A 144,179-nucleotide genomic window follows, 5' to 3' on the forward strand; every position below is an offset into this window, starting at 1 on the left:
ACAACCTCTAGCCCACACAACACAACCTCTAGTCCACACAACACAACCTCTAGTCCACACAACACAACCTCTAGTCCACACAACCTCTAGTCCACACAACACAACCTCTAGTCCACACAACACAACCTCTAGTCCACACAACCTCTAGTCCACACAACACAACCTCTAGTCCACACAACACAACCTCTAGTCCACACAACACAACCTCTAGTCCACACAACACAACTTCTAGTCCACACAACACAACCTCTAGTCCACACAACACAACCTCTAGTCCACACAACCTCTAGTCCACACAACACAAGCTCTAGTCCACACAACACAACCTCTAGTCCACATAACACAACCTCTAGTCCACACAACACAACCTCTAATCCACATACCACAGCCTCTAGTCCACACAACACAACCTCTAGTCCACATAACACAACCTCTAGTCCACACAACACAACCTCTAGTCCACATAACACAACCTCTAGTCCACACAACACAACCTCTAGTCCACATAACACAAGCTCTAGTCCACACAACACAAGCTCTAGTCCACACAACACAACCTCTAGTCCACACAACACAACCTCTAGTCCACACAACACAACCTCTAGCCCACACAACACAACCTCTAGTCCACACAACCTCTAGTCCACATAACACAACCTCTAGTCCACACAACACAACCTCTAGTCCACACAACACAACCTCTAGTCCACACAACACAACCTCTAGTCCACACAGCCTCTAGTCCACACAACACAAGCTCTAGTCCACACAACACAAGCTCAAGTGCACACAACACAACCTCTAGTCCACACAACACAACCTCTAGTCCACACAACACAACCTCTAGTCCACACAACACAACCTCTAGTCCACACAACACAACCTCTAGTCCACACAACACAACCTCTAGTCCACACAACACAACCTCTAATCCACATACCACAGCCTCTAGTCCACACAACACAACTTCTAGTCCACATCAATGTCACCTTATAGGCTGTCAAGACACCACTTCCTGTCCCACATTATTGACCAACACCAGTAACTGCCACCTGTTCAGAGAAGAATGAAGATTTGAGGTTGTACAGTATCCATCCATCCCAAGGGCTATTGATCTATTCAAAGCTGCCAGAGCATGGTGACCGATACAGGTTCAAGTGTGTGTTTACAAGTGTGTGGTGATGCATACAGTGGTCTGTTTTATCTGACCTGCAGCTCAATAAGATCCAGCAGTCTGATACAATGTGTGTGTGTGTGTGTGTGTGTGTGTGTGTGTGTGTGTGTGTCTTCAGCTAACAGAACCGCAGAGGAACAATATGTCTCCACTTAGTTTTTGGAATTTTATTAGGATCACCATTAGCTGTTGTGAAAGCAGGAGCTACTCTTCCTGGGGTCAACACAAAACATGAAACATAACACAGAACAATAACGAACAAGAACAAAAAACAAAAAAATATATTTAAAAAAAGGCACACGTAGCCTTCATACCAACTGGGGTGACCCTGTGTTTAATATTAATAACGGGTGGTTATTTTTTTACAAATGTCTTTTTACTGTTGTTTTATTTCTTTACTTACTTACACACACACACACACACACACACACACACACACACACACACACACACACACACACACACACACACAGTGAGATCAATATCTAATTTCACACCGCCACCACCTTCATCAGGTCTGCCAAGTGACAAAGTGTGTGACCTCCAACTCCAATCAGTATGTGTGTGTGTGTGTCTCAGTTCCCTCTGTGCTGGATTTGCATCTCAATAACAAAGTGTCTCTACCAGAGAGTCTGCTGTACTCTGCAACAACAACCATCCTCATCCACTCCCAGATACCCCCTCTATACTCCTCCTCTAAAGCTTCCTTTAAACTAACACCACACACACTCCTCATTTGATGAGGTCGCATACCGGTAGAAATCACATCCCCCCCCACCACACACACACACACACACACACAACACCTCAGTTAAAGTGCCACATCTTCTCTCTGTGTTGCAGGTCTCTTTCTGCGTGTGCGTGTGTGTGCGTGTGTGTATGTGTTTGTGTGCGTGTGTGTGTGTGTGTGTGCGTGTGAGACACACATCTCTATGTGTCGTGGCTTTCACCTTGAAAAGTCTGATCTATCCTTCATGCTTCACTGCTCACACAACCTGCCTGATACACATTGAAGATAATGTGGTTTGATTCCAAAATTAAATGTAACTGTTTTTAAATCCGCCCTGGAATCTCCCAGTAATTGGGCTGTTCAGTCCAATAGAAAGCTGCCATCTGCCAATACGTGAAAATAATGTTTTGCTAAGAGATGGCAACACAGGATGTCTCTGGACGAATGCACGCATGCGCACACGTACACAGACACGCACACACACACAAAGCCCTGTAGATACTTAATACCATGTGCTGTCAATCACTCAGTCCAGCCAACCAGGAGAGAATATGACAGATAGTGTAGAGAACTCCCATTGGACAACTAGACTGATCCGGCCCATTGACCCTGTCACTCACGTCTCTCAATATAGGCTGTGTATAACACACACACACACACACACACAGGTGCTGTAAAGTAATGCTTAAGTCAAATAGAAATAGAAATACACTGTCAGACACACTGTTCTCTCTCTCTGTTTCCCTCTCACTGTTCTCTCTCTCTCTCACTGTTCTCTCTCTATCACTCTCTGTTCTCTCTCTCTGTTCTCTCTCTCTCTCTCTGTGTGTTCTCTCTCTCACTGTTCTCTCTCTCTCTCTGTGTGTTCTCTCTCTCACTGTTCTGTCTCTCTCTCACTGTTCTCTCTCACACACACTGTTCTCTCTCTCACTGTTCTCTCTCACTCTCACTGTTCTCCCTCTCTCTCACTGTTCTCTCTCTCTCTCACTGTTCTCGCTCTCTCTCTCTCTCTCTCACACACTGTTCTCTCTCTCTGTTCTCTCTCGCTCACTGTTCTCTCTCTCACATACTGTTCTCTCTCTCTCACATACTGTGCTCTCTCTCACATACTGTGCTCTCTCTCTCACTGTTCTCTCTCTCTCACACACTGTTCTCTCTCTCTCACTGTTCTCTCTCTCTCTTACTGTTCTCTCTCACACACACTGTTCTCTCTCTCTCTCGCTGTTCTCTCTCTCACTGTTCTCTCTCTCTCACTGCTTTATCTCTCTCACACACTGTTCTCTCTCTCTGTTCTCTCTCTCTCTCACACTGTTCTCTCTCTGTTCTCTCTCTCTCTCTCACTGTTCTCTCTCACACATACTGTTCTCTCTCTCTCTCACATATTGTGCTCTCTCTCACATACTGTACTCTCTCTCTCTCACTGTTCTCTCTCACACACACTGTTTTCTCTTTCTCTCTCTCTCGCTGTTCTCTCTCTCGCTGTTCTCTCTCTCTCTCACTGTTCTCTCTCTCACACACACTGCTCTCTCTCTCTCTCTCTCTCTCGCTGTTCTCTCTCTCGCTGTTCTCTCTCTCTCTCACTGTTCTCTCTCTCACACACACTGTTCTCTCTCACACACACTGTTCTCTCTCTCACACTGTTCTCTCTCTCACACACTGTTCTCTCTCTCTGTTCTCGCTCTCTCTCTCACTGTTCTCTCTCTCTCTTACTGTTCTCTCACACACACTGTTCTCTCTCTCTCTCTCGCTGTTCTCTCTCTCACTGTTCTCTCTCACACACTGTTCTCTCTCACACACTGTTCTCTCTCTCTCACTGTTCTCTCTCTCACACACTGTTCTCTCTCTCTCACTGTTCTCTCTCTCTCTCTGTTCTCTCTCTCTCTCATTGTTCTCTCTCTCTCCCTCACTGTTCTCTCTCTCACATACTGTTCTCTCTCTCTCACATACTGTGCTCTCTCTCACATACTGTGCTCTCTCTCTCTCACTGTTCTCTCTCTCTCACTGTTCTCTTTCTCTCTCTCTCACTGTTCTCTCTCACACACACTGTTTTCTCTCTCTCTCTCTCTCTCGCTGTTCTCTCTCTCGCTGTTCTCTCTCTCTCTCTCACTGTTCTCTCTCTCACACACACTGTTCTCTCTCACACACACACTGTCCTCTCTCTCTCTCACTGTTCTCTCTCTCTCACTGTTCTCTCTCTCACACACTGTTCTCTCTCTCACACACTGTGCTCTCCCTCAGACACTGTTCTCTCTCTCTCACACACTGTTCTCTCACACACTGTTCTCTCTCTTACTGTTCTCCCTCTCTCTTACTGTTCTCTCTTATTGTTCTTTCTCTCTCACACTGTTCTCTCTCTCACTGTTTTCTCTCTCTCTCAATTTTTTTAATTCAATTCAATTTGCTTTATTGGCATGACGTAACAATGTACATATTCCCAAAGCTTCTTTTGGATATTTACAATATAAAAATAAATAAAAATGAGAATCAAATTGTCAACGGGACAACAGTAACAACAATAACCAAGGGTCAAAATGACCATACATTCAACAATAAGAATACAGTAGAGGACATGTGCAGGATGACTGGTCTGTCAGACACTGTCCCTCATCTTATGGCAGGCAGCAATGTACGTACTCTCTCTCTCTCACAGGCAGCAAAGTACGTACACTCTCTCTCTCTCTCTCACTGTATTCTCTCACACTGTATTCTCTCCCTCACACTATTCTCTCCCACTGTTCTCTCCCTCACACTGTATTCTCTCTCTCACACTGTATTCTCTCCCACTGTTCTCTCCCTCACACTGTATTCTCTCACACTGTATTCTCTCCCTCACACTGTATTCTCTCCCTCACACTGTATTCTCTCTCTCACACTGTGTTCCCTCCCTCACACTGTATTCTCTCCCTCACACTGTATTCTCTCCCTCACACTGTATTCTCTCCCTCACACTGTATTCTCTCCCTCACACTGTATTCTCTCCCTCACACTGTATTCTCCCTCACACTGTATTCTCTCTCACACACTGTATTATCTCTCTCACACTGTATTCTCTCACACACTATTCTCTCTCTCTCACACTGTATTCTCTCTCACAATGTATTCTCTCACACTGTGTTCTCTCCCTCACACTGTATTCTCTCCCTCACACTGTATTCTCTCTCTCACACTGTATTCTCTCCCTCACACTGTATTCTCTCACACTAACACTATTCTCTCACACTGTTCTCTCGCTCACACACTGTATTCTCTCACACACCGTATTCTCTCACACACACACTATTTTCTCACACTATTCTCTCTCCCTCCCACTGTATTCTCTCCCTCAAACTGTATTCTCTCCCACTGTTTTCTCCCTCACACTGTATTCTCTCACACTGTATTCTCTCCCTCACACTGTATTCTCTCTCACACTGTATTCTCTCCCTCACACTGTATTCTCTCCCACTGTTCTCTCCCTCACACTGTATTCTCTCCCTCACACTGTATTCTCTCCCACTGTTCTCCCCCTCACACTGTATTCTCTCCCTCACACTGTATTCTCTCCCACTGTTCTCTCCCTCACACTGTATTCTCTCTCTCCGACTGTTCTCTCTCACACTGTATTTTCTCACACTGTTCTCTCTCTCACACACTGTATTCTCTCACACACCGTATTCTCTCACACACACACTATTTTCTCACACTGTTCTCTCTCTCACACTGTATTCCCTCTCTCACACTGTACTCTTTCTCTCCCACTGTTCTCTCTCACACTGTATTCTCTCACACTAACATTATTCTCTCACACCGTTCTCTCTCACACTGTATTCTCTCTCTCACACTGTATTCTCTCTCTTACACTGTATTCTCTCTCTCACACTGTATTCTTTCTCTCACACTGTTCAGAGAGGGCCAGAGGAGGCCAGTGAGGGCACAGGGCACCAGGGGGGGTCGTGTCAGTATTCTAATCAATTTTGTTTGGATGTATGAATAACCAGGCAACCACTTTCAGCATTTCATTTGCAGCTACAGTTGCAGTCGGAAGTTTACATACACTTATGTTGGAGTCGTTAAAACTTGTTTTTCAACCACTCCACAATTCTCTTGTTAACAAACTATAGTTTTGGCAAGTCAGTTAGGACATCTACTTTGTGCATGACACAAGGAATTTTTCAAACAATTGTTTACAGACAGATTATTTCACTCATAACTCACTGTATCACATGTGACAACCCTCCCACTCTGTCTGCCGTATTCTCTCTTTGTTGTTTCCTTATTAGGATGTCGGTGGGCGGAGTTGGGAGGGTCGTCAGCTACATGGGAAACACCTGGGCCCGGTGTCTCCCAGGATAAATACACCACTTCCCCATTCATGGAGGAGACTCTCTCCATGCAGACACCTTTATGGATTTTGTTGTGTTTCTTGGTGGTTTTTGAGTTGTTTGCTTTAGCATCTTTTCAACACCCTGCATTATCACATTCATGCAAGCAAAACACTCACTTACACTACTGATTACTGATTACACACACCATTGTATATTTTCCTTAGTTGCTTTAGTTAATTAATATATCTTTTGTTACGCCTTATCTCCACGTTGTCTCCCTTTTGTTACGGGCTTTGAGCCGGTTCGTGACACACAATTCCAGTCAGTCAGAAGTTTACATATACTAAGTTGACTGTGCATTTAAACAGCTTAGAAAATTCCAGAAAATGATGTCATGGCTTTAGAAGCTTCTGATAGGTTAATTGACATAATTTGAGTCAATTGGAGGGAGACGCATTCTGTCTCCTAGAGATGAACGTACTTTGGTGCGAGAAGTGCAAATCAATCCCAGAACAACAGCAAAGGACCTTGTGAAGATGCTGGAGGAAACAGGTACAAAAGTATCTATATCCACAGTAAAACAAGTCCTATATCGACATAACCTGAAAGGCCGCTCTGCAAGGAGCCACTGCTCCAAAACCGCCATAAAAAGCCATATTACAGTTTGCAACTGCACATGGGGACAAAGATCGTCCTCTGGTCTGATGAAACAAAAATATAACTGTTTGGCCATAATGACCATGGTAATGCTTCGAGAAAAAAGGGGGAGGCTTGTAAGAACACGAAGAACACCATCCCAACCATGAAGCACAGGGGTGGCAGCATCATGTTGTGGGGGTGCTTTGCTGCAGGAGGGTCTGGTGCACTTCACAAAATAGATGGCATCATGAGGTAGGAAAATGATGTGGATATATTGAAGCAACATCTCAAGACATCAGTCAGGAAGTTAAAGCTTGGTCGCAAATGGTTCTTCCAAATGGACAAAGGACCCCAAGCATACTTCCAAAGTTGTGGCAAAATGGCTTAAGGAAAACAAAGTCAATGTATTGGAGTGGCCATCACAAAGCTCTAACCTCAATCCTATAGAAAATTGGTGCGCAGAACTGAAAAAGTGTGTGCAAGCAAGGAGGCCTACAACCAGCTCTGTCAGGAAGAATGGGCCAAAATTCACCCAACTTATTGTGGGAAGCTTGTGGAAGGCTACCTGAAACATTTGACCCAAGTGAAACGATTTAAAGGCAATGCTACCTAATACTAATTGAGTAAATGCTAAAAGTAGTAGCCTAGTTATTCATGCAAACAAAAATACTGAATAGCAGTTTGGTAGGAAATGTGGACAACTGCGAATGCGAACAAAGTAGAAGACCTAAAACAAAATACCAGATTGATAAAGGCATTACAAAATCTATATTTAGGCTGTTTTCATTAACAGTAAACAAATGCAGTAAACAAGAAGTGATTGGAAATCCAGACAACCAAAATATAGCCTACAGCCTACTACAGTTAGATGCAGCCTACAACCTACTACAGTGAGATGCAGCCTACAACAGTGAGATGTAGCCTACTACAGTTAGATACAGCCTTCTACATTGAGATACAGCCTCTACAGTGAGATACAGCCTACTACAGTGAGATACAGCCTACTACAGTGAGATACAGCCTACTACAGTGAGATACAGCCTATTATAGTGAGATAAAGCCTACTACAGTGAGATACAGCCTATAGTCTACTACAGTGAGATAAAGCCTACTACAGTGAGATACAGCCTACTACAGTGAGATACAGCCTACTATAGTGAGATAAAGCCTACTACAGTGAGATACAGTCTAATACAGTGAGTTACTGCCTATGACAGTGAGATACAGTCTACTACAGTGAGATAAAGCATACTACAGTGAGATAGTCTAATACAGTGAGTTACAACCTACTATAGTGAGATAAAGCCTACTACAGTGAGATACAGTCTAATACAGTGAATTACTGCCTATGACAGTGAGATACAGTCTACTACAGTGAGATACAGCCTACTACAGTGAGATACAGCCTACTATAGTGAGATAAAGCCTACTACAGTGAGATACAGTCTAATACAGTGAGTTACTGCCTATGACAGTGAGATACTGTCTACTACAGTGAGATATGGCCTACTACAGTGAGATACAGCCTACTACATTGAGATACAGTCTACTACAGTGAGATGCAGCCTACAGTCTACTACAGGGAGATACAGCCTACTATAGTGAGATAAAGCATACTACAGTGAGATACAGCCTACTACAGTGAGATACAGTCTACTACAGTGAGATGCAGCCTACAGTCTACTACAGGGAGATACAGCCCACTATAAAGAAGATTAGCACTTGGATGTTGTAAAGAAATACTGGAGTGATGTAGGATTGTTAATACAGCCTGCAGCCTACTACAGTGAGATACAGCCTACTATAGTGAGATACAGCCTACTATAGTGAGATAAAGCCTACTACAGTGAGATACAGCCTACTACAGTGAGATACAGCCTACTATAGTGAGATAAAGCCTACTACAGTGAGATACAGCCTACTACAGTGAGATACAGCCTACTACAGTGAGATACAGCCTACTATAGTGAGATAAAGCCTACTACAGTGAGATAACGCCTACTACAGTGAGATACAGCCTACTATAGTGAGATAAAGCCTACTACAGTGAAATACAGCCTAAAGCCTACTACAGTGAGATACAGCCTACTATAGTGAGATAAAGCCTACTGCAGTGAGATACAGTCTACTACAGTGAGATAAAGCCTACTACAGTGAGATACAGTCTACTACAGTGAGATAAAGCCTACTACAGTGAGATACAGCCTACTATAGTGAGATAAAGCCTACTACAGTGAGATACAGCCTACTATAGTGAGATAAAGCCTACTACAGTGAGATAAAGCCTACTACAGTGAAATACAGCCTAAAGCCTACTACAGTGAGATACAGCCTACTACAGTGAGATACAGCCTAAAGCCTACTACAGTGAGATACAGCCTACTACAGTGAAATACAGCCTACTACAGTGAAATACAGCCTAAAGCCTACTACAGTGAGATACAGCCTATTACAGTGAGATACAGCCTACTATAGTGAGATAAAGCCTACTACAGTGAGATACAGCCTACTATAGTGAGATAAAGCCTACTACAGTGAGATACAGTCTACTACAGTGAGATAAAGCCTACTACAGTGAGATACAGCCTACTACAGTGAGATACAGCCTACTATAGTGAGATAAAGCCTACTACAGTGAGATACAGCCTACTATAGTGAGATAAAGCCTACTACAGTGAGATAGTCTACTACAGTGAGATAAAGCCTACTACAGTGAGATACAGCCTACTATAGTGAGATAAAGCCTACTACAGTGAGATACAGTCTACTACAGTGAGATAAAGCCTACTACAGTGAGATACAGTCTACTACAGTGAGATAAAGCCTACTACAGTGAGATACAGCCTACTATAGTGAGATAAAGCCTACTATAGTGAGATAAAGCCTACTACAGTGAGATACAGCCTACTATAGTGAGATAAAGCCTACTACAGTGAAATACAGTCTACTACAGTGAGATACAGTCTACTACAGTGAGATACAGCCTACTACAGTGAGATACAGCCTACTATAGTGAGATACAGCCTACTATAGTGAGATACAGCCTACTACAGTGAGATACAGTCTACTACAGTGAGATACAGCCTACAGCCTACTACAGTGAGTTACAGCCTACTACAGTGAGATACAGCCTACTATAGTGAGATAAAGCCTACTACAGTGAGATACAGCCTACTATAGTGAGATAAAGCCTACTACAGTGAGATACAGCCTACTACAGTGAGATACAGCCTAGAACAGTGAGATACAGCCTAATACAGTGAGATACAGTCTACTACAGTGAGATACAGCCTACAGCCTACTACAGTGAGTTACAGCCTACTACAGTGAGATACAGCCTAATACAGTGAGATACAGTCTACTACAGTGAGATACAGCCTACAGCCTACTACAGTGAGTTACAGCCTAATACAGTGAGATACAGCCTACAGCCTACTACAGTGAGATACGGCCATGCACAGCTGTCTTGACAAACAAATAGGCCTATCAGCACCATGAACAGCACCCTACACACTAAAGCAAGGTTTTGAAAAAACAACAACAACAACATTCAGCTAAATTGTTTTAATCTTGCCTTTTAAAAAGACTTGAAGCTTCCTTTTACTTCCTGAGTAAATCGATCATTCCATTCGCCCCAAAGATCCCCCTCAAATGCCAGTTGGATTAGTTGAGCTTAGTTGTGATTTATTAGTTGTTGTTTTCTAACATCCATAACCTCCAGACTCCTCATTACAGTTTAGAACCGGGGTGTTAAAATAATTTTGCCCAGGGGGGCCACATTCCGTCTTCAACTAGGTATGGAGGGCCGCAAAGGAAATTGGTTCTATTTCATTGCAGTCCATTTGCAAAAAATAGTCCTCAATCCATTGTTTTTGGAATTTTCAATGCACCCTGACTGTCTATTATTAGCGAGATGGACAGTCAAGAAACTGTACACCTTCTCGTCGAACATGGGCATTAATATGGTGTTGGTCACCCCTTTGAAGCTATAACAGCCTCCACTCTTCTAGGAAGGCTTTCCACTAGATGTTGGAACATTGCTCTAGGGACTTGCTTCCATTCAGCCACAAGAGCATTAGTGAGGTTGGGCACTGATGTTGGGCGATCAGATCTGGCTCACAGTCAGCGTTCCAATTCTTCCCGAAGGTGATGGGGTTGAGGTCAGGGCTCTGTGCAGACAAGTCAAGTTCTTCCACACCGATCTCGACAAACTATTTCTGTATGGACCTCGCTTTGTGCATAGGGACATTGTCATGCTGAAACAGGAAAGAGCCTTCCCCAAACTGTTGCCACAAAGTTGGAAGCATACAATCGTCTAGAACGTCATTGTATGCCGTTGCGTTAAGATTTACATTAACTGGAACTAAGAGGCCTAGCCTGAACCATGAAAAACATCCCCAGACCATTATTCCTACTCCACCAAACTTTACAGTTGGCAGGTAGCGTTCTTTTGGCATCTGCCAAGCCCAGATTAGTCTGACGGACTGCCAGATGGTGAAGCGTGATTCATCACTCCAGAAAACAAGTTTCCACTGCTCCAGAGTCCAATGGTAGCAAGCTTTACACCACTCCAGCGGATGCTTGGCATTGAGCATGCTGATCTTAGGCTTGTGTGCGGCTGCTCAGCCATGGAAACCGATTTCATGAAGCTCCTGACAAACTGTTCTTGTGTTGTCGTTGCCTCCAGAGGTAGTTTGGAACTCGGTAGTGAGTGTTACAACCAAGGACAGAAGATTGTTTTGGGCTACACACTTCAGCACTCGGTGGTCCCGTTCTGTGAGCTTGTGTGGCCTACCACTTTGCGGCTGAGCCGTTGTAGCTCCTAGACATTTCTACTTCACACTAACAGCACTTACAGTTGACTGGGGCAACTCTAGCAGGGCAGAAATTTGACAACTGACTTGTTGGAAAAGTGGCCTCCTATGACGGTGCCACGTTGAAAGTCACTGAGCTCTTCAGTAAGGCCATTCTACTACCAAGGTTTGTCTATGGAGATTGCATGGCTGTGTGTTTGATTTTAAACACCCGTCAGCAACAGGTGTGGCTGAAATAGCCAAATCCACTCATTTGAAGGGATGTCCACATACTTTTGTATATAGTGTAGGTCCATTGACTGTGCACAGTGCATATTAGCGAGTTGGACAATCAAGAAACTGGAGTTTGTCGTCCCCCCCCCCCCCCCCCCCCACAAAAAACAACAACATTTAAACAAAACAAAAAAATATATATACTGCATTTTTTTATTTTATTACTCAAACAGATTGGACCCCTTTGTTTTGGTTGTACGTTTGACACCCCTGGTTTAGAACATCATTCATAGTTCTCTCCTCCCTAAACAGAGAAGAGCAGGAATCCACCAAAGGTGCTTTAGTTATAGTCATTATCATAGATTGCCATGCATGAGGGAAGGCTCACGTGCACCTGATCCCCTGTCTCCAGCTACAGTGCCTTGCGAAAGTATTCGGCCCCCTTGAACTTTGCGACCTTTTGCCACATTTCAGGCTTCAAACACAAAGATATAAAACTGTATTTTTTTGTGAAGAATCAACAACTACTGGGACACAATCATGAAGTGGAACGACATTTATTGGATATTTCAAACTTTTTTAACAAATCAAAAACTGACAAATTGGGCGTGCAAAATGATTCAGCCCCCTTAAGTTAATACTTTGTAGCGCCACCTTTTGCTGCGATTACAGCTGTAAGTCGCTTAGGGTATGTCTATCAGTTTTGCACATCGAGAGACTGAAATTTTTTCCCATTCCTCCTTGCAAAACAGCTCGAGCTCAGTGAAGTTGGATGGAGAGCATTTGTGAACAGCAGTTTTCAGTTCTTTCCACAGATTCTCGATTGGATTCAGGTCTGGACTTTGACTTGGCCATTCTAACACCTGGATATGTTTATTTTTGAACCATTCCATTGTAGATTTTGCTTTATGTTTTGGATCATTGTCTTGTTGGAAGACAAATCTCCGTCCCAGTCTCAGGTCTTTTGCAGACTCCATCAGGTTTTCTTCCAGAATGGTCCTGTATTTGGCTCCATCCATCTTCCCATCAATTTTAACCATCTTCCCTGTCCCTGCTAAAGAAAAGCAGGCCCAAACCATGATGCTGCCACCACCATGTTTGACAGTGGGGATGGTGTGTTCAGGGTGATGCGCTGTGTTGCTTTTACGCCAAACATAACGTTTTGCATTGTTGCCAAAAAGTTCAATTTTGGTTTCATCTGACCAGAGCACCTTCTTCCACATGTTTGGTGTGTCTCCCAGGTGGCTTGTGGCAAACTTTAAACAACACTTTTTATGGATATCTTTAAGAAATGGCTTTCTTCTTGCCACTCTTCCATAAAGGCCAGATTTGTGCAATATACGACTGATTGTTGTCCTATGGACAGAGTCTCCCACCTCAGCTGTAGATCTCTGCAGTTCATCCAGAGTGATCATGGGCCTCTTGGCTGCATCTCTGATCAGTCTTCTCCTTGTATGAGCTGAAAGTTTAGAGGGACGGCCAGGTCTTGGTAGATTTGCTTGCACAGTGCTCCTTGGGATGTTTAAAGCTTGGGAAATCTTTTTGTATCCAAATCCGGCTTTAAACTTCTTCACAACAGTATCTCGGACCTGCCTGGTGTGTTCCTTGTTCTTCATGATGCTCTCTGCGCTTTTAACGGACCTCTGAGACTATCACAGTGCAGGTGTATTTATACGGAGACTTGATTACACACAGGTGGATTGTATTTATCATCATTAGTCATTTAGGTCAACATTGGATCATTCAGAGATCCTCACTGAACTTCTGGAGAGAGTTTGCTGCACTGAAAGTAAAAGGGCTGAATAATTTTGCACGCCCAATTTTTCAGTTTTTGTTTTGTTAAAAAAGTTTGAAATATCCAATAAATGTCGTTCCACTTCATGATTGTGTCCCAGTTGTTGTTGATTCTCCACAAAAAAATACAGTTTTATATCTTTATGTTTGAAGCCTAAAATGTGGCAAAAGGTCGCAAAGTTCAAGGGGGCCGAATACTTTCGCAAGGCACTGTATAGAGCAACTGCATTAGATGGATACTCAAAACCAGCGTTTTCCTTCCGTTCTACATTAAACATTATTTTCTCATTATTCTTGGACATGTTAGCATCACCATGGAGACTGCACAAGGTAAATCTGATGTGGTAGTCTCCTCTCACTGGTGCTGTCAAGAAACCTGCAACGTAGAGAAAAGTAAAGAAATCTCCACCGTCAGTCTCTTACAGACACTGAAGTAACCTAGTAATATACTGCAGCAACAACCAGCCATAGGCGGGGTTCAAACCCTATGGCACCACAGCACCACCGTTTGGACAAAATGGACTTGTTTCCCTTGGATGAGCTACTTCTGTACTCCTTAACATGCCTGCCAAACAGGGGCCTCCCGAGTGGTCTAAGGCACTGCATCACAGTTGCTAGCTCTGCCACTAGATCCTGGTTCGAGTCCAGGCTCTGTCGCAGTCGGCCGCGACCGGGAGACCCATGGGGCGGTGCACAGCTCTCTGGGTTAGGGGAGGGTTTGGCAGGGATGTCCTTGTCCCATTGCGTTCTAGCGACTCCTGTGGTGGGCTGGGCGCATGCACCTTGACACGGTCTCCAGGTGTATGGTGTTTCCTCCGACACATTGGTGTGGCTGGCTTCCGGGTTAAGCGGGCATTGTGTCAAGAAGCAGCGGCTTGGTTGGGTTGTGTTTTGGAGGACGCATGCCTCTCCGTACGGGAGTTGCAGTGATGAGACTATAACTATACTATAACTGTTACAATTGGATACAGAGAAAAAGGGGTAGAAGTTTAAACAAAATGTTTTTATTAAAAAACATGCCTGCCAAATATCACAACTCAAAATAAAACAGATCATGAAATACACTTTTGATGGATATTCTTCTTATGTTGACTACTTTAAACGGGATCTTCTCCAGAACCACTGGATCGATTGGCACCACATTCGGTTTATAGCATCTATGGACCCACGTCTTTAAAGCACATTATTTTCCCAGACTATTGTTCAAACAACATGGCAGCTGTAAGCCATTGAGCTTGCATGCATGTTTTTTTCTGTCCAACAGCGCCACCATGGGGTCAAACACAATCATACTCTACAGGTTCGCTAGACATCCCGGAGCACGTGTGCCAAAGTCTATGACTGAGTCAAACAGATTAAGATATCTAAATATGTGGTGGACCTGATTGTTCTTGAATATGTTAAGTCTTGACAGTGTTTGGAATCAATTTTGTTCTAATATGAATAATCATGTCTGATTTATATTAATTTATGTGCCAGGTCACACCCACTTTAATATTTTTTGGTCCATAGCTGCTATGTTATTTGAGGTACTAGCTTGGAAAATATTGCGTTTAGAGACCTTGGTCCATAGATGTTATACAGTGCATTCGGACCCTTCGACTTTTCCCACATTTTGTTACATTACAGCCTTATTCTAAAATTGATTAAATTGTTGTTTTTTCCTTCATCAATCTACACACAAAACACCATGATGACAAAACAAACAGAAATGCCTTATTTACATAAGTATTCAGACCCTTTGCTATGAGACTCGAAACTGTTTCCATTGATCATCTTTGAGATGTGTCTACAACTTGATTGGAGTCCACCTGTGGTAAATTCAATTGATTGGACATGATTTGGAAAGGCAAACAGTTGTCTGTTTAAGGTCCCACAGTTGACAGTGCATGTCAGAGCAAAAACCAAGCCATGAGTTCGAAGGAATAGTCTGTAGAGCTCTGAGACATGATTGTGTCGAGGCACAGATCTGGGGAAGGGTACCAAAAAATGTCCAAGTTCCCAAGAACACATTAAAGAATCTCAAATCTAAAATATATTTTGATTTGTTTAACACTTTTTTGGTTATTACATGACTCCATATTTCTATTTCATAGTTTTGTAGAAAATAATAAAAAATAAATCATTCTTAAATGACAAGCCAAAAAACTAGGCAAAATAATAGCTAACTGCAACAAATACAATTGGGTTTCTCTCAGCGTTGATGCTTGAACCCCTAAATATTCTCCCCGTGCCAGCATGTGGCCAGTTTAGTGTAGTAATGTTGCCGATGTTGGTGAAGAAGTTACTGTACTTCAGAGTAGTGTCAGTGTCGAAGGGCCCATATCAGTCAAATCAGTATAGAATGCCACCTTTGGTCTCTCTGTGAACACAAAATAGTAAACTTATTTTGATTTGTACTGGCAACTATGTTAGCATGAAGCACACAACCTGCACCATATACTAAAGGAAATAGTTCAATCTACATAGTAAGCACATGAGGAAGGACTCAAGGCCTATTCTGAGAGAAAACAGCAATACGGTGAAGGATGGTGTTGTGTTGAGTGCATGTATATATTACCTGCATTCACACTCTTCAGCTCATCCCCCTGGCTCTCATTAGCATTCAGTCGGTTGTCCAGGACTGACAGTTCTGTTGCTCGGGTGGAATAATGGGAATAATTTTTGTAAATTCATTTTAGGGCTTTTAGAATGAATCAAATTCACTTTTTGTAATTTTAGTGCAGTTGTTTTTTAATCGTGTTGTCTGAATGCATTGGAAATACACTGAAAACATCCAAAATACATAATCAATACAACTTAAGTCCACAATGTGAAGTAAAAAAAAATTGACATTGAGGATAAAGGGGAACTGGACCCAGTGATTTAGCCTAGTTTTTTGGCTTGTTCCTCAAGAAATGCTGTTAGCCATGACAGAAGCCAAAGGTGAGTTGACTTGTGGGTATTCCATCTGTCAGAACATTGCCTGCAGCTGTTTTCCCACAATCAATCACAACAACAACAAAAACTCCTGCAGGTTGAGTTCAATAACTACAGGAAGATGTAGCGCGAGATGCCGGAGGAAGCTTTGAATTGGTTAGTAGCCGATAGAGTAACTTTGGAAAACATGTCAGAGTGGTCATACCTTCCTGTGTGGTGGTAATGGGGTTACCATGGTAACATGTCAGAGTGGTCATACCTTCCTGTGTGGTGGTTATGGGGTAACCATGGTAATATGTCAGAGTGTTCATATATTCCTGTGTGGTGTACCATGTACAACAGGAGTTCCCTGATCCTGATGCAGAATACTGTTATGGGATTTTCATGAATAATGACTAAATGATGTATACATTTAACTTAGAAATATAACTAAACAGAATACTACTCTGTTACTGTATGAATGTATGAATCTTATTATAATCATAATACTGAATATAAGGTGTGTAGTTTTAGTCAAGAATTAGAACAAGGACTTTCTGTTCCTTGTTGGAAACGAATGGAGGTATCGTCAGACCGGCTGGAATACTGTGTTCCTTAAAAGACATTCTGTCCCTATCCAGGGAGGGGAGAGACCTTGGGCTTGTAGTAGTTTGTTTAACAAGTGGCAGACAATGTGAGAAGGCTTGTGAACTATATTGCCATTGTATCTGAGAGGAGGAGGGGCATTTATGACGAAATGTGAGATATATAAACCAATGTACATGGTATTATGACCAGAACGTTACCGTGAACAAACATTTAACTATTGTACTATTGTAGACTGGGCCTCTGTCTGTCTTCATTTCTATCAGTATCCTACAAATCCTGATTTAGCAGACTGAGTAGGTTAATTGAATTGGTTAATGAACACTAGAACTAAATTCTCATGACAAATACACAGCCTCCCCATATTGACTGATATCATTCAATTCAATCATGAAAAAAATACAATACAAGTAAAAGTTGTGTCTATTAAAAATGATATGCAGAGTACCAGGTTAGAGACATCAGTATCAAGCTTGTCTGTCAGTCTGGACCTCATCACATCGTCTTGCAAGTGCTGGCACGATCGAAGCATCTGTAGACACATACACAGTCACTGTTCTATTACCAATGGCAGTGAGGGTAGGTGATATCTGACAAACAAACATATACCATGTTTAAAGTTTGAACAGGTCAGACGAAACCTACCTAATTCTGGGTCTCCCCATCGACAACCGTTGGTAAACAGGAAAGAGGTGAGACTGGAGGTAAGGTCTTTGCCAGCACCCCATTGATGGGCATAGCAGCATACATCAGCTCCTGGCCCCTCATTAAAGATACTGGTCTCACACACACACACACACACACACACACACCTACCCTGGTGAACCCAGCTTGATCGCTGCGTTTACCATTCTAGTGAAATAGAAATGCTAAACACAGCGATCAAGCTGGGTCCACCAGGCTAGGTCATGAAAGTGAATTGGGACCAAACTGAAAACTGTTTCAACCTTTGACCAGGTCAAATGTCACCAACCTGATTCAAGTGTCATTCCTGTTCCATTTCTAGGAATGCCCACAGCGAGGGCATGTCTGCGTAATGCTGAGGGTCCCCTTGCTGGTCAATTCGACCATGAAGGCCTGATTCATGCAGTCTCCTCTGAACAGTTGATGTTGAGATGTGTCTGTTACTTAAACTCTGTGAGGCATTTATTTGGGCTGCAATTTCTGAGGCTGGTAACTCTAATGAACTTATCCCCTGCAGCTGAGGTAACTCTGGGACTTCCTTTCCTGTGGGGGTCCTCAAAATAATCAGTTTCATCATAGAGCTTGATGGTTTTTGCAACTGCACTTGAAGAAACTTTCAAAGTTCTTGACATCTTCCGTATTGACTGACCTTCATGTCTTAAAGTAATGATCGACTGTCGTTTCTCTGCTTATTTGAGCTGTTCTTGCCATAATATGGACTTGGTCATTTACCAAATAGAGCTATCTTCTGTATACCACCCCTACCTTGTCAAAACACAACTGATTGGCTCAAATGCATTAAGAAGGAAAGAAATTCCACAAATTAACTTTTAACAAGGCACACCTGGTAATTGGAATGCATTCCAGGTGACTACCTCATGAAGCTGGTTGGGAGAATGCTAAGAGAGTGCAAAGCTGTCATCAAGGCAAAGGGTAGCTACTTTGAAGAATCTTAAATTGAAAATATATTGACTTGTTTAACACTTTTTTGGTTACTACATGATTCCATATTTCTACTTCATAGATTTGTAGAAAATAGTAAAAATAAAGAAAAACCCTGGAATGAGTAGATGTGTCCAAACTTTTGACTGGTACTGTAAATATATTTTGTAATACCTTAAGATCAAAAATATGCTGCTCAACAGCTTTCATGTGTATGGCTGCCAGCCACCGTTGTACTACAACCATGTAATTATAGTGCAGGGGAAACTGGGGAGAGAGGGCTGGGGGCTAAAGGGGACAGGGAAGGGGAAACAATTTATAGAGAGGGTCTTCTGGGTGGGGAGTGACAAAAGGGTGGTCTTCCCTGTGTGTCCTTTTTATTTAACATCCATAGGCTTATCAACACTAAAGATAACAATTACATTTTTGAAAAACAACGGCAACACTAGCTATTCTCTCATTGAATTGGAAAGGCCTTAATATTTCTATCACGCCTTTTCCAGACGTCTTGATATTCTAGCAAGAAACCATATGGATGTAGAAATGCTCCAAGGACAAACTCCTGTTCCAAAAAGACACACATAGAATAGAGAACAAGTTGTACAAACGGGCTGCTTTTTCATCAGCCTTTAAAAAAAACAAAGTGTATAACGATACGTAAGAAACTCAAAATCACCATCCTTGGTAAAGACGAAGACCAAGAAGGCAGAATCCCTTTTTTTAAATGTATCCATAATGGAAATAAAATGGCCTTTATTTATGTGTATACTCCAAATGAATCTGATCCTATGTTTATTCTGTGGACAACATATTGTTATAATTAACTGAATTTCAACTGGTTATAGGACAGACATGAATGCCATTCTGGACATGCGGGACAGATCTAATAAGACCAAATACAATCTAAGGCTCTCCAACATATACAGTACTATACTCTCTGATTAAAACCTCATTGATGCCTGGCGAGCTCATAACCCCAAAGCAAAAGGGGACACGTTCTATTCAAACAGGCACCAAACAATATCCCCAATCATTTTCGTACCATCTACTCCTCATATGAGCCCCTGATCATCATACTTATTACTGCCAGATATCAAACCCTGGTCCTCCAGTACCCCCAACAGTACACAGTTTCCCAACCCTGGTCCTCCAGTAACCCCAACACTACACCGTTTGCCAACCCTGGTCCTCCAAGTACCCCCAACACTACACAGTTTCCCAACCTTGGTCCTCCAGTACCCCCAACACTACACAGTTTCCCAACCTTGGTCCTCCAGTACCCCCAACACTACACAGTTTCCCAACCTTGGTCCTCCAGTACCCCCAACACTACACAGTTTCCCAACCTTGGTCCTCCAGTAACCCCAACACTACACAGTTTCACAACCTTGGTCCTCCAGTACCCCCAACACTACACAGTTTCCCAACCTTGGTCCTCCAAGTACCCCCAACACTACACAGTTTTTCCCAACCTTGGTCCTCCAGTACCCCCAACACTACACAGTTTCCCAACCTTGGTCCTCCAGTACCCCCAGCAGCACACAGTTTCCCAACCTTGGTCCTCCAGTACCCCCAACACTACACAGTTTCCCAACCTTGGTCCTCCCAGTACCCCCAGCAGCACACAGTTTCCCAACCCAGTTTACATCTCCTATTACCCCGGAAGAGGTGGTCTTCACTGATATATCTCTTAAACTATGTAATATGGTGTCTCCTATTGCCCTGGAAGAGGTGGTCTTCACTGATATATCTCTTAAACTATGTAATATGGTGTCTCCTATTGCCCTGGAAGAGGTGGTCTTCACTGATATATCTCTTAGACTATGTAATATGGTGTCTCCTATTGCCCTGGAAGAGGTGGTCTTCACTGATATATCTCTTAGACTATGTAATATGGTGTCTCCTATTGCCCTGGAAGATGTGGTCTTCACTGATATATCTCTTAAACTATGTAATATGGTGTCTCCTATTGCCCCGGAAGAGGTGGTCTTCACTGATATATCTCTTAGACTATGTAATATGGTGTCTCCTATTGCCCTGGAAGAGGTGGTCTTCACTGATATATCTCTTAGACTATGTAATATGGTGTCTCCTATTGCCCTGGAAGAGGTGGTCTTCACTGATATATCTCTTAAACTATGTAATATGGTGTCTCCTATTGCCCTGGAAGAGGTGGTCTTCACTGATATACAGTGCCTTGCGAAAGTATTCGGCCCCCTTGAACTTTGCGACCTTTTGCCACAGTTCAGGCTTCAAACACAAAGATATAAAACTGTATTTTTTTGTGAAGAATAAACAACAAGTGGGACACAATCATGAAGTGGAACGACATTTATTGGATATTTCAAACTTTTTTAACAAATCAAAAACTGAAAAATTGGGCGTGCAAAATTATTCAGCCCCTTTACTTTCAGTGCAGCAAACTCTTTCCAGAAGTTCAGTGAGGATCTCTGAATTATCCAATGTTGACCTAAATGACTAATGATGATAAATACAATCCACCTGTGTGTAATCAAGTCTCCGTATAAATGAACCTGCACTGTGATAGTCTCAGAGGTCCGGCAAAAGCGCAGAGAGCATCATGAAGAACAAGGAACACACCAGGCAGGTCCGAGATACTGTTGTGAAGAAGTTTAAAGCCAGATTTGGATACAAAAAGATTTCCCAAGCTTAAAACATCCCAAGGAGCACTGTGCAAGTGATAATATTGAAATGGAAGGAGTATCAGACCACTGCAAATCCACCAAGACCTGGCCGTCCCTCTAAACTTTCAGCTCATACAAGGAGAAGACTGATCAGAGATGCAGCCAAGAGGCCCATGATCACTCTGGATGAACTGCAGAGATCTACAGCTGAGGTGGGAGACTCTGTCCATAGGACAACAATCAGTCGTGTATTGCACAAATCTGGCCTTTATGGAAGAGTGGCAAGAAGAAAGACATTTCTTAAAGATATCCATAAAAAGTGTTGTTTAAAGTTTGCCACAAGCCACCTGGGAGACACACCAAACATGTGGAAGAAGGTGCTCTGGTCAGATGAAACCAAAATTGAACTTTTTGGCAACAATGCAAAACGTTATGTTTGGCGTAAAAGCAACACAGCTCATCACCCTGAACACACCATCCCCACTGTCAAACATGGTGGTGGCAGCATCATGGTTTGGGCCTGCTTTTCTTCAGCAGGGACAGGGAAGATGGTTAAAATTGATGGGAAGATGGATGGAGCCAAATACAGGACCATTCTGGAAGAAAACCTGATGGAGTCTGCAAAAGACCTGAGACTGGGACGGAGATTTGTCTTCCAACAAGACAATGATCCAAAACATAAAGCAAAATCTACAATGGAATGGTTCAAAAATAAACATATCCAGGTGTTAGAATGGCCAAGTCAAAGTCCAGACCTGAATCCAATCGAGAATCTGTGGAAAGAACTGAAAACTGCTGTTCACAAATGCTCTCCATCCAACCTCACTGAGCTCGAGCTGTTTTGCAAGGAGGAATGGGAAAAAATGTCAGTCTCTCGAAGTGCAAAACTGATCGAGACATACCCCATGCGACTTACAGCTGTAATCGCAGCAATAGGTGGCGCTACAAAGTATTAACTTAAGGGGGCTGAATAATTTTGCACGCCCAATTTTTCAGTTTTTGATTTGTTAAAAAAGTTTGAAATATCCAATAAATGTCTTTCCACTTCATGATTGTGTCCCACTTGTTGTTGATTCTTCACAAAAAAATACAGTTTTATATCTTTATGTTTGAAGCCTGAAATGTGGCAAAAGGTTGCAAAGTTCAAGGGGGCCGAATACTTTCGCAAGGCACTGTATCTCTTAAACTATGTAATATGGTGTCTCCTATTGCCCTGGAAGAGGTGGTCTTCACTGCTATATCTCTTAATGTGAACTACGCTTTCATCACATTATTGCTCACACAAGTTATATTTGACGCAAAATTGAAAAACAATGTAGCTGGGAATCAAAATGGCATGCACATACTCCAACTTTTCACAATAATGCTTTCTAATCTGGAGGGCAGCCTTTTGCATCCCCCCAATGGTCCAAATTTGGAATCCGTAACCTTGCCGATATCATGGACACTAATGGTTTGAGAACATTCCAAGATTTGAAAGACACATACACATTACCAGGCAACTCCTTTTGTCTCTGTATTTACAACTTGGGTCAACTATGTTGCAACACTCATTACTGAGTTCCAAACTGCCTCTGGAAGCAACGTCAGCACAAGATCTGTTCGTCGGGAGATTCATGGAATGGGTTTCCATGGCCGAGCAGCCGCACACAAGCCTAAGATCACCATGTGCAATGTGAAGCGTTGGCTGGAATGGTGTAAAGCTCACCACCATTGGAGTCTGGAGCAGTGGAAACGCCTTCTCTGGAGTGATGCATCACCATCTGGCAGTCCGACATATGAATCTGGAATTGGCGGATGCCAGGAGAACAATACCCACCCTAATGCATAGTGCCAACTGTAAAGTTTGGTGGAGGAGGAATAATGGTTTGGGGCTGTTTTTCATGGTTCGGGCTAGGTCCCTTAGTTCCAGTGACAGGCTCTTTCCTGTTTCAGAAATGGTTTGTTGAGATTGTTGAGGAAGAACTTGACTGGCCTGCACAGAACCCTAACCTCAACCTCATCAAACACCTTTGGGATGAATTGGAATGCCAACAGGGAGCCAGGCCTAATCGCCAAACAGCAGTGCCCGACCTCACGAATGCTCGTGGCTGAATGGAAGCAAGTACCTGCAGCAATGTTCCAACATCTAGTGGAAAGCCTTCCCAGAAGAGGAGAGGCTGCTATAGCAGCAAAGGGTGGGGACCAACTCCACATTACTTCCCATGATTTTCGAATGAGACATTTGACAAGCAGGTACATTCAAACAAACATGTACATTCATATCCATACTATACCTGCATTCTCCCTCTACTCCCTGTTTCTATTGGTAAGAATCATGTCTTTTTTCTCATCCAGCAAGAATAGCTGGATCTCTTCTCCCCTCTAGTGACACATCAGAGTGGTACAGTGCAGACAGTCAGACCATCCCAAATCGCTCTCTACCGCTTGGCCCTAACCCTTTGATATAAGCAGTGTAGTGGTGGTGGTGGTGATTTGCATTTCGCATTTCTTTTTTCACCTTACAGATCTGCAAACATTGAAGTGTTTCACACTCAATTTGAGTGTGAAATACCAAATATCAGCAACACACATGTATCATGAATATAACTTGTTAGATTAAGAGTTGTACAGTTTAAGCACAAAAATGTTTAAAGTACTTCACAAATATTTGATTGATGGATGCGGTCCTCTCCTGCTTCATTTGGACTCGCACTTCCTTTCCCTTTTATCATTGGTGACAACACTTCATCCCCAACAATCAATCTGTCTTTGGTGTGGCTGCCAAGGGTGCAGCAGGTAGCCTTGCAGTTAGAGGTGGAGGGTTGCTAGTTTGAATCCCGGGTCTGCCGGGGAAATAATTTGGCGGAAAGTGAGCTGCCTGCCGTTCTGCCATTGAGCCAAGGCACTTACCCACCCCCCACAGTAACAGCTCCGCACACCCTCTCCTAAAACCTGTAGGTATGGGTCTTTCAGAGGGGTTGATAAAGACAGAAGTAAAATGCCAGTTGGATCTAAAAATCGGTCTTCTCAAATGTATTCCAAACATCAACACAAGAGTTGTACAACTTCAAGACTGTAACCATCAAGAACTATGACAAAACAAGCAATGCTAATGTATATTTGTTTTAATAAGCAACAGCCAAGCCCTTTGACAGCATTGATTCTCTTATGACAAAAAAAAAAAAACACAGCACTCAAAACACTTCATCTCGGAAATCAGACATTGTGACTCGCTTTTGTTTGGCATGTCCTGGCTGTGTCTTAATAGTGTTAACTAGCTTCCTTCCCTTGTGTCCTTTCCTCTATGGCCACTGATCTGGCAGGGCATGATAGGTGACAGCAACACGGAGGAAACCTCTACACGGAGGAAACCTCTACACGGAGGAAACCTCTACACGGAGGAAACCTCTACACGGAGGAAACCTCTACACGGAGGAAACCTCTACACCTCTATAAATTGACTAGCGGCAATGAAGGAACGGAATCAAGGTTGTGAAGAAGAAAAACATAGTCCAGTGTAGTGTTTTACAAGGTCAGCCATAGTAGTACGGCGCCCCTGGAGCTCAAGGGCACATCGACAAATGTATCACCTTGTCGGCTCAGGTACTCGAAACAGCGACCTCTTCGGCCGTTTACTGGCCTAACTAACCGCAAGGTTACTTGCCGCACTCTAAAAAGGAAAGGAGGCAACGACAGAGTGTTGCGAGACAGCCATATAGTGTCTGTGTCCCAAATGGCACTCTATTCCCCCTTGTATAGAGCACTACTTTTGACCCGAGCCTGATGCTGGCCCGGGTCAAACGTAGTGCACTATATAGGGAGTAGGGTGCCACTTGGGACAGATATGGGTGATTACAGTAAACCTATAGATATGAAACAGTTCTGAGGTCATCTACTAAAACAAACAGTTAGAAACAAACTGACGTGACACGTAAAGCCCTTTAAAGCCGATGAACACATGAAAAAGGAGGAGTGCGAGAGAGGGAAAGGAGGATAGGGGGGGGGGGAGGATGGAAAAAGCAGGAATGGTTAAGTCAACAACAGTAAGATAAACAACAAAAGGAGTTAACATTATAAAACCCAACAACACTATTCTACACACATACATAGGTATAACCATCAGAAATGAAAAACACATGTACACAACAGTTATGCTGAGTGCGTGTGTGATATCCTGCCATCTAAAAACAACTCCATTTCGATTCAAACCTGACATCGGTTAGAGGAAACTTCTGACAACAGATCTGACAATAATTTATTTATGTTACAATAAAAATGACTAATAAAATGTAGGGTTTAAATGTGATATTGACACATGGTTTGAATACATGGCTGTGTGTCTCTGTACGTGCAGGTGTCTGCACCCACAAAAATGCCAAACCAACCCCCGACCTTGAAAATGTTGCATAATCTGCCAAGCAGTGTTCTGTTAGTTAGGATATCTGACCATTTAAGACATGGTTCCCATTCAAAAAACACAGCAAAGGTTGGGTCCAGACCATTTCAACTCAGCATATAGGCATTATAATATTATTATAGTCTGTTATTTTCAGATCATTTCTGTGAAATGGAATTGACCCCAACCCTTAACCATGAGTTATTACATCTAAAATCTACTTCCTTAACAAGCACAAACCACCTTCTCTCTCCCTCTTCTCCTCCTCCATATACAGAATGTCTTCCCTACTTTTCTAGATGGAACCTTCCTCTGAGCTAAGCACTAACAAGATGTCGTAGAAATCAGAAGAGAAGTGGGCTTGTCTGCCTGCTAAACCCACCCCAGAGGTGTTTGACAATCCAGGCAGGTTATTGTCCCAAATGTCACCATAAATGAATTAAATAGGGCACTGGTCGAAGGCAGTGCACTAAATAGGGAGTAGGGTGCCTTTTGGGATGCTCCATAACAGGAACTAGTGAACGAGGGATTGCATATTTAATGTTCGTAACGTGAAGAAAATGTTTTAAAGGCACGTCAACAGTCTAAAATACTAAAAACATAAAACCGTTGAAATGACAGTTTGAATTGACAATGGTTAGGAGGCATAATGTGATGCAGGACACATGTTGCTCTGGAGACGATCAGTTCGACCATGCTACAACAAAACGACTGAGTAAAGTAAGACATTGCTCAGCGAAGGCAAGGTATCACACCTGAAGCCTGGTAGCTAGACAGACATGATCCTGGTCGCTGCGAGAGTATATTCTCCTAAAGGCACACTGTAGTGTAGAGTCAGTCATATAGGATAAACTACCTCAGTCAAATCTCTATCACACTCTACCAGGCATCCCTTTAAAAACCAAACGTTGAAGTAAAATACCTCCACAGAACATGCACACAGCACCGTCTGTGATAATATACGCCCACAGGCAGTGTGGCTAGGGCAGCATCAAATAAAACAGAACGGAGAACTTGTAGTGTTGTGGTGTGTGTCATCTGAGGAATACAAATCTTTCCAAAGCACAGTCCTTTCTGGAGTGTCACTGGGAGTGTGTGTGTGTGTGTCAGTGTGCTCCTTTTGTCAGGCACAAAACATAGATAGATGAAGTAGGCATATCTTGGTATTAAGGAACAAGAGTCACAACCAATGTCCCGCCTCCCTGCGTGTCTTCCAATGGCATTTAGCCTACCCCCTGTTTCATCCAATGGCAGTTGGATCACACTTCCTCAAAAAAAGCCATCTGAGCCATGTAGGCAGAGTTTCTCTGAAAGAACAAAGAACAAAAATATTTTGAGAAAGGGAAAAATATGGGGTGGTTCTTACATTACTATGGGGCATGTAGGGTGGTTCTTACATTACTATGGGGCATGTAGGGTAGTTCTAATATTACTATGGGGCATGTAGGGTGGTTCTTACATTACTATGGGGCATGTAGGGTTGTTCTTACATTACTATGGGGCGTGTAGGGTTGTTCTTACATTACTATGGGGCATGTAGGGTGGTTCTTACATTACTATGGGGCATGTAGGGTGGTTCTAATATTACTATGGGGCATGTAGGGTGGTTCTTACATTACTATGGGGCATGTTTTTTTATTTTTTTACCTTTATTTAACCAGGCAAGTCAGTTAAGAACAAATTCTTATTTTCAATGACGGCCTGGGAACAGTGGGTTAACTGCCTGTTCAGGGGCAGAACGACAGATTTGTACCTTGTCAGCTCGGGGGTTTGAACTCACAACCTTCCGGTTACTAGTCCAACGCTCTAACCACTAGGCTACCCTGCCGCCCCAGGGTTGTTCTTACATTACTATGGGGCATGTAGGGTGGTTCTTACATTACTATGGGGCATGTAGGGTGGTTCTTACATTACTATGGGGCATGTAGGGTGGTTCTTACATTACTATGGGGCATGTAGGGTTGTTCTTACATTACTATGGGGCATGTAGGGTGGTTCTAATATTACTATGGGACATGTAGGGTGGTTCTTACATTACTATGGGGCATGTAGGGTGGTTCTTATATTACTATGGGGCATGTAGGGTGGTTCTTACATTACTATGGGGCATGTAGGGTGGTTCTAATATTACTATGGGACATGTAGGGTGGTTCTTACATTACTATGGGGCATGTAGGGTTGTTCTTACATTACTATGGGGCATGTAGGGTGGTTCTAATATTACTATGGGACATGTAGGGTGGTTCTTACATTACTATGGGGCATGTAGGGTAGTTCAGGGGGGTAGTTCTAATATTACTATGGGGCATGTAGGGTGGTTCTTACATTACTATGGGGCATGTAGGGTGGTTCAGGGGGGTAGTTCTAATATTACTATGGGGCATGTAGGGTGGTTCTTACATTACTATGGGGCATGTAGGGTGGTTCTTACATTACTATGGGGCATGTAGGGTGGTTCGGGGGGGTAGTTCTAATATTACTGTGGGGCATGTAGGGTGGTTCTTACATTACTATGGGGCATGTAGGGTGGTTCTTACTTTACTATGGGGCATGTAGGTGGTTCTTACATTACTATGGGGCATGTAGGGTGGTTCAGGGGGGTAGCCGCGGGCCTCGTTGCGGAGGCTGTAGACCCCAGCCTGCTGCTGCTGCTCCTCCAACTTCAGAGACTCAATCTCAGACTTCAGCTCCTTCAGCTGGTCCTGCAGGTGTTTACTCTTCTCCACGTACTCTAGCCTGGGGGGGTGGTGAGATAGCCTTCACCTATCAGTTTTGTTTACACAGCTTCGCAAGGTCATGAGAAAAGGGAACAACTTTTTGGAATGAAATGTCCCAAATGGCACCCTATTGCCTATGTAGTGCACTACTTCAGACGACAGACCCTGGTCAAAATGAGTGCACTATTTAGGGAATATGATTCTATCTGGAGGGAACCCAGCTCACCTCTCCCTCTCTATCTCCATTGACAGTCTCTTCATATCAGAGTCTTTAAAGTCGATGCGCATTGATCCGGATCCCAGAGCTAGGTCTCCTCCCTCTGGGGGAGGAGGGGGGGTGGAGTAGGCCGCTATGAGCTGGAACACACACAGAGAAAGAAAAAGAGGAGCCAGTTATAGGGGCCAGGAAACAGGGAGGATGTGGTTTTGATAACCTCTGTGGTGTGGTGTGTACTGGGTATGTTGTATTAGCTGTGACTGTAGTAGTGGTGAGCTCTAAAATGATGGTTCTGGACCGGGTAAGATGTCTTGGTTAAGGTTATAATTTTCACACGACTTGTCTTGGTTAAGGTTATAGTTTTCTGTACCGGATAAGATGTCTTGGTGATCTCCAGGAGTTTCTGCTTGGCTCTCCTCTCAGCATCCTTGGCCTCTGTTAGGTCCTGCTTCAGATGGTCCGCCTCCTTCGACCTGCAGAGAGGAACCGCTACTTACTGTGCATTGACTAGTCAGCGATGCACACAATTTACAGCAGAGCTGGGCTGACCTTTATAAGCAAGAGCGGAAAGTGGGTGTTTAAACTTCTCCGCTGTTTCGGTCCTGCAGCTATCACATCGGTGCATAATGAAGCACACCCTGAGCAGACACTGAGTGCATTGTCTTAGGTTCATCTGCAATCTCTACCATTCCTCCTGCTTAAGATCATCTGCAATCTCTACCATTCCTCCCCCGGCTATTTTAAGTTCATCTGCAATCTCTACCATTCCTCCTGCGGCTATTTTAAGCGCATCCGCAATCTCTACCATTCCTCCCGCGGCTATTTTAAGCGCATCCGCAATCTCTACCATTCCTCCCGCGGCTATTTTAAGCTCATCTGCAATCCCTGCCATTCCTCCTGCTGCTCGTGGTTACATTTGACCTTTACAACTACTTATCGTCTAAACTAAAACACTAATAATAATAACATGAACACTGACAGTAATATCTGTACCTCCTCTCTGATTGCTCCACCAGTTTGACGGCCAGCTGCTCTGCCTCTCTCATCTTCTGCTCCATCAGTCTCTTCTCCTCCTTGGTCTTGAGGGCGGTAGCCTCTATCCTCTGTCTCTCCTGCTCCGCCTCGGCAGCCTTGTGGGCCAACAGCTTGGCTTCCTCCTCGGCGATCTGGGCCTTCTCCGCCAGCAGATCTGCGGTCTCCTCTGAACGCAGCTACAAACAGACACAACACCTCCATAAGCAGACATAACCCTTATAAACGGTTCATATACATTCCTAAGGAGAACCCGCTCTCATGGAGCAGACGCCACCCTTACCAGCGCCTCATTGGCCAGCCGTGCCTCGTCCTGCAGCTGGAACAGCCGTCTCTCCATCTCCTCCTTCGCTCGCTCTGCCTCCTCCCTCATTTGCTTCTCCCGTGCAAGGATCTGACGCTCCACCTGCAGATGAACAGGCAGTTCAGCCAATCAGAGAACAGAAAATATCACTCGCAACCAATCAGAACGCTCTGCCTGCCCTTGATAGGCAGAACAGCCAATCGGAGAACAGACTGGGTAGCAACTGATATGGACTGTGTGCTATGTTCACAACATAGTATCTTCTCATTGAAAAATACTGGCAGCTAAGTCTATATAGAAACACTGTATATCTTTAAAAACGACACAAATACAGGGGTGTGGTAGAGTGTCTGTGGATGTGTTGAGAGCAGACCTTCTTGCGAGCCTTCTCCTCCTTGGCCTGAGACTTCATCTGCTGAACCTCGATGGAGTCCACCTTCCTCCTCCTCATGAACAGGTCATGGTTCCCAATGCACAGCTGCAGGATCTGAACACACACACATGGGTTAAAATGGACTTTACCAGATAAGCGTTTAAAACTGGCACCAACTCTGACTTCCTACAAACAACAACCTACCAGTTTGTTGACTCTCAGTTGGGAGGAGTAGAATTTGAAAACATCCTTCTTCTTGTCCAGAGGTTTTATTGTGAACTGTTCCAGGGGAGAGGACAAAGTTAATAACACGTTATCATCTGTGTAGTAGATGGTAGCCATTAGCGTCGGGAAACCAAACCGCTGAGATCAGGTTTACTTCACGTAAAACATAAAAGTGAGCTTGTGAGAGCAGGCCGGTTTAATGTGGCTAGGTAGCCAGAACACAAGAGATACATTTTTAATTGGATGAAAATGAAATAAATAAATAAATAAATAAATAATAGCAGATTCACCGTGGTTACCTCCTTCTCGCTGTAGGAGATGTTGCGGATGCCGCTCCAGGGGAAAGACTTGTTGGGGTTCAGTTTGCTGTTGGGGCTGTAAATATGAAGGCCCTGGGCATCGACACCCAGTAGCAGGTCTGTGTCTCGTTTATTTTGCTGTGGAGAAATCACAATATAAAAAATGTACACATGTACTATTCATATATAAACTCATGCATGTCTGTGCCATAATTCATTTGCTGTGGAGATATTATAGCATATATATATATATATATATATATATATAGCATGTACTATACATGTACTATTAAGACACTGAAAAAAATATAAACGCTACATGTACCTGCTGGTCCCATAATAATAAAGCTAACATATGGAATTTTTTAAAGATTTTTTATTTATTTTTTATTTCACCTTTATTTAACCAGGTTAAAGTTGAGTTGAGAGTAAGTACTCATTTACAATTGCGACCTGGCCAAGATAAAGCAAAGCAGTTCGACACATACAACACAGAGTTACACATGGAGAAAAACAAACATACAGTCAATAGTAGAAAAATAAGTCTATATACAATGTGAACAAATGAGGTGAGATAAGGGAGGTAAAGGCAAAAAAAAGGCTATGGTAAATACAAAATAGCAAGTAAAACCCTGGAATGGTAGATTTGCAGTGGAAGAATGTGCAAAGTAGAAATAAAAATAATGGGGTGCAAAGGAGCAAAATAAATAAATACAGTAGGGGAAGAGGTAGTTGTTTGGGCTAAATTATAGACGAACTATGTACAGGTGCAGCAATCTGTGACCTGCTCTGACAGCTGGTGCTTAAAGCTAGTGAGGGAGATAAGTGTTTCCAGTTTCAGAGATTTTTGTAGTTCGTTCCAGTCATTGGCAGCAGAGAACTGGAAGGAGAGGCGGCCAAAGGTAGAATTGGTTTTGGGGGTGACCAGAGAGATATACCTGCTGGAGCGTGTGCTACAGTTGGGTGCTGCTATGGTGACCAGCGAGCTGAGATAAGGGGGGGCTTTACCTAGCAGGGTCTTGTAGATGACCTGGAGCCAGTGGGTTTGGCAATGGACATGAAGCGAGGGCCAGCCAACGAGAGCGTACAGGTCGTAGTGGTGGGTAGTATATGGGGCTTTGGTAATAAAACGGATGGCACTGTGATAGACTGCATCCAATTTGCTGAGTAGAGTGTTGGAGGCTATTTTGTAAATGACATCGCCGAAGTCGAGGATCGGTAGGATGGTCAGTTTTACAAGTGTATGTTTGGCAGCATGAGAGAAGGATGCTTTGTTGCGAAATAGGAAGACAATTCTAGATTTAACTTTGGATTGGAGATGTTTGATGTGAGTCTGGAAGGAGAGTTTACAGTCTAACCAGACACCTAAGTATTTGTAGTTGTCCACATATTCTCAGAACCGTCCAGAGTAGTGATGCTGGACGGGCGGGCAGGTAGCGATCGGTTGAAGAGCATGCATTTAGTTTTACTTGTATTGAAGAGCAGTTGGAGGCCACGGAAGGAGAGTTGTATGGCATTGAAGCTCATCTGGAGGGTTGTTAAGACAGTGTACAAAGAAGAGCCAGAAGTATAAAGAATGGTGTCACCCCCATAGACACTGCCAGGCCCTCCGATTTTACACACTGAACTCTATCAGAGAAGTAGTTGGTGAACCAGGCGAGGCAATCATTTGAGAAACCAAGGCTATCGAGTCTGCCGATGAGGGTGTGGTGATTGACAGTCGAAAGCCTTGGCCAGATCAATGAATACGGCTGCACAGTATTGTTTCTTATTGATGGTGGTTAAGATATCGTTTAGGACCTTGAGCATGGCTGAGGTACACCCATGACCAGCTCTGAAACCAGATTGCATAGCGGAGAAGGTGTGGTGGGATTCGAAATGGTCGGTAATCGGTTTGTTGACTTGGCTTTCGAAGACCTTAGAAAGGCAGGGTAGGATAGATAGGTCTGTAGCAGAGTGTCCCCCCCTTTGAAGAGGGGGCTGAGCGCAGCTACTTTCCAATCTTTGGGAATCTCAGACGACATGAAAGAGAGGTTGAACAGGCTAGTAATAGCGGTTGCAACAATTTCGGCAGATCATTTTAGAAAGAAATGGTCCAGATTGTCTAGTCCGGCTGATTTGTAGGGGTACAGATTTTGCAGCTCTTTCAGAACATCAGCTGACTGGATTTGGGAGAAGGAAAAATGGGGAAGGCTTGGGCGAGTTGCTGTGGGGGGTACAGTGCAGTTGATCGGGGTAGGGGTAGCCAGGTGGAAAGCATGGCCAGCCGTAGAAAAATGCTTATTGAATTTCTCAATTATAGTGGATTTATCGGTGGTGACAGAGTTTCCTATCCTCAGTGCAGTGGGCAGCTGGGAGCTGTTCTTATTCTCCATGGACTTTACAGCCGACACTTGGCATTGTGTATGGTGATCTTAGGCTTCTGTGCGGCTGCTCGGACATGGAAAACCATTTCATGAAGCTCCCAAAGAACAACTCTTGTGCTGACGTTGCCTCCAGAGGTAGTTTGGAACTCTGTAGTGATGGTTGCAACCGAGGACAGATGACATTTACGCGGTACTCGCTTCAGCACTCTTGCTCTGTGAGTTGTGTGGTCTACCACTTCGCGGCTGAGCCGTTGTTGCTCCTAGACGTTTCCACTTCACAGTAACAGCCCTCACAGTTGACCGGGACAGCTCTAGTAGGGTAGAAATGTGACGAAATGACCTGTTGGAAAGGTGGCATACTATGACAGTGCTATGTTGAAAGTCACTGAGCTCTTCAGTAAGGCCATTATATTGCCAATGTTTGTCCATGGAGATTGCATGGCGGTGTGCTCGGTTTTATACACCTGTCAGCAAAGGAAGCGGCTGAAATAGCTAAATCCACTAAGTTGAAGGCGTGTCCACATACCTTTGTATATACAGTTGACTTCCATTCATTTGGAAGTACGTGTTCATGTGAGACTCAGCTTTCCACAGAGGGGTCATATTAGTGTGTAGCTCAAACTGTTCAGACGCTACAGACAGAACAGGCTGTACCGACTTCAGACGAGTCCTGTGATGCTTGTAGGCGTCGTAGAGCAACACTGAGAACACCATTGTGTTCTTAAGACTCAACTTTCAACAGAGGGGTCAAAATAGTTCAGGGTCATTATTACCATACGGAAACTTTAGACTTTGTCTCGTGGTCTGACAAAACAGAGCTCTAGCTAGCTCTGCCACCTTCCACCGCAGATGTGGAAGGGCGATATCGGCAGATGACGTGGATTGAGACGCAGCCCATGCAAAAAAAAAAAAAACATCTCTAGCTTAAACAGACAGATGTGTATTATGTTAATTAGATTTCAGAAGGGTGCAATACTTCATTTCTGAGTATTTACAAAAAATGGGTCCCGAATCAACTAATTCTATTGGAAGTATTTTAAAATATTGTGTCTGTCTCAATTTTATATTAATAGGGTAATACTTAAAAGTATTTTCAAAATACCTGGGTTAAATACACAGGAGTCTATTACAGTCAGTGTATGAATATTTCCAAATACATTACAATATTCAACTACAGTAGTCAACTACAATTACAATAGTCAACTACAACTACAATAGTCAACTACAATTACAATAGTCAACTACAATTACAATAGTCAACTACAATTACAATAGTCAACTACAATTACAATAGTCAACTACTTGTTGACTAAAAACATATCTTAATAGTTATTTCCAAAGTAATTGTAATACCATAGATAGTATTCGAACCCAGGTCTGACGGAGTGCGTACATCAATACAAACCTTTGTTCGAGGGGATGGGTGAGCGAGGATAATGTAGAAGAGATAACTGGTATAATGCTCCCAAAGTGTAGTTTAATCAGACAAGGCTTCGACCCTAAACGGCGTCTTTATCCAATATTTGGGGGTCAAACAGCAAAAAAAACATATGACTGTAAAATACCTTCAACTGTATTGGGCTGCTGACGGTTGTAATCGGGCTGCTGACGGTTGTAATCGGGCTGCTGACGGTTGTAATCGGGCTGCTGACGGTTGTAATCGGGCTGCTGAAGGTTGTAATCGGGCTGCTGAAGGTTGTAATCGGGCTGCTGAAGGCTGCGTTCTTATGTCTTTAAATGTAATACAGGCTATGTGTTTGGCTTTATTGACAAAGTTCCTACGAAGATAAATAAAGGTCTAAATTAGTTTGTGTTTGCATAGTACACTGACGATGTGCCCTTGAGCAATGCACTTGACACTATTTTTGCACCAGCGGGGCCGCATGGCTGACCCTGTAAAAACAACATTTCACTGCACCTATCCGGTCTATGTGACAAAATATATTTTTTAAATTCAACAAGGATGGGCAACTCCAGTCCTACTCCTGGTCTGATTGGTGTCACACATGTTCCCCCAGTCCTAGGTAAAACAGCTGGTTAAACTAACTATTCTAAACTGTCTGGGCCAATCAGGCCAGTGAGTTGCCTGCAGCCCATTCCTGTTATACAAATCACCAGAGGGTAACAAACTACTGTTTGATTGGAAGGTATAAGAAACGTGGTGGAAACTCCCTCCGTCCCATGCCTTCACCAATCCAATTATATTAAATTTGTGGGAAGTAGTGAACGAGGCAGTACACTTCAGGAGAAAGGAGATATTATTGGGACGCAACCAAAGTAAGAGAGAAGTGTTTGACTAAAGGAGTGACTTACAGTGATGGCAAAGTAGCTGACTCCATACATGTCCAGGTCCTGAGCTATCTTCAGGTAGTCCATCTCAGCCTCATCCCTGTGGACAGCACACATACCAAACACATCAATCCTTAGACAACACTGTCTCTGGCCCAGCAACACAAGTCAATGGGTCATGTTTCTCCCATAGATACAGAACTACATCTGACTCGTCTGGTACTGGTAGATATTGCTCTATAGCTGTGTTTCTCAACTCCGGTGCTCCAGTAACCCCATCAGTACACATTTTGGCCATAGAACCACACAAGCACACCAGATTCTATCAATCAACTAATCATAAAGCCCTTGACAAGTTGAATCAGGGCCACGTTCAGCAGCCAAACATTATCGAACTTTGCAGATAGAAATGCCATGAATGGAGCAGACATGAGTCCTTATTCTACACGTATTCTACACGTTCTACATAACATTTCTATCTGAACGTTCCAAAATGTGGTGTGCTGCTGAATGCTCCCCAGGTGCATTTGTCCGGGGCTACAACAAGAATGTGAACCGCTGGTAGAACATCAGGACCAGAGTTGAGAAACTCTCTGCTTCTCTATAAGTAGTAGATGCGTCAGCTGGTCTTACCTGGCGATGCCTCTGTGCTCTGCGTACCAGGCTGTGATCTTCTCCTCCCACATGTCTGCAGTCATCTGGTACTGCATCAGAACCTGTGGAAACAAACAAATAACAACATGATCTCACTCACATCAAAAGACGACCACACATACACAAATAACATGATCACGCACACACACCCACTTATTTTTCCATAGTGGTACTACTTACTCTTTTAGGTAGGAGCTCATCCTGGGCTAAGAACCCCGGCTTGTGAAAGTTTGGTTCATAGTCCCCATACTGTATGAGAGAGAAAAAGACATTCATGTAAATGACAGCTTCCGAAATCTACATCTGGAGAAGCCTTGAAAACACAGCCCCATATATTAATATCAACACAAGATATTCACACTGAAAAGGCATTTTCTTACCTTGGCTTGAACAGCGTACGACGCCAACAGGACAGAGGCTTCAGGAGAACAGAAAATTTCCTCGTCTAATATTTGCTTTTTCACCTGGAGGGTGAATTAGACATTAACCCAACCCGTTCTCAGCAAAGACACTGGGTGATCTGAGAACAGTTGGCACGACAAGACTCCTCAGGACAATTAAGCTACAGTAGTCAAGCCAGAACATAAAAGAGCTGAATCCCAACTTGATATATATACACTAGAGGTTGACCGATTAATCGGCATCACCGATTAATTAGGGCCGATTAAGTTTTCATAAATCGGTAATGTGCCTTTTTGGACGCCGATTACATTACAATCCACGAGGAAACTGCGTGGTAGGCTGACCATCTGTTACGCGTGTGAACCTGCCAAGCGAGTGCAGTGTCAAAAGGACCTTGTGGCTGCAAGGAGCCAAGGTAAGTTGCTAGCTAGCATTAAACCTATCTTATAAAAAAACAATCAATCTTCACATAATCACTAGTTAAATACACATGGTTGATGATATTATTGGGTTAACTAGCTTGTCCTGCGTTGCATATAATCAATGTGGTGCCTGTTAATTTATCATCGAATCACAGCCTACTTCAAGTGTAGCAAATGCGCATTGCAGAGAAAAGCACAATTATTGCACAAAATGTACCCAACCATAAACATCAATCCCTTTCTTAAAATCAACACACAGAAGTATATCTTTTTTTAAACCTGCAAATTTAGTTAAAAGAAATTCATGTTAGCAGGCAATATTAATTAGGGAAATTGTGTCACTTCTCTTGCGTTCAGTGCAAACAGAGTCAGGGTATATGTAACAGCTTGGGCCGCCTGGCTATTTGTGAACTAATTTGCCAGAATTTTACATAATTATGACATAACATTGAAGGTTGTGCAATGTAACAGCAATATTTAGACTTAGGGTTGCCAGCCGTTCGATGAAACACGGAACGGTTCCGTATTTCAATGAAAGAATAAACGTTTTGTTTTCTAAATGATAGTTTCCGGATTGACCATATTAATGGCCAAAGGCTCGTATCTCTGCGTGTTATTATATTATAATTAAGTCTATGATTTGATAATTGATAGAGCAGTCTGACTGAGCAGTGGTAGGCAGCAGCAGGCTCATAAGCATTCATTCAAACAGCACTTTCCTGTGTTTGCCAGCAGCTCTTAGCAATGCTTGATGCACTGTGCTGTTTATGACTTCATGCCTATCAACTCCCGAGATTAGGCAGGCAATACTAAAGTGCCTATAAGAACATCCAATAGTCAAAGGTATATGAAATACAAATGGTATAGAGAGAACCAGTCGATGCGTCATAATTCCTATAATAACTACAACCTAAAAGGAACCGACTAATCCATGTTCAACTGCTGTTCACATGGAACCCTTCTCCACTTCGACCTTCAAAGTTCTCGTTTGAATATTTGCTCACTTTCTAAAATGATCCGCCGCAATTGTTGCAACCCCCTAGCCTGTTCAGCCTCTCTTTCGTATCATCGGAGATCCTCAAAGATTGGAAAGCTGCTTCAGTTATCACCCTCTTCAAAGGGGGAGACACTTGTCGTGACGTTGTATTAGTTAATGTGACGACAGTTGCTCATCGCATGATTAACCTGTTAAGTCTACCCCCTCCTTTTTCGAACATTCTGTTAAAAATCGCGCAACATTTCAGCGTCCTGCTACTCATGCCAGGAATATAGTATATGCATATGATTAGTATGTGTGGATAGAAAACACTCTGAAGTTTCTAAAACTGGTTAAATCACGGCTGTGACTATAACAGAGCGTGTGAAAAGCGCAAGAAAAACTGGTCAATGTAAACTGAAAAAAATATCCATGCGCCACTTGCATGTATTGTTTAAGGGGCACCAAATTAAATAGGGCGGAGATTGCAATTCCTACAGCTTCCACACGATGTAGCCAAAAACGTCATTTTCATTGACAAAAATCTTTTGTGTCATGACAAATAGATCCTTCATTCCATCCAGCCTACAGCAATCGATTTTGGAAGAGAGAAAAGGGGACATTGTTTTCTTGAGTAGCTGCTATTGAATACAGATCGCCCAGTGATCAATTTGATCGCTTATTAACGTTTACAAATACCTAAATTTGAGTTAAAAAATTAGGTTGAAGTGTTTTGTCAAAGAATATAGGCAACTTATATAATTTTTAAAAAATGACGTTGCGTGTTGGAAGAGAGCTTTTTTCCTGAACCAGACAGGCTATACAAATTGATATTTTGGGCATACATGGACGGATTTAATCGGGGAAAATACCCAATTGTGATGTTTATGGAACATATAGGAGTGCCAACAAAGAATATCAAAGGTAATGAATGTTTTATATTTTATTTCTGCGTTTTGTGTAGCGCCGGCTACGCTAATTCTTTTGTTTACGTCCCCTTCAGGTATATTGGGGTGTTGCATGCTATCAGATAATAGCTTCTCATGCTTTCGCCGAAAAGCATTTAAAAAATATGACTTGTTGGCTAGATTCACAACGAGTGTAGCTTTAATTCAATACCCTGCATGTGTGTTTTAATGAACGTTTGAGTTTTAACGAGTACATTTAGCATTTAGCGTAGCGCATTTGCATTTCCAGGTGCCTAGTTGACACGTCTGCGTCTCAAGTAGGATCAACAGGTTAAAAGTTCCTAATTGCGCGATTAACTGAATCAAGCAATTATTAACTCATTAACCTGGGGCACCATGGGAAAACTAGTTTTTATTGAGTTTCTATTTCCCAAATTAACTCAAAGAATATCAGAATATCGATTTTACAACAGCCGCTAATTAATCATTTACTTCTACAATCTCATTCTGAACGTCGTATAATCTGGGAATCTGCACGGACCCGGGTCTCACCAATGAGTTCGTACCACACCAATCTTAGTTGAGTATTTATTTACTAGAAAGCTAAAATGATGATAAAAGATACACAAAAACACATTCTAGGCTATTGATTAGAACTTAGTATAACGGGCCACACTATGGCGCGTGTTACCCAGAATGGGGATTTAAAAGAGAGAAAAAGAGAAAGTACGAGAGAAATATACATTTGGGTGAATTTGTCAGCTATGCTTATTCAAACCCTAGCCTTGCCCCAAACTGCCGCTCTTATGGGTCGGAATATAATGATGTAATTACGTGGGGAAGGTCTCCGTGGATTCTCCGCGTGGACCGCTCAGGCTGCTCAATGACGCACTTCTCCGGTGCACCTCTCTGGTCGTCCTCACGATGTCAGTGTCCTTTTGGCTTAGGAGTCTGTTCCCTCGCCCTTGTTCTGGAAGGGCTCTTCTGAGGACAGACAGCTCTGTAGCTCAGAGCTCGCAGCATAGGAATGAAACAGTGTAGATACCACGATTCACTGGGAAGTGGAAGCTAGGTGGTTCGACTTGAATTCACCCGCTTAGACACAGCTACTCATCCGTAGCTTGGCTAGAAAAATATTTGTCTTCAAACTTGTGTTGCGTTTTGGGTTCGTTGACTTTTTAGACCTCGGCTGCAGCTTGGGTCACGTTGTCTTGTCTGTGAATTCTTTACTCACAGGTTTTATACCTTCGTGTCAGAAGTGGGCATAACAGCCTTTAGGGCAATTCTCTGGACGTACCTAGTTAAGAGCAAGGTCTAGATTTTACTCAAATCCAATTTTAGACAACTAACTTCACCAAAACATTCTCTTTGATTTGGACATTTTCCATACAACGTATAAACATCAAACATATACTAGGTAAACTGTTGACGTTACAATGTTTTTGTAATAACGTCATCTATTAATAATTTTAAAAAAATTACATTTTCATATTCCAACTATCGTCATGACCACCATTGTGGCTGACGGAAACCATTGTTCCAAAGTGCCTTTATTTCATGTTTAATGTTCTGAGGCTGGTTCTCCATAGTAACAGGACAAAAGAAAGTTGTCTGTGGCCTAAGATTTACCATGGGCGTGAGGGGTCATAAAACCCCCACATCTTCAGACCCCTAGATCTCTCCTCTTCTGTTGGGGTTGAGAGATAATCTGTAGGGTTGTGGTCTCCTGTAACCTGACCTGATCAGGACAGTCATGACACACTTTAGACCCAAACTGTTACAGACCTATATCTTTCCTACCCTGCCTTCGACAAGTATTCGAAAGGCAAGTTAACAAACAGATCACCGACCATTTCGAATCCAACCGTACCTTCTCTGCTATGCAATCTGGTTTCCGAGCTGGTCGTGGGTGCACCTCAGCCACGCTCAAGGTCCTAAATGATATCATAAGCCGTCATCGATAAAAGACAATACTGTGCAGCCATCTTTATCGACCTGGTCAAGGCTTTCGACTCTGTCAATCACCACATCCTCATCGGCAGACTCAATAGCCTTGGTTTCTCAAATGATTGCCTCGCCGGGTTCACAAACTACTTCTCTGATAGAGTTCAGTGTGTCAAATCGGAGGGCCTGTTGTCCGGGCCTCTGGCAGTCTCTATGGGGGTGCCACAGGGATCAATTATTGGGCCAACTCTCTTCTCTGTATACATCAATGATGTCGCTCTTGCTGCTGGTGAGTCTTTGATCCACCTCTACGCAGACGACACCATTCTGTATACTTCTGGCCCTTCTTTGGACACTGTGTTAACAACCCTCCAGACGAGCTTCAATGCCATACAACTCTCCTTCTGTGGCCTCCAACTTCTCTTAAATACAAGTAAAACTAAATGCATTGTCTTCAACCGATCGCTGCCTGCACCTGCCCGTCCAGCATCACTACTCTGGACGGTTCTGAGAATATGTGGACAACTACAAATACTTAGGTGTCTGGATAGACTGTAAACTCTCCTTTCAGACTCACATTAAGCATCTCCAATCCAAAATGAAATCTAGAATTGGCTTCCTATTTCGCAACAAAGCATCCTTCACTCATGCCACTAAACATACCCTCGTAAAACTGACTATCCTACTGATCCTTGACTTCGGCAATGTAATTTACAAAATAGCCTCCAACACTCTACTCAGCAAATTGGATGTCGTCTATCACAGTGCCATCCGTTTTGTCACCAAAGCCCCATATACTACACACCACTGCGACCTGTATGCTCTCGTTGGCTGGCCCTCACTTCCTATTCGTCGCCAAACCCACTGGCTCCAGGTCATCTATAAGTATTTGCTAGGTAAAGCCCCGCCTTATCTCAGCTCACTGGTCACCATAGCAGCCCCCACCCATAGCACGCGCTCCAGCAGGCATATTTCACTGGTCATCCCCAAAGCCAACTCCCCTTTTGGCCACCTTTCCTTCCAGTTCTCTGCTGCAAATGACTGGAACTAATTGCAAAATCACTGAAGCTGGTCTTATATCTCCCTCACTAACTTTAAGCATCAGCTGTCAGAGCAGCTTACCGAACATTGCACCTGTACACAGCCCATCTGTAAATAGCCCACCCAACTACCTCATCCCCATATTGTTATTTATTTTTACTCCTTTGCACCCCAGTATCTCTACTTGCACATTCATCTTCGGCACATCTGTCACTCCTGTGTTAATGCTAAATTGTCATTATTTTGCCACTATGGCCTATTTATTGCCTTACCTCCCTAATCTTAATACACACTTTATACACACTGTATATAGGTTTTTCTATTGTGTTATTGACTGTACGTTTGCTTATCCCATGTGTAATTCTGTGTTTGTGTCACACTGCTTTGCTTCATCTTGGCCAGGTCGCAGTTGGAATTGAGAACTTACTCTCAACTGGCCTACCTGGTTAAATAAAGGTGAAATAAAAAATAAAACTTCTTAACTGGGGTATGAAAACACCAGCTTTCATATGTTGTCATGTTCTGAGCTAGGAACTTAAACGTTAGCTTTTTTTTTACATGGCATACGGTGGGGCAAAAAAGTATTTAGTCAGCCACCAATTGTTATTTTCCACCATAATTTGCAAATAAATTCATTCAAAATCCTACAATGTGATTTTCTGGATTTTTTTTCTTCTCATTTTGTCTGTCATAGTTGAAGTGTACCTATGATGAAAATTATAGGCCTCTCTCATCTTTTTAAATGGAAGAACTTGCACAATTGGTGGCTGACTAAATACTTTTTTGCCCCACTGTATTTTGCACTTTTACTTCATTCTCCAACACTGTTTTTGCATTACTTAAACCAAATTGAACATGTTTCATTATTTATTTGAGACTAAATAGATTTTATTGATGCATTATATTAAGTTAAAATAAAAGTGTTTATTGTTCATTCAGTATTGTTGTAATTGTCATTATTACATACACACACACACACACACACACAGACAGACATACATATATATATATATATATATATATAAAAATCATCAGATTAATCGGGACCAGGATCAGCTTTTTTTTGGTCCTCCAATAATCGGTCTCGGCGTTGAAAAATCATAAATCGGTCGACCTCTAATATATACACAAATAATCGACATCAAAGCATTGTTAGATTCCTGGATTCCCCAACAAGAGTTTAAATAGAGTTGTTTTACCTGCAGAAAGAAGAGGTGTTGTGTGATTTCCTGCACCAGCTCTTCTTCTACCTTCTCTGGGAAGAACTTGGCCAGGAAGTGAAACGTTATCGGTGAGTCTTTAGGGACCTCTTGATCCAAGACCTGCATACACACAAACAAAAAAAATCAATACTGTTAGGTATAGGTACACATCTTATTTTTTTCCATTATCTTGCTTTCTCTCCATCTTTCCTTCCCTATCTCCCTTGCCCCCCCCCCCCTATCAGGACCCATCCCCTCCTCCTCTTGCCCTACTCCCCTCTTCTCTCACTCACCCGTTTCTCTGTCTTCAGCCATGCATAGGTGTCCTTCACTGTGTACCGGAGCCCAAAGAACCAGGTTTCCCTCAGACCAACTGTCCGACACACCAGATCAAACAGATCCTTCCCTTTCCATTTCACCTGAGAGATAAGGGGGGAGGGGGGGGGGGGCAGAGGAGACAGAGAATATTTGCATTAATAATTATTTGTACAGTTTTCTAACATGACCATGATGAGGGAGGAAGGGGGAGCGAGAGCATTCAAGACTACTATTTCAGCTACTGTTTCTGTTTGTTGTACACACATGTCATTACAATAAGGCAAAAGTACATTACCTCACAACTAAACTCCATTTCGGCATCCATAGTGATGACTTTGACCTTAAAAGTCTTTGGTTGTTTCTTTTTTAATCCTAAAATCGACATTTTGGAGGCCTTGGAGATTGGTGAGATACCTGTAGAAGGGGAAAACACTACCAATTACATGTTGATGGAATAATGATCGACAACTTCATGGTTTTGCTAGCCCAGATTTAGGCCCACGTCCCCAGAATTTGGTTCTGGTTTCCAAGATTATCCTGTCTTGATCGCTACAATAACTAATTTATTGTGTTGTGAATATTTTATATAAATATATAATGAGCAAAATATACCCGCTCTCAAACAAAGTATAGAAAATGGTCTAGCGTAGCTAGTTAAATGAGATGTTAGATTCAACGTACCCTCTTGTTGTGACCATCCTCCATCAGCATCTAACGTAGCTACTGTTAGCTAGCTAACGTTAGTTAGCAAACATTATTTCTCACTCACAGTTCGTCCCAGCTTTATAGAGTTCATTAACTACAGGGTGTCAACATTGCTATTCCTTCAAATATAGTTATTCACAAAATGTATGTGTTTTAGCTATTTGTTTACACATGCGCAAAGTAAGGTAGCCTGTGTTTGGTCTAGCTAAACTAGCTAGTAAATTAGCAAAATGGCTTTGTAACTGTAGTCAGAAGAAACGATTAAAAACGTCTAAACCATTTTTTGGTGTCATATCTGCTAGCTTTAGAAAAAAGTGCATTAAAATGTAGCTAAGCCTTTATCTTTGGGAGGGGGGGGGGGGGGGGGGGGGGAAGTCACTCACGTTACTAGACTAGGCCGAGTCCCAGGAATAAACTGCTCCACTCCTGCCGTCCAAGAGTCAAAAGGAAAGGCTGAGATTTGTCTGGGAAAGCCACCGAACCTTTCGGAGCTGGCTACAATAACACGAACAAGTTTTACGCCACGAAAGCGGACCAAAACAGGTTGTGGGACGGGCGAAACGTTCTCCAAACATCCATAATGACAAAATATATATTTTTTTTTCTTCACAGAAGGAGCTTTTAAAAGCGAACGGTAAATACCAATTACTAGCTAGCTAAACGCTCATAATATAGGGACGTGAATTACAACGCAGCTACCGATGAATTCCCGAATACGCGTCCACTGGCAGAGATCCGTTAGAGGAGATGGGAATCCTATCAACGCCACACTGTGCGCGCGTTTCCCCTGCATCCTCAATGGGCTACGCGGTGCACTCTGGGGGGCAAGCTTGAGTTTTCCTTCAAGGAGACAATGGGAGTCAATTGCGTGCTAGCGCGATAACCCAACATTAGCATGAATTTCGTGAACAAAGAAGTACAACATTACAAATATTTTTTTCGAGATGTGAGATAACTAACTTGTTTTCTGTAATATCGTATCGTGTTAGAATCGCGAAAATACATACTTTCGAGGAAAATAGGCAGGTTTATCGACTTATACCCTGACTGAGAAGGGATAACCCGGTTAGCAACTGCGTGACGCACCATGACAACGTGAACGCGATTTGCCCAACAGTCTGTTGGGTGTGTGGTATACGTTTGTCGATTCAATGCCCAATTCAATTCATATCTCCTTTCACTAATGTCTCTAGTACTTGGAATGCGATTCCTATCTCCTCCCTTTCTGTAATGTCTCTAGTATTTGAACTCGGTGGTCACTAGTTACCACAGCCACAAACCTCGCCCATTTATACAATTTTCTTCTTAAAATTTGGATTTTAGACCTAACCTTATCCAGACGGTTAACCGTATGCCTAACAATAACTCTTAATTAACACCCCAAATCACATTTTAGTTTTTATATATTTTACTATATAGTTGAAACACTTGTTGGACTCCCGTTTGCATTGCGTGTGTGCGTCACAGCTGTGCCACCCCAAAGTCATTCCAGTTTTCTAGTGTAGCTAGCTAGCTAAGTAATCTGGTAAGTAAAAAACATGAGTGATAACAGTAAATACAATTAGATGCATGGTTAGTCTTGCGCCATTTAATGACCTCAGATAGCCTACACCATTACTGTTTCCTCATATTTCCTCATGCCTTTGACATGCTTAGTTGTAGCCATTGATGTTGTATGTGCTGATCATGCATTGTGGGAATCAATCAACGACTTCACTAATTTATAGAACAGACCGTTTTTAAGCCTCAAATTGAAACAGTTGTTTTGAAATTAACAATAAAACGTTTCAGAGCGTTCGGTTTGGCTGCTCGGGGGCAAGGAGACCCCAGTTCCGCTAAAACCTTTGGCAAATACGTGCTGTTTTGGTTTTAATACCGTCAACTCTTGACGAGCATAGTCAGAAATACACATTTCCGATTATTCCACATTTAGCTCTATCATCAGAGTTATACAGCAAATAGCTAAGTGCATGCTTTTCATGACGAGTAAGAGCAATTTAGCAGATACGTGTGATATCATCAATTTGGCATGTACTGTAACGTTAGCTAGCTATCTATGCAAACGTATAATTGTAGCTGTAGCTTGCTTTTGGAAAGTCCTCAACCTCCTGGTAAAGTTGTCAGTCTGACTACTGCCATCACCACTATTTGATGGCAAGCAAATCAAACAATATTTGACCATCTAGTTTTACCACTGAAAATGAACCTGTTTAACTAGCGACATTGACGTAGTTGTCTATTACCTATCTAGCCAATTTGACTGACGTGGTCCATCAATCAATGTTGTCTATCCTGTCTGTCAGCAGCAATCGTGATTAAACACTATTAAAAACCATGTTATAAAGGTGGTTACATTAGCTAACTTCTCTAGGTAGGCAGGCCTACGTTGGTTAGAGAAAAAAGTACATTAGGTCTACTTACCACCACTATATGTTAAGCCTACTGTACAAAGTTTATACCGGTAGCTTGCAAAGTAAACGTGTCAGCTAAGGGACAGTTAGACATTTTCTGGGTGGGGGTCAAAGTCTTTTCTTTTTTGCAGTGGGGAGTTAAAAAATAAACATAATGGACACAGGAGGGGAGTGCATCTCCCCCCATTTTGCAGGTTTTACTATATAATGTCTTCCATATAGCCACATTTTCTCATCTGCTTGCGCCTCCCATATAAAAGTGTTTGGTATTTCCACATTCTTACTATACAACAGATCAGTATTGTCTACCAGTCAACTGTCTATCCTGCCCGCTGTCCATAGTGACTGCAGTAGTAGGTGGATCATATATCAATTTTTATTAGTAACATGGCCAAATACAACAGGTGTAGTAGACCTTACAGTGAAATTCTTACTTACGAGCCACTAACCAACAATGCAGTTAAAAAAAAAAATACGGATAAGAATAATCAATAAAAGTGACTTAATTAAAGAGCAGCAGTAAAATAACAATAGTGAGATTATATACGGGGGAGTACTGGTACAGAGTCAATGTGCGGGGGCACTGGTTAGTTGAGGTAATATGTACATGTAGGTAGAGTTATTAAAGTGACTGCATAGATGATAACAGAGTAGCAACTGTGTAAAAGAGGGGGAGGGGGCAATGCAAATAGTCTAGGTAACAATTTGATTAGATGTTCAAGAGTCTTATGGCTTGGGTGTAGGAGCTGTTTAGAAGGTCCTCTTGGACCTAGACTTGGCGTTCTGGTACCGCTTGCCATGCGGTAGCAGAGAGAACAGTCTATGACTAGGGTGGCTGGAGTCTTTGACAGTTTTTAGGGCCTTCCTCTGACACCGCCTGGTATAGAGGTCCTGGATGACAGGAAGCTTGGCCCCAGTCATGTACTGGGCCGTTCGCACTGCCCTCTGTAGTGCCTTGCGGTCGGAGGCTGAGCTGTTGCCATACCAGGCAGTGATGCGACCATGCTCTCGATGGTGCAGCTGTAGAACCTTTTGAGGATCCATGCCAAATCTTTTCAGTCTCCTGAGGGTGAATAGGTTTTGTCGTGCCCTCTTCATGACTGTCTTGGTGTGTTTGGACCATGTTAGTTTGTTGGTGATGTGGACACCAAGGAACTTGAAGCTCTCAACCTACTCCGCTGCAGCCCTGTCGATGAGAATGGGATTGTGCTCTGTCCTCTGGGGGCGGCCCATCAGGAAGTCCAGGATCCAGTTGCAGAGGGAGGTGTTTAGTCCCAGGGTCCTTAGCTTAGCTATGTGGGCACTATGGTGTTGAATGCTGAGCTGTAGTCAATGAACAGCATTCTCACATAGGTGTTCATTTTGTCCAGGTGGGAAAGGGCAGTGTGGAGTGCAATAGAGAGATCATCATCTGTTGGGGAGGTATGTAAATTGTAGTGGGTCTAGGGTAGAGGTCGACCGATTATGATTTTTCAACGCCGAGACAGATTATTGGAGGACAAAAAAAGCTGATACCGATTATTGCTGTAAAAAAAAGCCAATACCGATTAATCGGCCAATTTTTTTAAATGTATTTGTAATAATGACAATTACAACAATACTGAATGAACACTTATTTCTAACTTAATATAATACATCAATAAATAAATTTAGCCTCAAATAATACAAAAACAAATAGTTGGACAAGATAGTAAAAGTGCAATATGTGCTATGTAAGAAAGCTAACGTTTCAGTTCCTTGCTCAGAACATGAGAACATATGAAAGCTGGTGGTTCCTTTTAACATGAGTCTTCAATATTCCCAGGTAAGACGTTTTAGGTTGTAGTTATTATAGGAATTATATAACTATTTCTCTCTATACCATTTGTATTTCATATACCTTTGACTATTGGATGTTCTTATAGGCACTTTAGTATTGCCAGTGTAACAGTATAGCTTCCGTACCTCTCCTCGCTCCTACCTGGGCTCGAACCAGGAACACAACAACAACAGCAACCCTCGACGCAGCGTTACCCAAGCAGAGCAAGGGGAACAACTACTCCAAGTCTCAAAGCAAGTGACGTTTGAAACGCTATTAGCGCGCACCCCGCTAACTAGCTAGCCATTTCACATCACATTGTTAGACCAGCCTAATCTCAGGAGTTGATAGGCTTGAAGTCATAAACCACAGAGCTGCTGGTAAAACGCACGAAAGTGCTGTTTGAATGAATGCTTATGATCCTGCTGGTGCCTACTAAGTTGTAGAAACATCTCAAGGATGATCAATAGGAACAGGATGAGTCTGAGCTCAATTTCGCATCTCTTAGCAAAAGGTCTGAATACTTTTGTAAATACATTTATTTTATTTTTTATCTACAAACTGTTTTCGCTTCGTCATTATGGGATATTGTGTGTAAATTGCTGAGAGAAAATATATATTTAGTACATTTTAGAATAAGGCTGTAACGTAACAAAATGTGGATAAAGTCAAGGGGTCTAAATACTTTCCGAAGGCACTGCAAATTTAATTTAATTATAGATATAGCATCAAAATGTAGACAATGTGATTTCCCCCTAGCTGATCATTGTCTGCAGCCTTCTCTGATCGTAGTGTAATGAGACAGGCAGAGATAGTGAGCTTGTCCATGGTGGTTGGCGAACCCTAAATATTCTGGTCTTTTTAGCCTTGCGTGTCATCGACTGTGCCACAAAACCATGCTAAAGTGGTAAGGTCTATATCCCCATTTATAAACACAGGGTTACTACAGTTATTGTTATTTATGCTGGTAATAATTATTTTTGAGTTATTTTTAATAGGGGGAGGGTCAAATGAAAATATATGTAATTTTGGGGATGGGGTTGAATTTTATTTTTTTCAACACCTCGAGTCGGACCAGCCGAACGCTCTGCACGTTATTGTGAGGTTTTATTGATAACGACATATTTCGATAGCCCTGACATAATAAGGTCAATCCAATCGTTACCTTTGGTGTCTTGGGCCAAGGTTAGTATTCTGAATGCATGACATTGATTCCAGAATTTTCTCCCACAAAAAGGATTGACAAGAATCTAGAATGTCACATAGAACATTTGAGGACGTGAAGGACGTCATTCTATCAGCCCACAAAAACACAGAGGCCGGGGACAAAGTCGGCTTCTACAACACCTGGGCAGAGAACTATGACCAGGTAGGATCATTACTGTAGTCTACATCTCAAAATGCACCCTATTTCCCATATATGGTAGTGAATGACTTGTTATGACCTGAGGTCTAAGTGACATTGGTCAAAATATGTATGGTGCACTCAAGAGGGGGACACGGGTGTCATTTGAGATTTGCCTAAAGTCCAACTACTTGTCAATGTAATGCGTTAGGCCTACTGGTCCACTACTACTCCGCGTTCAGTGAGCTTGTGTGACCTACCCCTTTGAAGGTGAGCCGTTGTTGCTCCTAGACATATCCACTTTACAATAACAGCACTTACAGTTGACTGGGGCAGCTCTAGCAGGGCAGAAATTATACACGCTGACTTGTTGGAAAGGTGGCCTCCTATGACGGTGCCACATTGAAAGTCACTGAGCTCTGCAGTAAGGCCATTCTACTACCAATGTTTGTCTATGGAGATTGCATGGCCGTGTGCTCGATTTTATACACGTCAGCAACAGGTGTGGCTGAATCCACTAATTTGAAGGGGTCTCCACAACCTTTTGTGTATGTCTTTCTATACATTTTTTTAAAGAAATCATTTTGACAGTATGCCTCTTTTTGTACTAGCCACATGTTGCAAGCCAAGTGTTTTGTTGTCCAATCTACATTGTAGTAGGTGAGGAAAACAGACTATACAGTGCCTTGTGAAAGTATTCGGCCCCCTTGAACTTTGCGACCTTTTGCCACATTTCAGGCTTCAAACATAAAGATATAAAACTGTATTTTTTTGTGAAGAATCAACAAGTGGGACACAATCATGAAGTGGAACGACATTTATTGGATATTTCAAACTTTTTTAACAAATCAAAAACTGAAAAATTGGGCGTGCAAAATTATTCAGCCCCCATAAGTTAATACTTTGTAGCGCCACCTTTTGCTGCGATTACAGCTGTAAGTCGCTTGGGGTATGTCTCTATCAGTTTTGCACATCGAGAGACTGAAATTTTTTCCCATTCCTCCTTGCAAAACAGCTCGAGCTCAGTGAGGTTGGATGGAGAGCATTTGTGAACAGCAGTTTTCAGTTCTTTCCACAGATTCTCGATTGGATTCAGGTCTGAACTTTGACTTGGCTATTCTAACACCTGGATATATTTATTTTTGAACCATTCCATTGTAGATTTTGCTTTATGTTTTGGATCATTGTCTTGTTGGAAGACAAATCTCCGTCCCAGTCTCAGGTCTTTTGCAGACTCCATCAGGTTTTCTTCCAGAATGGTCCTGTATTTGGCTCCATCCATCTTCCCATCAATTTTAACCATCTTCCCTGTCCCTGCTGAAGAAAAGCAGGCCCAAACCATGATGCTGCCACCACCATGTTTGACCGTGGGGATGGTGTGTTCAGCTGTGTTGCTTTTACGCCAAACATAACGTTTTGCATTGTTGCCAAAAAGTTAAATTTTGGTTTCATCTGACCAGAGCACCTTCTTCCACATGTTTGGTGTGTCTCCCAGGTGGCTTGTGGCAAACTTTAAACAACACTTTTTATGGATATCTTTAAGAAATGGCTTTCTTCTTGCCACTCTTCCATAAAGGCCAGATTTGTGCAATATACAACTGATTGTTGTCCTATGGACAGAGTCTCCCACCTCAGCTGTAGATCTCTGCAGTTCATCCAGAGTGATCATGGGCCTCTTGGCTGCATCTCTGATCAGTCTTCTCCTTGTATGAGCTGAAAGTTTAGAGGGACGGCCAGGTCTTGGTAGATTTGCAGTGGTCTGATACTCCTTCCATTTCAATATTATCGCTTACACAGTGCTCCTTGGGATGTTTAAAGCTTGGGAAATCTTTTTGTATCCAAATCCGGCTTTAAACTTCTTCTCAACAGTATCTCGGACCTGCCTGGTGTGTTCCTTGTTCTTCATGATGCTCTCTGCACTTTTAACGGACCTCTGAGACTATCACAGTGCAGGTGCATTTATACGGAGACTTGATTACACACAGGTGGATTGTATTTATCATCATTAGTCATTTAGGTCAACATTGGATCATTCAGAGATCCTCACTGAACTTCTGGAGAGAGTTTGCTGCACTGAAAGTAAAGGGGCTGAATAATTTTGCACGCCCAATTTTTCAGTTTTTGATTTGTTAAAAAAGTTTGAAATATCCAATAAATGTCGTTCCACTTCATGATTGTGTCCCACTTGTTGTTGATTCATCACAAAAAAATACAGTTTTATATCTTTATGTTTGAAGCCTGAAATGTGGCAAAAGGTCGCAAAGTTCAAGGGGGCCGAATACTTTCGCAAGGCACTGTATATTTGTCATGCATCTAATTAGCCATTTCTCAGTGGCACCGGCGGCAGCCCACCTTGGCATCCTCACCTATTTGGCTATCAATTTCAAAAAAGTTAGGGGAATCAGGTCGGACTCCGATGCAGAACAAGTTTACCACATCACCGAAGCTACCAACTCGTTCTCCACTGACGAAACACCATCACAGGTGGAAGGAAGCTAGTAGACCTACTGATGCATCCTCCCAGTCCAGACTGACCTCACTGCTCTGGCCCGGCAATGACAGTGGCCTCCTCTAATTCCTCCCATCAAGAATAGTTTGGTATTTGGTATTTTATTAGGATCCCCATTTAGCTGTTACAAAAGCAGCAGCTGCTCTTCCTGGGGTCCACACAAAACATGAAACATAATACAGAATGACATAATACAGAATGACATAATACAGAACATCATTAGACAAGAACAGCTCAAGGACAGAATTACATATATATTTTTAAAAGGCACACGTAGCCTACATATCAATGCATGTACACAAACTATCTAGGTCAAATAGTGCCTCAGTTTCAGTGCCTCTAGTGAGAGTGCCGGCCATCCTCCTCTCCCAGAAAACCAGGATAATGACTGCAAGGTACCCAGTGGAGCTCATGAGTGCCCCCCCCACAAGTGATGAGACGGATGGCCCCGACCACGTCGTGTAATTTAATAGGCTACCAGCTAAATACTATATATAGCTATAGATAGGCTAATCGGCGTTGTCTGCATAATGGAACATCCCCTAGTTAGCTATTGTTTTGACAGTGGACTGATTGTATTACTTGGCATTAATGGACTGGTTTTATGCAGCACAAACTTTCTATCCAAGTTGCGAGAGAGCGCGAGGATGGCTAAGTTAGTCTGTAGGACAGTTGTGTATTCTTCAAAATCTAATGGTTACTGATTTAGTATGTTCTGGCATCGAAAATTCATTTTACAACCTGCAATGTTTGAATTTCCCACTTTTAATGACTAAACAAATAGTGTACATTATTGCCGCCAGACAGCATTCAACATAGCAGCATCGCGACACCGTAGGCCTATAGCTTCATGAAACATCAACGAAAATGACAACCTAATAAAAATAAGCATGTATAAATTAAAGCAACGCTATAGGTTAACATGTATCCGTTAAAGCAAGGCTATAGGCTAAGATGTATCCATTAAAGCAAGGCTATAGGCTAAGATGTATCCATTAAAGCAAGGCTATAGGCTAAGATGTATCCATTAAAGCAAGGCTATAGGCTAAGATGTATCCATTAAAGCAAGGCTATAGGCTAACATGTATCCATTAAAGCAAGGCTATAGGTTAACACGTAAGACCACGTAGTCTGATAGATAGCCGTGTAGACTTCGCAATTTCAGAACTCTGGACAGCAATCGGTAGTCAATACTTTGAGTGGCTGGCGCATTAGATGTATGCATTTTTTTTTTAGGGAGAGGAGGGGTCCAGAGAGACTGGGCTACTCCAGTCTCTACTGTGTATAACTGCGTGAATGTTAACTCCACCGCAGGACGTGGGTCTTCTGGACTATCGTGCGCCGAGTCTGGCGGCAAACTGCCTGTCCCCCTGTTTCCATGGCGACCGGGTGACAGCAGTGATTCTGGACGTGGCCTGTGGCACTGGATTGGTTGCAGCACAGGTGAGCCTCACTAAATCACACCCCTGACACCTATGGTAAAATATCAGGTACCTTTAACACAGTTTGCACAGTACACAGGATGGAGTGTAGCTTTGGGGTGAGTGATGACGTCTGTGATTTTGTCTGTCTTATGTGCAGCTGAAGAGGATGGGCTTCAGGCATTTTGTGGGCGTTGATGGGAGCAAAGGCATGTTGGAACTGGCCAATAAGACGGGCCTCTACCAGGACCTCAAGCAATGCATGCTGGGAGACGAACCACTTCCTGTCCAAGCGGGTACCACTAAACTTTGAACTTTGCATAACTGATCATGTTCTAAATAGTCAGCAAATATCAGTCTGTCTGAAGCAATCAGACATTACTAGACCATTAGATTTATTCTGACTTGAATACTGGCAGATTTTCATGCTTTATCCTAGGATATTACATTACAAACATGCAGGGAGATTAGATTAGACATGCTTTACCCTGGGAGATTACAATACAAACATGCAGGGAGATTAGATTATACATGCTTTACCTTGGGAGATTACATTACAAACATGCAGGGAGATTAGATTAGACATGCTTTACCCTGGGAGATTACATTACAAACATGCAGGGAGATTAGACATGCTTGACCCTGGGAGATTACATTACAAACAAATTCACGGAAAGAAAAGCAATTTGGTGAAAAAGAGTTTACTACAGTTTCTCACTGTCTCCTCTTCACCCTCTGTCTCTTTCCCCCTTCTCATCCTCCTCATCACCCTCCCTCTCTATTCCCCCTCTCTCCATTCCCCCCTCTATATTCCTTCTCCCCCCTCTCTATATCTTCTCCCCCCTCTAATCCCTTTCCCCCTCTCTATTCTCCCTCTGCTTCCTCATCCCCTGTAACTCGTCGTCCTCCTCCTCTACCCTCCTGCAGGGCAGTTTGATGTGGTAGTGATTGTTGGGGCGCTAAGTGACGGTCAGGTGCCAGTGAAAGTCATCAGAGAGCTGTGCCAGGCCACCAAACCAGGTCACATGACTGTTTTTAATTGGACAAAACATACTGTACATAATAACTTTATAAAGCGGGTAGTTTGGGTTCTGAAAGCCGTGGTATGTCAGACAATACACCACTGGTATGATGCAAAATTACTTGTTTACTCTTCTAGTTGCGTCGGTAACCAGGTTTGTGGTATATGGCCAATATAACACGACTACGGGCTGTATAAGAATGGCCATATTCCACACTTCCTCAAGCATTATTGCTTAAGTATACTATTCAGTAATAATACTGAAGTACATACACTTGTTCTATATACACTACAGTTCAAAAGTTTGGGGTCACTTAGAAATTTCCTTGTTTTTGAAAGAAAAGCAAACATTTTTGAGACGGGTGTTTTGTGGGTACTGTTTAATGAAGCTGCCAGTTGAGGACTTGTGAGGCGTCTGTTTCTCAAACTAGACACTCTAATGTACTTGTCCTCTTGCTCAGTTGTCCTCTTGCTCAAAGTGCCGTACGAGACCTTCAGTTTCTTGGCAATTTCTCGCATGGAATAGCCTTAATTTCTCAGTTTCTGGCCATTTTGAGCCTGTAATCGAACCCACAAATACTGATGCTCCAGATATTCAACTAGTCTAAAGAAGGACAGTTGTATTGCTTCTTTAATCAGAACAACCATTTTCAGCTGTGCAAACATAATTGCAAAAGGGTTTTCTAATGAGCAAGTAGCCTTTTAAAATTATAAACTTGGATTAGCTAACACAACGTGTCATTGGAACATAGGAGTGATGGTTGCTGATAATGGGCCTCTGTACGCCTATGTAGATATTCTATTAAAAACCAGACGTATCCAGCTACAATAGTCATTTACAACATTAACAATGTCGACACTGTATTTCTGATCAATTAGATGTTATTTTAATGGACAAAAAATGTGCTGTTCTTTCAAAACAAAGACATTTCTAAGTGACCAGCCAGATAGTGTATTTATAAACAGAAAGAGACAGAAACAAACTCCCCACCATGCCTCATTTTTACCCCTTCCAGGTGGTTACGTCTGCATGACAACCAGAGGTAACCATGACAACCTGGAGTACAAGGCTGCGCTGGAGCATGAGCTGGCGCTGATGGAGGGGGCGGGGCTCTGGGGTCACGTGGCGATCACAGAGGTGGAGGACTGGGAGAAAGCCGTAGCGGAGCCGGAGAAGGGGTACATACCTGGAGTGGTGTATGTTTACAGGAAGTCATCACAGTGACATTATCACAAACACTTTTGTTTTGCCAAAATAATTTCCATGTAAATTATTTGTCCATGTAAATGGACAATAAAGTATATTGTATCGTATCACATTGACCTCATCACAGTAACAGACCTGTAACAACCCTGTACAGTAACACCTGTACAGTAACACCCCAGTACAGTAACACACCTGTACAGGCCATAACAGTGACATCACAGTAACACCCCTGTATAGTAACACACCTGTACAGTCTGTGACAGTGGCGCCCTACATTGGCATTGAGCGGCCATCTTTGAAGGCAGCTTCTATTCCAAAGATAAAGATGCCTAGAAAATGCTTATCCAATAGAAATCCCCTCAAACACGCTTGTAGACAATGTTATGGCGACGTTAGCTAGTGAAGATCATCCACAGAAAAATGAAATCAGGGCTAACGTTCGTGTTGTTCCGAACTGCGCCATTTTAGCTAGTGGCCATTACAGAATGTCTATATACCAAATATTGAAAGAATCTGAGTTACGGTTCATGAGAAGAAGAATTTTAAAGTAATTTAGCATTAGCTTTATGCTAGCCCTTTTTTGTCAAACTTCAACGACCTGTGTTGTCTTTGGAGATATCAACAACAAACGTATTTAATTATGATCAATCATGTACAAGTTGTATTTGATAGTTTGACTGATATAACAAAATAGCCTGGATTTATAGGCATCAAAGTTTGTGAGAAGTTGTCGTCAGCCAAGCCAGTTGTAGCTTCAGAAGTTGTAGTAGAGTCTTCGTCAGACAAGCCAGTTGTAGCTTCAGAAGTTGTAGTAGAGTCTTCGTCAGACAAGCCAGTTGTAGCTTCAGAAGTTGTAGTAGAGTCTTCGTCAGACAAGCCAGCTGTAGCTTCAGAAGTTGTAGTAGAGTCTTCGTCAGACAAGCCAGCTGTAGCTTCAGAAGTTGTAGTAGAGTCTTCGTCAGACAAGCCAGCTGTAGCTTCAGAAGTTGTAGTAGAGTCTTCGTCAGACAAGCCAGCTGTAGCTTCAGAAGTTGTAGTAGAGTCTTCGTCAGACAAGCCAGTTGTAGCTTCAGAAGTTGTAGTAGAGTCTTCGTCAGACAAGCCAGCTGTAGCTTCAGAAGTTGTAGTAGAGTCTTCGTCAGACAAGCCAGCTGTAGCTTCAGAAGTTGTAGTAGAGTCTTCGTCAGACAAGCCAGCTGTAGCTTCAGAAGTTGTAGTAGAGTCTTCGTCAGACAAGCCAGCTGTAGCTTCAGAAGTTGTAGTAGAGTCTTCGTCAGACAAGCCACCTGTTGCTTCAGAAGTTGTAGTAGAGTCTTCGTCAGACAAGCCACCTGTTGCTTCAGAAGTTGTAGTAGAGTCTTCGTCAGACAAGCCACCTGTTGCTTCAGAAGTTGCTCAAGTAAAGTTGCATGAGTAATGCAGAGTAATTCTGGAGGTGGACACGGTGAGATGCAAGTCAGACAATTTTGTATCCCCAAAATGCAACATACATTGAAAATTGGTGATCAATGGAATCGGGGTAAGAGCATTTCTTTTGTATCGTTGTTGATAATGTTTCTTTAACTATTTGTAATCGTATACTGTCTGGTTTTTTTTTTCGGTTTTTTTTTCATAAGGTAGTCATTTATGAGCCTTGAGCTGTTGTAATCATCATGTATGTCAATTGTCTTTATTGGTGTTTAAACTCAACCAAATAAAATCAAATGTTTTTATAAAGCCCTTTTTACATCAGCTGATGTCACAAAGTGCTTGTACAGAAACCCAGCCTAAAACCCCAAACAGCAAGAAATGTAGAAGCATGGAGGCTAGGAAAAACTCCCTAGAAAGGCAGGAACCTAGGAAGAAACTTAGAGAGGAACCAGGCTCTGAGGTGTGGCCAGTCCTCTTTTGGCTGTGCCGGGTGGAGATTATAACAGTACATGGCCAAGATGTTCAAACGTTCATAGATGACCAGCAGGGTCAAATAATAATAATCACAGTGGTTGTAGAGGGTTCAACAGGTGTAAATGTCAGTTGGCTTTTCATAGCCGATCATTCAGAGTTAGAGATAGCAGGTGCGGTAGAGAGAGTTGAAAACAACAGGTCCGGGACAAGGTAGCACGTCCGGTGAACAGGTCAGGGTTCCATAGCTGCAGGTAGAACAGTTGGAACTGGAGCAGCAGCACTACCAGGTGGACCGGGGGCAGCCAGGAGTAATCAGGCCAGGTATTCTTGAGGCATGGTCCTAGGGTTCAGGTCCTCCGAGAGGGAGAGAGAGAATTAGAGGGAGCACTCAATTTGTGTTGCACCTCACTGTTGGTAACGCAATTGGAGATGTCAAAGTGGAAATAGTCCACCCACACACTGGAATAAGTTCCCGTTGGCAGAGAGAAATTGGCGAAGCAAGAGGTTTTACTCCGGCCAAAATCTGTCCACGACAATAAGCCCACTAAATGAGGTCAATGAGTTTCAAATTTGGTCTACAAAAAAATGGAATTGCTATTTTGCTACGTGAGGCTTATTTGATCAAATATACGTTTTGTAGTGGTTAGGTTGTTACGCAACTTTCCACTTTATATCGGAGTTGTTCCTGTTGTCATAGAGATAAATAGAGGATTGATCATGGATATAACCCATTTTAGCATGGACATTGCCATTGAGGGCTTCCACCATTTTTTAAATTAGTCAACTGGGTGGGATTCTGGGCAGCAGGTAGCCTAGCGGTGAAGAGTGTTGGGCCAGTAACCGAAATGTCGCTGGTTAGAATCCCAGAGCCAACTTGGTGATAAACCAAGTCGATGTGCCCTTGAGCAATGCACTTAACCCTAATTGCTCCTGTTAGTCGCTCTGGATAAGAGCGTCTGCTAAACAACTCAAATGTAAATGTATACAAAAAATATATAAAAAAACGCAACATGCAACAATTTCAAAGATCTCACTGAGCTACATTTGAAATAAGGAAATCAGTCAATTGAAATTACATTCATTAGGTCCTAATCTATGGATTTCACATGACTGGGAATACAGATATGCATCTGTTGATCACAGATACCTTTTTTAAAAAAAAGTAGGGGTGTGGATCAGGAAACCAGTCAGTATCTGGTGTGACAACCATTTGCCTCGTGCAGCGTGACACATCTCCTTCACATAGAGTTGATCAGGCTGTTGATTATGGTCTGTGGAATGTTGTCCCACTCCTCTTCAATGGCTGTGCGAAGTTGCTGGACATTGGCGGGAACTGGAATAAGCTGACGTACACGTCAATCCAGAGTATCCCAAACATGCTCAATGGGTGACGTGTCTGATGAGTATGCAGGCCATGGAAGATCTGGGTTCCAGGAATTGTGTGCAGATCCTTCCGTAATGGGGCCGTGCATTATCATGCTGAAACATGAGGTGATGGCGGCAGATAAATTGACCTCAGGATGTCACGGATGTGCAAGGCACATAAAATTAAGTGAAGAGTTAGAATGGAGTTACAGAGTAACAGAGAACCTCACATAAACCTCTGTGCTGCACCTCAACAACTGCATGTGGTTCTGTCATAGGCGTAGTAAGTCACCTGTATTTTTCAGGGGAAAAGGAAGTTAGTTTGAAAATACTATATCCCTGAAAACAGGTAACATCTGCTTTCTGCCAACGCCACTAAGGATGTTGGTTGACAGGAGGAAATGGAGCCAATGGGGCTAATGCAGCTATTTGAAGCTAATGGTCCACAGCACATACATAGATAGAAAGACGACTCATCTCTATTTCAAAGAAGTTAATTTTCTTCTTATTTTGTGTTTGAAGAAAAGCATAAAGCTAATATTGATGATTTACCACCACCTGCAGTGCTGGAGTCCTGAACCAAATCTTGTCATTCATTTATTGTGGCCACTAGATCGCAGTGATATAACTTAAAACCATAACAAACCAAGACAATGCTCTGATCCTTAGCTGATCACTCCCAACCCATAGGAATCCCCACCCAATTGACTACTTTCATATCATGAATGTTAATTGTGGTGTCTTCATTGGTGTTTAAATTCAACTTGCCAGTTACCAGCTCAATCCTCTGAACTCAATGTGTATTGCAACTCTAGTGGAGGTGCCACCGCAAAAATAGTCCACCTACACATTAGCAGAAGTTCCCTGAACAAACATGTTCAAACCTGTGGCATGCTCAAACCCTGTGGGCTATTGTGGGTGAAGTATTCAAAGGGGCCACACCCCTTGAAGGTTTCTTGAAGCAGTGTGAACAGCCTCCCATAAACGCTTTGTACAGCTGCTGCACCTCAACATCTAGACTTCCGGAACGATCCCTCTCCTTCTGGGCCAAGCACAACCTCTGAATAGCTTTCTACCGTGTCCGTATCCTTCCTGACCAATCAGACAGTCAGAGGACTGAGAAGGATGCAGAATGGCAGCTCCAACTACAACATTTGAAGGACTCCCTTCTGTCAGCTAGCAATATTGCTAAGGTCGGAGATACAGTCAACTTCTACAACACCTGGGCAGACAACTATGATCAGGTAGTGAAATGATTCTAATTCATGTACTCTTATTGTACAGACTTCTTATAGATGACTGCTTACTGTGATCACTATGGCTTTTAAAATGAACCTCTTGGGCTGACGAGGTCAATTGTAAACAAGCAATTGTGTGTATAACCGAAACATACTACATGTGGGCTGTTGACTGTATATTCAATAACAGGATCATGCACTTCTGGACTTTTACCGGCCGAGTAGTGTCTGCAAAATGCCTGTCCTGTTTCCATGGTGACGGGGAGACAGCTATGGTTCTGGACTTGGCCTGTGGTCCCGGAATGGTCGCATCACTGATAAAACGCAAAACCACACTCACTGTGTAAGGACAGGAGGAGGGTGATTGACAACACCTCAATTCAAACATATCTTCTTCCCACTAGCTGAGTAACTTGTATTGCAGCTTTGAAGTGAGTGATGACGTCTGTGATTTTGTGTCTGTCTGATATGCAGCTGAAGAAAATGGCGGTAGAAATCAAAAGAAAACTCACGTCTCTGTCTTCCAAAAATACTCTCTATAACATGGAGATATGGCCGTGTGGGAACACTAAACCCTAACCCTATAAAGGTGTGTATCAATTGAACCTTTTGATTTTTTCAAATGTTTTTCTCGCTGATATGAAAGATAAGGTCCTTATGCTTCCACAACCGTACCGCAAGCGATGCGTGTTAATGTTCAGGCCGAGTGTCGGTAATCTAAACAGAACTCTCCCCCCCGTACAGAAGACGCCTTCGTCCAATGACCTCAGAGTCACGATCAAGGGCTAGGACAGATAATGAATTGAGTTCAGTGATTTAGCGGAGAATTCAGGTTTTCGATGTATTATCAAATACAAATGTTTCTTAGAATGCACTCATGTACAGTATTGTCTAATGGTATCAGGTATTTTTATTTTTTATTTTTTTTAAATAAAGAAAATGTTGCTTAATTTGCATAAATACACTAGGTGTAAGTTAAAATAAAGGGAGGAACAAGGCTGTAACCACTGAAAAACATGCTATTTTGTCGGCCTGCCTGTTCTGTCTAGACTGCCTCTTTAATTACTGTTACTTTCTGTTGCACAATTCAACAAGTGTGTCAATAGCAGGATACTCTCAGTCACCATGGAGACCAAAGTCACTTTTAAGATACAATATGAAACAAATAAAATACAGCACAGCACATATTGAACATGTTTTTTTTTTCTTCTAAAAGTTTGGTTATTTATTAAAAACAAAAACCAGAAATACCTTATTTACATACAGTACCAGTCAAAAGTTTGGACACACCTACTCATTCCAAGGTTTTTCTTTATTTTTACTATTTTCTACATTGTAGACAAATAGTGAAGACATCACAACTATGAAATAACACATGTGGAATCATGTAGTAACCAAAACAGTGTTAAACAAATCTAAATATATTTGAGATTCTTCAAAGTAGCCACACTTTGGCTTAATGACAGCTTTGCACACTCTTGGCAGTGCAAGTATGGCTCGTTCACCTGATCACCAATTGTTATTACAGCATTACCAAGAGTCTAGATGAGATGTACAACAGAAATATACCGTGCAGACATCAAGATCTTCTGAATGTCCAGATGAAAACCATCAGAAGATCTGACATTCTTGTCTCATGGCCTGATTACTACCTAAGCTGGGCTGCGTCAGAATGGGCGTACTATCTTATTTAGTATGTCAATTAATTTGTAATTTAGTGTCTTTCCAATTTTACGTTGTTAATGTCTAAAAATGCATCTCATCTCTCAAAAGACCACAACAACAACATTCTTTAAAGTCTACATCAGATAAGTGAATACAGTTGATACTGTATAGAGGACATATCATATCATACCTTCTTCTTACAGGTTCAATTTGAAAGGGGTAGGGGTGGTTTAAAACATATAGTGTTTTTTTTACCCCTTCTGACTAGGGTTGCAAAAATCCGGTAACTTTCCTAAAACGCCCAGGTTTTACAAAAATCCTGGTTGGAGGGTTTCCGGTTTCCTGCTTATTCCCTCTTGATTCCAGGAATCCACTAGCCAGGTCGCAATTGTAAATGAGAACTTGAGAAAGTGAATTTTGCAACACTACCTTTTTGACACTGAAATCCAAACTCTATGTGAAAAACAACCTTCTGTTTTGCCTTATCTCAAATTCATGTTTGTCAATGAAGGGGTAGCTCACCCAAATTACTAAATTACTTGTTTCCTTACCATGAAAGCCATATATGGACAAGGTGACACCACAAGTGGTTCCAAACATTTATTCATATTGTACATTCAGTCCTTGGGGCCTGAGGGTTTTCTCCTGCTCATTAATATATACCCTTTAGTCAATGAGAGTTACTGTGTTTACTGTGTTCATGTACAAACCCATCCAGACACCAGAGGGAGCTCAAACCTGCATTGTCATCCTAATTTGGCAAAACAGAGCTTGTGTTTGTTACATTGGGTTTAGTAGGCTAGAAGCATGTAGGCTGACAGTACATTTGATCCTCACCTCATGGTAGAGATATACTTGTTCTGGGTAAACAGGAAAACATCTGCATTTTAATAAACAAAACCCAGACGTCACATGTCCGTGATCTGGTGAAACTCACATTTGAATCCTTCACGAACATCACGGTGTGTATCCCAAATTGCAACCTATTCCCTATGAGCCCTGGTCAAAAGTAGTGCACTGTATAGGCAATAGGGTGCCATTCGGAACACCCCATTTTATCGCTCCCTAACACAATGCAAACCATTGGTGTGAGCTCAGCCTCAACTCACTCTCTGTCAAACTGGTTTGTCCCGGCTGGGGCTTTCCATAGTGTAGCTGGTCACATACTAATTCATATTGAACTAATTCTGAGTTTTGTCACGTAAAAGAGCTACATGAAAAGGAAATGGTATTTTTAAATGTGTCAAAATGATGCTACGAAAACAAACTGCAGAACCAAGAAGCTTCATATAAACACTAATCAATAGTCTTACTGTATATGTCTGGTCATTGTTAAAGGGACTGAAAACATATTCACATCAAGGGAAGTAGACTTTTCTTTACATACATTATTACAGCAACAAAACATGGAACAGCTTTTACATGTCATAAACAAACCCAACTAATAAAAAGAAAACCTAACTTTCAGTGCCAGTTATATCCTTCAGCAAATATTCAAATGTCTAATATCACTTTTCACACACAAAACAAATAAACAAGTAAACAAGGCATATTTAATATCCATATTTTCCATAAACCATGCTCTCTCTCTGTGTGTGTGTGTGTGTGTGTGTGTGTGTGTGTGTGTGTGTGTGTGTGTGTGTGTGTGTGTGTGTGTGTGTGTGTGGTGTGTGTGTGTGTGTGTGTGTGTGTGTGTGTGTGTGTGTGTGTGTGTGTGTGTGTGTGTGTGTGTGTGGTCTCAGAGATAGGTCTTAGTTGGGTTTAAGGATTCATCCTCACTGGGTGAAGACTTGTCTGCTAAACTCTCCTGAGACTCCAGTCTTTTCAACTGAGACTTTGTAGACGGTGCCTTACTCCCCCCAGACCCCGGCATGTAGTCCTGCTCTACCATACCTAGCCCGTACTCCTCCCAGGGAGGCCTGGTTTTCACCACTCCCCAGGGCTGAGACTTGGCAGATGCTGCCTGGCTGCTGTGAGACCTGGTAAAGGCCATTTTGCCGTTGGCCTGGGACTTTGTGGACGGTCCCCTGCTGTGCTGGGAGGCTGCTGCCTGGCTGGAGGTGGCTCCGTTGGAAGAGCGAACCACCAGGTAGCGAACAGAGGGGCTCTTATCCTCATCGTGGGCCGTGAGGGGGCAGGAGGAGCTGATGAACAGCCCCCCTCCCAGGATGAGAAGGATGGATGCCCCCCAGCCGATGTATAGACACGCCCCGATCTCCCTCCGCTGGGCATCGGTGGTGGAGCTGTAGAACCCCTGCACCACCGCCCCAGCAGCCCACGAAGTGGGGATCAGGCACAGCACCCCCGTGGCGATCAACACCGCGCCCGCTGTCACGGCAACCCGTTCTTTGACCCCGCCCCTTTGCTCATCCAGAAACCGAGTGCACTTCCCCCCGACGAAGGCCAGTAGGAGCCCGGCGGTGCCCGTGGCGATGGCGAGGACGGTGAGCGCTCTGGCGGCTTGGAGGTCGGAGGACAGGGCCAGGAGGGAGTCGTATGGTTTACACTGCATCTGGCCCGTACTCTCGACCACGCAGCTCATCCAGATACCCTCCCAGATGGTCTGAGACGTGATGATGGTGGCTCCAATGAAGGCCGTGACCCTCCACATGGGCAGGATGCAGGTCAGGATGACCCCCACCCAGCCCAGCAGGCTCAGGGCGCTGCCCAGCATCTGGATCCCCAGAGAGACCATGTTAGAGGGGGCAGAGGAGAGAACACACGGTCTCTCTAGCTGCTTGCTGGTTGTTGTCAGTCAGAGTCCTTAGAAAGTCTGACGTTCGCACGCCTCTGTCTCTCACAGTCCCTATCTACTCTATTGGCAATCCCTTTGGATTGTTCAGGGTCTGTGAGTCCTGAACTGAAACACTCTTTAGTCACTTCCCGTTTCCTCCAGTCTTTCAGTCCTTTATGGTTGGCAGTGTCTTTTTTTCAGCTGACCCTTCTTCAGTTTCAGCCTCTTCTCTCCCTCCGCTAAGCTTCTTTTATGTATAGTGGGTCACCAGAGATGACAGAGATCCCAGATTGCTGCCTTGCCCACCTGTTACAGGCCTATGTTCCTGCGTACAGTTCCTACCTGCCTACCTCTGGGTGTATCTGTGTCTCTATACCTGTTCTGCTACACCTGACTCTCTTTACCTCTCTCTCTCTCTACCTCTCTATTTTTTCTCTTTTTCTCCCTCCTCCTCTATCAGTCTTTCTGTCCTCTCTTCCTCCCTCCCTCCTCTCAAACACTCTCTCTGTGAATGGTGGCGTCAGTATTGTCTTTGCTCTCTCCTGAGTATCCACCTGGGTGACAGTGAGCAGGTGTATATACCACACCTCCCTCGGGGGGGGGGGGGGGGGTTTGAGATATATGCATGTGACATCATCTTCTAGCCCAGCAGGGCCACGTTCAGTTGAAACACCTTCTCGAATGTTGCAGATAGAAATTCCATGAATAGAGCTGACGTTATTCAACATGTCAGAGAGGCATGTTTGTTCTACATAGCCAATTTCTATCTGAACGTTCCAAAAAGTTGCATCCTGCTGAACTCGCCCCAGGTTCTTCTCTGGGCAATTAGGGTGGGGCATGATGCAAAGCATTATGGGTCGTGGACATTGATGGACGTTTAACAAATGCTTTAGACTAAGATAGTACTTTATTCAGGCAATGTTCCTTAGTTGATGCCCTCATGAATATCTTACGCATCGTAACATTTCTGATTTTGCCAGACTTTTGATCTCTTCATTTGGGTTCAATTTGATACAACAATTATTACAATATGTGAGGGACAGACAGAATGTGTGTCAGTTGCGTGTGTGTATGTGTGGTGTATGTGTGTTTGAAGGGACACATTGAGCAGAGTGTGACAGGCAGAGGAGGGATGTGACGAGGAGGAGGGATGTGACGGGGAGGAGGGATGTGACGGGGAGGAGGGATGTGACGAGGAGGAGGGATGTGACGGGGAGGAGGGATGTGACGAGGAGGAGGGATGTGACGGGGAGGAGGGATGTGACGGGGAGGAGGGATGTGACGAGGAGGAGGGATGTGACGAGGAGGAGGGATGTGACGGGGAGGAGGGATGTGACGGGGAGGAGGGATGTGACGAGGAGGAGGGATGTGACGGGGAGGAGGGATGTGACGGGGAGGAGGGATGTGACGAGGAGGAGGGATGTGACGAGGAGGAGGGATGTGACGGGGAGGAGGGATGTGACGAGGAGGAGGGATGTGACGGGGAGGAGGGATGTGACGGGGAGGAGGGATGAGACGGGGAGGAGGGATGTGACGAGGAGGAGGGATGTGACGGGGAGGAGGGATGTGACGGGGAGGAGGGATGTGACGGGGAGGAGGGATGTGACGGGGAGGAGGGATGTGACGGGGAGGAGGGATGTGACGGGGAGGAGGGATGTGACGGGGAGGAGGGATGTGACGGGGAGGAGGGATGTGACGAGGAGGAGGGATGTGACGGGGAGGAGGGATGTGACGGGGAGGAGGGATGTGACGGGGAGGAGGGATGTGACGGGGAGGAGGGATGTGACGGGGAGGAGGGATGTGACGGGGAGGAGGGATGTGACGAGGAGGAGGGATGTGACGGGGAGGAGGGATGTGACGAGGAGGAGGGATGTGACGGGGAGGAGGGATGTGACGAGGAGGAGGGATGTGACGGGGAGGAGGGATGTGACGAGGAGGAGGGATGTGACGGGGAGGAGGGATGTGACGGGGAGGAGGGATGTGACGGGGAGGAGGGATGTGACGGGGAGGAGGGATGTGACGAGGAGGAGGGATGTGACGAGGAGGAGGGATGTGACGGGGAGGAGGGATGTGACGAGGAGGAGGGATGTGACGAGGAGGAGGGATGTGACGAGGAGGAGGGATTAGTGTAACAGGATCGTCTGAAAGAAAAAGCTTTTTGTTCAAACAAAAAAACGTCCTCTAGAAAAACCAGTTTGTAACCATACTCCCCTACTCCCAGACTTCAGAAACCCTTCCCTCTTCTTGTGGAGTTGTGAAGGAGGCTTTGTGTGGCCAAGGGGTGTCTCAGATTCCATGCTGTCAGTTATGAGATCAGAAAGGACCACGGGGACTGGTGCTGTGAATTACTATAATTTAAAGTGTTATGGTGCAAATCATCTGACTGCTGCTGATGGTGATTCAGACAGTATGTCTTGTTTTAAAAGTTGCACTGTGGAACGTTTTGGGCGACCTGACCAAATTCACATAGAAATGTGAGTTAAAGATATGTCATTCTCATTGAAAGCAAGTCTAAGAAGCGCTATATAAATCTGTTTCTATGTGCGCTATTTCTATGCTTCCCTTAAGTTTATTTTTTGCATGTTTTACTTTCAGTTTTGCACACCAGCTTCAAACAGCTGAAAATACAATGTGTACAAACACACTATGTACTGATTGTTTTGTCACATAACTGGAAATTGCACCTTTTAAGTGTGTGTGTGTGTGTGTGCGTGCGTGCGTGTGCGTGCGTGCGTGTGTGCATGCGTGCTCTTATCTGGTAAATCTATGTTGTTGACACTGAAAACAGTATCCTGCTTGTTGCCAGTGCAAGGGACAGATGGAAATGCAGGCTGTGTAGAGTGTAATGTAAGGGGGGAGGGGCTGGTCCAACTCAAGGTGTCATAATAAAAAAAATGCACCCCCCCTCCCCAAAGTAAAACATTATCACATGACCCTCCCCGTTTACTGTAAAATACATTAAACACAAAATAAAGTTAATGAGCACAAATGACAACGGTAGTGACCCTGTGTTTATAAACGTTGATATTGGCTTTGCCACTAAAGCATGCTTTTCAAATCAAACCAAATGTTATTTGTCACATACACATGTTCAGTAGATGTTATTGCCGGTGTGGCGAAATGCTTGTAGGACAAAGTTGCTTTGGAGCAAGAAGCAGAGCTGCCTATCTGTCGCCACCATCTTGACAGTTTCTTGCTTTTGTGGCATAGTCGATGCCACGCAGGGCTACGAGCCAGAAGGTTGACGGTTCGCAGGGCTACGGACCAGAAGGTTGACGGTTCGCAGGGCTACGAGCCAGAAGGTTGACGGTTCGCAGGGCTACGGGCCAGAAGGTTGACGGTTCGCAGGGCTACGGGCCAGAAGGTTGACGGTTCGCAGGGCTACGGGCCAGAAGGTTGACGGTTCGCAGGGCTACGGGCCAGAAGGTTGACGGTTCGCAGGGCTACGGGCCAGAAGGTTGACGGTTCGCAGGGCTACGGGCCAGAAGGTTGACGGTTCGCAGGGCTACGGGCCAGAAGGTTGACGGTTCGCAGGGCTACGGGCCAGAAGGTTGACGGTTCGCAGGGCCACGGGCCAGAAGGTTGACGGTTCGCAGGGCTACGGGCCAGAAGGTTGACGGTTCGCAGGGCTACGGGCCAGAAGGTTGACGGTTCGCAGGGCTACGGGCCAGAAGGTTGACGGTTCACAGGGCTACGGGCCAGAAGGTTGACGGTTCGCAGGGCTACCGGCCAGAAGGTTGACGGTTCGCAGGGCTACGGGCCAGAAGGTTGACGGTTCGCAGGGCTACGGGCCAGAAGGTTGACGGTTCGCAGGGCTACGGGCCAGAAGGTTGACGGTTCGCAGGGCTACGGGCCAGAAGGTTGACGGTTCGCAGGGCTACGGGCCAGAAGGTTGACGGTTCGTTTGACCACCACAGACAAGCTCACTTTCCCTGCCTGTTTTCAGTTAGGGGGAAATCAGATTTTCAACATTTTGATGCCATATTTATAATTATTTATGCAACAGATTTTCCACCAACAGGTTTCTGTGCCAATGCACCACACAACCAATAAACAAATTATACTGACTTTGAGCACTTCAATATCATGGTTTGTGTTTTCAACACCACAATAATAAACTGTCAATGTCGACAAACAGAAAATCCATCCCTCCCTTCTACAGGGATGGCCCCATTCTGGTCAACTGAGATTTATTTAGTCAAGCAGTCACAAATATATATATTTTTTCATGGTACACAAGACACCAGTCTGATTAGCGCCTGTCTCAGTGGACTAATCCATTGCAGATCCTGTGGGGGTGGCACAGCCAGTTTAGATTTGACTTCACACAATCACATCACATCAAGCTAAACATCATTGACAGGGATAAAAATTGGTCCTTTCCTAAATTGGCCATGAATGGTTTTACTTAATTCTCTGTACTGGCCAATGATTATAACCAACCATACATTGTGCCCCTGGCCTGAGAGGATGGAAGTTCAATATGTAGCTAGATGTAGTAGGCTAATGTTAACTAGCTGGCTAATTGTTGCCCATGAAATGAAGTTGAAAGGAAGTTGCCAGTGTTATGCAATGGAACGATCTAAATGTAAAAGGGGGCAACGATTAAATTGAACACCCTCCCCCGCATAGAATTAACACAAAATAATGTTTATGAGCACAAATATCAAATGCGACACTGTGTTTATAAAAGTTGATATTGACTTTGCCACTTCAGCCTACTTTTGTGGCACAATCGATGCCACGCAGGGCTACGGGCCAGAAGGATGAGGGTTTGCCGACCACCACAGACGAGCTGACACTTCCTGCCTCTTTCATTACACTACGATCAATTAGCCAGGTAGCCTAGGACAACTAAAACTCAAAGTATGTACTGTATGACAGAGTCATAGACCGTTTCAGCAACATGAGAGGAGGATGGTATTGGCGTTTCTCTACAAGTAGGGGGAGACACGTTTTTTTCTACTTACGCACACACACACACACACACACACATACAAACGCATACAGATACATACATGATATTTAGCTGACGTTGATTGTACTAATTGTTTTTGGAATCTTTTAGTCGTCACCTTATTAGACAGAGGTGATTTGATGATGTTGAAATGTTAACGCAGCTCCTGTTTTCTTTGCGACTTGCGGACTGCACCCAAAACCGATATTTTGGTATTTGTTTCATTAGTCCATTGTTGACAGTACCAAAATGTTGTGCTTGTCAGCAATCAAGTTTTCATGATATGTAACTTTCAAAATACAGAAATCATGTGTATTTAATCATTAGGATCATCTGAGGCAAAGTGCATCATAGTGGATGATTTCTGTATTTTGGGTAGAGTTTTACTTTAACTTGATTGCCCGTGCTGTAGGTCATGTAACTGTTTGTTACATGCAATATGTTTTGTGGACTTCACCAGGCAGATGTTGCTCTCCAGTTTTGTGATGAAACAAAGGTGTGGTTGAATTTATTCTGCCACTGTATCTTCTTATTGTCTCGGCCTCAGACCTATATATCACGGTGTCAAGGCATATGAACTAACAGGTTATAGAGCAAATCATGCAATTATTACAACACACAGGTTGTAATATGGATTTTTTAAAATCCTGTCATGACCTACACCTGTCTTGGCTTCCCCAGTGATTTCACCTACGCACCATTACTGTGGCACAGTAAATCACTCTAAGATGTGCTGCTGAAATTGTATATGGTTATATTATGTAAGAACAATGGTGCAACTATGGTTGTAAAATTACTGGAACTTTCAATAAATTGCCTGGTTTTCCCGAAATCCCGGTAAACATGTTCCAAACGGTCAGAAATATAATAACATTGTAATGTGAAGGACCGACCTCTGAAGAGAATAGCTACCCCTGAGGGCTTGTTTTAGTTGTCACCTGACCAAAGAGATCAGAGGATGTCGGAGGAAGGTCTGACATCAGAGTTTCCAGAAGCTCCTGGGCAGAGGTCGCAGGTGGTCTTGTCTCAGTACCATCTGACTGCTGTTAGCTGGTTGATTATCTCTGGTCGATCTGGGCTGGATGGTTGGGCGCAGAAGTCATGCAGGTCTCCTTTTTATCAACTGTGATGAGGGTTGGGTGAGCTCTCCAATCTGCTTGACCTTCGCTGGTTGTTGCAAGGCTGGCGGGGCTGGGCTGTATGTCGTCAGCAGAAGTTCCGGGCGCACTCTGTTGGTCTGGTTCATCCTGGTGAGGGACTTGGTGGTTGTGGGGGAGGAGGTTGGTTGCTCTCAGGTGGAGCGTCTGGCTTGTAGGGGTCATGCTGTCTTGTTCTGTTGGCATATTTTAGATTTATTTTATTTAACTAGACAAGTCAGTTAAGAACAAATTCTTACTTACAATGACAGTCTACCTGGCATGGACGGGGGCTGGGATAAAATATATATAGATAGATAGATAGATATAATATATATAGATAGATAGAGATATATATATACATAATATATATATATATAGATATAGGACAAAACATACGTCAAGAGAAGAGAGACACCACAATACTACATAAAGAGAGACCTAAGACAGCACAGCATGGCAGCAACACATGAAAACACAGCATGGTAGCAACACATAACACAGCATGGCAGCAACACATGAAAACACAGCATGGTAGCAACACATAACACAGCATGGCAGCAACACATGAAAACACAGCATGGTAGCAACACATAACACAGCATGGCAGCAACACATGAAAACACAGCATGGTAGCAACACATAACACAGCATGGCAGCAACACATGAAAACACAGCATGGTAGCAACACATAACACAGCATGGCAGCAACACATGAAAACACAGCATGGCAGCAACACATGAAAACACAGCATGGCAGCAACACAACATGGTACAAACATTATTGGGCACAGACAATAGCACAAAGGGCAAGAATGTAGAGACAACAATACATAATGCGAAGCAGCCACAACTGTCAGTAAGAGTGTCCATGATTGAGTCTTTGAATGAAGAGATGGAGATAAAACGGTCTAGTTTGAGTGTTTGTTTCTAGCTCGTTCCAGTCGCTTGCTGCAGCGAACTGAAAAGAGGAGTGACCCAGGGATGTGTGTGCTTTGGGGACCTTCAACAGAATGTGAGTGGCGGAACGGGTGTTGAAGTGAAAGATGAGGGCTGCAGTAACTATCTCAGATAGGGGGGGAGTGAGGCCTAAGAGGGTTCCCAGTGCGTCCTGTGTGTGGGCAGGTTCTAAAGGAGTGGTTGGGCAGGTTCTGAAGGAGTAGTTGGGCAGGTTCTGAAGGAGTAGTTGGGCAGGTTCTAAAGGAGTGGTTGGGCAGGTTCTGAAGGAGTAGTTGGGCAGGTTCTGAAGGAGTAGTTGGGCAGGTTCTGAAGGAGTGGTTGGGCAGGTTCTAAAGGAGTAGTTGGGCAGGTTCTGAAGGAGTAGTTGGGCAGGTTCTAAAGGAGTAGTTGGGCAGGTTCTAAAGGAGTGGTTGGGCAGGTTCTGAAGGAGTGGTTGGGCAGGATCTAAAGGAGTGGTTGGGCAGGTTCTAAAGGAGTAGTTGGGCAGGTTCTAAAGGAGTGGTTTGGCATGTTCTAAAGGAGTAGTTGGGCAGGTTCTAAAGGAGTGGTTGGGCAGGTTCTGAAGGAGTGGTTGGGCAGGTTCTAAAGGAGTGGTTGGGCAGGTTCTAAAGGAGTGGCTGGGCAGGATATAAAGGAGTGGTTGGGCAGGTTCTAAAGGAGTGGTTGGGCAGGATCTAAAGGAGTGGTTGGGCAGGATCTAAAGGAGTGGTTGGGCAGGTTCTAAAGGAGTGGTTGGGCAGGTTCTAAAGGAGTGGTTGGGAAAGGTTCTGAAACAGTAGTTGGGCAGGTTCTAAAGGAATAGTTGGGCAGTTTCTAAAGGAATGGTTGGGCAGGTTCTGAAGGAGTGATTGGGCAGGTTCTAAAGGAGTGGTTGGTGGCTCTATCCATGTTGCACTTAATTCCTTGGTCTCTCTTGGGTATGTTCAGAGCTCCTGCAGAAGGTGAGTGTGTTTTCAGCTGCAGCACAGCCTAGGGAACCACACTTGCTGCAGTCTTTGGGCTGGTTTGCGTTGAAGATATGGCCCCTACAATGTCCTAATTGGATAATTGATGGCATGTGCTGCAATCTTCCGAAGTCTTTTCTAAGGCAGACAACAAAGTGCCTAGCACCTGTTCTGATAACATCCTAATCTCTTAATTAACTCTATGCCCAGTATTACAGTGCAATTGAAGGAAAGCCAAGTCTGGATGTCTCTGGTGCTGATCTTTTCTGAGTACATTATTACCGTGATTGTTCTCGAGTCTCTTTCAAAAAGTAGTGTAGTGGAAATTCACCACTAAGGACTTCAACTCAATATAAATGAATCAATCTTCATTATTATGGCATGAGAGAGGTTCACAAACTCAATACATGCTTGATGAAAACCCTGAAGAGGGTGTTCTCTTTCAGTCCGTATATAAGGCTACACAAACAAGTCATATAAGCATGATTTATATTATTCATTATTAATGTTGGTTCCTGCATGTGACTGAAGAGGCTTTTTCTCTCAAAGCTGAGACCTTGAAACTGAGATACTCCTATTGGTTCCCAGAGCAATGATCTGGGTGTACTGCCAATTGGTCTGAGGAGGTCGTCACAGTCACCTGCATGAACCAAGATAGAGTGAGAGGAGATGCTGTGTACAATTCAAGGCTATCTCTTCAGACAACAACATTTTCCCTCATATTCTCTCCTTTTATCACTCAGTTATAATTATTGTAAAATGTTAAGGTAAGCATTATATTATGGTTTAAACTAGCAAAGGATGTCCTATACTTCTACTAAAGTAAACTAAATCAACACATAAAACCAGACACTATCCTTTCAAACCCTTCACTCTGCATTGTACAATCTAAAATACACACACATACACAAGGGATCTGTAGACTCGGAGGTAAATACATCTCTCAATGTTTATCCATTGTTTCCATAGTTCTTACCACAATCAGGTTGCATTGACCTGTTCTGTACTTACTGTCCCTGGGACATCAAGTAGTCACAATACAAAACCTGTTGTTTAACAAATACAATAGGGCCTTCAAGAAAGATTGATCTACTTTTTATCTGTGGGTATTGCTGTATTAAAATGTTGTCTCCCCTGAGGGGCGTCCCTATTGTGGCTGGTTAATTTAATTTCATTATTGACGAAGCCTCTGATTTAACATGGCGATGATATTTTGCATTATAAGCTGTTTTAAAAGCATAGAAAATGCACCAGTCTTTGTCTGAGGCTTTATTTCCCAGACCCTTTAGACAGTCATACTCATCAGAAAATTTGGTAGTGACCATTTCATCAGTCCTCTTGGTTATGAGGGCCCAGCAGGGCGCCCCTTCTCCGATTACCATCTACAGTTGAAGTTGGAAGTTTACATACACCTTAGCCAAATACATTTAAACTCAGTATTTCAGAATTACTGACATTTAATCCTAGTAAGAATTCCCTGTCTTAAGTCAGTTAGGATCACCACTTTATTTTAAGAATGTGAAATGTCAGAATAATAGTTGAGAGTGATTTATTTCAGGTTTTTTCTTTCATCACATTCCCAGTGGGTCAGAAGTTTACATACACTCAATTAGTATTTGGTAGCATTGCCTTTAAATTGTTTAACTTGGGTCAAATGTTTTGGGTAGCCTTTCACAAGCTTCCCACAATAAGTTGGGTGAATTTTGGCCCATTCCTCCTGACAGAGCTGGTGTAACTGAGTCGGGTTTGTAGGCCTCCTTGCTTGCACACACTTTTTCAGTTCTGCCCACCAATTTTCTATGGGATTGAGATCAGGGCTTTGTGATGGCCACTCCAATACCTAGACTTTGTTTTCCTTAAGCTATTTTGCCACAACTTTGGAAGTATGCTTGGGGTCATTGTCCATTTGGAAGACCCATTTGCAACCAAGCTTTAACTTCCTGACTGATGTCTTGAGATGTTGCTTCAATATATCCACATAATTCACCTCTTCATGATGCCATCTATTTTGTGAAGTGCATCAGTCCCTCCTGCAGCAAAGCACCCCCACAACATGATGCTGCCACCCCCGTGCTTCACGGTTGGGATGGTATTCTTCGGATTGCAAGCCTCCCCCTTTTTCCTCCAAACATAACGATGGTCCTTATGGTCAAACAGTTCTATTTTTGTATCATCAGACCAGAGGACATTTCTCCAAAAAGTACGATCTTTGTCCCCATGAGCAGTTGCAAACCGTAGTCTGGCTTTTTTATGCTGGTTTTGGAGCAGTGGCTTCTTCTTGCTGAGCGGCCTTTCAGGTTATGTCGACATAGGACTCGTTTTACTGTGGATATAGATACTTTTCTATCTGTTCCCTCCAGCATCTTCACAAGGTCCTTTGCTGTTGTTCTTGGATTGATTTGCACTTTTCGCACCAAAGTACGTCCATCGTTAGGAGACAGAACGCGGCTCCTTCCTGAGCGGCATGACGGCTGTGTGATCCCATGGTGTTTATACTTGCGTACTATTGTTTGTACAGATGAATGTTGTACCTTCAGGCGTTTGGAAATTGCTCCCAAGGATGATCCAGACTTGTGGAGGTCTTCAATTGTTTTTCTGAGGTCTTGGTTCATTTCTTTTGATTTTCCCATGAGGCCTTCAAATACATCCACAGGTACACCTCCAATTGACTCAAATTATGTCAATTAACAGCTTCTAAAGCCATGACATCATTTTCTGGAATGTTCCAAGCTGTTTAAAGGCACAGTCAACCTTGTGTATGTAAACTTCTGACCCACAGGAATTGTGATACAGTGAAATAATCTGTCTGTAAACAATTGTTGGAAAAATTACTTGTGTCATGCACAAAGTAGATGTCCTAACTGACTTGCCGAAACTATAGTTTGTTAACAAGACATTTGTGGAGTGGTTGAAAAAACAAGTTTTAATGACTCCACCCTAAGTGTATGTAAACTTCCGACTTCAACTGTTTTTTGTTTTTATAAACTTGCTAAAATGTCTAAAAACCTATTTTTGCATTGTCATCATGGGGTATTTTGTGTAGATTGCTGAGAAAAATAAATGATTTAATACATTTTAAATTAGGGTTGTAACCTAACAAAATGTGGAAAATGGAAGGGGTCTGAATACATTTCGAATGCACTGTATCTCCTTTAATCCAAGCAAACCGACAAAAATCGTCAACATACTGAACCAAATACTCAATCCAGGATTAACAAAATCAGAGAGGAGAAAAGAAGAAAGCATTATCTAAATCAATTACTGAAAAACAACTACCTGGAGGCATCTGGGATAAAATGGTAACAGTGTTAGGCACCAGGGGTAATCTAGCATGTACAGCATATTTTACTATTCTTAGGTCTTGCACAAAATGGTAATCACCAGATTGTTTCCTAAGAGGTAAAGTTGGTGTGTTTTTAGGGCAAATTCGGGCAGGGAACCAGTGCACTTCTTTCAACTAACGCACTATGAATGGGAATGATACCCTTTTCAGCTTCTTTGCCTAGAAGGTACTGAGCTTTGTAAGGTCTGTTGGTGCTTTTTGGAATAACCACAATTGGCGCAGCTCCTTTCATGCATACAATGTCAGTCTTTGATTTAGCCCACGGTTCTTCAGGTACAGTACCAGTCAAAAGTTTGGACACACCTACTCATTCCATGGTTTTTCTTTATTTGAGCTGTTTTCTACATTGTAGAATAATAGTGAAGACATCCAAACTATGAAATAATGCATATGGATTCATGTAGCAGTCAAAAAAGTGTTAAACACATCAAAATATATTTAATAGAATATAAATAGAGAATGCCAAAAGTGTACCAAGCTGTCATCAATGCAAAGGGTGGATACTTTGAAGAATCTCACATATAAAACATATTTAGATTTGTTTAACACTTTTTGACTGGTACTCTATATATATTTTTGAAAACCATATTTCCACTTTTACATTATTGGGTATTGTGTCTAGGCCAGCGGCAAAATCAATCTCAATTTAATACATTTTAAATTGAGGCTATAAGACAACAAAATGTGGAAAAAGTCAAGGGGTGTGAATACTTTTCTGAAGGCACTGTTTAGATTTTATCTGGTCTGGATCGACCAAATGTGTACCTGTTTGGGGTCGGAGTTCATTACAATAATACCCAGCATGCATTACAAGTGTTTGTTTTAACGTTTACATTTTGGTCATTCAGCAGATGCTCATATCCAGAGCGACTTGAGGTGCATTCAACTAAGGTAGATGAACAACAACATATCACAGTCATAGCAAGAAATAAAGAACTGTGTCACCGTTACTGAGAATGTTATTATAGTTAAAGTGGTTTGTTGGTTTATTCAATTGGTTGGGCTACTTTAAACATCATTTCTTCCAGTAGTGATGGGCATTCCGCTTGTTCAGCAAAGCTCACCAAAAAGAGCCGGCTCTTTAAAAAATATGTTTTGCATCAAACAGTTTGCGATAGTTTGACTATGTTCTAATTAAATTCAATTTCTAATTAAATTATTAAATGAAATCATGCTCTACCTTAAAACTTCTTAAGGCTAGGGGACAATATTCTGACGTCCGGATGAAAAGCGTGCCCAAAGTAAACTGCCTGTTACTCAGGCCCAGAGGCTTGGATATGCATATAATTTTTAGTTTCGGATAGAACACACTCAAATGTTTCTACCACTGTTAAAATAATGTCTGTGAGTATAACAGAACTGATTTGGCAGGCGAAACCCATAGGACAAACCATCCAGGGGAATTTTTTTTTGAGGTCATAGGATTTTTCAATGGGAAACCCTATTTATTAGGAACCTGGTTGCAGTTCCTATGGATTCCACTAGATGTCAACAGTCTTTAAAAATTGGTTGAACGTTTTCTTTTGAGAAATTAAGAAGTAGTGCTGTTCTTTGTGCATGTCACTCTGAAGGCCCCTGGTCTTTTGTTGTGCGTGAACAGGAGCGCACTCCGTGATATTTTTATTCGGTATTGGAAACAGATTATCCCATTTTAAACTTTATTGATTATTTACAATTTAGGATACCTGAGGTTGGATTAGGAGCGTTGTTTGAAATGTTCGGACCAAGTTTACAGGTCAACTATTAGATACTTTGTAGTCATGTTGGGCGAGTTGGAATCGGTGTATTTCTGAATCAAACGCAACAAATAAATTGACATTTTGGGGATATAAAGAAGGAATTTATCGAACAAACCGACCATTCATTGTGTCCCTGAGGCATTTGGGATTGCAAAAAGAAGAAGATCTTCAAAGGTAAGGCATTTATTATATTGTTATTTCTGACTTTTGTGTCGCACCTGCCTGGTTGAAAAATGATTTTCATGTGTTTGCATGCTGGGCGCTGTCCTCAGAAAATCGCATGGTGTTCTTTCGCCATAAAGCTTTTTTTAAATCTGTCACTGCGGCTAGATTAACAAGGAGTTAAGCTTTATTTTGATGTATTACACTTACAGTGCCTTGCGAAAGTATTCGGCCCCCTTGAACTTTGCGACCTTTTGCCACATTTCAGGCTTCAAACATAAAGATATAAAACTGTATTTTTTTGTGAAGAATCAACAACAAGTGGGACACAATCATGAAGTGGAACGACATTTATTGGATATTTCAAACTTTTTTAACAAATCAAAAACTGAAAAATTGGGCGTGCAAAATTATTCAGCCCCTTTACTTTCAGTGCAGCAAACTCTCTCCAGAAGTTCAGTGAGGATCTCTGAATGATCCAATGTTGACCTAAATGACTAATGATGATAAATACAATCCACCTGTGTGTAATCAAGTCTCCGTATAAATGCACCTGCACTGTGATAGTCTCAGAGGTCCGTTAAAAGCGCAGAGAGCATCATGAAGAACAAGGAACACACCAGGCTGGTCCGAGATACTGTTGTGAAGAAGTTTAAAGCCGGATTTGGATACAAAAAGATTTCCCAAGCTTTAAACATCCCAAGGAGCACTGTGCAAGCGATAATATTGAAATGGAAGGAGTATCAAGTTTAAAGTTTGCCACAAGCCACCTGGGAGACACCAAACATGTGGAAGAAGGTGCTCTGGTCAGATGAAACCAAAATTGAACTTTTTGGCAACAATGCAAAATGTTATGTTTGGCGTAAAAGCAACACAGCTGAACACACCATCCCCACTGTCAAACATGGTGGTGGCAGCATCATGGTTTGGGCCTGCTTTTCTTCAGCAGGGACAGGGAAGATGGTTAAAATTGATGGGAAGATGGATGGAGCCAAATACAGGACCATTCTGGAAGAAAACCTGATGGAGTCTGCAAAAGACCTGAGACTGGGACGGAGATTTGTCTTCCAACAAGACAATGATCCAAAACATAAAGCAAAATCTACAATGGAATGGTTCAAAAATAAACATATCCAGGTGTTAGAATGGCCAAGTCAAAGTCCAGACCTGAATCCAATCGAGAATCTGTGGAAAGAACTGAAAACTGCTGTTCACAAATGCTCTCCATCCAACCTCACTGAGCTCGAGCTGTTTTGCAAGGAGGAATGGGAAAACATTTCAGTCTCTCGATGTGCAAAACTGATAGAGACATACCCCAAGCGACTTACAGCTGTAATCGCAGCAAAAGGTGGCGCTACAAAGTATTAACTTAAGGGGGCTGAATAATTTTGCACGCCCAATTTTGCAGTTTTTGATTTGTTAAAAAAGTTTGAAATATCCAATAAATGTCGTTCCACTTCATGATTGTGTCCCACTTGTTGTTGATTCTTCACAAAAAAATACAGTTTTATATCTTTATGTTTGAAGCCTGAAATGTGGCAAAAGGTCGCAAAGTTCAAGGGGGCCGAATACTTTCGCAAGGCACTGTATTACCTGTACGGTAGTGACACTTCTTAGATGAAGATTTACCAACTTCCTCTTTAATTTTATAGACCTTGGCACTACATGCATACATGTCATCCTGCTAACTCCTCTGAAAGGGACACCCCTGTTCTGGAAAAGACCCAAGAGGTTTAACCAAAGCAACAGTACATAGTTGGCCATAACAGTTACAGGAATATCCAGCCATGCATGTCTAATGGTGTCAAATGACCCAAAGCACATAACTAGTTTTGCCGACTCCTTCTGGAATAAATATTTGCAACATATGTACTGAAAAATTCACAATATAATCTCGTCACCTGGTGATATGTGTAGGGGTGTGGCTTAAGGCACATTCATTCTACAGTATTTGAATGTGTTGGTGTGCAAATTCAATCTGGAGTGCCAGAGTACGCCCAGATTGCCCTCGGGGCATTCATAAATCGAGAGCGTTGTCAGATTGAGCGCTACTACGAACGGACAGAGGGCACACTGAACGTCTGGCTGAAGAGTAGGGTTGATCCGAGCATTCTGGCCTCACAGTGGTAGTCAAGCACCCAAGCTAACTGGCTAACTACTTCCAGACACAAATGAGAGAACACATCACTCTGACCATTTTACTCGCCCTAGCAGAGCTGATCAGACTGTTTGTATGTTATCCAGAGCGTTGGTGACTGTAACTGCTGCTGGCAACAATTTAATTACGCTTTTTTGCCAACATTTACTGGAACCGGCCATATTCAACAGGTGTTGAGCGTTTGTAAATTCCTCAGTGTCTGAGTGTGCCCGTGTGTTTCGGTAGTGATATCACAAGGTGGGACTGCATTCTTTTGAGGGAAGATGCTTCAAAATAAACAAAACTACTAATTAGATCAGTGTCTTTCAATGTAAAACAACTCAATATGTTTTATTGAAATAATAGTGTTAAATACAAAAATCAGAAATTGTTTAATTTTCAAACATGAAGTTTCGGAATCAGGGATTGGGACAGAAATAGATGTATAAACAATAGGAGAGTTTCGGGTCAGGTGACATACCTTAGGAAACCAGTTTCACTTGGTAGCTGAGAGAGAAAGAGAGATGAAAAAACTCCACCCTATTCCGTCACTTTTTCATGGTAAACCCTATAAGTCAGAGCCATAGAGTAGGTGAGTTCTTCATTGTCAACATCTACCCTGTTCAGACTATACTCTCCTGTCTCTCTCTCTCTCTCTCTCCCTCCGTCAACTCAATCCATCCATTCTACCAGGGCTCCATCAGGATGGTGTCAGCTGGGTTACAGATGCTGGGCACGGCCCTGGCGATCATCGGCTGGCTGGGAAGCATCATCATCTGTGCTCTGCCCATGTGGAAGGTGACAGCTTTCATCGGAGCCAACATCGTCACCGCTCAGGTCATCTGGGAAGGGTTATGGATGAACTGTGTGACCCAGAGCACGGGACAGATGCAGTGTAAGGTCTACGACTCCCTCCTGGCCTTACCTCAGGACCTGCAGGCCGCCAGAGCTCTGATCATAATCGCCATAATTGCCGGCGTGTTCGCCATCCTGCTGGGCATCGCCGGCGGGAAGTGCACCAACTTCGTGGATAACGAGAGGTCCAAGGCCAAGGTAGCCATCGCTAGCGGGGTCGTCTTCCTCATTGCTGCCCTTCTGGTTCTGGTCCCTGTCTGCTGGTCGGCCAACACCATCATCCGAGACTTCTACAACCCCCTTTTGGTCGAGGCCCAGAGAAGGGAGCTGGGAGCCTCACTCTACATCGGCTGGGGCTCCGCAGGGCTGATGATCCTGGGCGGGGCGCTCCTCTGCTGCTCCTGCCCCCCCAAAGATGAGAACCACAATGTCAAGTACTCCAAGGCTGCTAGTTCCGTGGCTGGCAGCAGCAAGGCCTACGTCTAGAGGGTTAGACACACCACACACCACAGACCAGACCACCACAGACCAGCACCAAGGGATGAGGGGATGGATAGCCTGCCTGGGTGAGAGGACTGGGAGGTGGTGGTGGTGTTGAAAACGGGACTCTCCAGGTTGTTCACTGTGCTGTTTTTACTGATGCTTTTCCCACAATCTTTGCATGAATGAAGTTTCTCTCTCGTGTGAATTTGCTGATGGAGTTTTTTGCTTTTACTGTCATGTTCGACTGTGGTACCAAAGTGAAATATAAGATGTATGAGTGGGTTGACAGTGTGTTGGCTAAAGTATGTACTCTTCTACTTAGTGTAAAATGTGATATCAGTTACTGTGCAACCCATTTAGTCAAGTGTAGAGGAATCCTTTTCTAAGGCCTCAAGTCTACAATCAAACATCGTAAAAACAGAATTCCACTCACTTTTGAAGACACTGTTATTATTAATTTGAAAGCACGTTTTTGGACTCTTTCTCGAATTTTAGTTGTAAAACAACTGGCACGTTCATGAATTAGGGAAGGTTGGATTTAACTGTTTGATTAACATTGTTTTCTGTTTTTGTATGTCGCCTTCCGAAGGTCACATGGACTTGTTTTGTTTTTATCACTCAATACTAGCATATATTATTATTATTAATATTATTCTATATTATCCACATCCTAAGATATTTAAAAAACGATATATTAAGTATTCTATTATTCCAAGTAAACGTTTTAATAAACAATTATATTTCAAAGTATTGTTGGATCCTTTTTTAAACTTGACCTCATAATGACTGTTTGTTTTCCTGAGGGCAATAGCACAATGTGTATGTATGTGTGTCACACACCGAAAGTATGTGGTGTGACACACCGAAAACAACTGGTTGGGCAGTGCTGCACTCAAATATTTGTGCATGAAGGAATCTGTGCAAACAGGTATGTTACTAAGAGATGTAACAATGTGGCCTACTTCAGAGGGAATGCTACAAATCAACACACAGAGAGAGGGGGAGATGAAGAAGAGGAAGAGGTAGAAACAGAGAGGGAGATGAAGAAGTAGAAACAGAGGGGGAGATGAAGAAATAGAAACAGACAGGGGGAGACTACTCAGTCAAGTAGGCCTGCTAGTGATAGTGGTGGAGCCAGCACCCCCACACGTGGAGATGTATCCACTCAGTCAAGTAGGCCTGCTAGTGGTAGTGGTGGAGATGTATCCACTCAGTCAAGTAGGCCTACTAGTGGTAGTGGTGGAACCAGCACCTCCACACGTGGAGATGTATCCACTCAGTCAAGTAGACCTACTCCGCGACTCACAGCAACGCAGTCTTCTATGGACCAGTTTATGCAAAAGTCTATGTCTGTAGCAAAACAAGGCCAAATTGATATTGCATTGGCTAAAATGATTGCTACCGATTTCCAGACATTTTTGATTGTGGAGGACAGACGGTTTAGAAATTATAGCAATAGTCTAAATCCAATGTACACAATTCCAAGCAGGAAAACCCTTTCAAAATCACTTATTCCACAACTGTACGAGAGCACACAGGCTTCAGTGTGGGAAAGAGTCCAAAAAGCTACTGCAGTTTGCCTTACCACTGACTGCTGGACATCAAGGGTAATCACTTCTTACATGTCGGTTACATGTGACTTCATTGAAGATTTTCTCAATGTCTAGCTGTCTTCTGGACTGCTTTGAGTTCAGCGACAGACACACCTCAGAGAACTTGGCAGAGCAACTGTTGAGAGTGGCAAGAGAATAGCAAGTAGATGGAAAAGTGGTCTGTTGTGTTAGCGACAATGCAGCTAACATAACCAAAGCCATGAAAATGTTAAAATTGACCCATCATCCATGTCTTTCCTACACAATCAACCTGATTGTAAGAGATGCTCTGAAGGTGATGAAGCCGACCTTGGACAAAGTGAAAGCAGCTGTGGAATACTTCCACAGGAGCACAGTAGGTGCTGAAAAACTAAAGTCTACACAAAACTAGATGGGGATGCCATCATCTCTACCCTGGCCGTTGTCAATGCACCTGTTGATGCTCTGACCCAAGAGGAATGGGAGGTGGTGGAGGAGGTGTGCAGAGTCCTGGAACCCTTTGAGCAGGTCACTGTGGAGATCAGTGGAGAGAGGTACAGTAAGCAGTTATTACTACATCATTATTTAATCCAGTATTATATATGTATATGAGCAGTGATGAGAATGTAGTATCAATAGATAAAACATGAACCTGAACTAATAAGTTACTGTTATCTCTTTTCAGCTACTGTGGGGCAAAAAAAGTATTTAGTCAGCCACCAATTGTGCAAGTTCTCCCACTTAAAAAGATGAGAGAGGCCTGTAATTTTCATCATAGGAACACTTCAACTATGACAGACAAAATTAGAAAAAAAATCCAGAAAATCACATTGTAGGATTTTTAGTGAATTTATTTGCAAATTATGGTGGAAAATAAGTATTTGGTCACCTACAAACAAGCAAGATTTCTGGCTCTCACAGACCTGTAACTTCTTATTTAAGAGGCTCCTCTGTCCTCCACTCGTTAACTGTATTAATGGCAGCTGTTTGAACTTGTTATCAGTATAAAATACACCTGTCCACAACCTCAAACAGTCACACTCCAAACTCCACTATGGCCAAGACCAAAGAGCTGTCAAAGGACACCAGAAACAAAATTGTAGACCTGCACCAGGCTGGGAAGACTGAATCTGCAATAGGTAAGCAGCTTGGTTTGAAGAAATCAACTGTGGGAGCAATTATTAGGAAATGGAAGACATACAAGACCACTGATAATCTCCCTCGATCTGGGGCTCCACGCAAGATCTCACCCCGTGGGGTCAAAATGATCACAAGAACGGTGAGCAAAAATCCCAGAACCACACGGGCGGACCTAGTGAATGACCTACAGAGAGCTGGGACCAAAGTAACAAAGGCTACCATCAGTAACACACTACGCCGCCAGGGACTCAAATCCTGCAGTGCCAGACATGTCCCCCTGATTAAGCCAGTACATGTCCAGGCCCATCTGAAGTTTGCTAGAGAGCATTTGGATGATCCAGAAGAAGATTGGGAGAATGTCATATGGTCAGATGAAACCAAAATATAACTTTTTGGGAAAAACTCAACTCGTCGTGTTTGTAGGACAAAGAATGCTGAGTTGCATCCAAAGAACACCATACCTACTGTGAAGCATGGGGGTGGAAACATCATGCTTTGGGGCTGTTTTTCTGCAAAGGGACCAGGACGACTGATCCGTGTAAAGGAAAGAATGAATGGGGCCATGTATTGTGAGATTTTGAGTGAAAACCTCCTTCCATCAGCAAGGGCATTGAAGATGAAACGTGGCTGGGTCTTTCAGCATGACAATGATCCCAAACACACCGCCCGGGCAACGAAGGAGTGGCTTCGTAAGAAGCATTTCAAGGTCCTGGAGTGGCCTAGCCAGTCTCCAGATCTCAACCCCATAGAAAATCTTTGGAGGGAGTTGAAAGTCCGTGTTGCCCAGCAACAGCCCCAAAACATCACTGCTCTAGAGGAGATCTGCATGGAGGAATGGGCCAAAATACCAGCAACAGTGTGTGAAAACCTTGTGAAGACTTACAGAAAACGTCTGACCTTTGTCAATGCCAACAAAGGGTATATAACAAACTATTGAGATAAACTTTTGTTATTGACCAAATACTTATTTTCCACCATAATTTGCAAATAAATTCATCAAAATTCCTACAATGTGATTTTCTGGATTTTTTTTCTCATTTTGTCCTTCATAGTTGAAGTGTACCTATGATGAAAATGACAGGCCTCTCTCATCTTTTTAAGTGGGAAAACTTGCACAATTGGTGACTGACTAAATAAGTTTTTGCCCCACTGTATGTGACAGCCTCAAAAATGATACTCCTGTGTAAGGGTCTGCAGTGAATCACAGCCAGCCGCCAGAGAGAAGCAAATGTAACCACAGGACATGTGACTGAGTTGCTGGACACCCTATGTTCATCAATGGACAGAAAGTTCCACAGAATGGAATATAATCACGTGCTATCAGAAACTGCTGCACTTGACCCCAGGTTTAAGAAGTTAGCCTTCAGTACTGCCAGATTGATTGATGAGGCTCTTCAAAGAATAACCTCAGCAGCAAGGAGGGGCAGCCCCAGCAGTCAGCTGGCTCAGGCACCAGGGCAAAAGGAAGAAGAGGGAGCAGATGGAGCAGAAGCACCAGCAGTAGTGCCACAAACATCTGCTGTTTGGATGCTGGGGATGCAGCACGAAGGAAACCTTCAGCAGACACCATAATGGAGGTCCGATCCTATTTGGAGGAGCCCCTGCAGATCCTCTGAGCTAAAGTCATGACAGGGAGAGTGGACACATCCCTACCTTCTGAGAGAGTCTTCTCGAAAACGGGACAAATAATTACTGAGAGAAGAAACCGCATCAGCCCCTCGAAAGTGAGGCAGCTTGCATTTCTGAATGCAAATCTCTCATAAAAGCAAAGTATGGTCAGCATTTATGTGTGCTGCTGGTTATAACATGGCAATAAAGAAGAGAGAAAATAGGGACCAGTTTAATGTTTTAAGTGGGATGCTGCAGTTTTGCACATTGTTATTTATTTTTCTTTGATATGTGCAATATTCTATTATGCTGTTCAGATTGTATTCGTTTTAAATTGTTACGTTTATATGCACTTTGTTAATAGACATTAAAATATGATACTTTAAATACAAATGTATTTAAAAAAAATAGCATTATTTTTCATAACAAAACAATGCATTTTTAAATACATTGTGGTTAATAGTGATCCCTTAACGCGCCAATCTCGTAAACGGGATAGATTTGACAACATCCGGTGAAATTGCAGAGCGCCAAATTCAAACTACAGAAATATCAATATTCAACATTCACGAAAATATACAGTGCCTTGCGAAAGTATTCGGCCCCCTTGAACTTTGCGACCTTTTGCCACATTTCAGGCTTCAAACATAAAGATATAAAACTGTATTTTTTTGTGAAGAATCAACAACAAGTGGGACACAATCATGAAGTGGAACGACATTTATTGGATATTTCAAACTTTTTTAACAAATCAAAAACTGAAAAATTGGGCGTGCAAAATTATTCTATTATATTATATTATATTATATTCTATTATTATATGGACGAGCAATGTCAGAGCGGAACGGACTAAGATACAGTAGAATAGTATAGAAAACAGTATATACATATGAGATGAGTAATGCCAGATATGTAAACATTATTAAAGTGACTAGTGTTCCTTTCCTTAAAGTGGCCAGTGATTTCTAGTCTATGCCTATAGTCAGCAGCCTCTAATGTGCTAGTGATGGCTGTTTAACAGTCTGATGGCCTTGAGATAGATGTTTTACAGTCTCTCGGTCCTAGGTTTGATGCACCTGTACTGACCTTGCCTTCTGGATGATAACGGGGTGAGCAGGCAGTGGCTCGGGTGGTTGATGTCCTTGATGATCTTTTTGGCCATCCTGTGACATTGGGTGCTGTACTTGACATACTGTATGTTGGAAGATATGTGTGCTGAAAGTTTGGGAAAAATAGGATACAAATTAGATATTTTTTCCAAACCTCAATTTGCACAGCTTCTGTGGAATTGTAAACTGTGTGTACAAAACACTAAGAACACCTTCCTACTATTGGGTTGAACCGGGCTATGTCAGGGAGTGACAAAATCAGAATATTGTTGATGATCCTTGTTGTAGATGAATGGGAGGAAACTGGTTAAAAATGATTTCCTCCCATTCATCTACAACAAGGATCATCAACAATATTCTGATTTTGTCACTCCCTGACCTTTGAGAGACGTTTTATTTCTCTATTTGGTTAGGTCAGGGTGTGATGTGGGGTGGGCATTCTATGTTTTGTATTTCTGTGTGTTTGGCCAAGTGTGGTTCCCAATCAGAGGCAGCTGTCTATCGATGTCTCTGATTGGGAATCATACCTGTATAGCCCTAGTAAGCTTGACGGTCGTTTTTTGTGGTTTCTTGTTTTGTTGGCCACATTTAAAATAAAGTAAAATGTACGCTCCCCACGCTGCACCTTGGTCCGGTCATTTCCCTGACAACGTTCGTGACAGAACTACCCACCACAACCGGCGTGGCCGGGAGGAGCAGCGTTTTCTGGAGGAATGGACATGGGAGGAGATCTTGGAAGGCAAGGGACCCTGGGCAAAGGCTGGAGAGTATCGGTGTCCAAGGGAGGAGATAGAGGCGGCGAAAGCAGAGCTGCGACAGTATGAGGAGTTGGCACAGCGGAGCACTAGAGGCAGCCCCCCCAAAAAATATTTGGGGTTGTGCACACAAGGAGACTGGCTGAGTCAGGTTGGAGACCTGAGCCAACTCCCCGTGCTTACCTTGGGGAGAGTGTGACTGGTCAGGCATCGTGTTATGCAGTGATGCGGACGGTGTCTCCAGTGCGCACTCATAGCCCGGTGCTCTATATTCCAGCTCCCCGCATCGGCCGGGCTAGAGTGGGTATCCAGCCAGGAAGGATGGTGCTGGCTCAGCGCATCTGGCCTCCACTGCATCTCTATGGCCAAGAATATCCTGTGCCGGCTCTGCGCACTGTGTCTCCGGCGCGCCTGCACAGCCCAGTGCGTCCTGTGTTAGCGCCCCGCATTTGCCGGGCGAAAGTAACCATCCAGCCAGAACGGGTTGTGCCAGCTCTACGCTTGAGACCTCCAGTGCGCCTCCTTGGACCAGGATATCCTGCGCCGGCCCTACGCACAGTGTCTCCGGTTCGCTTTCACAGCCCAGTGCATCCTCTGTCAACGCCCCGCAGTTGCTGGGCCAAAGTGGGTATCCAGCCAAGATGAGTGGTGCCAGCTCTGCGCTCTATATCTCCAATAGGCCTCCAGAGTCCAGTACGTCCTGTGCCTCCTCTCCACATTTGCCCTGAGGTGCGTGTCATCAGCCCGGTGCCACCGGTTCCGGTCCCACGCATCAGACCTCCAGTTCGTCTCCACAGTCCAGAGCTTCCGGCGACAGTTCCCAGTCCAGAGCTTCCGGCGACAGTTCCCAGTCCAGAGCTTCCGGCGACAGTTCCCAGTCCAGAGCTTCCGGCGACGTTTCCCAGTCCAGAGCTTCCGGCGACGTTTCACAGTCCGGAACCTCCAACAACGGGCCATAGTCCGGAACCTCCAATGTCGGGCCACAGTCCAGAACCTGCGGCGAGTTTCCTCCGTCCGGGGCCTGCAGTGAGGGTCCCTAGTCCGGGGCCTGCAGTGAGGGTCCCCAGTCTGGAGCCTTCAGTGAGGGTCCCCAGTCCGGGGCCTGCAGTGAGGGTCCCCAGTCTGGAGCCTTCAGTGAGGGTCCCCAGTCCGGGGCCTGCGGCGAGTGTCCTCCGTCCGGAGCCTGCAGTGAGGGTCCCCAGTCCGGGGCCTACAATGAGGGTCACCAAAGTGGGGTGAGCCAGAGGTGGAGCGGGTCTGCGTCCCGCACCGGAGCCGCCACCGAAGTAGATGCCCACCCGGACCCTCCCCTATAGGTTCAGGTTTGCGGCCGGGAGTCCGCACCTATGTGGGGGGGGGGGGGGGGGGGGGGGGGGTACTGTCACGCCCTGACCTTAGAGAGCCATTTTATTTCTCTATTTGGTTAGGTCAGGGTGTGATGTGGGGTGGGCATTCTATGTTTTGTATTTCTGTGTGTTTGGCCGAGTGTGGTTGTCTATTGTCTCTGATTGGGAATCATACTTAGGCAGCCTGTTTTGCCACCTTAGTTGTGGGTAGTTGTCTTTGTTAGTGGCCTGTATAGCCCTAGTAAGCTTCATGTTCGTTTTTTGTTGTTTCTTGTTTTGTTGGCCACATTTATAATAAAGTAAAATGTACGCTCCCCACGCTGCACCTTGGTCCGGTCATTTCCCTGACGACGTTCGTGACAGATTTATTTTTCTGTTGTTTGTTTATTTTTTTGTTTTTTGTTTTTGTTGAGCGGATGGTCGGATGGCCGGAACATAATTACAAATCGTTTGTAGACTCCAAATTGACCTCCAGAAGCCCAAACATATACAATGTATGACAAAAACATAATAATTTCATACCTTGATTATATTTGTATATAATCAGGTGTCTCTCTATTATGCATGGGAATACTTGGTAAAAGATTTATTCAGTAAAAATCAATTGGAGCTGATTTCCTGGTGTCTTTTGTCTTTTATGTCCTACAATGGAAAGAATGTACACATACAGTGTGTGTGTGTGTATATATACAGTATATATTTTCTGAGCAAATGTTTTACTATATATATATATATATATATATATACATGGGCCGCCAGTTGGGGAACCCTGGACTAAGATTGAATGGATTTAACAAGTGACATCAATAACGGATCATAGCTTTCACCTGGTCAGTCTGTCATGGAAAGAGCAGGTGTTCTTAATGTACATAGGAACATACATACAGATTTTTCTATATTTTGTTGTATTACAAAGTGAGATAATTGTCATTTTTGGTCAATGATCTACACAAAGTGCTCTAATGTCAAAGTGGTAGAAAAATAAAACACTTAATATATATCTTGATTAGATAAGTATTGACCCCCCTGAGGCAATACATCTTAGAAACCGCTTTGGCAGTGATTACAGCTGTGAGATCTTTGCACACCTGAATTATACAATATTTGCCCATTATTATTTTTTTAATTCTTCAAGCGCTGTCAAGTTGGTTGTTGATCATTGCCATTGCCAAGTATTGCCATAGATGTTCAAGCCGATTTAAGTCAAAACTGTAACTAGGCTACTCAGAAACATTCAAAGTCATCTTGGTAAGCAACTCTAATGTAGATTTTTTTTGTGTCAGTGTCCGTCTTTGCGAGGCATTGAAAAACCTACCTGGTCTTTGTGGTTGAATCCATGCTTGACATTCAATACTCTAAAGTGGGTCATGGACCTGCTAATGGTGGGTCGCGGACCTGCTAATGGTGGGTCACAGACCTGTTAATGGTGGGTCGTGACGTGTCAGTGTAAATGTAGAGTTATTTCATTACTGGAATTGATTTGGCCAAGTGCAACTGCGGTCTCTGTTCAGGGTGCTCTCTGCTTAGCAGCGGTCTCTGTTCAGGGTGCTCTCTGCTTAGCAGCGGTCTCTGCTCAGTTTGGCAGCTGTGCGAGAGGGAGATGCCTGTGTACTTTGCGGGTTAACTGCATCTTTTTTATGCAGATTTCTTGAAGATCACTCTAAGACACACGCTGCAGCGCTGTCGTTCAGCAGCAGATAATGTGCTGTGAGCCACTGACTTGTCATTCCCACTCGCCATCACTCACCGCTGTCATCAAATGGACTCATGCTAGCAACAAGTTCTGACTAAGCTCTATTGTCATGAAACGCAAATACACCGATCAGTTTGTCTCTCTTTCATACTAACTTTGAGAAATAACGAGGTGCGCTCACAATGTGTTTTGTGCGGGGAAATGCTAGGTAATGATTCAATCAAAATGAACAACTTAATATAACGACACGTCCTGACCAAACATCTACAGCATAACGGTAAACCCAGGGAGTTCTTTCAGAACAGGGCAGAATGCTTCAGGAAACAGTGCTTCAGGAAACAGTACTTCTGGAAACAGTAGAAAAGTAAGTCAGCTAGCAAGGCATTGTTGTCATTTTATAACAGGTGATGGTAAGCAGAAATAAGGGAGGACCATCTTTCGTAGTATATGTCAGTTTCTCTTTCAAACAATCCCCTGGCCTTTTACACAGCTAGTAGCTAACGTTAGCCAAAGTAGTCTAGCTAGCTTCTGTCATCAAGGCGGCTACTTTCAAAAATCTCAAATATTAAATATATTTTATTTGTTTGACACTTTTTTGGTTACTACATGATTCCATATGTGTTATTTAGTAGTTATGTCTTCAATAGTATTCTACAATGTAAAAAATAGTAAAAATAAAGAAAAACCCTTGAATGAGTAGGTGTGTCCAAACTTGACTCGTGCTGTATAATTATGACATTGAATGTCAACACTGCCCTTAATTTATATAAATATCATAATATTTACGCAAAAATAAATACAACTAAAATTGTACCTTCTTAAATGTGTCATTTTGTGTCTACACTTCATACAATCAGACAAATGCTCAGTCATGTAGGAAAGCAGTTTATTGATAATGTTGTTCATCACGACTCATCATTACAATCATTATTCGTTTCCTTAACATAATCTATATCTGATTTAGGTTTTGATCAAAGACAAAGTGCATTTTATTACTTCTGATCTAACCTGACCTAGCCTGTTCTAACCTGACCTAGCCTGATCTACCCTGACCTAGTCTGATCTAACCTGAGTCTGATCTAACCTGAGTCTGACCTAGTCGGATCTAACCTGATTCTGATGTAACCTGACCTAGTCTGATCTAACCTGAGTCTGATCTAACCTAAGATGAGTCTAATCTAACTGAGTCTTATCTAACATGAGTCTGCACTAGTCTGATCTACCCTGATTCTGATCTATCCTGACCTAGTCTGATCTAACTTGACCTATTCTGATCTAACCTGACCTAGTCTGATCTCCGTCACATATACTGTACAGTCATATACTGTATCTCAGGGGTACCGTCTCACCTTACCCTGCACGATTTTGCAGTTCAAAAGTAGTGCACTATGTTGGGTATAGGGTCCCATTTAGGATGCAGTCACTGCACCCCTCCTGTGAATTTCACCATACAGTTACTACACAGGTAATCTACAGGCCTCACCTAATACATCTCCACACAAGAAAATAATCTAGGTGGGAGCAATATGGACTAAATCATCCCAGACTTAGGCATGTCTTTAAGGGAGTGAGGAGAGAATGTGTTATCCTCTCTCTTCCTCAAACATACAATGTTTAAAGCCCTCTCTCTCCTCCCTTCTTCCCCTTATCCATTCCTCCCCTCATCCATCCAGGACAAGGCCAGCATTTGATATCCTCTCTTCTCTCTTTTGGCATCCATAACTAATGTCCTCCTCTCCCTCCTTAGCACCTGTACGTGCTGCAGAGCATCCCCCCTCCGATCATGAGCAGAGCTCCAGACACCCACCCCACGTAGATGGACGCCCCCAGCTCCCCTCTCCTCTCCTGGGTGGCCAGAGGGTTGTAGAAGCCCTGGATGATGGTGTGAGCGGACCAGCTTACGGGGATAACACACAACACCCCCGCTGCCATGAACACCGCGCCTGCCGCGATGCCAACCTTCGACTTGGCCAGCCAGTCGTCATGGAGGAAGTTGGTGCAGCGTGCCCCAACTACAGTCAGCCCGATGGCGAGCACACTGACCCCAATGGAGACGCAGATGAGAGCCCTGGAAGCCTGCAGGTTCTGGGGCAAGGCCAGGAGGGAGTCGTAGGCTTTACACTGCATGTGACCCGTGCTCTGGATCACACAGTTCATCCATAACCCTTCCCAGAACACCTGGGCAGTGACAATGTTGGCTCCGACAAAGGCTGTTACCTTCCACATGGGCAGGGCACAGATCACGATGGTCCCCATGAACCCGATGAAGGCCAGGACAAAGGCAAGGATCTGTCGGCTCATCGTTCTTCCCCGGAATAGTTGAAAGTGTCCAATAGGGGGTTCTGGAAGTATTGTAATGGCCACGTTGTCGTTAGCTTGTTGGATCCGATGTGGGGTTGACTTTGCATAGTTTGTATTTCCTACTCTACAAAATGAGACTGGTCTTGGAAAAAGGCCTGATAGTTCAGATGCGGACAAGTCAAATTCTCCAGTCTATCTATAAAAGTCCATGAATCCAAACGTTGCAGCTAATCCAAGGCAGCTGTGAGAGCAGAGCAGACCATTGTATCCCCTTTGTCCTCTTTGAAACTAACAATGATTACAAGTCCACAAGTTGCATCTAAGCCAAGGCAGCCGTGAGAGGGTTGCTGTGTTTGTCGAATGAGAGCACATTTCCTTGTGTCAGTAACACTGGAGGTATTGTGAAAGGAAATAGAACAGGGAGGGGATTGAGCTAGTTTGTGGCTCAGGTTACCGGCTTTTCCTGATTCCCCAGTATGGGAATGTGTGAGGGTGGACAGTGGTTACCATGGAAATACACTGAACAAAAATATAAATGTAACATGTAAAGTGTTGGTCCTATATTTCATGAGGTGAAATAAAAGATCCCAGAAATGTTCCATATGCATGAAAAGCTTCTCTCTAAAATGTGCAGAAATTAGTTTACATCCCTGTTAGTGAGCCTTTCAACTTTGCCAAGATAATCCATCCACCTGACAGGTGTGACATCAAGGATCTGATTAAACAGTATTACACAGGTGCACCTTGTGCTTGAGACAAAAGGCCACTCAGTACATCCAGTTGGCCTCACAACTGCAGACCACATATGGTGTTGTGTAGGTGAGCAGTTTTCTGATGTTAACTAGAACAGTGCCCCATGGTGGTGGTGGAATGGGCAGGTATAAGCTACAGACAACACAATTTCATATTGATGGCAATTGGAATGCAGAAATATTTCGTGACGGGATCCTGAAGCACATTGTCGTGCCATTCATCGGCCGCCATCACCTCATGTTTCAGCATAATACACAGCCCCATGTCGCAAGCACCTGTACACAATTCCTGGAATTCCTCTTCCATCCTCACACATTTGAGATGCTCTTAATTGACGTGTACGGACAGAGGTCCAGTTCTCTGCAATATCCAGCAACTTCACGCGAAGGACATGCCACACGAGACAAATGGTCACACCAAATACTGACTGGTTTTCTGATCCACGCCCCTCTTTAAAAGGCATGTGACCAGATGCATAACAGTATTCCCAGTTGTGAAATCCATAGTTTGTGCCCAAGTCATTGTTCCAATTGACTGTCCTTATGGATTGTAACTCGGTAAAATCTTTGTGTTCTAGGCTATTGAAGTTAAGTTCAATTAATAATTTTCAGCCGTTGGTTCTGGACAAATGACTCCCCATTGAGAAGCGTTATGGTTTACCTACTTCAATATTTATGCTTCAGGGGAATATGCAGGGGTCAAATCAAAGTATGTCAAGTGCGCCGAAGACAACAGGTGTAAACCTTAGTGAAATGCTTACAGTAGATAGAGATAAAAACAGTAGAACGACATTAAAGAGAAGGCTATATACAGACAACTGTTAGTCAGGCTTATTGAGGTAGTATGTACATAGAGGTATCGTTAAAGTGACTGCATATGATAAGCAGAGTAGCAGAAGTTTAAAAAGAGGGGTTAGAGAGTCCTGCTCACTATATGTACAAGTAGGACATGGAATTGAAAAAGCCATTAAAGGAAACCCGGGAGCAATTATGGTTAATTGCCTTGCTCACGGGCAGATTAGTTTAGCCCAATATTGGAACTGACCTTCAAGAGATCGTGAACAGTTTAAACCCCAGTCTACACCATAGCCTGCTTGAACCAAGACATGAATTCAACGAGAATAAAGAACAATCATTTATTAAAGCAATAAATCGTTAAAACATGTCATGAAAAAAACAATTCTAATCCCCACTTGAATTTCCATGTTGCACTGCAGTTAAGCGAAGAGATTCACATTCATGCATAATTTCTACTACATCAGTCTCCATTTAAGACAACTTCAGGGTTCCGTCTTGTCAGACGTAGGCCGCGCCACTGGCGGCAGAGCGCGGGGCGGAATATTTGGCAGAGTACCCACCCTCCTTGCGCTGGGGGCACTGGCAGCAGAGAAGTGCGCCCCCGATGAGCATCAGGCCAGCAGAGCCCCATCCGATGAACAGCGACGCGCCCAGCTCTCTCCTCTGCGAGTCAGTGAGAAGCGGGTTGTAGAAGTCCCTGATGACGGTGTTGGCGGACCAAGACACCGGGATCAGACAGAGGATGCCGGCGACCTGGAAGAACACACCGGATGCGGTGGCCACCTTGGACTTGGCCGCCTCGTCGTTGATGCAGTTTGTGCACTTCCCCCCAGCAATGGAGAGCAGGATGCCGATCACGGCCACGAGGATGGAGATGACGACCAGAGCCCTGGCGGCCTGGAGGTCCTGAGGTAATGCCAGCATGGAGTCGTAGACCTTACACTGCATCTGGCCCGTGCTCTGGAGCACACAGTTCATCCACAGGCCCTCCCAGAAGATCTGCGCGGTTACGATGTTATTGCCGATGAAAGCAGTCACCTTCCACATGGGGAGCGCGCAGATTATGATGTCACCGATCCAACCGATGATAGCCAGGGCAATGCCCAGAATCTGGAGACCAGCGGAGGCCATTGCGTTCTATCTACTCAAACACACGTAAAACAGGCAGGACTAGTGTTTAGCAGTGGGAATGCTAGCTATTTTGGTTAGGATACAGACTCCAACCTTTATACCCACCTACCAGGGTATGGTTACTAATTGTGACAATTGAAAGCACCTGTTTGTTGGCCGATACACACCCACCAAACTAATAAGCCTGCCCAAACTACCCATATTTTATGCTGCGTTCACACGCTAGTCGGTCTAGGAAACTCAGAAATGTCCGAAATGGTTGTAGTTATTATACACGTGCTGCTCTCAACCAGTTAGCACACGTGTCAAACTCATTCCATGGATGGCCGAGTGTCTGCGGGTTTTCCCTTCACCCTTGCACTTAATTGATGAGTTAAGGTAACTGATTAGTAAGTAACTCCCCTCACCTGGTAATTGAAAGTTAAAAAAAACTAAAACCTGCAGACACTCGGTCCTCTGTGAAATGAGTTTGACACCCCTGAGCTCGCAAGTCAGAAATGTCCAAGTTCCGACTAGCACGTGAATGAGGCATCGTTCCCATTTCCGCCACAAAGTGCTGAACATTGACTACGCAATTTACTGTTATTGATACCAGCTGTCAGTCTATTAGTCCCAGTCCGTTCATGTGCAGCATGTTAACTATACGCAGTTGTATCCACTGATCTCCAAATAACCCGAATGGCTAAGCTTTCTGTGCGTAAAACCTGTGCGTCAGTTTGGAGAGTATTGAAGGTTCGCCACGCATGGGCTATGGATGCTCATGAGTGAGCTGGTGGTTTCTGTGATAAATTATCATTTTAACCTCCAACAACGGAAATCAAATTCCCATGTGGGCTATTGTCGCGTTCAAGTGATACTCGAAAGCGTAAACTAAAATGTCCCACTTGCTTACTTGGTTGTAGTTCCGAGTTTCCTAGTTCCGACTAGTATTTGAACGCAGCAAAAGTCCCTGCTATAATACGTCTCCTTCACACCGCCATTCTTTCTTTCATTCCTTCCTTATTTTCTTCATTTTCAAAATAACGCGACTGGAGAAAACCTTTTCAAAAGTAAACTATAAACCTACAAAGCAATGCTGTTCTAGATCTCAAATGAAATGTGAGCAGCCTATTTAACTTTTTTTGAGATCTTGTTTGTTTCCTATTTTGTGTTTTTATTTAGTTTACTTCACATTTAATTGGGAAGGTATATTTTATTCGATAACAACAGCATGCTTTACTGCATCCTGTTAAAGGCCTTTGCTGAGTTTCGACCATCTGGTCTGGCTCCAAAGTTAATGTCCAAAAAACACAATTTGTGATAACAGTGTCCTAATTATTTAATGTTAAAAAAAATCCTGTTCATGGTTTTGGATGTAAAAAAATATATAATTTGTGCAATAGTGCAAATATAAAAATACATTGTGTAACATTATTATTTTAGTTATAATGTGTAATTCTTCTTCTCCCCTGCTCGCTGAATAATTTTAAAAAGGCTCAGATAGTGTCTGGTTAATTAATTAGCCATAGATGACACCCAGTCTGTGTATTGGCCTGTAAGCAGCCACGGAACAGCTATCTTGTGTTTCACACACACCTCCACCTGTGGCATTGGGTAGGACAGCCAGTGCAAAACTGGAGAGACCATTAGAAGCCAAAACCCGCACAAATAAACTTTTGCACAAGAATCGTTGCGACAAGTTTATTTCATAATTGATTAGCCTACTTTTGCAGATTGGAGCTGTCTATTTTTCAGCTGTGAAATTATAAGAATTTAAATGTGGTGCATATCTCTTGGCAACGGCCCAAGACACAGTCCTATGTAGGGTAGGAATGTTTTTCCAGGATTTTGCACAGAGCTGGGCACATTGAGGGGCTTCCTGTGTGGGAAGAACATTCCTGAACTCCAGGACAGCGTGATAGATGTGTGGATCTCTTAGTAACGGAGCCAAAGCCCACCCGAGGATGGAGGGGGCTCGGTTGGCTCTCTATATAACCGTATTCTGCTTTAGGGGTCACACACTCGGTGTGCTTTTTGGAGGAGAAGAGGGAGATCCATATAGGAGTAGCAGTAGCTGGCAACGATGGTATCTTTGGGGCTGCAGATTTCCCGGTGCTGGGCTGGGTGGGGAACATCATCTGCATCCTCCCCATGTGGAAAGTCTCGGCCTTCATCGGAAACAACATTGTGCTGGCGCAGACCATCTGGGAGGCTCTGTGGATGACGTGCGTGGTGCAGAGCACAGGCCGTATCCAGTGTAAGGTCTACGACTCACCCCTCTCCTTGCCTCCGGACCTCCAAGCCGCCCGGGCCATGGTCATCGCCATCCTCTTGGCCCTGTTCGGGCTCCTGCTCTCGGTTGTCATAGGGAAATGCACCACCTGCGTCGGGGACCAGTCGGCCAAGGCCCGGGTGGCCATCACTGCCGGGGTGTTCTTCCTTGTGGCTGGGGCGCTCTACAACTCCCGACTCACAGAGGAGAGAGCTGGGCGCGTCCCTGTACTCCGGATGGGGCACGTCAGGACCGCTCCTGATCGGGGGCGCGCTCCTTTGCTGTCAGTGCCCGTCGAGGGGAGACCTCTATAATGGAGCGAAGTACATCGCGCCCAAGTCCTCTGCGTCGGGGATAGAAAGTTTATGAGTTTGTAAATAAATAAAACATATACAAAAAAATATATATGGAAAGGGTTTTTAGATTTTTTTCGTTTTGTGAATTGTTTGTGCTACTCGTTTCTTTGACTACTCTTTTTTGGAACGTTCGTTTCAAAATAGATGTGTGCTTTAGCCCATAAATTCCCAAACTGTGGGTGAAAATCGTACTAGTAGAATGCACAAGGTGCAATTTCGAAATCAGTTCCTCCTCATGTTAGTCAATTCATACCTTCGAGCAGGGCTCTCCAACCCTGTTCCTGGAAAAGTACCCTCCTGTAGGTTTTCCCTCCAACCCCAGTTGTAACTAACCTGATTCAGCTTTTCAACCAGCTATCTATTAGAATCAGGTGCGCTAGATGGAGGATGGATTGAAAACCTACAGGACGGTAGCTCTCCAGGAACAGGGTTGGACAGCCCTGGCTTAGAGTTATTTCTAGCTTTTCAGAAATGTCCAGATCAACTAGCTCATCTCAGCTAACGTTTTTAATTTGGCTGTTTTAAGCCCATAGATATTGTTGTATTTTTTTTTCTCACTCAAATATCAAATGAATACACATTAGACATGGCAAAATATATATTAGCTTTAAAATGGCAACATTTTCTTTGCACCCTATGAAAAAATGTGTAGAACTGCAGGAAATAAGCTTTAAACCTGCAAAATTATATCCACCAACAAGAGGGGTGTGAACAGTTTGTGTCATGAACTGTGCTTGTGCCCATAGAAATAGACGTGGCGAGCGCGCAGGGGCCGCGGGATGTTCCCCAATGCTGGAAGGGGGGACTGAGTGAAAACGTTTAGGAACCTCTGCCTATGTATTGTTATAGCCTATAGCCTAGTTTACTTTATAGCCTATATTTTGCCGTTTGTTTAGCTTGCGCATTTAGAATGGCTATCGATTACATCAGAATAATAATTGAATAATAATTTCATACTGTTTTGAATTTTGACTGAGTTCTGCTCGAACTGTAAACAGACAACATCGTGTTTTGGGGGGGATTTTCCCAGATTTCTATCCCTTTTGGGACATTAGCCTACTTTTCCGTAAAATCTGCAAGGACATTGCAAAACGGAAGCACTTCAGAAAACTAAAGACACTTACTATTTGCTCTTAGAGAGTTGTTATTTAATATATATTTTTAAATATACATTTTTCTCAACGAATTTTGAAAACTGAATCATTAGTGATGCTCAGCACATAAATTATTTTAATATTCCTTTTCAGAAACCCGTCTTGAGGAAAACTGGCATTTATTTTCACCTGAAAAGGAACTGGTAGATGTGCGGTCTGTTGCCTACTGTATGTGTGTACAGACATGGCTAGAAAGGATCCATCTTTTTTCAAATTAATGTCAAAAGTTGATTTTTTTTTATTTGGCATTTTAGCTAACCCTAACCCTTTTCCTAACAACCTAATTTTCCTAACCTTCTAAGTTAGTTATCCAAACTTGCTGCGTAAGTTGTCCTGTGAAAATTCAAATCAGACGTCAATTTGACAAAAAGCTGGATTCCTCGTCAATGTGTTTCCAGGCGCGCTCAAACGGATTGTCTCGAGGTGTCGCCGAAATCTGTTGTATTCAGGTTTTTTTTCTGTAAAATACTGTCACCCCACGAGGACAGTCAATTTAAAAATGTCGAACAGCCTAACGGCGAAAAATGCACTTGCCAATAGAAATTCCTCTTAATCAATCAATCTAGGTCTATGCGTCTACTTTGCGCAACTCGAATGAACAGAGAACAACAACGTAACTTAAACCATGATGCTAAATATTTATATTCAAACAGACATTTATTTTCGTTTTAAAATCTACTTTTATTTCAAATGTGAATATTTGTGAAATGAAGGGGGAAAAATGCACATACTGAAAAGCATACAAAAGAGAGTACTCAGACAGAATGTAACATACAGATACAGACAGAATGTAAAAATACAGACAGAATGAAAAAATAAATAAGTTGTCACAGGAGGACATCAATGTAAAAACATTACAACTTCAAAGTCACCTAGCAAAATTCAGAATATAGAAATATATCAAGCGGAGCAGACCCAACATCAAATCATGTCATAAGATATAATATATACTTAGAACATAGAGCTGGCAATATGTAGAATAGACAAAACTTAGTGTCATCTGCAAAAGAGCATCGGACAACTCAATAAGAGCATCAGCATTTCATCTGTAACATTGAACTCCCCATCCTGCTCCTATATCCCCAGTCCCATCTTCCAAAAGCACCTGAACCCCTCCCCTTACTAGCTCTGACTTTGCTGATAGCTACTTTATTGAGGAAAAGTGTACATACTATGCCTGTGATATGTGGTTGTCCCACCAAGCGGTCTTAAGATGAATGCACTAACTGTAAGTCACTCTGGATAAGTGTGTCTGCTAAATGACTAAAATGTAAAATGTAAAAATGTAGAATGTCCCCATATCCACCAGAGACTCTATTCCTCACTCACACATAGTTCATGGATGGAGATGTGGTCCGGACGGGGGCGAACTTAGCTGCCACATATGGCCTGCCCATGTTGCCCTCCTTGGGGGGGCAGTTGCAGCAGAGCAGACCCCCTCCCAATAGCAGCAGCCCTGCGGAGCCCCAGCCGATGTACAGAGACGCCCCCAGCTCCCTCCTCTGGGCCTCTATCACCAAGGGGTTATAGAAGTCTCTGATCAGGGTATTGGCCGACCATGACACAGGGATGAAGATGAGGAGGCCACAGATGATGAAGACGATCCCGGCGATGATGCAGGCTTTGGCTTTGGCAGCCTCGTCCTCCATGCAGTTGGTGCATTTCCCCCCGACAATGGCCATCATGACGCCGCAGACGCCCACAATCACTGCCACGATGACCATAGCTCTGGCGGCCTGGAGGTCCTGGGGTAAGGCCAGCATGGAGTCATAGACCTTACACTGCATCTGGCCCGTGCTCTGAACCACGCAGTTCATCCATAACCCTTCCCAGATGACCTGAGCGGTGACGATGTTGGCTCCGACAAAGGCAGTGACCCTCCACATGGGCATGGCACAAGTGAGGATGGTCCCCAGCCAGCCAATCATGGCCAGCATTACTCCCATAATCTGGAGGCCCTGGGAAGCCATGGCTGAAGTATACAAAGTTCGAAGTTCAAGGTATACTAGTGCCGCTGGTTACTACGGCTGGTACGCTGAATCTACTGCTGCTGTTGTACAGATGATCGACTTACACCCCTGCACACATTTAGCCTCTACACGGTTATTTGTCAATGATTCGATCAAGTCAAACTGCTTCTGTCTAGACAATGCTGCACAGTCTCGAACACGGAAAGGTTGCAATGGAGGCTCTCCTCTCCTTCTTCTTCGTCTGCCTCTTATTCCTTCAGACTGACCACTGGTGGTCTTCTTCCTTCTCTCTGATAGCCTGAGTTCTGGGATGACGAGGAGTAAACAGGATCTTATTATATAGATCACACTTTGGAGGGAGGTGGGGAGGGTGGGGTTTGGGTTTGGGTTTCTATGCTCCCGAACAATAGAGGAAAGGTGACACTGGATATCCCTGGGCCTTGTTTCCTGCTCTTTGTGTGTTTTGTTCTGGTGATATGAGCTTTACTGAAGGTTCTCAAGCAACGCTCCCAAACACAGGACAATGTCTCTCTCTCCAACCCCCACCTGAACACACACACACACACAGTATTAACTTCAGTATGTTATTTCCAAGACTGTCTTTACAGTGAGTGACATCCAACTGTGGATCCTGCCTAAAGACTGAAATGCAGTGGTGTAAAGTGCTTAAGTGAAAGTACTAATTAAGTCGTTTTTTGGGATATCTGTACTCTACTATTTATATTTGTTAACAACTTTACTCCAATACATTCCTAAAGAAAATATGTACATTTTACACCCATACATTTCTCCTGACACCAAAAAGTACCTGATATATTTCGCATGCTCAGGCAGGACGGAATTATGGTCCAATTCACGCATTTATCAATAATAACGCATCATCCCTACTGCCTCTGATCTGGCGGAATCACTAAACACAAATACTGAAATTGTAAATAGTGCCCCTGGCTGTCCGTAAAAATAAAATAAACAACTAATAATAATTGTCTGTAAATAATAATAACAATTGTGCAGTCTGGTCTTCTTAAGATAAGGAATTTGATTAGCATTTACTTTTACTCAAATATGACAATTGAATACTTTATCCACCACTGTACCACTGATACTTTCAGACTTTTACCCAAGTAGTATTTTACTGGGTAACTTTTGCTTTTACTTGAGTCATTTTCTATTTAGGTATCTTTACTTTTACTCCACTGCTGAAATGTAAATGTATTGAGTACCTCATGAGACCAGAATGTTATACCTCCTCAGGGCAGTAGGAGGCAATGAATACATGCATTTGAGTAGTTTTACAATTCCACCTGAAAACGATATTTGGGGATTTGTTTCAATAGTTCACTGTTGACGTAGTCCCAAAATGTTTTGCTTGTCAGCACTCAAGTTTTCAAGTTATATAACTTTCAAAATATATATATTTTTTTATTTTGAAAGTTACATATCTTGAAAACTTGAGTGCTGACAAGCAAAACATTTTGGGACTACGTCGTTGATGGACAAATTTTAAAAAAATAGCAAAGGATTGTTTTTGGGTGGAATTGTCCTTTAAGGAGGAAATAAGATAAAGATTTTCTGGGCTAACAATATAAGAAATAATACATAAAAAAAACAAAATACTGCAAAGTTTCCTAAGGACTAGAAGCGAGGCGGCACTCTCTGGCGGCGCCATCTTGTTTATACCATGCAAAGCAACTTATCTTAGGTTATAACTGAAGCTGGAGACTCTTACCTCCGTCACAAGCTTTAAGCACCAGCTGTCAGAGCAGCTCACAGATCACTGCACCTGTACATAGCTCATCTGTAAATAGCCCATCAAATCTACCTCATCCCCATACTGTATTTATTTATTTATCTTACTCCTTTGCACCCCAGTATCTCAACTTGCAGTTTCATCTTCTGCACATCCTACCATTTCAGTGTTTAATTGCTATATTGTAATTACTTCATCATCATGGCCTATTTATTGCCTTACCTCTCTTATCCTACCGCATTTACACATGCTGTATATAGATTTTTCTACTGTATTATTGATTGTATGTTTGTTTATTCCATATGTAACTCTGTGTTGTTGTTTGTGTCGACATGCTTTGCTTTATCTTGGCCAGGTTGCAGTTGTAAATGAGAACTTAGGGTTTTCAGTACATTTATCAAAAGCCATCCACTTAAATTTCGTGTACCTTTTAACTTGAATTATCTCGACAGACTCACTAGAACATTAGTCACCAACCTTTTGTGAGTCAAGATCACTTCCTGAGTCAAAATGCATGCCGAGATCCACCACTCTGATTTTTTTATTAACCCGACTTAAAAAATGTAAGCCTATGCAACATTATCCAATTAAAAACAGTAATGTAGCAATGAGGTTTGTGCAGTAAGCTATAGGCCCAATACATTTTCACCCTATACTGTCTTTGCTTGAATTTACCTGCCAATGCATTGTTGCTCGGGACTGTTTTTTAAACGATATTACAAAATTTGAGGTAGGCTATATGATCACACCGGTAATAGATCCACTATGCGGCAGGTAGCGCCATCATTTTAAATAAGAATTTGTTCTTAACTGACTTGCTTAGTTAAAACAATATACTTGTGATGAACAGCTGAGTGAGCACACATTTAACTCATTTGCTTTTTATTTTACTGTGCTGATGGTGCTTGCATCTGATGGTCAGTCTCAGCGGAGGGAGAGAGCAGCAGACTGAGGGTCCATCTCTCAACATCCCTCCACTCTCCCTTTCCTCCACTGACACTGACCAAAAAGGTACACCGTCTTCCAGTTGATGGCGAAACTCGCACCGCATTATTTCTGCCTCATGCACAAATTCACGTTGTTACTCCTACGAATAGAGAGAGTGAAATATTCCTTGATATTAAAAAAGACCAAATCTGTTAATAATGACAACGAAAGCCTATAGATACACTTTCCTAATTCATTACTGCTTGTTGTAGCGCTGAGTGGAAATAGGAAGAACACGCATTTTATGACTTATGAAAGTATTGAATACAAAGTGTTGACAGTGCTGAGTAAGAACTTAAACATGAAGTCACTCATAAAAACAGCAGCTCTTTGCTGTATTCGTTGACAGTCTCTCTCTACTCATGTTTTTTATTTTATTTTTTTAAATCTTACAGTACGAACTTTAATGTAGCTTTCTTTCATGCCTGCTACGTTCCTGCAGACTCGGTTATCTGAGCAATCTGATTGGCCAGTGGTAGATTTAGAGTACACGTGAAATGGCAACAGTTTGCCTATCCGGCGCGCAGGGCAGCTGAATTGGCTGCATCTACCACCAACAGCCCGAGCCTAATAAGAACATTTAAAAAATAGGAACACAAGGTTTTATCCTTGGGTTTTTTACAGAAATGTTTTGACGATTGGCAAGTCGATTGACAAGTGCACTAGAATATATGGAGCGACCGTTCAGAAAATTTGAGATCAATGAAAGAATGCCATGCAAATCTCATTTTCAGCATCAATTGGTAGATTTAAAAATACTCTGATCTTGTATATTCTTTAGGTTAGGAAAGTAATTTTGAATTATAATTTTTTTAAATGAGTTTGTAGAGCTTTTATGTACAACATATATTGATGGATCAATTGAAGTTGCCAAATTCAATTGTTCAATCTATGAAATATTGGAAGGTGAGAAAAGTGTACAATAGGGGTCAAACAGCAGTCCTATAAATCTATCCTAATAATCTTCACTAATCATGTGATGAAAACAGTCCAGTGGTCTTAAACTGTGGGCCAGGCTCCAGGTTTAAAACAGCTAAGTATGGGTTGCATAATGATTAAAATAGGCTGCATGTCCCAATTTGTTGCACAACTTGTAATACTGATATGATCCACTATTGCTAGCGATCCTGAGGAACAATCAGAAGAACGAGACAGAGCAAAGAAAGGTAAACTAATGATGTAATGGAGTGATACAAAATGTAAGGAAACTAACACTAAAGTGACAGTTATAAATGTAAGGAAACTAACACTAAAGTGACAGTTATAAATGTGAGGAAACTAACACTAAAGTGACAGTTATAAATTTAAGGAAACTAATACTAAAGTGAGTTAACAATGTAAGGAAACTAACACTAAAGTGAGTTAACAATGTAAGGAAACTAACACTAAAGTGAGTTAACAATGTAAGGAAACTAATACTTAAGTGGCAGTTATAAATGACTGTGTAATGGCAGGTAGCCTACTGGTTAGAGCGTTGGATTAGAAACTGAAAGGTTGCTAGATCGAATCCCTGAGCTGACAAGGAAATAAATCTTTAATTCTACCCATGAACAAGGCAGTTAACCCACTGTTCCTAGGCTGACATTGTAAATAAGAATTGGTTCTTAACTGACTTGCCTAGTTAAATAAAATAAAAACTGATGGTGGCTACCAATATATATTTTTATATACAGTGAAAAGTCAGGACATATAAATAATTAAAACTTTCTAGAAATCATAAACCAACTCGGTAGGTTTGGCGCTGTACTGTCATTGCTACAGAAGCCTATAGCTTGGGTCTTCAAATGTCATGCCTTCAAGTTATAAGGCCAGCATTTCATAAACTTCACTGTGGAAAAGGTGATATGATGATATGCTTCAGTTTGCTGCCATATGACAGGTTTCACATTGGTCTCCAGTGATCACAAGGTCAAGTATATCTAAAACAATTGATTTCTCATTTACCTAGCTCTTATCAATAGCTCTTATCAAAAGCTCTTATCAAAAGCTCTTATTAATAGCTCTTATCAATAGCACTTATCAATAGCTCTTATCAATAGCTCTTATCAATAGCTCTTATCAATAGCACTTATCAATTTGTAAATGACAGTGCATGTAGAATGGTGTTACTTCTATCTGAAATAAATAAAGTAGACGTCGTTCCACTTGGAACCGACAGGTTGCTCGACCTTATTCATCGTTTCATCGCCAGTAAAGGTGGTGGAATTAAGTCAAGGTCAGAATATCTGTATACACACCGTCGCCAGACCTTCATTCATTTGATCTCCGCGCCAAACGAAAAGCGGCGGGTGAATGGCGTGCTATTTTCTTGCTTAAGTTGTTTTTGAACCCAACTTTGAACCTAAATCTAATGACGTAGTGAAATGTTTTGTTGTTGATTTCACATTGAATTCACGGTAGTTGACAACTCAACCAAATGTAAAATCAAAACTAGATGTGTTGAACTGATGTCTATGCCCAGTGGGACGTTCAATTTACAAGTGCTCAACTCAAATCAAATTGTATTTATCACTTGCGCCGAATACAACAGGAAAGTAATACCGTGAAATGCTTACTTACAAACTCTTAACCAACAATGCAGTTCAAGAAATAGAGTTAAGAAAATATTTACTAAATATACTAAAGGAAAAAAAAAAATATTATTAAAAGAACAACAATAAAATATCAACAACGAGGCTATATACAGTGGGTACCAGTACCGAGTCAATGTACAGGGGTACAGGTTAGGAGTGAGGCTATATACAGTGGGTACCAGTACCGAGTCAATGTACAGGGGTACAGGTTAGGAGTGAGGCTATATACAGTGGGTACCAGTACCGAGTCAATGTACAGGGGTACAGGTTAGGAGTGAGGCTATATACAGTGGGTACCGGTACCGAGTCAATGTGCAGGGGTACAGGTTAGGAGTGAGTCTATATACAGTGGGTACCGGTACCGAGTCAATGTGCAGGGGTACAGGTTAGGAGTGAGGCTATATACAGTGGGTACCGGTACCGAGTCAATGTGCAGGGGTACAGGTTAGGAGTGAGGCTATATACAGTGGGTACCGGTACCGAGTCAATGTGCAGGGGTACAGGTTAGGAGTGAGGCTATATACAGTGGGTACCGGTACCGAGTCAATGTGCAGGGGTACAGGTTAGGAGTGAGGCTATATACAGTGGGTACCAGTACCGAGTCAATGTGCAGGGGTACAGGTTAGGAGTGAGGCTATATACAGTGGGTACCGGTACCGAGTCAATGTGCAGGGGTACAGGTTAGGAGTGAGTCTATATACAGTGGGTACCGGTACCGAGTCAATGTGCAGGGGTACAGGTTAGGAGTGAGGCTATATACAGTGGGTACCAGTACCGAGTCAATGTGCAGGGGTACAGGTTAGGAGTGAGTCTATATACAGTGGGTACCAGTACCGAGTCAATGTGCAGGGGTACAGGTTAGGAGTGAGTCTATATACAGTGGGTACCGGTACCGAGTCAATGTGCAGGGGTACAGGTTAGGAGTGAGGCTATATACAGTGGGTACCGGTACCGAGTCAATGTGCAGGGGTACAGGTTAGGAGTGAGGCTATATACAGTGGGTACCGGTACCGAGTCAATGTGCAGGGGTACAGGTTAGGAGTGAGTCTATATACAGTGGGTACCGGTACCGAGTCAATGTGCAGGGGTACAGGTTAGGAGTGAGGCTATATACAGTGGGTACCAGTACCGAGTCAATGTGCAGGGGTACAGGTTAGGAGTGAGGCTATATACAGTGGGTACCAGTACCGAGTCAATGTACAGGGGTACAGGTTAGGAGTGAGGCTATATACAGTGGGTACCAGTACCGAGTCAATGTGCAGGGGTACAGGTTAGGAGTGAGGCTATATACAGTGGGTACCAGTACCGAGTCAATGTGCAGGGGTACAGGTTAGGAGTGAGGCTATATACAGTGGGTACCGGTACCGAGTCAATGTGCAGGGGTACAGGTTAGGAGTGAGGCTATATACAGTGGGTACCAGTACCGAGTCAATGTGCAGGGGTACAGGTTAGGAGTGAGGCTATATACAGTGGGTACCAGTACCGAGTCAATGTACAGGGGTACAGGTTAGGAGTGAGGCTATATACAGTGGGTACCGGTACCGAGTCAATGTGCAGGGGTACAGGTTAGGAGTGAGGCTATATACAGTGGGTACCGGTACCGAGTCAATGTGCAGGGGTACAGGTTAGGAGTGAGTCTATATACAGTGGGTACCGGTACCGAGTCAATGTGCAGGGGTACAGGTTAGGAGTGAGGCTATATACAGTGGGTACCAGTACCGAGTCAATGTGCAGGGGTACAGGTTAGGAGTGAGGCTATATACAGTGGGTACCAGTACCGAGTCAATGTACAGGGGTACAGGTTAGGAGTGAGGCTATATACAGTGGGTACCGGTACCGAGTCAATGTACAGGGGTACAGGTTAGGAGTGAGGCTATATACAGTGGGTACCAGTACCGAGTCAATGTGCAGGGGTACAGGTTAGGAGTGAGGCTATATACAGTGGGTACCAGTACCGAGTCAATGTGCAGGGGTACAGGTTAGGAGTGAGGCTATATACAGTGGGTACCGGTACCGATTCAATGTACAGGGGTACAGGTTAGGAGTGAGGCTATATACAGTGGGTACCAGTACCGAGTCAATGTACAGGGGTACAGGTTAGGAGTGAGGCTATATACAGTGGGTACCGGTACCGAGTCAATGTACAGGGGTACAGGTTAGGAGTGAGGCTATATACAGTGGGTACCAGTACCGAGTCAATGTGCAGGGGTACAGGTTAGGAGTGAGGCTATATACAGTGGGTACCAGTACCGAGTCAATGTACAGGGGTACAGGTTAGGAGTGAGGCTATATACAGTGGGTACCGGTACCGATTCAATGTACAGGGGTACAGGTTAGGAGTGAGGCTATATACAGTGGGTACCAGTACCGAGTCAATGTACAGGGGTACAGGTTAGTAGTGTTAATTGAGGTAATATGTACATGTAAAACAATTGTGACTATGCATAGATAATTAACAGTGAGTAGCAGCAGGGTCAATGCAAACAGTCTAGGTGGTCATTTGATTAGCTGTTCAGCAGTCTTATGGCTTGGGGGGTAGAAGCTGTTAAGTAGCCTTTTGGTCCTAGACTTGGCGCTCCGGTACCGCTTGCTGTGCGGTAGCAGAGAGAACAGTCTGAATAGGGTAGGAGTTCCCCCCTTAGATAGTACAACTGCAGGGAAAAATACCTGAGAAATATTTTGTTTTATGGACATAGTTTAATATTTACTTGCTATATTTACTTGAATTAAAGTTATTGCATCTGATAGAAATAAAGTGCGGAAATTACTTCTCATCTTGAATATGGTGTTGATGAAATGCCATCAAAACGTAAATTCAAATAAGATATTTATTTACAGTTTCAGAACTATCTACTGTAACTCATACACTTTAAGAAAAGCTACACATGACAATATTAACAATAACGTGTACACACACACACACACACACACGCACGCACGCACGCACGCACACACGCACAGCCAAACCAGCCCAGGACAATGTTGCAGACTGCATGGGGTTGTTTTTAAGGAATTCAGTTCCTTCTTCAGGTCTAAGTCGAGAATATACAGGTTCAGACAATATTTATGCAAAGACTTATGGGATAGAATCCTCTTGTTCTAAAGTATATTTTATACCTAGCTTCAGCTGTGGTTCACTTTCAACTGTAACTTCCGTGGACTCTTTAGTCACTGTGGTCCTCCTCTTTGCTCATCACCTTCAAATATCCTCATTATCAAACCTTCCTAATACAGCAGCACCATAGTGCCAGAATAGAGTCAATTTAGCTGGATCTCAGCTACAGACAGACAGTCTCCCATGGCAGACAGACCTCGCTCTCTTCGCTTCCACTCTTGCTCTTCCATTCTTCTCTCTCTCTCCCTCTCTTCCTTTCTCAGACGTAGTCTTTCACAGAGGCTGGCCCCAAGGTTTCAGAGCGAGGGGACTTGTTGTACCTGGCGGTGTAGGATCCCTCGTCCTTCTCGGGGCAGTTGAAGCAGAGCAGGCCTCCTCCAATCAGCAGCATGGCAGCTGCCCCCCAACCCATATAGAGCGCGCCCCCCAGCTCCCTCTTCTTAGCGCTTGGCAGGTGCGGGTTGTAGAAGTCCTGGATGATGCTGTGGGCCGTCCAGCAGACAGGGATCAGACATAGAACCCCGGCAATGATGAACACCACCCCAGACGCCACGCCCACTTTAGCCTTGGACGCCTCGTCCTCCACACAGTTGGTGCACTTTCCCCCGGCTACAGCCAATAGGATGGCGATGATGCCGGAGAGGATGGCGATGACAGTCATGGCTCTGGCAGCCTGAAGGTCCTGAGGTAAGGCCAACATGGAGTCATAGATCTTACACTGCATCTGGCCCGTGCTCTGAACCACGCATCTCATCCAGATACCCTCCCAGATGACCTGAGAGGTGATGATGTTGCTGTCAATGAAGGCGGAGACCCTCCACATGGGCATGGCGCATTCAATGATAGTCCCGATCCAGCCAATGACCCCCAGGGCCGTGCCCAGCATCTGTAACCCAGCTGACACCATATTGGATCTGGTTGGCGTTGGTTTCTCTGTTTGTCTGCGTGTCTGAGTGAAACTGGATGGCCTTTTGTCTTCGTCTGTGTCTCCTCTCTCTCTATGTGGCGTAGAGGTTCTTTGTCTTCTCTCTGTGTAATCTGAATACAGTGGGTGGTCGTCTCCATGTGCTGCTCTAGGTCTGAGTCCGAATGGGGGAGGACTACCAAGAGTACAGGTACTTATAACCTCCACCTCAGGATGGAGGGAGGGGGAGAGGGAGGAGAGAAGGGGCCATCCTTGAGATCACCTAACAGCCAACCTGCTCTATTGTCTCGCTCTCTCTCCAACTTTCCTCCTTCCCCTCTCCTAGTTCAATCTCTTTCCTCCTCTCTCTCTCTGACAACAATAGTATGTACAATTTAATCTATAATTCAATTCCTAGAGCATCATAAGACAATATAGTCAACAGTATCCCCTGACAAAATAAAACACATGTCAAATTTGCAGTTTCACATGTGAAATATCTGTTTTCACATGTTGAGTTTAACTTTCACACGTGAAACCATATTTTCACATCTATTAAATTTAGAGTTCACATGTTAACATCACATTTTGTAATGACTCTCGTGGGTTGAAGAAGGAGACCAAGGTGCATCGTGGTTTTTAATAAACTGAACACCGCAACAAAATAACAAAGCAGAAAAAACGAAAGCGCACAGTTCTGTCAGGCAACAAAACAGCTAAACAGAAAATAACTCCCCACAAAACCCAAACGGAAAATCACAACTTATATATGATCCCCAATCAGAGACAACGATAGACAGCTACCTCTGATTGTGAACTACACTCGGCAAAAGCAACAAAGAAATAGAAAACATAGATTCTCCCACTCGAGTCACACCCTGAGCTAACAAAACATAGAGAATAAATAAGGATCTCTAAGGTCATGGCGTGAGACATTTTCACAAGTGAGGAGAATAACATGTTTTCACCTTACGTGAATATCTCACTTTCACACGTGGAATTGCAAGTTCACGTAAAAAAAATATTTACAGGTGAAAATCAAATTTGCAGGTTCACATGTAAGAAAACACATGATTGTTTTTCACATGTGAATTTGCAATTCCAAATGTGAAAGTGAGTTTTTCAAATGTGACAGTTTTTCACATATGAAACTGCAAATGTAATTATTTCATGTGATTGCTTTTCACATGTGAACTTGCAATTCCACACCACTCCCACTTTAGCCAAGGATGCCTCGTTTAAACACCTCGTCTAAATCTGATTTACAGTTTCACTTTCAAGAAAACTCCACATGGGGTTGATTTAATGTTATTCTCCGCTTGTGAAAAGAGGGTGGTAACATGTTGCAGTAGAAATGTTTCCACCAGTGGAATTAGGTTGACCACATCTAAAAAGCCCAAATGCAGGACAAGGGAGTGCTTTTGCGGGACATTCGTGGAGCACAGTGGACAGAAAACGTTTTTGGGGGGCAGGTTAGTGATCACGTTCAAATGGTGAAATAGTTCTGCTGTATGAAGGTCACTGCCTGTTGAGGGGCAGTCCTTGATACTATGTACCCATGGATTTTTTTAAAAGAACGTAAGGTCAAATGTGTCATGACCTTAGTTCAACTGTTGTCAGAACTCAAAACATAAGATTGCTTTACGCCAATGTTTCTAGGGCCGCCAGAGAACATGTGGTGAGACCGCATTTGCCCTAGTAATTTTCAACCCACTTTCAAAGCAGCAGCACCGACTAGGACAGTTACTTCTCAGCGCATTTTTGCGTTCCAATTCAATATTTACCTGCTCGCAGTCTACCATTGAAATCCATTGAAGACTACAACGCAGAAAAGTTGCGCTATTTGTATTTGAGCAAAATGATTTGTCGTTCATTCAAGCTCCACTATGCTCCCACGATACACAACTTCTCAAGCACAAGAGCAGAAGTTGATAGCTATGTGTATGTGTGTATCACTGTAAATGTAACAGTTTTGAAATTGTAATAAGAATGTTGTACTGCAGGAAATCAGTAGGAATGGGGATTCTTTGACAAATTAAAAGTTTGCTCACACAACAGTAAATCAGTGACTGTTAGAGAGAGAGAGAGAGGGGGGGGGGGGGGGTCTTCCTAGATAGTGGAGGGCTTTATGACTGCCCAAATGTGCCTAATTAGCCTAACCTCATGCTATTTACATTAGCCTACGTTAGCTCAACCTCATGCTATTTACATTAGCCTACGTTAGCTACGTTAGGCTAATGTAAATAGCATGAGGTTGAGCTAACGTAGCTAACGTAGGCTAATGTAAATAGCATGAGGTTGAGCTAACGTAGGCTAATGTAAATAGCATGAGGTTGAGCTAACATAGCTCAACCTCATGCTATTTACATTAGCCTGTGTTAGCTCAACCTCATGCTATTTACATTAGCCTACGTTAGCTCAACCTCATGCTATTTACATTAGCCTGTGTTAGCTCAACCTCATGCTATTTACATTAGCCTACGTTAGCTCAACCTCATGCTATTTACATTAGCCTACGTTAGCTCAACCTCATGCTATTTACATTAGCCTACGTTAGCTCAACCTCATGCTATTTACATTAGCCTATGTTAGCTCAACCTCATGCTATTTACATTAGCCTATGTTAGCTCAACGTCCGGTGAAGAGACACCGATCCCGAAGAAGCTAATACAACATTTTGAACAGTAATGCAATACCAATATCATTGGATCAGTCTAACACAATCTAAATTGCACCTGGGCTGGAATAATACATTGTGGCCTTTCTTTTGCATTTCAAAGATGATGGTACAAACAAAAAAAATCCATGAACTTCCAAGTGTTTCTTTTCAAATGGTGCCAAGAATAGGCATATCCTTTCATTGGGGCCTGAGCTACAGGCAGTTAGATTTGGGTATGTTAATTTTAGGTGAAAATTGAGAGAGAGAGATTAGTATAACCTTCCAAATAAACGACTGCCTTTCTCTGCCTCTCTGTCTGTCTACACACACAGAAGGTCAGTAGAAATAGAGCAGTTGTTTACTCTCTATTGGGAGGTCTGTAAAAGGCAGATCAACACACAGAGAGTCAGTGTATAGCCAAATACATTTCCTTAAACCCCATGGATCCTGCTGAGGAATATGAGACACCAACACCATGGATCCTGCTGAGGATCATGAGACACCAACACCATGGATCCTGATGAGGATCATGAGACACCAACACCATGGATCCTGCTGAGGATCATGAGACACCAACACCATGGATCCTGCTGAGGAATACGAGACCCAACACTAACTACACTGAACAAAAATATAAACGCAACCTGTAAAGTGTTTCTCTTTTGCCAAGACAATCCCAAAAACCTGACAGGTGTGGCATATCAAGGAGATAATTAAACAGCATGATCATTACACAGGTGCACCTTGTGCTGGGGGACAATAAAAGGCCACTCTAAAATGTGCAATTTTGTCACACAATGACACAGATGTCTCAAGTTGTGAAGGCGCTTGCAATTGGAATGCTGACGGCAGGAACGTCGACCAGCGCCGTTTACAGAGAATTTAATGTTAATTTCTCTACAATAATTATCCTCTAACTTCGTTTTAGAGAATTTGGTAGTACGTCCAACCGGCCTCACAAACGCAGACCACGTGTAACCACGCCAGACCAGGACCTCCACATCTTCACCTGCGGGATCGTCAGAGGGGGGAGGGCAAGGGTGCTGAGGAGTATTTATGTCTGTAATAAAGCACTTTTTGGGGAAAAACTCATTCTGATTGGCTGGGCCTGGCTATGCCCTCCCAGGCCCCCCCTTGGCTGCGTCCCTGCCCAATCATGTGAAATCCGTAGATTAGGACTTGGCTGATAAATTGGCTGATATCCTTATATAAACTGTAACTGAGCAAGATATTTGAAATTGTCGCATTTTGCTTTTAGATTTTTGTTCAGTATATTTCATAAGATCCCTGGGTGACCCTACTGTAAAAAAAAGATCCCTGGGTGACCCTACTGTTAAAAAAGATCCCTGGGTGACCCTACTGTTAAAAAAGACCCCTGGGTGACCCTACTGTTAAAAAAGACCCCTAGGTGACCCTACTGTTAAAAAAGATCCCTGGGTGACCCTACTGTTAAAAAAGGTGCGTAGAAAAACTTACTAACTTACTAATTTCTACTGAAATTGACTTCACAAACCAAACCAGAACAAAAGTAATTCCTCACTACTCAGACACAGACACTAACGAGGAACTAGGTGGAAATGAGGAGCCTGAGGAGATCAACCCAACGTTAGAATTACCATCAAATATGAGGAAGAGGTCATAGGTATGTCTGCAGCTGTGACCAAACAGACCAAGTTATTTTGCCCTAGTTATATATGAATGAAGCAGAAGTGAAGTTAACATTTTATGGTAAATATGTCAGACTGGTGTCTGCATTCGATAAGAGAGGACAGACAGGACAGACACGAAGAGGAAGTGAAGGGTATGAAAACAAGAAGTAACTAGCGTGCAGCTGTCCAGGGGCCCTTACCGACTGTTTCTGACTGTTGTTTTTACCCAAATGTGTTGGCCAAAGCTTTATAGGGCATTTATATATTTCATAATTGCCTGAAAAAAATAATTTAAACATAAAAGAAAGATGTATTTTAATTGTGTGATGTTAATAATAATTATATCAGTTAATTTACAGGTGAAATGTCAGTTTTGGAGTGTAGGGATTCCCCTCGAAGACATTTTGAATGTGTGGATGTAGGCTTTTATTCCAGCCAGGCAGTAACACACCTGATTCAACTGATTTCTAAGTGTAGCTATTATATATCATCATATTCCTTATGACTATACTGCATGTATTGCTTACAACCTATTGCTTACAGTGGTAGAATGGCTAAGATAAATTCAGGTTGTGTAAGACATGACTTAGGGAATCAGAGTCAGTTTTCAACTCAGGTTTTTGTTTCATGAAGCAGCAACAGCAGCAGAGTATAGTTCCTCCTATCAGAAGCAGTGAAGCAGCCCATCTGTTAAATTCAGCTGAGAACGTAAGGTTATTACTCCGCAGGAAGTTCTCAGGGTCCGAGTTTTGTGTCAAGTCAAGGACAACCAAGAAGATCAAGATCAGGTGGATGAGACCGGCCAGGATGAAGAATATTCCGCCAAAGATAATCACTTCAGCTATAGACATCTTCATATTCCTCTGGGTACAGTTGGTGCACTTTGTTCCTGAGATGGAGAATATCATCCCTAGCAACCTAGAATAATGGAGAAGTAGGTGATGATCTGAACCAGATTGACCTCTCTGTACTATGGAAAGTCCATCACTCCCGATGTAAACAAAGCACAGGGCACTGTAGAGACATTCCATCCTATGACTCCCATAGTGATGCCCATGATCTCCATGCACTTCAGCATGCTGCCTCGCTGCGAGCTTCTCTTGAGTGTGAGTGTGAAACAAATCATCTTAAGGTTCGATCCATGGACTGAAATGAACTATACAATAGACTAAATAGACTAATGATAACAGTTTAATAAAATTGGTTGAAATAATTATACACTATGACATATGTTTCAGTCAGAAGGTCCCAGTAACTGACTGTAGGCTTGTGGTTAACGTGGTGAACATAAACAGGAAATGCACAGCAGCAACCAGGAAACACTTTGCTGTCAGATACGTTTTTAATTTGAACATCTTTAACAGGATTAAACATTCAACTACTGATTCAATTCTTTCTCCACTTAAATTCATCCCATTTTAAAGAAACATGAAGAGAAGTATCAGTACAGGTATAGGAAATCAGAGAGGAAACAGTGAGAAAATGTCCCTTCATTGCAGTCTCCTCAGGAACTCCCAGTCTAAATTAACTGAATATTTGAACACAATATATCATGAACTATTCTTTGACCTGTTAAAGACAAGGTGGAACAATGAAAATGTTGCTTTCACACCTATCTGGTCCTTTCCGACTTTTTAACATTGAACAGAAAGGATAGAGGCCATTTTATCATAGAATTACATATAGAATCACAATTACAGTGCCTTGCGAAAGTATTCGGCCCCCTTGAACTTTGCGACCTTTTGCCACATTTCAGGCTTCAAACATAAAGATATAAAACTGTATGTTTTTGTGAAGAATCAACAACAAGTGGGACACAATCATGAAGTGGAACGACATTTATTGGATATTTCAAACTTTTTTAACTAATCTTTTTGTATCCAAATCCGGCTTTAAACTTCTTCACAACTGTATCTCGGACCTGCCTGGTGTGTTCCTTGTTCTTCATGATGCTCTCTGCGCTTTTAACGGACCTCTGAGACTATCACAGTGCAGGTGCATTTATACGGAGACTTGATTACACACAGGTGGATTGTATCTATCATCATTAGTCATTTAGGTCAACATTGGATCATTCAGAGATCCTCACTGAACTTCTGGAGAGAGTTTGCTGCACTGAAAGTAAAGGGGCTGAATAATTTTGCACGCCCAATTTTTCAGATTTTGATTTGTTAAAAAAGTTTGAAATATCCAATAAATGTCGTTCCACTTCATGATTGTGTCCCACTTGTTGTTGATTCTTCAAACAAAAAATACAGTTTTATATCTTTATGTTTGAAGCCTGAAATGTGGCAAAAGGTCGCAAAGTTCAAGGGGGCCGAATACTTTCGCAAGGCACTGTATATTGTCTCCATTGTTTTCATTAAAAGAAAGTCTGTCCTCTCTGTTAAAGCAGTAGCAGCAGCAGCTGCACCAGACTATGATCCCAACACAATATGACATAAACTCCTATATGACCTGAGTTGTTAGCGGGAGGTTGATTGAGTCATTGTTGAGTCTGGCTGGTTCCTCTTGTAGAAGCAGCAGCAGAGTATAGTTCCTCCTATCAGGAGCATGGAGGCGGACCACCTACAGACTTCAGCTAAAATAACCAGGTCATGCTGGGTAAACAGGACGAATGGGTAGCGCTTCAGGTGGACATCCGCTCTTAAGTAATGGTCAAACAAAAACACAGTGGTGAGCTGCAGGATACCGGCCAGGATGAAGAATGTTCCAACGATGAACCTGGCCTTGACCCTGTTACTCTTGATGCAGTTACAGCACCTGGTCCCAAAGATGGAGCCCATCACTCCTAGAGCTCCCAGGATGGAGGAGATGGAGGTTGTGATCAGAACCTTCCAAATGTTCCTATATTGGGGGTCAGGATAATAACTGAATGGGAGCAAAATAGAGAGAGCACAGGGTGCTAGGGAGACTATCCATCCAAAGATTCCCATCATCCATCCAAACACTCCCACAGTGATGCCCAGTATGACCCCTCCAATCAGGAGCAGGGCAGCCGCCACCCAGCCGAAGTACAGCGAGGCCCCCAGCTCAGGCTTTCCTTCGATCCGCATGCAGAAGTCGGTGATGACAAATCTACCTGGCCGACCACTCCAACAGACATTACGACCAGGTCCACCTCTGCAAGGCAGAAATCACAACTTTTACAAGGACCCCAAAGGACGTCACCCTCAACCGTCGCCCCAGCACCTCACAAAGGAGCAACAGAGCAATGGATGCCCCGCCCAGACTAGCTAGACACCCTCTCAGACCTGCAAGACCCCCTCCCGAAGGACCTGCACCGAGAGATTCCACGCCAAGAGGACCTACACCAAGACCACAGCATTACCAGCCACACTCCAACCAGCTAAGACCACCCCAAGCAAACCCTGGCCACACCATACAGTACATAGTCCCCCCATATCAGACCTATCAAATCAAATTAAATGTATTTATATAGCCCTTCGTACATCAGCTGATTTCTCAAAGTGCTGTACAGAAACCCAGCCTAAAACCCCAACAGCAAGCAATGCAGGTGTAGAAGCACGGTGGCTAGGAAAAACTCCCTAGGAAGGCCAAAACCTAGGAAGAAACCTAGAGAGGAACCAGGCTATGTGGGGTGGCCAGTCCTCTTCTGGCTGTGCCGGGTGGAGATTATAACAGAACATGGCCAAGATGTTCAAATGACCTATGCCCCTTCTGCCCACCCCATGCCCACCTGCCTCAGTGGCAAGGACCTCAACATGACAGCAGGACATATGCTCAGGCCGTGAAAAAAGCAACAGGCCCAACCCCCGCTATTACACCCGCCCAAAGCCCATCCTGCGACCCCTTAGGTCGCAGGATGTATCAGATGCTCAACATGTTCTGCTCACACCTACTGTGATGGTCCAGGCCTATACCACACAAAAACAACACTAGACACTATGGAACACAAAGCTTTTATTATCTCATCCTGGAATATATAAGGTCTGAGGTCATCTGCCTTTGGCCTAGATGAACCAGGAACCCAGACCTCATCAAATAAATTGGAAATACAGACAAAAGAAACATGGTACAACATGGTAATACAGACAACATGGTAATACAGACAAAATAAACATGGTACAAAGGAGACAGACCCACTGGTTGCCCTCTAGGTTGCAGAGGGCTGGTAGTCCCATCCACTCTATTAACATTTGTTAAAGCAGGAACTATTAAAGACTATCAGAACCCACTGGATTCTCCAATTACACTGAATTAACTACAGGACAAATTCAAACCCTCCATCCCCAAAACGCCTGTGGTGTTGATGGTATCCTAAATGAAAGGATAAAATATACAGACCACAAATTATAATTGGCTATACTTAAACTCATTCACATCATCCTCAGCTCTGACATCTTCCCCAATATTTGTAACCAAGGGCTGATCACCCCAATCCACAAAAGTGGAGACAAATTTGACCCCAATAAGTATGCAGGATACGAGTCAACAGCAACCTTGGGAAAATCCTCTGTCATCTTTAATGGGTTGGCAGGTAGCCTAGTGGTTAGAGCGGTGCAATACCCTGCACTGACAAACTAAAAAAAAAAGTTCTTCCCTTGAACAAGGCAATTGACCCCTGGTAAGCTGTCATTGTAAATAAGAGTTTGTTCTTAACTGGCATGCCTAGTTAAATGAAGTAGACAAATGACAGCAGACATAACAGTACATTTCCTCAGTGAAAACAATGTACTGAGCAAATGTCAAATTACCATATGACAGAACACGTATAAACCATGCACACCCTAATTGACAAACCAAAGGCAAAGCCTTCTCAAGCTTAGTTGATTTCAAAAATGTTTTTGACTCAGTTTGGCATGAGGGTCTGCTATTCAAATAGATGGAAAGTGATGTTGGGTTAAAAACACATGACATTATAAAATCCATGTACACAAACAACAAGTATGTGGTTAAAATGAACAAAAACACACACATTTCTTTCCACATGGCTGGAGGTTGAGACAGGGATGTAGCTTAAGCCCCACCCTCTTCAACATATATATCAACGAATTGGCGAGGGCAGTATAACAGTCTGCAGCACCTGGCCTCACCCTACTAGAATCTGAAGTCAAATGTCTACCGTTTGCTGATGATCTGGTGCTTCTGTCCACAGGAGGGCCTACAGCTATTATAGATATTCTGATATTCTGCACAGATTCTGTCAAACCTGGGCCCTGACAGTAAATCTCAGTGAGACAAAAAAAGTGTGTTCCAAAAAAGGTCTAGTTGAAGGACTACAAATATAAAATCCATCTAGACACCGTTGCCTTAGAGCACACAGAAACATTCTACTTACCTCGGCCTAAATATCAGCGCCACGTGTTACTTCCACAAAGCGGTGACCTGGCCAGTAGATACAGGGACATGGAGAGAGTTCAGTAATGACTCAGTTCACAGCAGAATCCTGTAGACACAGGGACATGGAGTTCAGTAATGACTCAATTCACAGCAGCATCCAGGAGACACAGGGACATGGAGAGAGTTCAGTAATGACTCAGTTCAAAGCAGCATCAAGTAGAACAGTTCGTATTCTTCTTGAAGGAATGGCTCTCAAATTTCATGCACACATTTGTTTCCATCCCTGTTAGTGAGCATGTCTCATTTGCCAAGACAATTCAAAAAACCTAACAGGTGTGTCATATCAAGGAGCTAATTAAACATGATCCTTACAAAGGCCACTCTAAAATGTGCAGTTGTCACACAACACAATGTCACAGATGTCTCAAGTCGAGGGAGGTTGCAATTAGCATGCCAACTGCAAGAATGTTCACCAGAGCTGTTTCCAGAGAACTGAATGTTCATTTCTCTACCCCTGCCCAGTCATGTGAAATCCATAGATTAGGACCTCATGAATGTATTTAAATTGACTGATATCCTTATATGAACTGTAATTCAGAAAAATATTTGAAATTGTTGCATTTATATTTCTGTTCAGTATATTTCATAAGATCCCTGGGTGACCCTACTGTAAAAAAGGTGCTCTAGAAAAATAAAACACTTCATGTTGTTCGTCCTTGACTATTTCATTTCTACTGAAATTGGCTTTACTAATCAAAAGCAGAGCAAAACTGTCCTTGTAATTCCTCACTACTCAGACACAAAATAGGAACTAGGTAGAAATGGGGAGCCTGGGGAGATCAACCCAACGTCAGAATTACCATCAATATGAGGAAGAGGTCATAGGTATGTCTGCAAATGTGGAAAAAAAACAGTTAGGTTTAAATATAAATAAGTTGGTATAAACAGAGATCAATTTATTTTGCCCTTTCACAGGAAACCAGCATTCTAAGTGAATGAAGCAGAAGTTGACATATGGTAAATCATTCAGGCTGGTGTCTGCATTCGATAAGAGATGTCAGGTGTAAACTAGGCCTATGGAAGCATGACAGACACAAAGAGGAAATGAAGGGTGTGAAAACAACAAGTTTTTTTGCACGCAGTTGTCAAGCAGTGTAACAGCTGTTGGAAGGAGAGGACCAAGGTGCAGCTTGGTACGTGTTCATGATATTTATTAACTGAACACGGAAATAACAAAAATAACAGAGAATGAACGAAACCCAAAACAATCCTGTCAGGTGCAGAAAGACAAAACAGAAAACAACTACCCACAAAACCCATGTGGGAAAAGCTACCTAAGCATGGGTTCTCAATCAGAGACAATGATAGACAGCTGCCTCTGATTGAGAACCACACCCGGCCAAACAAGGAAATACAAAACATAGAAAATTAACATAGAATGCCCACCCTAGTCACACCCTGGCCTAACCAAAATAGAGAATAAAAGCCTCTATGGCCAGGGAGTGACAGTCTGGAGGACAGGAGGGCGACTCTGGCAGCGCCGGATAGGAGGGCGACTCTGGCAGCGCCGGACAGGAGGGCGACTCTGGCAGCGCCGGACAGGAGGGCGACTCTGGCAGCGCTCTTCCAGGCTGAATGCCCACTCTATCCCGGCACGTGCGGTGAGCTGGAACAGGCCGCACTGGGTCCTCCTGGCGAACTGGGGAAACCGTGCCTAGAGCCGGCACAGGACTCACCGGGCTGTAGAGGCGCACTGGAGGCCTGGAGCGCCAAGCTGGCACAAGACGTGCAGGGCTGGAGAGGCACACAGGAGGCCTGGTGCGTGGGGCTGGCACGGTCTTCACCAGATGGCTAGCATGCACCTCTGGACGAGTATGGAGAGCTGACTCAGGTGACATCAAATCGAGGACACGCTCCGTCGGGTAGATGTCGTGCCTCATGCACCAACACAGCAACTCTCTCCTCCAATCTCCCCATCAACTCCTTCACTGTCTCTGTTTCGCTCCCGTCGCTCACCTCCAATTTCACCCCGACTGGCTCTGGTTCCATCCTCGGCTCCTTACGCTAAGCACGGGGAGTTGGCTCAGGTCTGAATCCTGACTCTGCCACACTCCCCGTGTGCCCCACCCGGGGGGCTGCCTCTCGTGTCTGCTTCGTTGCCGTGACACCTGGTAGAGAAGTTGTTCCTCCCTCGTTACTTCAGCCTATTTCCATGGCAGGGTCTTGACCCCTGCCATCACCTCCTTCCATGTCCACGATGTCCTCCATTCTGTCTTCTCCCGTTCCCAGGATCCCTGCTCCTCCTGCCCACGCTGCTTGGTCCTTTGGTGGTGGGTAGTTCTGTAACAGCTGTTGGAAGAAGAGGACCAAGGTGCAGCGTGGTACGTGTTTATGATTTTTAATAAAACTGAATACTAGAACAAAAAAATGACAAAGCGGCACAAACGAAACAGTTCTGTCTGGTGCAGACAGACAAAACAGAAAATAACTACCCACAAAACACAGTTGGGAAAAGGCTACCTAAGTATGGTTCTGATTGAGAACCACACCCGGCCAAACACACAGAAATAGAAAACATATAACACAAAACATAGAATGCCCACCCCAACTCATGCCCTGAGCGAACCAACATAGAGACATAAGAATGATCTCTAAGCTCAGGGCGTGACAAGCGGCCCTTACCGACTGATTCCGACTGTTGTTTTAATCAAAATGTCTGACCCAAATCTTTATAGGGTGTTAACATTTCATAGTTGCTCGAAATAAAATAAAATAAAAACGCACATGAGCGACGTATTTCAAATTATTGGCCGATGATTATTATAGCAGTTCATTTACAGGGGAAATGTCTATTTTGGAATGTAGGTAATACCCTTGAAGGCATTTTAAAATGGGCTCCCCAATTGCTAAATCCCCCCAGGATACATGGGTGATGATAGAATCTTATATTTGACCCACTAACATCTGGTTGTCAACTCAAATAACCTGCGTACTACTTACACCATGATAAGACCATGGCCCTGTCCAGAATCAACCCCGGGGTGGGAAGAAGAACGACGTTCCACCAAATGAAGTTAGGAGACAGCACAAGAGTTGCAATTTAATAAGAGTTGCATTTTATTGTAAATAATAATGGAAAAGCAGTTTACCTATAAAAACATCCCACTTCAACCCCAGCCCTTAGACAGCATGCTTACATCTCTCTCTCAAGTGGAAGTCTATTCTGTGCATCACTGAGTCACCACATGGTAATACTTTTTGTATGGCCATTTTGAGTAAGTCTTACTGATTCAAAGAACAACATCAGTCCTGAAAAGCACCAGTGTGGATGTAGGCTTTTATTCCAGCCAGGCAGTAACACACCTGATTCAACTGATTTCTAAGTGTAGCTATTATATATCATCATATTCCTTATGACTATACTGCATGTATTGCTTACAACCTATTGCTTACAGTGGTAGAATGGCTAAGATAAATTCAGGTTGTGTAAGACATGACTTAGTGAATCAGAGTCAGTTTTCAACTCAGGTTTTTGTTTCATGAAGCAGCAACAGCAGCAGAGTATAGTTCCTCCTATCAGAAGCAGTGAAGCAGCCCATCTGTTAAATTCAGCTGAGAACGTAAGGTTATTACTCCGCAGGAAGTTCTCAGGGTCCGAGTTTTGTGTCAAGTCAAAGACAACCAAGAAGATCAAGATCAGGTGGATGAGACCGGCCAGGATGAAGAATATTCCTCCAAAGATAATCACTTCAGCTATAGACGTATTCATATTCCTCTGGGTACAGTTGGTGCACTTTGTTCCTGAGATGGAGAATATCATCCCTAGCAACCCTAGAATAAGGGAGAAGTAGGTGATGATCTGAACCAGACTGACCTCTCTGTACTGTGGAAAGTCCATCACTCCCGATGTAAACAAAGCGCAGGGCACTATAGAGACAATCCATCCTATGACTCCCATAGTGATGCCCATGATCTCCATGCCCTTCAACATGCTGGCTCCCTGCGAGCGTCTCTCTCTCCTACACCTGCACTTCCTGGAAGAACGAGGATGTGACTCAGCAAAGTGAATCCAGAACAGTGGAGATGTTATACTTCCAGAGAAGATCCTGGATTCTACAGGCCTACAGCTTTTGTCTTTGCAGATGAAGTTCTAGAACAGCAGATTGTTCAACATTATTTTCTCACAGACGATTGTTGCAGAGTTCTTCTGTGAGTCTAGAGAGGCCGGCCAATCAGAAGCCATCTAAGGGGTAATGGCATAATCTGCTGCCATGGAAACACAACCTGTACAGATGTGGTGAAGTCTGTGGTTGTGAGTTTCTAGTCGAGCCTGTTTCTACCCCAGCTGTTTTATTGTTGCCCTGGCAGAACTATGCAATATGGCAATATTGCACAAGATCCCCTGAAATCTTTTGAAGACTATGAAGTTTAATTCAATTCTGTGCATTTATATCGAAAAACACTGGTCTATGGTAACACAATATCAAATAAGATACTAGTGATGGAATTTAAAGGAGTTGTTAATTTGGGAATGTCTCTCTTAAAGTAGCAGCAGCACCTGCACCATACTATGGTCCCACCACAATGTGACATAACTCCTCTATGACCTGTTGAAGACGGAGCTGTTAGCGGGAGGTTGATTGAGTCGTCGTTGAGTCTGGCTGGTTCCTCTTGAAGATACAGCAGCAGAGTATAGTCCCTCCTATCAGGAGCATGGAGGAGGACCACCTATTGAATTCAGCCAAGTAACCCAAAACACCCAAAATGATCCAGCAGGTATGGGATATTCTGTATCATGTAATGGTTAACCAAGAAGAGAGTGGAGAGCTGGAGGATACCAGCCAGGATGAAGAATGTTCCACTGATAAACTTGACTTTGATCCTGGTCCTTTTACTCTTGATGCAGTTACAGCACCTGGTCCCAAAGATGAACCTCCTCACTCCTAGAGTTCCCAGGATGGAGGAGATGGAGGTGATCGTGATCAGAGCCCATATGACCCCACTGGTGGGTCCATAAGAAACTATTAAATAGACAACACAGGGCACTTGGGAGACCATCCATCCAAAGGCTCCCAGAAACATGGCTCTATCTCACTAGGCATGCAGGAGCTGCACAGTACGACCCCCATAACCAGGAGCAGGGCCGCTGCCTCCCAGCAGATGTAGAGTGAGACCCCCAACTCCCCCAAATGGTGCTGGCCATCCAGGAGACAGGAACGAGCACCAGGATTACAGCCAGGATGAAGATCATTCTGGAGATGATCATTACTTTGGCCTTGGACTTTTTGTTATTGGTGTGGTTGGTGCACTTGGCCCTGACTATGGAGACTCCCAGAACCCAGAAGATGATGGCGATGATGGTCATGGCTCGGTCAGCCGGCAGGTTCTGGGTTAAGGCCAGCATGGAGTTGTAGACCTTACACTGCATCAGGTCCCAGGTCAGGTCCCCGGTCCCAAATGACATTTTAATTGATTTGAAGGTAGCCAGTCTGCACACTGGCTCAATTAAATTCCATCACTAGCATCTTATATGATCTTATGTTACCATAGCCCAGTGTTTTTCAATATAAATGCACAGAACTGAATTAAGCTTCATAGTCTTCAAAAAGTCTTAGGGGATCTTGTGCAATATTGCCATATTGCTAACTTCTGCAAAGGATACAACTTATTCGTTCAGATGTGGGGCGGTATGTGGTTGACACACACTTAACGGAGATGCTAGTGGCATTCAGTTAGATTTAAACTACATGCTGAAAAACCCTTGAGTGTGAAACAAACAATCTTAAGGTTCGAGCCATGGACTGAAATGAACTATACAATAGACTAAATTTACGAATGATAACAGTTTCATAAACATGGTTTAAATAATTACACACTATTATTTTGTTCAGAAGGTCCCTGTAACTGACTGTAGGATTGTGGTTAATAATGTGGTGAACATAAACAGGAAATGCACAGCAGCAACCAGGAAACACTTTGCTGTCAGATACGTTTTTCATTTGAACATCTTTAACAGGATTAAGCAATCAACCTCTGATTAAATTAATCTCCACTTAAATTCATCCCATTTTAAAGAAACATAAAGAGAAGTATCAGTACAGGTATAGGACATCAGAGAGGAAACAGTGAGAATACGTCCCTTCATTGCAGAGTCTCATCAGTAACTTCTCATCAGGGTCTAAATTAACTGAATATTTGAACTCAATGTTTCATAATCTCCTCTTTGACCTGTTAAAGACAAGGTGGAAGAATAACTATGTTGCTTTCACACCTATCTGGTCCTTTCCAATATTCTAACATTGAACAGATAGGATTGAGACCATTTTTCATCATAGAATTAAATATAAATTCACAATTATTGGATCTCTTTGATTTTTGTAACAAGAAAGTACAGCTTCTGGCCCAGATGTTCGTGGGAGGTTAATATACAGTGGGGAGAACAAGTATTTGTTAACCTGCAAAATCGGCAGTGTTTCCTACTTACAAAGCATGTAGAGGCCTGTAATTTTTATCATAGGTACATTTCAACTGTGAGAGATGGAATCTAAAACAAAATTCCAGAAAATCACATTGTATGATTTATAAGTTATTAATTTACATTTTATTGCATGCAATAAGTATTTGATCACCTACCAACCAGTAAGAATTCCGGCTCTCACAGACCTGTTAGTTTTTCTTTAAGAAGCCCTCCTGTTCTCCACTCATTACCTGTATTAACTGCACGTGTTTGTACTCGTTACCTGTATAAAAGACACCTGTCCACACACTCAATCAAACAGACTCCAACCTCTCCACAATGGACAAGACCAGACAGCTGTGTAAGGACATCAGGGATACAATTGTAGACCTGCACAAGGCTGGGATGAGCTACAGGACAATAGGCAAGCAGCTTGGTGAGAAGGCACCAACTGTTGGCACAATTATTAGAAAATGGAAGAAGTTCAAGATGACGGTCAATCACCCTCAGTCTGAGGCTCCATGCAAGATCTCACCTCGTGGGGCATCAATGATCATGAGGAAGGTAAGGGATCAGCCCAGAACTACACGGCAGGACCTGGTCAATGACCAGATTTTCAGAACGTAGGTTCAATCTATTGATGTGTACTATTAGGCCCAGTCCCTCTATCATTGCCCCTCAGAACAGGCTTTTGTTATGGTGAGTGAATGAGGACCCAAAAGCGAACTAACTTAAACAGAGCTTCTTTAATAACCAAACGTAGGTAGGCTCAGATAGACCGGCAGATTCCGACAGGACAGGACAAGGTTACAGCAAACAGGACGATAGTCTGGTTCAGGCATGAAACACAACAAACAAGAATCCGACAAGGACAGGAACAAAAACAGAGAGAGATATAGGGACCTAATCAGAGGGAAAAAGGGAACAGGTGGGAAACGGGGTGAATGGGTAGTTAGGAGGAGACAAGGCACAGCTGGGGGAAAGAGGGGGAGAAAAGGTAACCTAACAACGACCAGCAGAGGGAGACAGGGTGAAGGGAAAGGACAGAAACACACAACATGACAATACATGACAGTACCCCCCCACTCACCGAGCGCCTCCTGGCGCACTCGAGGAGGAAACCTGGCGGCAACGGAGGAAATCCTCGATCAGCGCACGGTCCAGCACGTCCCGAGAGGGAACCCAACTCCTCTCCTCAGGACCGTACCCCTCCCAATCAACGAGGTACTGGTGACCACGGCCCCGAGGACGCATGTCCAAAATCCTGCGGACCCTGTAGATGGGTGCGCCCTCGACAAGGATGGGGGGGGGGGGGGAAGACGAGCGGGGGCGCGAAGAACGGGCTTAATACAGGAGACATGGAAGACCGGGTGGACGCGACGAAGGTATCGCGGAAGAAGAAGTCGAACTGCGACAGGATTAATGACCCGAGAAATACGGAACGGACCAATGAACCGCGGGGTCAACTTGCGAGAAGCCGTCTTAAGGGGAAGGTTCTGAGTGGAGAGCCAAACTCTCTGACCGCGACAATATCTAGGACTCTTAGTTCTACGCTTATTAGCAGCCCTCACAGTCTGCGTCCTATAACGGCAAAGTGCAGACCTGACCCTCTTCCAGGTGCGCTCGCAACGTTGGACAAAAGCCTGAGCGGAGGGGACGCTGGACTCGGCGAACTGAGATGAGAACAGCGGAGGCTGGTACCCGAGGCTACTCTGAAAAGGAGATAGCCCGGTCGCAGACGAAGGAAGCGAGTTGTGGGCGTATTCTGCCCAGGGGAGCTGTTCTGACCAAGACGCAGGGTTGCGAAAAGAAAGACTGCGTAAGATGCGACCAATAGTCTGATTGGCCCGTTCTGCATGACCGTTAGACTGGGGGTGAAAGCCGGAAGAGAGACTGACGGAAGCCCCAATCAAACGGCAAAACTCCCTCCAAAATTGAGACGTGAATTGCGGACCTCTGTCCGAAACGACGTCTGACGGAAGGCCATGAATTCTGAAAACATTCTCGATGATGATTTGTGCCGTCTCTTTAGCAGAAGGAAGCTTAGCAAGGGGAATGAAATGAGCCGCCTTAGAGAACCTATCGACAACCGTAAGAATAACAGTCTTCCCCGCTGCCGAAGGCAGTCCGGTGACAAAATCTAAGCTGATGTGAGACCACGGTCGAGAGGGAATGGGAAGCGGCCTGAGACGGCCGGCAGGAGGGGAGTTACCGGACTTAGTCTGCGCGCAGACCGAACAAGCAGCCACGAAACGACGCGTGTCATGCTCCCGGGTGGGCCACCAAAAACGCTGGCGAATGGAAGCAAGCGTACCCCGAACGCCAGGGTGGCCGGCTAACTTGGCAGAGTGAGCCCACTGAAGAACGGCCAGACGAGTAGGAACGGGAACGAAAAGAAGGTTCCTAGGACAAGCGCGCGGCGACGGAGTGTGAGTGAGCGCTTGCTTTACCTGCCTCTCAATTCCCCAGACAGTCAACCCGACAACACGCCCCTCAGGGAGAATCCCCTCGGGGTCAGTGGAGGCTACTGAAGAACTGAAGAGACGAGATAAAGCATCAGGCTTGGTGTTCTTAGAACCCGGACGATAAGAAATCACGAACTCGAAACGAGCGAAAAACAGCGCCCAACGCGCCTGACGCGCATTAAGTCGTTTGGCAGAACGGATGTACTCAAGGTTCCTATGGTCAGTCCAAACGACAAAAGGAACGGTCGCCCCCTCCAACCACTGTCGCCATTCGCCTAGGGCTAACCGGATGGCGAGCAGTTCGCGGTTTCCCACATCATAGTTACGTTCCGACGGGGACAGGCGATGAGAAAAATACGCGCATGGGTGGACCTTGTCGTCAGAGAGGGAGCGCTGAGAAAGAATGGCTCCCACGCCCACCTCTGACGCGTCAACCTCGACAACGAACTGTCTAGAGACGTCAGGTGTAACAAGGATAGGAGCGGATGTAAAACGATTCTTGAGGAGATCAAAAGCTCCCTGGGCGGAAACGGACCACTTAAAGCACGTCTTGACAGAAGTAAGGGCTGTGAGAGGAGCTGCCACCTGACCGAAATTACGGATGAAACGACGATAGAAGTTAGGAGGACATAAGAGGAAGCGGATAACGATTCTTAACTGTTATGTCATTCAGCCCTCGATAATCTATGCAGGGGCGCAGAGACCCGTCCTTCTTCTTGACAAAAAAAAACCCCGCTCCGGCGGGAGAGGAGGAGGGGACTATGGTACCGGCGTCAAGAGCTACAGACAAATAATCCTCGAGAGCCTTACGTTCGGGAGCCGACAGAGAGTATAGTCTACCCCGGGGGGGAGTGGTTCCCGGAAGGAGATCAATACTACAATCATACGACCGGTGTGGAGGAAGAGAGGTGGCCCTGGACCGACTGAACACCGTGCGCAGATCGTGATATTCCTCCGGCACCCCTGTCAAATCACCAGGCTCCTCCTGTGAAGAAGAGACAGAGGAAACAGGAGGGATAGCAGACATTAAACATTTCACATGACAAGAGACGTTCCAGGAGAGGATAGAATTACTAGACCAATTAATGGAAGGATTATGACAAACTAGCCAGGGATGGCCCAAAACAACAGGTGTAAAAGGTGAACGAAAAATCAAAAAAGAAATGGTTTCGCTATGATTACCAGAAACAGTGAGGGTTAAGGGTAGCGTCTCACGCTGAATCCTGGGGAGAGGACTACCATCCAGGGCGAACAAGGCCGTGGACTCCCTTAACTGTCTGAGAGGAATGTCATGTTCCCGAGCCCAGGTCTCGTCCATAAAACAGCCCTCGGCCCCAGAGTCTATTAAGGCACTGCAGGAAGCTGACGAACCGGTCCAGCGTAGATGGACCGACAAGGTAGTGCAGGATCTTGAAGGAGAGACAGGAGTAGTAGCGCTCACCAGTAGCCCTCCGCTTACTGATGAGCTCTGGCTTTTACTGGACATGAAGTGACAAAATGGCCAGCAGAACCGCAATAGAGACAGAGGCGGTTGGTGATTCTCCGTTCCCTCTCCTTAGTCGAGATGCGGATACCTCCCAGCTGCATAGGCTCAGCTCCCGAGCCGGCAGAGGAAGATGGTAGTGATGCGGAGAGGGGGGCAACGGAGAACGCGAGCTCCTTTCCACGAGCTCGGTGACGAAGATCAACCCGTCGCTCAATGCGAATAGCGAGTTCAATCAAGGAATCCACGCTGGAAGGAACCTCCCGGGAGAGAATCTCATCCTTTACCTCTGCGCGGAGACCCTCCAGAAGACGAGCGAGCAAAGCCGGCTCGTTCCAGCCACTGGAGGCAGCAAGAGTGCGAAACTCAATAGAGTAGTCAGTTATGGATCGATTGCCTTGACATAGGGAAGACAGGGCCCTGGAAGCCTCCTCCCCAAAAACAGATCGATCAAAAACCCGTATCATCTCCTCCTTAAAGTCCTGATACTGGTTAGTACACTCAGCCCTTGCCTCCCAGATTGCCGTGCCCCACTCACGAGCCCGTCCAGTAAGGAGAGATATGACGTAGGCGACGCGAGCAGTGCTCCTGGCGTAAGTGTTGGGCTGGAGAGAAAACACAATATCACACTGGGTGAGGAACGAGCGGCATTCAGTGGGCTCCCCAGAGTAACACGGCGGGTTATTGATTCTGGGCTCCGGAGATTCGAAAGCCCTGGAAGTGGCCGGTGGATCGAGGCGGAGATGGTGAACCTGTTCTGTGAGGTTGGAGACTTGACAATACATGACAGCTTTGGGATGGAGGGTAAAGTTGCCCCTAGTTGCTGATCTTGGGTCAGTTTAGCATTTTCCCCACTCACGCTTACAGTTAGGATTTGGTTGAGGGAAGACTCGACAATGTCTAAATCAACCTCCCGCTAACATCTCTGTCAAGAAGCTGAACTTTCTTGTTATAAAAACCATTGGGATCCGGTAATTGTGATTCTATATTTAATTCTAGGATGAAAAATGGCCTCTATCCTATCTGTTCAATGTTAGAATATTGGAAGGGACCAAATAGGTGAGAAAACAAGATAGTTATTGTTCCACCTTGTCTTTAAAACTTGGTTCCTGCGGGACGGTTGCGCTAACGTAGGCGAATGAGATTAGCATGAGGTTGTAAGTAACAAGAACATTTCCCAGGACATAGACATATCTGATATTGACAAAAAGCTTAAAATCTTGTTAATCTAACTGAACTGTCCAATTTACAGTAGCTATTACAGTGAAAGAATTCCATGCTATTGTTTGAGGAGAGTGCACAGGTTTGACCATGAAAAGATATTAATAAACAAATTAGGCACATTTAGTTCATTGGATCAGTCTAGAACTTTGCACATACACTGCTGCCATCTAGTAGCCAGAATCTAAATTGCACCTGGGCTGGAATAATACATTATGGCATTTCTCTTGCATTTCAAAGATTATGTTACAAAAAAAAGCTGTACCATCTTTTACCAGATCTAATGTGTTACATTCTCCTACAGTGGCTCCTCCGTTAAGGTGGAGCTTCATTGCTCCAGAACACCACAAAGGGGAGTTAGAGCACTCATTATGCATTTGGTTCCCAAGGTTTTTATATGAGTGGTTCCAATGATGAATTTTGATGCGAGCCAGGTGGCGTTCTTCAAAGAAGATGGCTGACAAAACATTACCGTGAAACCAAATGTAAGTCGTTATAACGAGTCAAGCAAAACATGTAAAATTGAGAGGAATATGTTAATGTAGAGACAAACGTTTGTGCATATTTTTTCGTCAAAGTTTATTTAGCAAGTTATGACTAATTAACATTAGCCAGCTAGCTAGTGTTAGGGGAATTAATTTGTAATTCGTGTTGAATGTTTTAGGGACTCCAAAGAACCAGCAAACCAGGCTGTCGTCTTGTGAAACAGTAGATGTAAAGAATCTAGCTTGCTAAAGCATTTACTGCAAATTGAATGTACAATTGTGTAAGCTTGCCATGCAATGCAGCTGAAGTAACATAGCTAGCTAACTATTTACTTGCTTATTGTGTAGTGGGAGATAAAAATAACTGTATGCCTACGGATGTGTAGCTAGCTACAGTATGTAGCCGTTCTGTGTATGGACCCTAAAAATGTAGGTTCTGAACTAATATTCATACCAACCTATGAACCTCAGCTATCATAGTTGTTGTATCAACTTCAAGTCTGAATGGCATTAATGAAGCCTATGGATAGAGTAGAACATAACTTTACTGTGCCAAGGATGCAAGTCCTAAATACACAAGTACTGTAGTGATTAGCACGCATGATTCCCACATTGTAGCATGTACAGTGGGGCAAAAAATAATTTAGTCAGCCACCAATTGTGCAAGTTCTCCCACTTAAAAAGATGAGAGAGGCCTGTAATTTTCATCATAGGTACACTTCAACTATGACATGAGGAACAAAAATCCAGAAAATCACATTGTAGGATTTTTAATGAATTTATTTTCAAATTATGGTGGAAAATAAGCATTTGGTCACCTAAAAACAAGCAAGATTTCTGGCTCTCACAGACCTGGTACTTCTTCTTTAAGTAAAAAAAGCCTGTTTACTTTGGGAACGTTATTTTTCCAAAAATGAAAATACTGGCCCCTAGTCACAAGAGGTTTAAGCCTTGTTTTTTTTAATTCTAACACGGTCAGTCACCATAACCAGGAGGTTAAATCCAAAACTGACCTTGGATCATTAACTCTGGGACTACTAGATCTCTGTCTGTATTTCAGTGTAAAGCATCTCTTTAATAATACTTCCTATTGACCCAATCATGTGACATCTCACCTATGATCATGCTGTGCCCTCTGTCAGCCAGTTCAGATGCGGAAGGGGTTCACCCAAACAGCTGATATAACCTAGAGGATTTAGGGAGAAGGGGGAGAGGGATGAAGTGAAGAAGAGAGACTGTCACGATCGTCGTAAGAAGTGGACCGAAATGCAGCGTGGTATGTGTTCATGATGATACTTTAATAATAGAATGCACTGAACACTGAAATACAAACTATACAAAACAATAAACAAATAACGACCATGAAGCTATAAAGAGAACTGTGCTGACACAAGCAACTGACATAGACAATCACCCACAAAGTACACACAGAATATGGCTGCCTAAATATGGTCACCAATCAGAGACAACGATAGACAGCTGCCTCTAATTGTGAACCAATCTAGGCAACCATAGACATACACTTTACCTAGAAAGGAAATAGCCCCATAAACATACAAAACCCCTAGAAAAGACAAAAAACACATACATCACCCATGTCACACCCTGACATAACCACAATAACAAGGAAAACAAAGAACACTAAGGTCAGGGTGTGACAGTACCCTCCCCCCCCCCCCCCAAAGGTGCGGACTCCCGGCCGCACACCTAAACCCATAGGGGAGGGTCTGGGTGGGCGTCTGTCCACGGTGGCGGCACTGGCGCGGGACGTGGACCCCACTCCACCATAGTCTTAGTCCGTTTTTGTGACCGCCTAGGAACGGCGACCCTCCTAAAGGGCCCCACTGGACTGAGAGGCAGCTCCGGACTGAGGGGCGGATCCTGGCTGACTGGTGGCTCTGGCGGATCCTGGCTGACTGTCGGCTCTGGCGGATCCTGGCTGACTGGCGGCTCTGGTGGATCCTGGCTGACTGGTGGCTCTGGCGGATCCTGGCTGACAGGCGGCTCCTGGCTGACTGGCGGCTCTGGCGGCTACTGGCAGACTGGCAGACTGGTGGCTCTGGTGGGTCCTGGCAGACTGGCGGCTCTGGCGGCTCCTGGCAGACTGGCGGCTCTGGCGGCTCCTGGCAGACTGGCGGCTCTGGCGGCTCCTGGCAGACTGGCGGCTCTGGCGGCTCCTGGCAGACTGGCGGCTCTGGCGGCTCCTGGCAGACTGGCGGCTCTGGCGGCTCCTGGCAGACTGGCGGCTCTGGCGGCTCAGGACATACTGGCGGCTCTGGCGGCTCAGGACATACTGGCGGCTCTGGCGGCTCAGGACATACTGGCGGCTCTGGCGGCTCAGGACAGACGGGAGACTCTGGCGGCTCAGGACAGACGGGAGACTCTGGCGGCTCAGGACAGACGGGAGACTCTGGCGGCTCAGGACAGACGGGAGACTCTGGCGGCTCAGGACAGACGGGAGACTCTGGCGGCTCAGGACAGACGGGAGACTCTGGCGGCTCAGGACAGACGGGAGACTCTGGCGGCTCAGGGCAGACGGGAGACTCTGGCGGCTCAGTGCAGACGGGAGACTCTGGCGGCTCAGGACAAACGGGAGACTCTGGCGGCGCTGGGCAGGAAGAAGGCTCTGGCAGCGCTGGGCAGATGAGGCGCACTGTATGCCTGCCGCATGTTGCCGGCACTGGTGGTACTGGGCCAAGGACATGCACCTCAGGGCGAGTGCAAGGAGGAGGAACAGGGAGTACTGGGCTCTGAACACACACAGGAAGCCTAGTGCGGGGGACTGCCACCGGAGGGCTGGTGCGTGGAGATGGCACCGGATAGACCGGCCCGAGAAGGCGTACTGGAGGTCTCGAGCACCGAGCCTGCCCAACCTGGTTGAATGCTCGCTGTAGCCCGCCCAGGGCGGCAAGGAGGAATCGCCCGCACTGGGCTGTGCAGGCGACCCGGGGACACCATGCGTAAGGCTGGTGCCATGTATGCCGGCCCAAGGAGACGCACTGGAGACCAGATGCGTAGAGCCGGCTTCATGGCACCTGGTTCGATGGTCAACCTAGCCCGGCCGATAAGAGGAGCTGGGATGTACCGCACCGGGCTAAGCATGTGTACTGGGGACACCGTGCGCTCCACCGCATAATACGGTGTCTGACCAGTACGACGCCCTCTCTCACTCCGGTAAGCACGGGAAGCTGGCGCAGGTCTCCTACCTGCCTTAGCCACACTCCCCGTATGTCCCCCCCAATACATTTTTTGGGGCTGCCTCTCGGGCTTCCAGCCCTGCTTCCGTGCTGCCTCTTCAAACCGCCGCCTCTCCGCTTTGGCTGCCTCCAGCTCTGCCTTGGGGCGGCGATATTCCCCCGGCTGCGTCCAGGGTCCATCTCCATCCAGTATCTCCTCCCAAGTCCATATGTCCTGATTGCGCTGCTCCTCCTGCCGCTGCCTGTCACCACGCTGCTTGGTCCTGTTTTGGTGGGTGATTCTGTCACAATCGTCATAAGAAACGGACCAAAATGCAGCGTGGTATGTGTTCATGATGATACTTTAATAAAATAAAGCACTGAACACTGAAATACAAACTATACAAAACAATAAACAAATAACGGCCGTGAAGCTGTAAAGAGAACTGTGCTGACACAAGCAACTGACATAGACAATCACCCACAAAGTACCGACAGAATATGGCTGCCTAAATATGGTTACCAATCAGAGACAACGATAGACAGCTGCCTCTAATTGAGAAACAATCTAGGCAACCATAGACATACACTTTACCTAGAAAGGAAATAGCCCCATAAACAACAAAACCCCTAGACAAGATAAAACACATACATCACCCATGTCACACCCTGACCTAACCAAAAAAACAAGGAAAACAAAGAACACTAAAGTCAGGGTGTGACAGTTATTGTGTGTGTGTGGTCTCACCTGGTGTCCACACTAAGTGGCTACAGAGTACTTTATGCTGAAAACAGACACATGAGGACCAACAATAGAAGATAATGTCAATAGAAGATACTGTATGTGACGCAGACACCTATCGAAGTGTACCTGAACCATTTAAATATAGAGAGCTATGTGTCTCACCACTTGGTTATTGCAAGGCTAACCCCCAGGGAAATCATGACTTGGCAGCAACATATAGCAACAGAGTCCAGTGAAAATGGCTGTGTTTATGTGGGGTAAATCTGAAAATTAGCAGCTGACATCTCAAATGAATGCATGTGAGACAGTTTCCATGTACAACAAGACAGGCAGAGATGGAGAAAAAGGACACAGAACAGTTTAATTACCTCTGGTTATGGACACTTTTGCCAGCAATAAAGCTTCCACGGCCTGTTCCTCAGAGAGTGAACATTTGGCAATATCTACATTTTCGAACCACTTGATCAGCACGCTCTCTGAAAGTAAAGAAAACAGATGATATTTTATTGATATGAAAACAATAACTGAGATATGACCGTTCAATCTAAAGTAGCAGATGTCACTTTTAGGATACGTCAACACAGCCCATTGCTGCACACCTGAGATGCCGTCTTCGTAGGTGTCCGCTTTGACTTCCTTTGTGTCGGAAAAATAATTTTTGATTGAATATAAAAAAGGTTTTGCTCTCGACAAAAAGACACAAATGTACCTCCATGGCATATAACAATTTGCCTGTGAATAACCACACCTTCATACAAACGTGCTACAGTAGGCAGAATTATTGATGCACAACTGAAGATGCTGCCACATCCTGCCAGCACGCCCACAAGCGAGCCACTCAGGAGCAGAATGACAACTCGTGGAAGAGGGAAAGTTGGGGAGGGGGGCTAATAGCTGAACAATAGACCATTCAACCTTTACTAAAGAATATTCTAATAGCCGAGCTAGGTGTGAACCCCCCCCCTCCTATCACATGGGGCGGCAGGGTAGCCTAGTGGTTAGAGCGTTGGACTAGTAAACCGGAAGGTTGCAAGTTCAAATCCCCGAGCTGCCAAGGTACAAATCTGTCGTTCTGCCCCTGAACAGGTAGTTAACCCACTGTTCTTAGGCCGTCATTGAAAATATGAATTTGTTCTTTAACTGACTTGCCTAGGTTAAAAAAAAGAAACATACCAGATTTGCCCTAGCGACCAAGGGGTAGCTTGCTACAATGTAATAAAGTAATGACTTTTCAAATAAGTTACCTTACACGTTATGTTGGCTGACAATTTGTTAGCTACGCTGTCCTTACGAACCACATAGCATATTATTACAGCAGTATGTACCGGTATGTTAGCTAGCTACTTACCGTTAGTAGTTACAGCTGAAATTTACATACACTAGGTTGGAGTCATTAAAACTTGTATTTCAACCACTCCACAAATTTATTTTTAACAAACAAATAGTTTTGGCAAGTCGGATAGGACACCTACTTTGTGCATGACACAAGTAATTTTTCCAACAATTGTTTACAGACAGATTATTTCAAATCAAATCAAATATATGTATATAGCCCTTCTTACATCAGCTGATATCCCAGCCTAAAACCCCAAACAACAAGCAATGCAGATGTAGAAGCACGGTGGCTAGGAAAAACTCCCTAGAAAGGCCAAAACCTAGGAAGAAAAGTAGAGAGGAACCAGGCTTTGAGGGGTGGCCAGTCCTCTTCTGGCTGTGCCGGGTGGAGATTATAACAAAACATGGCCAAGATGTTAAAATGTTCAGAAATGACCAGCATGGTCAAACAGTAATAATCACAGTAGATGTCAAGGGTGCAACAAGTCAGCACCTCAAGAGTAAATGTCAGTTGTCTTTTCATAGCCGATCATTGAGAGTATCTCTACCACTCCTGCTGTCTCTAGAGAGTTGAAAACAGCATGTCTGGGACAGGTAGCACGTGAACAGGATTCCATAGCCGCAGGCAGAAAAGTTGAAACTGGAGCAGCAGCACGGCCAGGTGGCCTGGGGACAGCAAGGAGTTATCATGCCAGGTAGTCCTGAAGCATGGTCCTAGGGCTCTGGTCCTCCGAGAGAGAAAGAAAGAGAAAAAGAGAGAATTAGAGAGAGCATACGTAAATTCACACAGGACACCGGATAAGACAGGAGAAATACTCCAGATATAACAGACTGACCCAAGCCCCCCGACACATAAACTACTGCAGCAGAAATACTGGAGGCTGAGACAGGAGGGGTCAGGAGACACAGTGGCCCCATTGTATTTCACTTATAATTCAGTGCATCACAAGTCCAGTGGGTCAGGAGTTTACATACATTAAGTTGACTGTGCCTTTAAACAGCTTGTAAAATTCCAGAAAATTATGTCATGGCTTTAGAAGCTTCTGATAGGCTAATTGACATAATTTGAGTCAATTGGAGGTGTACCTGTGGATGAATTGAAGGCCTACCTTCAAACTCAATGCCTCTTTGCTTGTCATCATGGTAAAATCAAAAGAAATCAGCCAAGACCTCAGAAAAAAAATTGTTGACCTTCACAAGTCTGGTTCATCCTTGGGAGACATTTCCAAATGCCTGAAGGTACCACGTTCACCTGTACAAACAATAGTACACAAGTATAAACATCATGGGACCAAGCAGCCGTCCTACCGCTCAGGAAGGAGATATGTTCTGTGTCCTAGAGATGAACGTACTTTGGTGTGAAAAGTACAAATAAATCCCAGAACAACAGCAAAACCTCGTGAAGAACTTGTGAAGATGCTGGAGGAAACCTGCACAAAGTATCTATATCCACAGTAAAAATGAGTCCTATATCGACATAACCTGAAATTTTAGCAAGGAAGAAGCCACTGCTCCAAAACCACCATAAAAAGCCAGACAACGGTTTACAACTGCACATCTGGAAAAAGATTGTACTTTTTGGAGGAATGTACTCTGGTCTGATGAAACAAAAATATAACTGTTTGACCATAATGACCATCGTTATGTTTGACGGAAAAAGGAGGATGCTTGCAAGCCGAAGAACACCATCCCAACCGTGAAGCATGGGGGTGGCAGCATCATGTTGTGGGGGTGCTTTGCTGCAGGAGGGACTGGTGCACTTCAAAAAATAGATTGCATTATGTGAAATTATGTGGATATATTGAAGCAACATCTCAAAACATCAGTCAGGAAGTTAAAGTTTGGTCGCAAATGGGTCTTCCAAATGGACAATGACCCCAAGCATACTTCCAAAGTTGTGGCAAAATGGCTTAAGGACAACAAAGTCAAGGTATTGGAGTGGCCATTACAAAGCCCTGACCTCAATCCCGTAGAACTACAAACCTGACTTAGTTACACCAGCTCTGTCAGGAGGAATGGGCCAAAATTCATCCAACTTATTGTGGGAAGCTTGTGGAAGGCTTTGACCCAAGTTAAACAATTTAAAGGCAATGCTACCAAATACTAATTGAGTGTATGTAAACTCCTGACCCACTGGGAATCTGATGAAAGAAACAGAAGCTGAATTAAATCATTCTCTCTACTATTCTGACATTTCACATTCTTAAAATAAGGTGGTGATCCTAACTGACCTAAGACAGGGAATTTTTACTAGGATTAAATGTCAGGAATTGTGAAAAACTGTGTTTAAATGTATTTGGCTAAGGTGTATGTAAACTTCCAACTTCAACTGTATACATCAAACTTGCCAGTATATTAACTATAGGCTATCTAACTACCCAACGTTTATTGACTTGATTATTCTCATCATTCTTAGCTTAGCTAAATGGTATAGTCGTTGTGCTTTCTCAATGGACATCCGGGTGCTTTCGTAAATTCACTCTGGCTATCTGTAGGCTGGACACAGAGCGAGTCAAAATTCACCAAAGGATGAAAAATCTGCTTAAAACTTAAGAATGCTGGTTAACTGGACCACTAGCGTGAGCCCAATGCAGATTAATGGAATCGAACGTTCGCAGAGCTTGTTTTGACTGGAGTGATGCTTAAAATTCCGTAAAAAATGTATCCCTTTTTATTTTACCATTACAATCTGTTTATCGGACGAAACTGGAATAAAACAACTTGTGTAGAAAGTAAACATCCGCACCTCGATGGTGTCATCTGTGCTTATGTCTACTTAATGAAAAAAATTATGGTCCAGCGATCGATGACAAAAGAGCTCACTGCCCAGACTTACATAATTACAAAGAGGAGATTCTCCTGATTTAAAATGGTGCCCGTGTAACAGTTTTGCTTCCGTCCCTCTCCTCGCCCCTACCTGGGCTCGAACCAGGGACTCTGCACACAGAGACAACAGCCACCCTCGAAGCATCGTTACCCATCGCTACACAAAAGCCACGGCCTTTGCAGAGCAAGTTGAACAACTACTTCAAGGTCTCAGAGCTAGTGACGTCACCTATTGAAATGCTATTACCATGCACCCCGCTAACTAGCTAGCCATTTCACACTGGTTACACCCCACTAGCTAGCTAGCCATTTCACACCGGTTACACCCCACTAACTAGCTAGCCATTTCACACCGGTTACACCCCGCTAACTAGCTAGCCATTTCACACCGGTTACACCCCACTAACTAGTTAGCCATTTCACACCGGATACACCCCACTAACTAGCTACCCATTTCACACCAGTTACACCCTGCTAAATAGCTAGCCATTTCACACCGGTTACACCCCGCTAACTAGCTAGCCATTTCACACCGGTTACACCCCGCTAACTAGCTATCCATTTCACACCGGTTTACACCCCACTAACTAGTTAGCCATTTCACACCGGATACACCCCACTAACTAGCTACCCATTTCACACCAGTTACACCCTGCTAAATAGCTAGCCATTTCACACCGGTTACACCCCGCTAACTAGCTAGCCATTTCACACCGGTTACACCCCGCTAACTAGCTAGCCATTTCACACCGGTTACACCCCGCTAACTAGCTATCCATTTCACACCGGTTACACCCGACTTGAAAAAAACAAGATATACACAGTATGATATTTGGCGAAATAGACCAGCATTCCTCTCCATAGGAAAACAATGGGGGGTTCTCAACGTTCCAAGGGCAAAAAGTATTTTGGGGCAAGCATTTGAAGACAACCGAGCTAGCTGCACAGGCTTACATAGTTAGAAAGAGGAGCTTCTCATGATTAAAATGGTATCCGACTTGAAAAATATTAAAATATACACATTGCAAGATATTTGACGAAATAGACAGACATGCCTATATTTCTTCCATAGGAAACAATGGGAAGACCGCAGAGTTCCAATATTATTTTTGTTGTTTACATTTTAACTATAAAACAATGTGAGCAGGTCTCATTGCCAACAATAGCGAGGCTGGCATTATGACGTTGAACAATAAGCTGGGAATAGAATGTTTGGAAGGCAAGTATGTGCTCAATACAACTAATAGGAGCTGGCAGGGTGAAAAATGCACTAAAATAAGGCCTGTTCTTTTGCGATTACTTCAATAACAATAAGCTGGGAAATATGGGAAATATGGTCATATTCTGAAACTGGGCTCCAAGGCGGATGCATTGAACTAGTTTTTATCAGAAAAGAATGCTGTTAAAAATGTAATGTGCCCAGCCTACTATCTACCCAGATTTCAGAGCACTCATCTGAGTGTACCAGAGCGGAGAGTGCTCAACACCCATTGAAAATGGCCAGTGTCAATAAACTTTGGGAAAAAAGCATGAATAAATTGTTTCCAGCAGCACATTTACAGTCAAATTACTATGGGAACAAATATTACTGATTTACAGAAATATTGGAACAAAGTTGTCTAATGAAGGCAAACAATTTAGAATCCTCCAACCCTGTAGCCTACTCCCGACAATCACGTTGTACAGCTCCATATTTCCATTCCATCCTAACGGAAACCCTCAGGGTTTTGTTTTTCTCTGAATGGAAACACCATAAAATGAATAAATTGAATTAAGCCAAATTTCTTCAAATCAATCCCATATACTATGTCATTACAATAAAGTTTTATATTCTCTGGTAATGCCAATACAGAATACTATCAAATCCTTCTCAAAGATGCCCTCTGGTGGTCAAACTAGCAATAACTTGCAGTAAAAGAAGAAATGTCTGAGAATGAAATGACTTGCCACAGAATGCGGAGCAGCACTCAGGGTGTGCCGCGGTATGACACAACTTTTAAAGGAGGAACCACTGTACATTCCTTTCACATTTCCATAAACTTCAAAGTGTTTATTTTCAAATGGTACCAAGAAAATACATATCCTTGCGTCAGGCCCTGAGCTACAGGCAGTTAGATTTGGGCATGTCATTTTAGGCGAACATTTAAAAAAAGGGGCCGATCCTTAAGAGTTTAACAGGTCAAAGAATAGTTTAGGATATATTGTGTTCAAATATTCAGTTAATTTAGACTGGGAGGAGAAGTTCCTGAGGAAACTGCAATGAAGGGACATATTCTCACTGTTTCCTATCTGATTTCCTATACCAGCATTGACACTTCTCTATATGTTTCTTTAAAATGGGATGAATTTAAGTAGAGAAAGAATTGAATCAGTTGATGATTGTTTAACCCTGTGATTTATGTTCAGATAAAATAATTGTATCTGACTGCAAAACGTTTCCTGGTTGCTGTTTATGTTCACTACATCACCAACAAGCCTACAGTCGTGGCCAAAAGTTTGAGAATGACACAAATATATATTTTCACAAAGTTTGCTGCTTCAGTGTCTTTAGATATTTTTGTCAGATGTTACTATGGGATACTGAAGTATAATTACAAGCATTTCATAAGTGTCAAAGGCTTTTATTGACAATTACATGAAGTTGATGCAAAGAGTCAATATATGCAGTTTTTCAAGACCTCTGCAATCCGCCCTGGCATGCTGTCAATTAACTTCTGAGCCACAACCTGACTGATGGGAGCCCATTCTTGCATTATCAATGCTTGGAGCTTGTCAGAATTTGTGGGGTTTTGTATATCCACCCATCTCTTGAGGATTGACCACAAGTTCTCAATGGGATTGAGGTTTGGGGAGTTTCCTGGCCATGGACCCAAAATATCCAGGAACAGTTTGGTGACAAACAATGCCTTTTCCAACGTGATGGAGCACCTTTCCATAAGGCAAAAATGATAACTAAGTGGCTCGGGGAACAAAATATCGATATTTTGGGTCCATGGTCCAAAACCCCACACATGAATTGTCTCAGGATGCTTTACTGTGGGCATGATACAGGACTGATGGTAGCGCTCACCTTGTCTTCTCCGGACAAGCTTTTTTCCAGATGCCCCAAACAATCAGAAAAGGGATTCATCAGAGAAAATTACTTAATCCCAGTCCTCAGCAGTCCAATCCCTGTACCTTTTGCAGAATATCAGTCTGTCCCTGATGTTTTTCCTGGAGAGAAGTGGCTTCTTTGCTGCCCTTCTTGACACCAGGCCATCCTCCAAAAGTCTTCGCCTCACTGTGCGTGCAGATGCACTCATACCTGCCTGCTGCCATTGTGGTGGTGCCCCGATCCCGCAGCTGAATTAACTTTAGGAGACGGTCCTGGCGTTTGCTGGACTTTCTTGGGCGCCCTGAAGCCTTCTTCACAATAATTGAACCGCTCTCCTTGAAGTTCTTGATGATCCGATAAACGGTTGATTTAGGTGCAATCTTACTGGCAGCGATATCCTTGCCTGTGAAGCCCTTTTTGTGCAAAGCAATGATGACGGCACGTCATTGAAACATTCAGTACATCAGAGGGCAGAATTATTTCAAGC

At 43.6% G+C, this 144,179-nt stretch overlaps 8 protein-coding genes and 1 pseudogene across 15 annotated transcripts; 3 read left to right on the forward strand and 6 right to left on the reverse strand.

The window, feature by feature from the left end:
* Positions 1-24,532: 24,532 nt before the first annotated feature.
* On the reverse strand, positions 24,533-46,741 carry nf2b (neurofibromin 2b (merlin)). Of its 5 annotated transcripts, XR_005040526.1 has the most exons (18): positions 44,599-45,215; positions 43,806-43,924; positions 43,486-43,611; positions 43,190-43,312; positions 36,678-36,761; positions 36,478-36,546; positions 36,277-36,359; positions 35,668-35,743; positions 30,980-31,126; positions 30,669-30,743; positions 30,465-30,578; positions 30,071-30,193; positions 29,749-29,966; positions 29,126-29,228; positions 28,765-28,895; positions 28,389-28,557; positions 24,866-27,128; positions 24,533-24,831 (listed from the first exon to the last, which is right to left on the reverse strand). XR_005040526.1 is itself a non-coding variant. In XM_036968288.1 (17 exons), the coding sequence occupies exons 2-17, from the start codon at positions 43,893-43,895 to the stop codon at positions 27,081-27,083; spliced, it is 1,779 nt and encodes a 592-aa protein (XP_036824183.1). In that variant the 5' UTR covers positions 43,896-43,924; positions 46,637-46,741; the 3' UTR covers positions 24,533-27,080. The 5 variants fall into 5 exon arrangements, 4 of the variants coding, with proteins under 4 accessions (XP_036824183.1, XP_036824184.1, XP_036824182.1 ...); XM_036968288.1 differs by lacking the exon at positions 44,599-45,215 and adding an exon at positions 46,637-46,741 and having other exon boundaries at positions 24,533-27,128; XM_036968289.1 differs by lacking the exon at positions 44,599-45,215 and adding an exon at positions 45,302-45,417 and having other exon boundaries at positions 24,533-27,128.
* Positions 45,457-57,643, forward strand: mettl27 (methyltransferase like 27). Of its 2 annotated transcripts, XM_021591611.2 has the most exons (6): positions 45,457-45,740; positions 49,662-49,793; positions 53,593-53,721; positions 53,860-53,995; positions 54,627-54,719; positions 55,737-57,643. In XM_021591611.2, exons 2-6 carry the CDS (start codon positions 49,680-49,682, stop codon positions 55,943-55,945), a joined length of 681 nt encoding a protein of 226 aa, XP_021447286.2. In that variant the 5' UTR covers positions 45,457-45,740; positions 49,662-49,679; the 3' UTR covers positions 55,946-57,643. The 2 variants fall into 2 exon arrangements, with proteins under 2 accessions (XP_021447286.2, XP_036824187.1); XM_036968292.1 differs by lacking the exon at positions 49,662-49,793 and having other exon boundaries at positions 45,484-45,740; positions 53,515-53,721.
* Positions 57,644-60,143: 2,500 nt separating this feature from the next.
* On the forward strand, positions 60,144-82,279 carry LOC100499582 (claudin 28b). 3 transcript variants are annotated; one of them, XM_036967183.1, is made up of 2 exons: positions 60,144-60,420; positions 80,885-82,279. In XM_036967183.1, exon 2 carries the CDS (start codon positions 80,897-80,899, stop codon positions 81,530-81,532), a length of 636 nt encoding a protein of 211 aa, XP_036823078.1. In that variant the 5' UTR covers positions 60,144-60,420; positions 80,885-80,896; the 3' UTR covers positions 81,533-82,279.
* Positions 62,667-65,348, reverse strand: LOC110510222 (claudin-4-like). Its single transcript, XM_021591610.2, has one exon. The coding sequence runs from the start codon at positions 64,772-64,774 to the stop codon at positions 63,818-63,820; it is 957 nt and encodes a 318-aa protein (XP_021447285.2). The 5' UTR covers positions 64,775-65,348; the 3' UTR covers positions 62,667-63,817.
* A 9,341-nt stretch (positions 82,280-91,620) lies between the features above and the next one.
* On the reverse strand, positions 91,621-93,554 carry LOC110510224 (claudin-like protein ZF-A89). Its single transcript, XM_021591613.2, has one exon. It carries the CDS (start codon positions 93,050-93,052, stop codon positions 92,495-92,497), a length of 558 nt encoding a protein of 185 aa, XP_021447288.1. The 5' UTR covers positions 93,053-93,554; the 3' UTR covers positions 91,621-92,494.
* A 1,372-nt stretch (positions 93,555-94,926) lies between these two features.
* LOC110510219 (claudin-like protein ZF-A89) lies at positions 94,927-95,892 on the reverse strand. Its single transcript, XM_021591603.2, has one exon. It carries the CDS (start codon positions 95,731-95,733, stop codon positions 95,101-95,103), a length of 633 nt encoding a protein of 210 aa, XP_021447278.1. The 5' UTR covers positions 95,734-95,892; the 3' UTR covers positions 94,927-95,100.
* Positions 95,893-96,378: 486 nt separating this feature from the next.
* On the forward strand, positions 96,379-98,362 carry LOC110509451 (annotated as a pseudogene).
* A 1,923-nt stretch (positions 98,363-100,285) lies between these two features.
* On the reverse strand, positions 100,286-120,705 carry LOC110510218 (claudin-4-like). Its single transcript, XM_021591602.2, has 2 exons — positions 120,404-120,705; positions 100,286-102,010 (listed from the first exon to the last, which is right to left on the reverse strand). Exon 2 carries the CDS (start codon positions 101,462-101,464, stop codon positions 100,820-100,822), a length of 645 nt encoding a protein of 214 aa, XP_021447277.1. The 5' UTR covers positions 101,465-102,010; positions 120,404-120,705; the 3' UTR covers positions 100,286-100,819.
* On the reverse strand, positions 109,602-110,992 carry LOC110510217 (claudin-4-like). Its single transcript, XM_021591601.2, has one exon. It carries the CDS (start codon positions 110,794-110,796, stop codon positions 110,149-110,151), a length of 648 nt encoding a protein of 215 aa, XP_021447276.1. The 5' UTR covers positions 110,797-110,992; the 3' UTR covers positions 109,602-110,148.
* Positions 120,706-144,179: the final 23,474 nt, after the last annotated feature.

Source organism: Oncorhynchus mykiss, chromosome Y (genome assembly GCF_013265735.2).
Source record: "Oncorhynchus mykiss isolate Arlee chromosome Y, USDA_OmykA_1.1, whole genome shotgun sequence".
NCBI lineage: Eukaryota > Metazoa > Chordata > Actinopteri > Salmoniformes > Salmonidae > Oncorhynchus > Oncorhynchus mykiss.

What these genes read in the sequence shown, in the direction of transcription:
- nf2b (XM_036968288.1), bottom strand. Translation starts at nt 43,895, where the DNA reads ATGTCGATTTTAGGATTAAAAAAGAAACAACCAAAGACTTTTAAGGTC. An exon ending in AACTGAGAGTCAACAAACTG is followed by an intron (nt 30,579 to 30,668) that starts GTAGGTTGTTGT and finishes GTGTGTGTTCAG; the next exon opens with ATCCTGCAGCTGTGCATTGG. An exon ending in ATGGAGATAGAGAGGGAGAG is followed by an intron (nt 28,558 to 28,764) that starts GTGAGCTGGGTT and finishes CCACCCCCCCAG; the next exon opens with GCTAGAGTACGTGGAGAAGA.
- LOC110510218 (XM_021591602.2), bottom strand. Translation starts at nt 101,464, where the DNA reads ATGGCTTCCCAGGGCCTCCAGATTATGGGAGTAATGCTGGCCATGATT.
- LOC100499582 (XM_036967183.1), top strand. Translation starts at nt 80,897, where the DNA reads ATGGTGTCAGCTGGGTTACAGATGCTGGGCACGGCCCTGGCGATCATC.
- LOC110510217 (XM_021591601.2), bottom strand. Translation starts at nt 110,796, where the DNA reads ATGGTGTCAGCTGGGTTACAGATGCTGGGCACGGCCCTGGGGGTCATT.
- mettl27 (XM_021591611.2), top strand. Translation starts at nt 49,680, where the DNA reads ATGTCACATAGAACATTTGAGGACGTGAAGGACGTCATTCTATCAGCC. An exon ending in CTGGATTGGTTGCAGCACAG is followed by an intron (nt 53,722 to 53,859) that starts GTGAGCCTCACT and finishes TCTTATGTGCAG; the next exon opens with CTGAAGAGGATGGGCTTCAG. An exon ending in GTGCCAGGCCACCAAACCAG is followed by an intron (nt 54,720 to 55,736) that starts GTCACATGACTG and finishes TACCCCTTCCAG; the next exon opens with GTGGTTACGTCTGCATGACA.
- LOC110510224 (XM_021591613.2), bottom strand. Translation starts at nt 93,052, where the DNA reads ATGAGCCGACAGATCCTTGCCTTTGTCCTGGCCTTCATCGGGTTCATG.
- LOC110510219 (XM_021591603.2), bottom strand. Translation starts at nt 95,733, where the DNA reads ATGGCCTCCGCTGGTCTCCAGATTCTGGGCATTGCCCTGGCTATCATC.
- LOC110510222 (XM_021591610.2), bottom strand. Translation starts at nt 64,774, where the DNA reads ATGGTCTCTCTGGGGATCCAGATGCTGGGCAGCGCCCTGAGCCTGCTG.